The sequence below is a fragment of the Sapajus apella genome, unplaced genomic scaffold (genome assembly GCF_009761245.1).
Source record: "Sapajus apella isolate SASKATOON/1434 unplaced genomic scaffold, GSC_monkey_1.0 scaffold21, whole genome shotgun sequence".
Taxonomy (NCBI): Eukaryota; Metazoa; Chordata; class Mammalia; order Primates; family Cebidae; genus Sapajus; species Sapajus apella.
In genome coordinates this window covers 22,593,876-22,738,054 of record NW_022436961.1, presented here as the reverse complement: position 1 = coordinate 22,738,054, position 144,179 = coordinate 22,593,876, and the positions used below count along the sequence as shown (strand labels likewise).

The 144,179-nt window shown below is 40.0% G+C and overlaps 1 protein-coding gene, 1 long non-coding RNA gene and 1 pseudogene across 2 annotated transcripts; 2 read left to right on the top strand and 1 right to left on the bottom strand.

Annotated features, from left to right (window-relative positions):
- Positions 1-30,582: 30,582 nt before the first annotated feature.
- LOC116558229 lies at positions 30,583-47,635 on the top strand. The gene is made up of 2 exons (XR_004271913.1): positions 30,583-30,615; positions 47,544-47,635. It is a non-coding gene; the product is annotated as an uncharacterized LOC116558229 (long non-coding RNA).
- Positions 47,636-79,661: 32,026 nt separating this feature from the next.
- Positions 79,662-81,992, top strand: LOC116558204 (annotated as a pseudogene).
- A 32,334-nt stretch (positions 81,993-114,326) lies between these two features.
- On the bottom strand, positions 114,327-142,825 carry LPL (lipoprotein lipase). The gene is made up of 10 exons (XM_032288387.1): positions 142,061-142,825; positions 133,357-133,517; positions 129,882-130,061; positions 128,425-128,536; positions 127,498-127,731; positions 125,638-125,880; positions 122,506-122,626; positions 120,451-120,633; positions 119,056-119,160; positions 114,327-116,287 (listed from the first exon to the last, which is right to left on the bottom strand). Coding segments are annotated over exons 1-10 (1,428 nt in total). The 5' UTR covers positions 142,149-142,825; the 3' UTR covers positions 114,327-116,286.
- Between the last annotated feature and the right edge of the window lie 1,354 nt (positions 142,826-144,179).

Below are 144,179 nucleotides of genomic sequence, written 5' to 3'. Positions count from 1 at the left end.
AGAAAGTGGTGGGCACTCCATGAACATCTGCTGCCTGCCTGCCCATCTGAAGTGTGGAGATCATATCTGTGGATTAGCTCCTTTAGTGATGGAGTAGATACAAAGTTCAAAGATGAACTAAATTTATAAAATATACTCTACATAGAAATACATTAAAATGATGGCACCAGTTGAGTAATAGAATTGTTACCTACACAGTACATGTTTGCAGGTAGGTAATTTTGTTATTCCGTATTTACTAAAATGGTTAAATAAAATAAGTAAATAAAATTTTAGGACTTGGAAAATTTAAAGAATCAATATGACTAACATTTCATAAAATGTTACCCTAAAAGTGTAAGTTTCTTTGTTGTGTGAATGTATGCATTTTTGGTTCTGTTTTATTATGCTTTGCGTTGAGTCATTTTCAAATTGTGGATGACCTAGTTTTAAAAATGGAACCAGCCAACTAATTTCTGTAAGAATCCCTATGGAGATAAACTTATGTGGTTATTATTTAAGACATTTTAAAAGCCAAAAGACATGTTTCGGAAGACAAATAGAACATATTTTTGACTTGGAAACAAAATGCAGTATTTACCAAAGAGACCAAATTGTTTATGTGCAAAGTGTGTGTGATTACGTGTGTGTGCATGTGAGCGTGTATGTGAATCATTTGTCCCAAGAGATTCCATTTATGGTTAATTTCCACTCACATGACTTTTCAAAATAGGATTCTTCCCTGAAGTGATGCCATTGTAAACTAATTTAGAGTGGGAACATCCTTAGAGAGCCTCAGGGTCTCAGAGTTATCACTAGAAAATATGGTTAGGAAAAACACATCATATGGGGCCCTTTATGAGTTATCATCTGGATGAAACTCAGATCAGATCAAATTTAGGGAAGCTTTAGAATGAAAAACTCTCCCCAAATGGCTTGGTAAGGGGAGATGTATTCATTTATTCATTCAACTAATATTGAACTCCTGCAAAGTGCTAACTCACTTTGCTGGGCACATGGGATACATAAATGAACAAAACCTAGAATGATCCTTGTCTTTTGGGGCTTCCATTCACATGGGAGTGGAGGGGAGATCAACAATAAATTAATGAGGTAATTCCGGGGGTGACAGTTGCCTTGAAGAAAGAATCAGCTGAGTGAGAGTGACGAGAGAGATGTGATTCTAGAAAGTGCACTCAAGGAAGCCCCTTTGACAGAGTCATCTTCACTGGTAGACCCTAATCAATACTCCTAATCAATAGAAGAAGCAGAAGCCTGAATCTGAGGAAGGAGTCAAGCAGATACCCAGAGAAAATCATCTGGGCAGAGGGCAGAACAACAGGGAGCTTGCTGGGGATGCCAATTATCACACGATGGAAGTACCTCCTTGCTCCCCCAAATCACGCACTCTAAGAACACAACTGCAATTGTATCTTTTGTCAGTTGCCAGTTGTAGGGATTGATTATGAATGAATAGGCTGAGCAGGAGAAGGTGGATGGTGGAGGGATGAGGTCAGCAAGAGAGATACAGTAAGATTGTGGAAAGCCTTGAAGGCTAGTGAAAGTGGATTTTATCCACTTTGAGATGAGGACGCCCTGGACCATCCTCAGTGATAGCTTCTGGCTCATGGGTTTTTTTTTTAGTTTAAATGTTTTTAATATTTACTTTTGAGCTGTGTGAAGAAAAAAGTGAAAGAGAGAGGTGGAAGCAAGAAGACCATTTAGATATTGCAATAATTCAGTGATAGCTGATGGTGTCTGCTACTAGGATGTAGCAGTGGAAATAGAATTTTTTGCCTTCTGGATATATTCAAAGAGAGAGCCAACAAGATTTCCTGGTTGAATCAATGTGAGATATGAGAGAAAGAGAAAAAAGCAGCACAATTTCAAGGTTTTTTAGCTTGAGGAAATGCAAGAATGGAGTTACTGTGTTCTGAGATGGGGAAGATCAGATGGGAAACAGACACTTGGGAGATTATTCAAGAATTCAGTGATGCATGTGCTAAGTTTGAGATGTCTATCAGACATACAAGTGAAGATGCCTGGTGGATAGCTTGCTATGTGAGTCTAGAGTTCAGTGCGGAGGTCTCAACTGCGGAGATAAAGTTGGAAGCCACCAATCTGTAGGTGGCATTTGAGGATATGGGATAGAATAAGATCAGCTGTGAAGTGAGTATAAAAAGTTATCTGAGGTCTGAGCCCAGGGCCAGAGGAAAGATAATGAGGAACCAGCACAGGAGGCTGAGACAGAGTAGGTACAGAGCTAGGGGGTCAAAAGCTACCCTCTACAATAGCAGGTCAAAAGACTATTAAGGAAGAAAGGGAGCGATCACTTCTGCTGAGGATAGTTGAATCAGCTGAGGTCTGAGAGTGTCCCAGTCGGACCTGGCACATGAAGGCAGTTGTGGAATTTGACAAGAGCAGTGTCCATGGACTGGTGTAGATGAAAGGTTGACTGGAGTCGATGTGAAAAAAAAAGGCAGGAAAGCTGGAGTGGGGGAAGGACCTGGAGACACTCCTTGCAGACAACTCTCCCTTCGGTTGTTGCTGGAAGAGGGAACAGAGAAGTGGGGTGGTGGCTGGAATGGATGTGGGAACACATTATTTTAAATTATAGAATCTTTGTTGTTAATAATCTAGCACTAGGAAAAATGATGATGGCAAGGAAGAGAAGGAATAATTACACAGCTAATGCCCTTGGGCAAGGGAGAGGGAAGAAAATCCAATGTGTAGGCCGGGCACCGTGGTTCATGCCTGTAATCCCAGCACTTTGGGAGGCTGAGACAGGCAGATCACCTGAGTTTGGGAGTTCGAGACCTGCCTGGCCAACATGGTGAAACCCCATCTCTACTAAAAATACAAAAATTAGCCAGGTAGAGTTGTGTGCCCCTGTAATCCCAGCTGCTGGGGAGGCTGAGGCAGGAGAATCACTTGAACCAGAGAGGTGGAGGTTGCAGTGAGCTGAGATCATGCCACTGCACTCCAGCCCGGGTGACCGAGCGAGGCTCTCTCAAAAAAAAAAAATAAAATAAAAATAAAAAATAAAAAATCCAGTGTGTATCTGGAGTGCAGATGAAAGAGTTAGTGGTAATATGGACAGTTAACTCCACTGTAACAGGCAGAGACATAGCAGACATGTGTAGGAGATTTCATGGCAGAAGCTGGCCTTGCTGGGCAGACAAGATCCAGTTTTTTCACTGGTTCGCAACTGCAGCTACATATTAAAATCACATGGTGGTATTAAAAAATACCAAAGAGAAATGCAAAGTACAGCGCAATAATACATGCTGGTGCATATGGATAAAATGAAAAAATGCTAACAATACCCAGTTCTGATAAAGATTTGCAGCGACTGGGATGACCACACATGGTTACTGGGATTGCAAAATGGTGGAGCCACTTTGGCAACAGTTTGGTAGTTTCTTACCATGTGACCAAACAATCTCACTCCACAATACGGACTTGAGAGTTCTGTTATTAATAACTAAGGACCAGAAGCAATCCAAATGTCCTTCAACAATCAGCACGGTGGGCTTAGTGGTATTATAGGAGATTCTCAGAAGCCTTTCAGTAGACAAATGGATAAATCAACTGATGCATCCACACCAAACAGTACTTGGCAGTAGAAAGGGACAAACTCTTGATCCACTCAGCAGCTTAAACTGATGTCAAGTACATTATGCTGAGTGGAAGAATCCAGTCTCAAAATATCGCACACTTCTTGATTCTATTACATCCCATTGCCAATGGACAAAATTACAGTGATGGAGAACAGCCATCACTGTGGCTATTGTGGGGGGTAGGGTCGCTACCCAGGGCTGCCCAGGGTTGTAGGGGAGCTGAGCATTTCACTGTGAAGAGGTAGCTTGAGAGTTATTTAGAGTGAGGAAACAGTTCTGCATTCACGTATTAAGATGCATACAATTGTACATCAATTAAAAAGGCAACTTTTGGCCAGGCGTGGTGGCTCATGCTTATGATTCTAGCACTTTGGGAGGCCAAGGCAGGCAGATTGCTTGAGCTCAGGAGTTCGAGACCATTCTGGGCAACATGGTGAAACCCCGTCTACTAAAATACAAAAATTAGCTAGACGCAGTGGTGGGCACCTGTAGTCTTAGCTACTCAGGAGGCTGAGGCACAAGAATTGCTTGAACCCAGGAGGTGGAGGTTTCAATGAGCCGAAATTGTGCCACTGCACTCCAACATGGGTGACAGAGAAAGACCCTGTCTCAAAAAAAAAAAAAAATTGTTAGATTTTGAGTAGAGTAGATTAACCTCTATAATGTGGTTGAATGAGCCTCATCAAATCAGTTGAAGGTCTTAAGAGATGAAAGACTGATCTCCTCCAAGGTAGAGAAAATCCTGCCAGCTGACTGCCTTTCGACTGAAGCTGCAATATCATCTTTTTCCTGGGTCTCCGGCTTGCCAGCCTACCGTGAAGATTTTAGATTTGCCAGCCTCCACAATCATGTGAGTCAGGGCTGGGCGTGCTGACTCATGCCTGTAATCCCAGCACTTTGGAAGGCAGAGGCAGCAGGATCCCTTGAGCCCAGGAGTTTGGGACCAGCCTGGATAATATAGGGAGACTTTGTCTCTATTTCTTTTTAAAAGACTCTTACTGATAGCAAGTACCCTGGGAAAGCATGTGGTGGGCCGACTCCAATTTTTGGTGAAGGTGACAGTGGAAACATTCCCTTCCCCCTTTCCAGGGTTGCCCTGAGAGGGAGGGTCCCATCTGCTGCTTTGCTGCCTGGCTGGCCCAGCCAGGGTTCCAGCTGTCCTGGAGATGCTGTATAACTCCTAAGAGGCTTGAATCAACCCCTTTATTGTTTGAAATGTTTTGAAAAATACCCATGCTTATACTCTACTCTGCTCCCAAATCCTTACTCAATTATTGGAGTGGGGAGGAAGAGAGATTAAAAAAATCTTTTTTCTCATTTTTAAAATGCTTTACAGCCAGTTCTAATAGGCAGCCAAAGATAAAAGTCATGAATTCAATCAAGACAGTGAAGGCACAAGTCAGGAAGAGTTTTAGATTAAATGGTATTTTCCTGATGAATGACAACAAGCTGCAGAGGGCATTGGGCCAGACTGGCAGGGTGTGCAGGCCCTCTGGGTGTGGGGGTCTGGCCAGGATGGGTTGTCTGGGGATTTGCAGGCTGACCCCCACGGGGCACAAAAAGACTAGCCTTGACGGTCTTCAGGGGGATTGCGGCAGTGAGGCTATGAGGTTTGGGGAAGGGCTGGGGTCTTGACTGAAGCAGCAGAGCTTTATGAATCTTCCTAAGCTGCTCTAACAGCTATGCAGTCAGCAAGGGAAGTGCAGGGAGGTGGCGGGTGCTCACTGTCAGAACAACCAACAAAGGATGTGAGACAAGAGGGAATGTCCCACCGATTTCCTCTAATGACAGTGGGCGAGGGAGTGAGGTTATGGAAAGATCCTCTCTATGTGGTCATCCCAGACAAGGTTAAATTTACATGCTGAATACGTTCACACATTTAAAATACTTAAAGCAGTGCCTACGGCATAATAAAAGCTTAATGAAGGCTAAGGGAAAGTAAAAGAGATGTCTCTGAAAATGCTTTTCCTTTCTGTGTATCAGTGTAAGGCATTTTCATGTCTTCAAAGAACTCATGCAGTTGACAAAACCAGTACATGTACCCAACAGATCTTTTTTCCTGCATCTCCTGGACTTGGGGTAGATTCTGTGATTTGGCATATTCTCTGGGTTGTTGGCAAAAGTGTCCTGCAAATACATTGCAGAGGACCCGTGATCCAGAATTTCTGAGGCTCTGCATAGCTGAAAACACAAACAGAACATTCAAGGAAAATGCTCCACTGAGCTCACCTCCTTTTGGGGTCTCCAGAGTTTCTGGTTTACTGGTCCAAAGGCGATTTCTCTCTCTATCCCCTCTATTCCTCTTCCATAATTGATCCCAGCAGAATTCCTTGAGAGAAGTAGGAAGACAATGTGTCCTCCATTTACTCTGATGGGCCCCTCACATATTGAAGTTTCTTGTTGAGTGCTGTGAAGCAACAGTGTATGTCTGCTTTGGAGATCATCTAGAACACATATTGAGAACTTACTCCTTACTGTGTGTTGGGACCTGTGCTTGCTCTCATTCCTGTAATCTCACAAAATTTATGACAATTCTGTGAGGCAGGGTAGGGAGTCATAAAGACTTTATAGACATGGAAGCTAAAGTTCAGAAAGCTGCTCCTCTAAGGCCATGGAGTGAGTTGGTAGCAGAGCTGGGATTTGAACTCATCACCTCCCCAAAAGACCTTTTCTCTCCTATACGTGCTGTGACCCACAGCTGTGTCCTGGAATACAGTAAGCCTCTGTGGCAGTAAATGTCCCTCGGTATCTCCCTAGGGGCTTGCTTCCTCTTGGAACAGGCCGTCCAGTGGAAAGTGAGATTACGTTAGATCCGCTCCCAGCCATTCACATCAGCTGCCCCATTTGTTTCCCAAGACTCAAGAGTCCCAAGGGTTTGGAAGCACAAAGAGGTGCCTCAGGACACCCATGTCCTTGCTCCCTAGACTGATTTGTCTCCAGGCGCCAGTGTCCTGACCCCTGATGTATCTGCATTTCACATCTTCTGTCTGTTGCAGGGGCAGGAAGTGGGGAAATCACTGACCTTTGACTTAAAAGGAAACACTGAGAGAATAACAAGCAAATAAAAGATGACTGTTAATCAGATGATCATGCCATCTCCAGCTGGCTATCTCCATGCTGGGGACAAAGGAAGGGAGCCAGCTGGGTCAGTCTCTTTGTTGAGATGTGGCTTCTCTGTGGCTCTTCTGTGGGTTCCTCTGTCTGAGTGACAAGAGGCTGTCTCTTGCTGGGATGTTTAGAAATCAATCAAATATAGAATTTAACATTTAATTCATTCAGGGATCCCAAGTGGAAACGGCCAGACTAAGAATTAGAACCGGGTTTCTTATCTCTTTATTCAGTGCTTTTCTGAATAAAGAAATTATACTGTTAGTTTTTCTGCTAAGAGTATAAAGGGCAATTTCTAGAAATATTAAATTTCTATCTGGAAAGCAATGTAAAGTTTTCTAAATAACAGGTGGACATACTCCCCCCTGGCTATGAAGTTCCCACTGCTGGGTCAAACTTGGAAGACATAATTTCTCACACGAACACATAGAAATAAAAAGTGTCTTCAGGGATATAATCCCTTTTATTTCCTCCCTAACCTTTATAGCCTCTTACTGTGGGCTGGACCCTGCTTTAGCACTTTAAACTGAGTGAAGACATTTAATCCTGTATGTAGCTTTGAAGACATTTAATCCTGTATGCAGCTTTAATCATGACCACATTAAGGACATTGCTGGAAAAGAATAGCATTGGCTAACACTCATGTCCAGATGCTGATGGAAGTGTTTTGTACATGTTACCTTATTTAACTCAAACTCCTCTGAGCTCTAGACCCAAATCACCACCCACCACTTCAATACCTCCTGTTGAGTGTCTCAACAGCACAATGAGTTCAACATGTCCTAATGGAAGTGTGTGTTTCCCCGTCCCAACCCAGACCCTCCCAGTGTTCCTGATGACAATGAACAAAATCTATTCAACAATACCTAGGACTGAGGAGTTACCCTTGACTTCTCCCTCTCCCTAGCAGCCCATTTTTGATCCATCACCAAATTCTGTGGATTTTATGGAATCCTACATTTCTCTCAGACCTATCCACATTTCTCTACCTGACTACCCTATTCCAAAATGCCACCATTTGTTACTTAGATTTTGACAGAAGCCTCCTAACTGGTCTACTCTTGCACTCCTTGAATTGTTTTCCAAATTGCATCCAAGATAATCTCCTTAATAAGATAAATCTGAACATACTGTTTTTTTTTTTTTTTTAAACAGACATTAACAAGTTTCCACTGCTCTTAGGATAAAGACAATGTCAGTATGGTGAAGAGGGCTCTGTATGGGGCTGCTGCCTCCTCGGCCCCCTTGGTTTCTGTGGCATTCTCTTCTCTCTGCAGCTACACTGTTCTTCTTTTAGTCTTGTTACATATAATAGTCCCAACAGCCACAGGCCCTTTGCACACACTGCTTCCCCTTGTCTAGTTAAATTCCTCATCATTCGTATCTTGGCCTTCCCTAGCTTTTAAGATTAATGACAATCTCCCCATCTTTTCATAGCATCATGGACCTGTCATTTATAGGATTTGTCATAATTATTATTTTTATTTTTGTGATTCATATGTTTCTTCCATAAGGGCAAATGCATCTATAATTGTTCAAAATTGTATTCCCAGCACCAAGAATAGTACCTAACCTATAGACGAATGACAGGAATAAATAGATTTGCCCAGCATGGTAGAAATCTTACTAAGCTGTCACTTCGATTTCAGTAAATTTTATACTGATTATAGACAGTCTTCTACATGTAATGGGGTCACAAATTCAAATGCTCCCAGTGTCAGGCAGGAACTGAAAATGAGAGGGTAGCCTCTCATTCCATAGGGAATTATAGGCTCAGACATTTTTCTTTTTCTTTTTCTTTTTTTAGTTTTCTAATTTTTTTAAAATTGTATTTTAGGTTTTGGGGTACATGTGAAGAACATGCAAGGTTTTTGCATAGGTACACACATGGCAGTGTGATGTGCTGCCTTCCTCCCCATCACCTATATCTGGCATTTCTCCCCATGCTATCTCTTCCCAACTCCCCACCCCCCGCCGTCCCTCCCCTATTTCCCCTCAACAGACCCCAGTGTGTGATGCTCCCATCCCTGTGTCCATGTGTCCTCATTGTTCAACACCCGCCTATGAGTGAGAACATGCGATGTTTGATTTTTTGTTCGAGGCTCAGAGATTTTTCAAGAGAAACTATATATGTGATTTTTTTTTCCAGACATTTCTTATGGGTTGCAAAAATATTGGACTGGTCAGAAAGATGACGAAAAGGAATGGGGAAATATTGTTAAATGTTGCTTACAAGGTATAGTGGCTTGATTAACATCTCCCCAAAATTCATGTCTACCCAGAACCTCAGAACCTGACCTTATTTGGAAATAGGATCTTTGTAGATGGAATTAGTTAAAGATTGAGGTGAGATCATATTGGATTAGGGTGGGCCCAAATCAAGTGTCTGCTCTTCCCATAGGAAAGGGTGAGGACACAGTGATATTTACAGAGAAGTCTGTGTGAAGATAGAGGCAGAAATTGTAGAGATGCTTCCAAGTGTAAACGAGAAAACTAACAGAGCAGATTTTTTCAACTAGGACTGAATATTAGTTGGATAAGACTTGGGTATGTGGACGTCATTAGAGGCCTTTGCTAGTGGCATTCTAGAGGAGAGGTTTGAGAAGTGAAGAGGGAGTAAGAAAGTGAAAATCATTGTTTATTCCTGCCCTGACCCACCCATCCCCTCACACGCCCATCACTGCTGTGAAAAGAGGCTTCCTGGTAAACATGATGCTCTGGGGGTATTGCCTGCCTGCAGGTCTGTCTGAGAAACACAGAGATGAGGGACTTCCAGTTCTTGGCCATCTCCCTAGGAACACGTGAGATGGGCTGGGCACAGGACCAAGAAGTCTGGCTCTGCTCAGGGACAATGACATGACTCAGGTGAGAGAAGTGAAAGAACCTGGTAGCAGGAGGAGTTGGGGGATTTGGGGAATACAGCAGCTGGGGAAACAAACGTGACTGCACAGGCAGAGCCAGCCGGCACACTGCCAGAGAGCCCTAGGCACTGTCCTGATAGATGTCACGGTCAGGCAGAGTTCAGACAATCATGTCAGGAGGCTCAGCCAGGCAGCAGGGAAGCTGGCAAAAGATTCCAAGCAGTGGTGATGAGAGAGGAGTCATGTGGATGTACCTTGTTGTTCTAAGGTACCTATTCTCAGCTGGACTCTGGTAGCTGGAGACATGTGGACCCAGATGTGGTGCTTTTAGAGAGGAGTCAGGAGCTATGGAGACAATGCTGGAGGAAGTCACCACTGCCCCGGGGGACCCCTGCGATTAATTGATCAAGCAGCAATGGGAGTTTATGGACTGTACAAATGACACTGCCAGCCATCAGGGATAGTGGAGCTCAGTGGAACATTACTGCTTTCTGTCCCTTAGCCTGGATGTCCTTGGTAAAGGTTAGGACCCAAGGAACAATATGATTGGCCAAACTTAAAGCAGTCATTCCAGCACTAGATGCTTTTAACAAGGTCTCTATCTTGCCCTAAGCCTTAATCTCTCTTGGATATGATTTATGCTTCTGTTGGACAATCTGACTCAAGTGTCTGGGCCTCAGCTGGAATGGTTAGACCTCTCTTTCCTTTCATGGGATTTCTTATACTCACGGAGCCTATCCCAGGCCTCTTTGCCACTTGGTGGTCTCAGGTTTCAAGAGGGTAAAGGTGGAAGTTGCAGGTTCTCTAGAGCCCTTTCCCTGGCTTGTGCAATATTGTGCCTCTCCTTTCCTGGGATTTCTTATATTCAGAGGCTACCCAGAGCCTTTTCAGAGTTTGGTGCTCTCAGATTTCAAAAGGGTAAATGTGGAAGTTGCAAGGTCTCTTGAGGCCTTGCCCTGGTACTCATACAACTTCACCTCTCCACATTCTATTGGTTAAAGCAAGCCATAGCCCAGTTTCAAAGGGTAGGGAAATAGACCCTAATTTTGATGGGAGGATCTCCAAAGAAACTGTGGCCATTTGTCATTTACCACATCATGCCAAGTGTTCCCCAGCTTGAAATCAGATGCAGAATGATATAAAATTCATGGGAAAATTCCTGGAATTAGTTCACCACATAGGAGAAATTTGAAGAAGACAGTATATTAACTAGTTGCTGCTACCCAGACCCTGGATGCCCTTTCCTGTGCTTTCCAACCCTGTTTCTTTGGCTTCTCCTTGGGTTCTGTGAACTCTACCGTATCTTTCCAATAAATTCCTTTCTAATTGACTTGGATAGATTGGTTCTGTTGCCTACATTTAGTGAAACCTAGTAAAAATTCTCCTTCATGGAGGTACTATAAGGATCAAATGAGAATGTAAATAAGGCACTTAGTAGGGTCTAGGTCCATAAAAAGCACTTAACACATTTAGTTATTATAATTAAATTAAAGTGATATCTAACTTTGGAGGGGTGACTGGAAAGAAAGGTGTAAGTAAAGAAGTATGATATTAAACAGAGTCTTGCTCTAGGCCAGGTGCGGTGGCTGATGCCTGTAATCCCAGCACTTTGGGAGGCCGAGGTGAGTGGATGACCTGAGGCCAGGAGTTCAAGACCAGCCTGGCCAATATAGGAAAAAGACATCTCTGTTAAAAATTAAAAACAAATTAGCCAGGCATGTGGTCCCAGCTACTCAGGAGGCTGAGACACAAGAATTGCTTGAGCCCAGGAGATAGAGGGTGCAGTGAGTCAAGACCAGGCCACTGCAGTCCAGCCTGTGTGACAGAGCCTTGGTGGTGACACTGTGTCTGGTACCAGGTGTGGGCCACGACTCCTTTTTATAACTTCTAAAGACAGGCACAACAGCCTCAGTCCAGTCATCGGTAGGTTTTACTGTTATTTTTATGTGATTTCATAGTAAATTTACTCTCTGGAAAAGAGGGTAAGTGCCTGCCCAGAGACTGCCACTTTCTGTATCACAGTTCCTTCAGAGAGCTAACAAAGACATTAAAGCAAATGCCAGGGTCATGTTAACAATCGTGATCCAAAACAGGTATGCTGTCCTTGTTCCCCTGCTGATGAAATTACATTCTCTGGTGGATTCACCCTTTGGGAGATGTGGTCTTTAAAGGTCTGAAACAGAATCAGTACTATGGGAATGTAGTATATGGTCATTAAAATAGCTTCTCAACATCAGTGGGGGAAAGTACTAGTCAGTAAGTGATGACTGGGGGGAATCATTTAGGGGTAAATGCCTCAACCACACCCTAGGATTAGCTCCATATAAATCCAATATTAAAATGTTTTGAAAAAGATTAATTAAAGGACTAAAGGAAAATATGGAAGAATTATTCTTTTTGTCTTTGCAGTAGAAAAGCCTTTCTCAGTATGACTCAAAATCAGGAAGACCTAAAAGACTGATAAATTTGGCAACACACAAATTTTTTTTTCTCCCATTTATTTATTTTATTGCATTTTAGGTTTTGGGGTACATGTGAAGAACATGCAAGATTGTTGCATAGGTACACACGTGGCAGTGTGATTTGCTGCCTTCCTCCCCATCACCTACACCTGACATCTCTCCCCTTGCTATCTCTCCCCAACTCCCCACCCCCCACCATCCCTCCCCTATTTCCCCCCAACTGACCCCAGTGTGTAGTGCTCCCCTCCCTGTGTCCATGTGTCCTCATTGTTCAACACCCACCTATGAGTGAGAACATGCGGTGTTTGATCTTCTGCTCTTCTGTCAGTTTGCTGAGAATGATGGTTTCCAGGTTCATCGATGTCCCTACAAAGGACACAAACTTATCGTTTTTGATGGCTGCATAATATTCCATGGTGTATATGTGCCACATTTTCCCTGTCCAGTCTATCGTTGGTGGGCATTTGGGTTGGTTCCAGGTCTTTGCTATTGTTAACAGTGCTGCAATGAACATTCGTGTGCACGTGTCCTTATAGTAGAACGATTTATAATCCTTTGGATATATAGCCAGTAATGGGATTGCTGGGTCAAATGGAATTTCTATTTCTAGGTCCTTGAGGAACCGCCACACTGTCTTCCATAATGGTTGAACTAATTTACACTCCCACCAACAGTGTAAAAGTGGAAACACACAAATTTAAAGAGTTGTGCGTGATAAAACACACACATGTACATGCCATAGCCAAAGCCAATTGACAAGTGACAAACTACAAACAAATATTTTACAAACCATATCATGGACACAAGGTTAATCTCCTGAATATACAAAGAATCTCTAAAAACCAATTTAAAAAAACCTAACAGAAAAATAAGAGAAAGAAAAGCAAATAATACCTACACATTGTACATTTAGGAACAAACTTGTTAAACACACCTATGGAAACACACACAACTTAAAACTATACTGAGGTAGCATCTTCACCTCTCAAATTGCTAAAATCTTCAGGATTTGATAACACTCATAGTTGACAAGGCTGTGATGAGGAAACTGGTATTTTTAGACATTTCTGTTGGGAGGGTAAGTTAGTACAACCCTGTTGGAGGCCAATTTATCAATAAATATCAAAATTGTAAATACCTATGCTTTCTGCCTGGGAATTATGGATTTAGAAATTTCTACTACAAATACACTCACATATATATGAAATAACTTGTAACAGCCAAGTTAAGAAGTAATTTAAATTTCCATCAATAGGGAACTGTTAAATTATGGTACATAATATATACAATGGAACTCATTCAATGGTAAAAAAAAAAAAAAAAGAAGCAAAAGAAAAGGAAATGAGAAAACTTTCTATGTATTGATGTGGAAATTCCTCTAAGATTTACTAAGGGAGTAAGTATGGAACAATGGGTATAGTGTGACATCATTTGTGGATGTCACACAAATGACGGTGGAAAGGCAGGGGATAATGTATTTTGAGATGTACAAATGCCTTTGCCTTGGTATTTATCCAAAAAATCTGAGAGCTCACTAACAACAACAAAAACCTAGCAATAGGAGGAGGTGGGAATTTGGAGGGACATCTTTCACTGTTATTTCTGCTTCTCCAACTACTTGAATGTATTGTTTAGCTAAGAAATAGTAAACATTTTAAAATCAAACAAACAAGAAAACAAAATAAGTTATTGTCTTTTAAGGAAGATTCAGGAATTCAAGTCCTTCCATGTCTTGAAGCTCTCATGAGAATAATTGTGACTCTTACAGTGTAAGCCTATGCATTTTACAAAGTATCCTCTTCTCCGTGATAGCGCTATACTGTGCGATTGCTCCCTTAATTCTTTTTTTTCTTTTTTTCACCTTTCCCAAAACATTCTTAAATGCTCCCTTAATTCTTAAAATGACTTATGAAGTTTGTTATCCCCATATAGTAGCTGAGAAAATTTAGCCTCTGAAGTTCAACAATCCCCAGATCTCATAGGTTGACACAGAGCTGGAACATAAGCCAGAGTCTCCTGGCTCCAGACTGACCTTCCTACCTTGCCATGCTGCCACTGGGCACTTGGCCTCAGCTGGTGGCTGGGCTGCTGTACTCTATACATCCCCATTGACCAGTGAAATATACAGTACATGCTGAGTCTCTGGGGTGATAACACAGCATCTCCCCCACTTATCCACAAGGGATATGTTTCAAGACCACTAGTGGAGCCTGAAATCACAGATAGTACCAAACCTGATTGTAGTCAATAGGATCACATTTCTGTTCCTGTCTTCCACTCACAAATGTAATGCTTTTTCCATCCTAAGTACTTATCATGTACCGTGGCAGTAACTTTTGCAGCAGCAAAACTAGCACACATTTCCTTTCCCTTCTTCACAATTTCACAGATAGAAGATCCCTTCTTACCAAAAGTCTTAGCAACATCAGCATGAAGTTTTTTTTCCTTTCCTTATTAAATCAAGAACTTCCACCTTTTCACTTAAAGGAAGCACCTTATGGGTTCTCTTTGGCAGATCCAAATTGTCAGCATCACTCCTCTTGTGTTTGGGGCTATAACTATGTAAAATAAGGGTTCCTGGAACACAGCGCTGTGGATACTGTGACGGTTGATCTGATAACAGAGGCAGCACTCAGGTGACCCACGGTGGGGAGTATCTACAGTGTGGATCTGCTGGACAAAAAGATGATTTGTATCTCAGGCAGACAGAGCCTGATGGCATGAGGTTTCATCATAATTTAAAACTTAGGAATTGTTCATTTCTGTAATTTTCCACTGAATATTTTTAGATTGCAGTTGGCCACTGGTAACTGAAACATTAGAAAAGAAAACCTCGAATAACGGCTGGGGGAACCACTGTACAGACATTCACACCAGCCCTGTTCCAAACCAAGGCTCCGGGAGTCTCCTCTTTGTTCAGGAGGGTGATGTTGTTTTCCTGAACATAATACCGGTGTGATCTGTTAAACATCTCATTTCCCAAATGAACACCCCTAGCAAATGGCATCTGTGTCACCTAATTGAGCCAGCAATGGCACATTGGAACAGCACCATAATTTCTGCCAAGGAGGGAAGCTGTGAAACTTGAAAGATGAATGAGGTAGAATGGATGGGGAAAGGGAGCAGGCAGGTAGAGGGAGACTCACTCACTGCAGGGAGAATCCCAGATGACTTGCAAAGTGTTAGCTCTATTATAGCAGGAACTTTGGAGATGGTACAATCCCCTTATTTTACAGATAGTGATGGGGATCTATAAGAATAATGAGGAGATATTAGGCTTATGTGCTAGGCACAGTTCAAAGTTGTTCACATTAGTAACTCATTGAATTGTCATATCAACCTTATGAAATAGACACTATTGTAAATCTCCTTTTTACAGATGGATACACAGAGGCACAGTGAGTTTAAGCCACTCACCGAAGGTCACACAGCTAGTAAGTGGTAGAGAGGGCTTTTAGAATCCAGACAGACTAATTCTGAGTTCATGCTCTTAACTGTTCAACTCTGTGGTAAAAGTGATTTGCCCAACTCAACTAGTGAGTGGAGCCAAACTGGGTCTAGAGCATACAAGTCCAGAGGACATCCAGTGTAGACCCACAATAGGCACTGTGTGGAAAGGACAGCCACAAATGACAGAATTAGAAAGATGTATCAGGAAGGAAGGCGGGGGGGGGGAGGAAGAATCATTTTCCTTGTCCCAGGGTGTATGATCTTTCATTGGCCTCTCGTCCATCTGCAGACCAACAGCTCTGATGTTGACATGTTGGTTTGCTGCAGGACGCCTTAGACGGGAGAGTGATATCATTTGGTCACTTTGGCTAAGTTTCACTAGACAGACCATGTTGTCCTTACTATACCCTCTTGCTGCTTTCTGTGTTCTCTCATCAATTAAGGGTAAATCATCCTGATTAGCAAAACTATGCTCCCAGGTTTTGGAATAATCATTATAAACAAGAACAATTTGTTGAGCTCTTTAAATCTATTATCTCATTTGATCATCCCAGAAAAGCCTGATGTATATATTATTATTCCCATTTTGGAGATGGAAATATTGAGTCTCAGGTAGTTTAAGTAATTTGCTCAAAATTATACAACTTGTAACCAGAAGGAATGAGAGTTGAACCAGGACCGTTTCATTTTAAAGGCTAGTCTTTAGTATGATGATGTATTGCGTCTGCAGAGTGTATTCTGAATCCTCTAGATAATTTCATTTGGCAAAAACATTGAAGTCCTGGCTGGGCATGGTGGCTCACACTGTAATCCCAGCACTTTGGGAGGTTCAGATGGGCAGATCATCTGAGGTCAGCAGTTTGAAACCAGCCTAGCTAACATGGTGAAACCCCATCTCTACTACAAGCACAAAAATTAGCCATGCCTGTAATCCCAGCTACCTGGGAGGCTGAGGCAGGAGAACTGCTTAAACCTGGGAGGCAGAGGTTGCAGTGAGTCAAGATCATGTCACTTTACTCCAGCCTGGGCAGAAAAAAAAAAAAAGAAAGAAAAAAATATATATATTTTTCAAGTCCTAACATCGTTATGGTCACCTATTTGAGCAAATAATCTACAAGCACGTGTTTTCAGATGGCAGAGAGGTGGCCTCTTTTCCAACCCGTCTCTATTCCTGGCAGGTCAGAGACTGACTTTAACCAGATCACATGAGGTAACTGTGTCCTTGCATAAAGAACTGACCCAGAAGCAAGCCAGTTGAGAATAATTTAGCACCACATTCTAGGCCAAGAGAAAATAACTCATGATAAGAATATAACCCCCAAAAGGGAATAGATTTTATTGTTGACAGAATTCTATATGCTTCTCAGTTCTGTAGCAATAGCAGATTTCTCCAAGTTACTGAGTTCAGAGGAGGTATTTTGTTTAAACAAACAAAAAAAGCTCGAGAGAAATCAGTGGATTTTGTTTTTTCCTTTACAATAAGCAACACGTATTTTTTGAATGCCTATTAAACATTGTGTTGTATGGTGGGGGCTCTCCACGTTTTCTTTCCCCTGTGGGGCTCTTACAACTCATCTCAGTTCACCCACAGGCTTCCCTAAAACATGGCTCATTTCACTAGCATGTCAGCAAATATGGCAAACACCTGACTTTGCATTTCTCAGTGCTTTTTGCTTGGCAACAAGCAAGGGGAATTAAAACTTCAATGAAATGTCCTGGAGTCACCAAAGGCATCGGAGCAAAAGTCAAGATTGATAGCAAAGTGCTGAAACATACATTTTATTGGGTGGAGACATTTCAACTGAAGTGCAAAAGGCATCCTGGTAAGGAGCTGAAATTTTGTCTTTTAACAGCTTTTTCCCTTTCATACATCTGATATTTGAGTGCCTACCAATTTTCTAGACTTTATTTTTGGCTTAGGATCCAAAACATGATAATCACTGCCCTCCAGGAACTTACATTCTGATGGGGAAGGACAGAAGATAAACATAAGAAAAAGTAAATTAAATTGTGCATTGGACAGTGATGTGTTTGGGAGAAAAAATATGAAATAGGGAAGGGTTTAGAAAATACTAGGAGGTGAGAATTTTAAACAGTGTTTTGTCAGGGAAATCTTCACTGAGAGCTTGATGTTTGCATAAAACCCAAAGGAGAGAAGGTAGCAAGGCAAGCTGATGTTCTGCAGGAGAGTATGCCAAGCAGAAGGGAGAGCCACTTGTAAGGCCCTTGGGGACAGGTGCTGGAGGAATGACAAAGGGGCCAGTGTGGGTGGGGTGGATGGAGCTGGCAAGAGGAGATGGATACTGCAGGGTCTTGTAGGCCATTAATAGGTATCCACACTCTGCTAACTCCATGACAACTGCACTATTTGTAACCGTTGACATTTGCAAAGCATTCATTTTCAGTGTTTGTCTATATTCTTGATCAAACTTGGTCCTATCCTGGGAGGAAGAGACCAGAGAAGTTCTCATTGCCTTCCCTTTGGAGAGGAACCAGACTCAAAGAACATCGAACACATTACCAACTTCTCAGAGGGTGATTTGATCTTGATTTGACCTCCCGTCTCTTAATTTCTAGACTTGCTTTTCCCACTGCATCTTGATTCGATTTCAGGCTATTTATGCTTTTAAAATGGAGAGCTAATAAAAACGAAGAAGCTCAAGCCTTTTTCTCAGCAGTTAATCTTGGATCTTTTTGATCCAAGGGCTTCCTCGTTTCTTGGTTTGCTTATCTCACTATCCACAGCTACAAAGGCGTGGTACAGGGTATACACAGCCCAGCTCTACTGGGCACCATTCATACAGACTACAGTGTGAATTGTGCCCTTTGGTGTTGGGCCAAGTGCAGGCACTTCTGTGATGTCCCGTCTTTCCCCTTCTTGACTTTGTCTCTTATTTCTAGCCTCACATTTGAATTCTCTGCAGCAGAATTCTATCTTCCCAGTTTTGATTTTTGCCACTCCCTAGATAGAACATGATTTGCACCCACCCTTTGGCAAATAATCGACCTAGACTCAACCCAGCCTGGAGCCCTCTTCTGGCATTAATTGCCTAGAAGGTATCTCAGTTGTTCCTGTTTCCGCCTGTCCCTCATGCCCAACAAGAGATGGGACAGTTTTGAAACCACGTTTGCAAAAATTTTAACCATGTGAAAATTATGACAGTAAAAGAGCTCTGATCTAATCAATTTCCATTTTGCCTTTAACTTCCAAATTGCCCTTGGTCACTCCTAGGAAGATTGGCCTTTTGAAATGTCCTTTCAGGTTTTTGCATTTTTTTTTTTTTTTTTTTGAGATGGAGCTTTGGGCTTGTTGCCCAGGCTGGAGTGCAATGGCGCAATCTCAGCTCATGGCAAACTCCGCCTCCCCGGTTCAAGTGATTCTCCTGCCTCAGCCTCCCAAGTAGCTGGGATTACAGGCATGCGCCACCATGCCCAGCTAATTTTGTATCTTTAGTAGAGACAGGATTTCTCCATGTTGACCAGGGTGGTCTCCAACTCCTGACCTCAGGTGATCCACTCGCCTCAGCCTCTCAAAGTGCTGGGATTACAGGCGTGGGCCACCGCGCCTAGTGGTGTGAGCCATCAGTTTTTGCATTTCTAACTACTGGATGGCTCACCTGGACCCAGGACTCTGCTCCTGTGGCTCCTACCCAGAAGTGACTCTGCACAAGGACCACTTTCCATACCCCTATGATTGCGTCCAATTAAGCAGCACCCATTCCCTGAGCCCCCTGCTTGCCAAATTATTCTTAAAAAACCCTAGCCTCAGTGTGCAGAAAGCAGAAACTGGACCCCCTCCTGACACCTTACACTAAAATTAACTCCAGATGGATTAAATACTTAAACATAAGACCTAACACCATAAAAACCCTAGAAGAAAACCTAGGCAAAACCATTCAGGACATAGGCATAGGCAAGGACTTCATGACAAAAACACCAAAAGCATTGGCAACAAAAGCCAAAATAGACAAATAGGACCTAATTAAAATCCAGAGCTTCTGTACAGCGAAAGAAACAATCATTAGGCTGAATCAGCAACCAATAGAATGGGAAAAATTTTTGCCATCTACCCATCTGACAAGGAGTAATATCCAGAATCGACAAAGAACTAAAACAGATTTACAAGGAAAAAACAAACCCATCCAAAAGTGGGCAAAAGATATGAACAGACACTTTGCGAAAGAAGGCATTTATGCAGCCAACAAACATATGAAAAAATGCTCATCATTACTGGTCATTAGAGAAATGCAAATCAAAACCACATTGAGATACCATCTTATGCCAGTTAGAATGACGATCATTAAAAAATCTGGAGACAACAGATGCTGGAGAGGATGTGGAGAAATAAGAACACTTTTACACTGTGGGTGGGAGTATAAACTGTTCAATCATTGTGGAAGACAGTGTGGGGATTCCGAAAGGACCTAGAAATAGAAATTCCACTTGACACAGCAATCCCATTACTAGGTATATGCCCAAAGGATTCTATATTGTTCTATTATAAAGACACATGCACATGTATGTTCATTGCGGCACTGTTTACAAAAGCAAAGACCTGGAACTAACCCAAATGCCCATTGACATCTATGATAGACTGGACAAGGAAAATGTGGCATATATACACCATGGAATACTATGTAGCCATAAAAAATGATCAGTTCATGTCCTTCATAGGGACATGGATGAATCTGGAAACCATCATTCTCAGCAAACTGACACAAGAACAGAAAATCAAACACTGCATGTTCTCACTCATAGATGGGTGTTGAACAATGAGAACACTGGGACACAGGGAGGGGATCATCACACACTGGGGTCTGGTTGGGGGGCAAGGGAGCGACAGCAGGGGGGTGGGGAGGTCGGGGAGGGATAACATGGGGAGAAATGCCAGATGTAGGTGATGGTGGGATGGAGGCAGCAAACCACATTGCCATGTGTGTACCTATGCAACAATCCTGCATGATCTGCACATGTACCCCAGCACCTAAAGTACAATTAAAAAAAAAAGAAAAAAACCCAAAAAACTCTGAATTCTCAGGGAGGTTGATTTGGGTAATCACTTCATCTTCCACATGGCATGGCTAGTCTTGTGTCCATTACACTCCTTATTGCAGTGCTATGGTTGCAATGAATTAGTTTTGTCTGGGCAGTGGGCAGGAAGAACTCATGGAGCAATTATAGTTTCCTTCTATTTCTAATTATCCACCCTTGAGGAAATCAGCTCATAGTCTTAGGTAGTCGGTATTTATCTCTGATTCTTGTGTTTATTTCAAATCCTCCCAAACCTCGGGTTGCCAGTTTTTTCTGTATGTTGTCTTTGTGGGGTCTTTGGCAGTTTTTTCACATATGACTAAGCTTCAGTCAGTTTGATAAATGGAGTCTTCAGAAGTGGACTCTCATTTGATAAACAGATCTGCTAAGCTAATAAACTTTGTTATGAGCTAAGCAAATTTCCTCTTCTGGAATCTTCCCTGTGGTGGCTGGGCTGGGCTGGGCTGGGGAGGAAACCAGATGCTTTCTCAAGGGCCTTTATGTCTCCAGCCCCTGCTGCAATTTACAAAGGGGTGACCATGGCCATGTACTTTCCCACGCCCCACCTTCTGACTCTGGGGTGTGTGAGTGAGTGTGAGAATCCTTGAAGTTACGTAACAGAGAGCTCAGGCGACAGATTGCCTCTGGGTCCTCCATCACCAGGAAAGCTTACTTTTGACATTGCATCCCAATTCTTCACTAAGGATGCTCTGTCCTTTCTCAATTAAACTTATTTTCACTTCCTCTAACCCTTCAATCTTGAATTCCCTTTGATCACATAGATCTCTAAATCCATAGCCAGGAAGCTTTTGGAAGAAATAGAGGCACTCTTTATCTCTTAACATATGAAATAAATACAGAATATAAGCATAGGAGTGCATGCAGTACCAATATGGCACCACACAAGGACAGCCATCAGAGGAAATCCCCACAATGGAACAGCATTTTCTTGCTTTCTTATTTATTTTTATTTTGAAACAAGAGTTTTGCTCTGTTGTCCAGGCTGAAGTGCAATGGCACACTCTCAGCTCACTGCAACCTCTGCCTTCCAGTTTCAAGTGATTCTCCTGCCTCAGCCTCCCGAGTAGCTGGATTATAGGCACCTGACACCACACTCGGCTAATTTTTGTATTTAGTACAGATGTGGTTTCACCATGTTGGTCAGGCTGGTCTTGAACTCCTGACCTCCGGTGATCTGCCTGCCTCAGCCTCCCAAAGGATTGGCTTTACAAGCATGAGCTACTGCACCTTGCCCTCCCCATGTTTTTTGTTCGGAAAATTAAGCATGGGTGAAATATCTTTAATTGCTGGCTTCACACTTTGAGTTGAGCCTCAAATAAGCATTTGAAAATACCTTAAAAGAAACCACAGTCCAGGTGTTGTGGCTCACACCTGTAATCCCAGAACTTTGGGAGGCTGAGGCCTGCAGATTGCTTTGAGCCCAGGAGTTCGACACCAGCCTGGGCAACATGGTGAAACCCTGTCTCTATGAAAAATAAAAAAAATTTGCCTTGTTTGGTGGTACATGCCTGTGGTTCCAGCTACTCGGGAGGTTGAGGCTGGAGAATGGCTTGAACCAGGGAGACGGAGGTTGCAGTGAGACGAGATGGCACCACTGCACTCCAGCCTGGGTGACAGAGAGAGACCCTGCCTCGAAAAAATATTCACAAAGCAGGCCACGCCGACCCTCCCAATAGTGCCACAAGATAGAATTTCTGTGAAGGAAGTTATAAGAAAATAAGAACTGTATATTAGATTTCTGCCCCTGGTTCCTGGTACAAGAGCATCTAAGAACCCCTTGGAGCTCCCTGAGTGATAGGAGTGGGAGGAGCTTCTTTTGTCATTCCTAACAAGGTTCCTCTAACCAGACCTGAGTTTACACTAATCAGGTGACTCTTAGAGTTTGGGGGTGGGTTGCCAGAGGAATCAAAGATTGGAACTTTCAGCCCCATCACCGTTCCCCGCCACCAAACCTGTGGAAGGGTAGAGAGGCTGGGGATTGAGTTAATCACCAATTGCCAATGATTTAATCAATTGTGCTTGTGTAATAAAACCTTTATAAAAACCCCTAAATAATGGGATTTGGAGAGCTTCTGGATTGGTGAACACATGAAGGTGCCTCTTAGAGGGTGGTCCTCCTGGAGAGGGCATGGAAGCTCTTCACCCCTTCCCCATACATTGCCCTGGTCATCTGATACGGTTTGGCTGTGTCCCCACCAAACTCTCAACTTGAATTGTGTCTCCCAGAATTCCCATGTCTTGTGGGAGGGGCCCAGGTGGAGGTAATTGAATCATGGGGGCTGGTCTTTCCTTTGCGTGCATGCTATTCTCGTGGTAGTGAGTAAGTCTCACCATATCTGATGGGTTCATCAGGGGTTTCTGCTTTTGCTTCCTCCTCATTCTCTCTTGCCTCTGCCACGTAAGAAGTGCCTTTCGCCTCCTGCCATGATTCCGAGGCCTCCCCAGCCCTGTGGAACTGTAAGTCAAATGTTTTTTGGTTTTCCTGTTTTTGGTTTTAAGGTTTTCCTTTTTTTCCCTGTCTCGGGTATGCCTTTATCAGCAGTGTAAAAATGGACTAATACAGCATCTCTTCTATATGCTGTTCTTGAGTTGTGTCCTTTATAATAAATGGGTAGACTGTTTCCCTGGATTCTCTGAGCCAGTCTAGCAAAATACTAAATGCAAGCATGGGATTGTGGGGACCCCTCATTTATAGCCAGTTGGCCAAAAGTGTGAAGGTCCAGATTGACTACTGGCTGAAGTGGGGCGCTTGTGTGTGGGACTGAGCCCTTCACTGTTGGGGTTTGTTTAACACCCGGTTGTTAGTTTCGGAGTTGAGTTGAATTACTGGACAGCCAGTTGGTGTCTGGAGAGTTGGAGAATTGGTAACTGGTGTGAAGAAAAAAAAAACCAAAAACCGCTCGCATTAGGTGTCACAGGTGTTGTGAGTGTAAAAACAATTTTTCCCGCAGGTGAACGCTTTCTTGCTCCCCGGGCCGGAGGATATAAAGAAGGGAGATCAGGCTGCAGGGGCACTGAGTGAATCTGGCCTGGGGTTGGTTAAGATTGTTTCAGGAGAACGTGTGGAAATTTATGTCAGAATTACAGTGAATAATTCTTATAGTCACATACAGTTGATGCTTCTTATCCATGGTCATTGTGGTTTGTAAAATCACTGTAACACTGAATTAGTGAATACTGAGTCATTGCTCCTAATGGAAATACAGGGCATCTGCAAGTCTCTGATTACAGTGTTATCCTCGAATGATCCATACATAACCTTGTTTGATGTGTATCACTATTTGAAGACACTTTATTTAACATTATTGTTGATTCATTGACGTTGAAGTCAAGGCCAACAGCACTGTCATTCCTGACTGAGCAAAAGCTTATCTGATACATGTATTTTCTCTATAAGTATTTTCTTTATAATGCATAGCACAGCCTTCTTGCACTTAGGAACACTAGGCCAGCAGTGTTTGGCATCAGGGACTGGTTTCATGGAAGACTATTTTTTTATGGACTCGGGGGTGGGGATAGTTTCAGGAGGATGGAGATCCATTACATTTATTGTGTACTTTATTATTATTATGTTGTAATATACAATGAAATAATTATACGACTCACTGTAATGTAGAATCAGGGCTTGTTTTCCCTGAACTTGTTTTCCTGCAACTAGATGGTCCCATCTGAGGGTGATGGGAGGCAGTAACATCATCAGGCGTTAGATTCTCATAAGAAATATGCAACATAGATCCCTCATATGCACAGTTCATAGTAGGGTTTGTGCTCCTGTGACAATGTAAGGGCACTACTGATCTGAGAGGAGGCATAGTGCGCTGGTAATGAGGGCAATGGGGAGCAGCTGTAAACATAGAGAAGCTTTGCTCACACATCACTAACCTCCTGCTGTACGGCCCAGTTTCTAACAGGCCTCAGGCTGGTACCAGGTCCAGGAGTTGGAGACCCCTGCTAGACAATACTTCAGCAGCTACACATGGGGGCCATTTTAAATAGCAAAATTACCAACAAAAAGCACAAAAATACCAAAAAAAAACCCATGGTACCATGAAAAGGACACTTGTTTATATCATGAGAGCTGAGTAATCACATCAGTATTTCAAACATCTTGCTACTCTATGCATGTGCACAAAGACTGCAAATGTGGCATGAGTATTGATTCTGGGTTACAAATACATTTTAGGGAGTTGGCAAATTCACAAATATGGATCCATGAATGCACATCTCAGTCAATGTACGTCATGTGCTGCATAATGACGTTCTGGTCAATGACAGACCGTGTATGCGACAGTGGTCCCATAAGATTACAATGGAAGTGAAAACGTTCTATTTCCTAGTGGTGGTGTAGCTGTCATAACAAATATTATAGTGCAATGCATTACTCCTGTGTTTGTGGTGAGACTGCTGTAAACAAACCTACTTTGCTGCCAGTCATATAAAAGTATAGCATATACAATTATGTACATTACATCATAATACTTGTTCGTGATACAATGACTATGTTACTGGTTTATGCATTTACCATCCTATACATTTGTATCATTAGAGTGTACTTCTTATTTTTTTCAAAAAAAAGCTAATTGTAAAACAGCCTCAGGCAGGTCCTTTAGAGAGTATTCCAGAAGAAGACATTGTTATCCCTGGAGATGACAGCTCTGTGATTGTTACTGTCTCTGAAGACCTCCCAGTGAAACAGGATAGGGAGGGAAGGACAGCGATAGAGCTGATCCTGACCCTGTGTAGGCCTAGGCTAATGTGTGTGTTTGTGCTTTAGTTTAAAAATAATTTTTTAAGTAAAAACTAAAATAAAAATTTAAAAGAAAACTTATAAAGATATAAAAAATAAAATATTTTTGTTCAACTGTACAATGTGTTTGTGTTTTAAGCTAAACATTATTACGAAAGAATAAAAAAGTTAAAAGTTTTTAAAGTTTATAAAGTAAAAATGTTATGGTAAGCAAAGGTTAATTAAATAGTGAAGACAGAATTTTTTTTTAAATTTAATGTAGCCTAGGTGTACACTGTTTACAAAGCCTATAGTGTTGGACAGTAATGTCTTAGGTCTTCACGTTCACTCACCAGGGCAGCTTCTAGTCCTGCAAGCTCCTTTCATGGTAAGTGACCCATACGGGTGTAGCATTTTTTAACTTTTATACTATATTTTTACTGTACCTTTCTTTTATTTTTTATTTTTTAATTTTTTCCACAAGTCATTGGGGGACAGGTGGTATTTGGTTACATGAATAAGTTCTTTAGTGGTAGTTTGTGAGATTTTGGTGCACCCATCACCCAAGCAGTATATGCTGCACAGTATTTGTAGTCTTCTATCCCTTGCACCTGCAAGTCCCCAAAGTCCATTGCATCATTCTTACGCTCTTATGTTCTCATAGCTTAGCTCCCACACATCAGTGAGGACATAAGCTGTTTGGTTTTCCATTCGTGAGTTACTTCACTTAGAATAATAGTCTCCAGCATCATCCAGGTCATTGCAAATGCTATTAATTCATTTCTTTTTATGGCTGTGTAGTATTCCATCACACACACACCCCACAGTTTCTTTATCCACTCATTGATTGATGGGCATTTGGCATGGTTCCATGATTTGCAATTGTGAATTGTGCTGCTATAAACATGCATATGCAAGTATCTTTTTCAAATAAGACTACTTTTCCTCTGCGTGGATACCCAGTAGTGAGATTGCTGGATTAAATGGTAGTTCTACTTTTAGTTCTTTGAGGAATCTCCACACTGTTTTTCATAGCAGCTGTGCTAGTTTATATTCCCACCAGCAGTATAGAAGTGTTTCCTCTTCACCACATTCACACCAACACCTACTGTTTTCTAGATTTTTTGATTATGGCCATTCTTGCAGGAGTGAGGTGGTATCACATTGTAGTTTTGATTTCCATTTCCCTGATGATTAGTGATGTTGAGCATTTTTTCATATGTTTGTTGGCTGTATGTATATCTTTTGAGAATTGCCTATTCATGTCCTTATCACACTTTTTGATGGGATTGTTTGATTTTTTTCTTACTGATTTGTTTGAGTTCATTGTAGATTCTGAATATTAGTCCTTTGTCAGATGTATAGATTGTGAAGATATTTTCCTACTCTGTGGGTTGTCTGTTTACTCTGCTGACAGTTCCTTTTGCTGTGCAAAAGCTCTTTAGTTTAATTAGGTCCCAGCTATTTATCTTTGTTTTTATTGCATTTACTTTTGGGTTCTTGGTCATGAAATCCTTGCCTAAGCCAATGTCTAGAAGAGTTTTTCCAATGTTATCTTCTAGAATTTTTATAGTTGCAGGGCTTAGGTTTAAGTCCTTAATTCATCTTGAGCTGATTTTTATATAAGGTGAGAGATGAGGATCCAGTTTCATTCTCTTCCATGTGGCTAGCCAATTATCCCAGCACGATTTGTTGAAAAGGGTGTCCTTTCCCCACTTTATGTTTTTGTTTGGTTTGTCAAAGATAAGTTGGGTATAAGTATTTGGGTTTATTTCCGGGGTCTTTATTCTGTTCCATTGGTCTATGTGCCTATTTTTATACCAGTACAATGCTGTTTTGGTGACTATGGCCTTATAGCATAGTTTGAAATCAGGTAGTGTGATACCTTAAGATTTGTTCTTTTTGCTTAGTCTTTCTTTGGCTATGAGGGCTCTTTTTTGGTTCTGTATGAAATCTGGAATTTTTTTTTTCTAATTCTGTGAAGAATGATGCTGGTATTTTGATGGGGATTGCACTGAATTTGTAGATTGCTTTTGGTAGAATCGTCATTTTCACAATGGGAGATATTACAACTGACACCACCGAAATACAAAATATCTTTTAAGGCTACTATGAATACTTTTATGCACATAAACTAGAAAACCTAGAAGAGATGGATAAATTCCTGGAAAAACATAACCCTCCTAGCTTAAATCAGGAAGAATTAGATACCCTGAACAGACCAATAACAAGCAGTGAAATTTAAATAGTAATTTGTAAGTTACCAAAAAAAAAAAAAGTCCAGGACCAGATAGATTCACAGCAGAATTCTACTAGACATTCAAAGAAGAATTGCTACCAATCCTACTGACACTATTCTACAAGATAGAGTAAGGAAGATCCCTCCCAATTTATTCCATGCAGACAGCATCACCCTGATACCAAAATCAGCAAAGGACATAGCCAAAAAAGAAAACTATAGACTGATATCCTTGATGAACATAGATGCTAAAATCCTTAACCGAGTCCAGCAATTTATCAAAAAGATAATCCACCCTGATCAAGTGGGTTTCATACCAGAGATGCAGGGATAATTTAACATATGGAAGTCAATAAATGTGATATACCACATAAACAGAATTAAAAACAAAAATCAAATGATAATTTCAATAGATGCAGAAAAAGCATTTGACAAAATTCAGCATCTCTTTATGATTAAAACTCAGCAAAATCAGCTTACCAGTTACATACCTTAATGTAATAAAAGCCATCTGTGCCAAGCACATAGCCAATATAATGCTGAATGGGGAAAAGTTGAAAGCATTCCCTCTGAGAACTGGAACAAGACAAGGATGCCCACTCTCACCACTCCTCTTCAACATAGTACTGGAAGCCCTCACTAGACCTAGTAGAGTCTTTTAGCTATACACTGTTCCCTCCACCTTTATCAACTACCTGGTTAGATTATTGCATTTTCTCATTTAGTTAAATAACCTTGGACTCCACTGATAATTGTATTTTCTCCCTCTATGCTCCCTATAAAATATTGCAAATATCTGGAGGGAAAGACATGCAAATTTAGGGGGTTGTCTGTGCCCAACAGCACCTAGCATGGTTTTGCCATTAATGGCAAAAACTGCAGTTACTATTACACCCAATCTAATAGATAAGCAACTAGAGCTTGTTCAGTCGAATTGAATTACAGTGGTGAGTGTCATCAGTTTTGTTGGCGCCTGGCAAATGCTAACAGGTTTACTTATCTTATCTTATGAAAAATTCTCCATTCCTTGCTATGGAGGAATTACATTCTAGAAAAAGGAAAGTAAACTTATACAAGTAAATATCCCAAGTCAAACTGGGCTCTTACAGAGGCGCAAGCCACATGCCACAGGATCACAGAGGTGGGAGCAATGTAACAGCATCCAGGAGAGCTGTACTTCAGCATCCAGAGCACTGCTAGGGCTCAGTAAATATTTCTGATGGACTAAATGGTGTCCATTTTTATCTTTTACAGGAACTAGACTAGAACTTGATATATACTCAAAAAATTGTGCATGGGCTGACAAGTCAACTCAATTCTAGTGCCATCTGGACTCATGCCATCTCAGCCTCACAGGCCAGGAATACACCTGCCATGTGGTGGGCACTCCTGTGAAACTTAGTTGATTCTATAGCAGGAATTTGCATTTGCATTGAGTACATCAGGAGTGTGTTCCTGGACAGGGAATTTGGAATTCTGTTGTGGTGACTACATCTGGCTTCCCTTAGAGAGTAAACAGCATGTTCTGCATCATCTCACGACTCTCAGGCATCTGCTCAGCAAGCTCTGCATCCCTGGGGAGTTAAACAATTCAGTTCCTCCTGAAGGTCCTAAATTTGATTTTGTAGCATTCAGTAGGTGAAACTCCTGATGCTCCTGCTAACATGATTCACAAGTCCACCAACACAGCTGCCCTCCTTTGAATTCTGGTACTGTTGAGAAACCCTGGGCTAAATAAAGAACCTCTTCTTGAATAGGGAAGGTGACTTCCCAGCCGAGGGTTTTGTTGCTCATTAGGAAGAAAGGAATTTACCCCTAAATTGGGCAACTTTTGGGTATGCTGGAAAGAAGACTAGAATGAGAGCCAGGACATTCCAGTTCTGAGCTCCATCGTTAGCTAATTGTGTAACTATGGGAAAATCACAACAATTTGCAGGCTTCTGCTTTTTTCCTGCAGAACAAACAGCTTGCCCAGCTTATAAAAACCTTCCAGCTTCAGCATTCCATTATTTGGGATTTCACTGTGCTTTTCTGCCTGTTTATTACAAGTCTCCACATTACAAAGGATATGTTTGCCTGAAAGCACTGTGTCTAACTCATTTATACCTTCATACTTTTTTCAAGATTCAGGCTAATTTTTCATCATTTTTGGCATCCTTCTGGGATTTCTGGCAAATTCTAATATATCAGTCTCTTTATGTCCGGTTTATAAAGCATAGGACTAATCTTGAGTTTACTCTGTTTCATTTGCTATATTTAAAAATACACCCTAATTATCCATCCAGACTATATGACCAAGGCTCTAAACAATAAACAAAAGAATTTCTGTAATTTAAATCATATTTTTTTCGTGGATGGACACTCACTGGAGATCAGAGAGGTTGGAACTATTAAAACTCAAGTTACTTAGACTGCAGTGTCTACAAGACTGCCTGGCCCAGAATGGTTGGTATTTTTAGAAACTGATACAGAGTTCTATTGAGAAATGTGTGTGATAAAGTTACTTCCAGCAGTATTTGTTGGCTGAGCTGAACAGTCTTGAAGCCTGGTTTGTATCTGATTACAGGGTGAACAAAGTGCATGGAAGTAATGGATCTGACACATTCAGAGATTCTTTTTTATTTTTCATAAGCTTCTAGGTAGAGATAATTCTGCCCCCCTCCCCCCGAAAAAAAAGCACATTCTCTCTTAGGGACTTTTGTGGTATCTTTGGTGACTTGAGGATTGCAGCATTAGGGACTATGTGGTTTTCAACTTAGGACCTCAGGAGGATACTTCCTTATGTCATATTTGACATAATGGCAGCAGAGGTGGCATACCAGCGGTGAGAAGGAAGGGAAGTCCTGGTGTCACTGCTGGGCTCAGGAGTGTGGAAAGGACCCAGAGACATGAAACAGTGAGGAATTAAAAGTCTGTATCTAGGCCATGCCTGTAATCCTAGTACTTTGGGAGGCCAAGGCAGGTGGATTGCCTGAGCTCAGGAGTTCAAGACCAACTGTGCAATATGGTGAGACCCTGTCTCTACTAAAATATAAAAAATTAGCCAGGCATGGTGGCAGGTACCTGTAGTCCCTCAGGAGACTGAGGCACGAGAATCGCTTGAACGTGGGAGGCAGAGGTTGCAGTGAGCCGAGATTGCACCACTGCATTTCAGCAACAGAGCAAGAGTCTGTCTCCAAAATAAATAAAATAAAATAAATAAAATAAAATAAAATAAAAGACTTTATCTAGATGTTCTCAGGTTAATATGTATAAGGTCTTGTAGACAATCTCAGGAAGCATTAATGAGAATTCTTGGTTTGCTGGAGTTGTGTTTTCTTGTTTGTTTTGTGTTTTTCTTTGTTCTTTGTTTTAGACCATCCCTGGTCAACAAATTCAAAATTCCCATTATTAATCATGTCAATGACTGTCATCTTTAGAGGACATACCATAGCCTAGACTTGTGATGTCTAATACAGTAGCCACATGGGACTATTTAAACTTAAATTTAAAAATTCCTCAGTCTCACCATGGCCAGCGCACAGCTAACTCTTGACAGGCTGTACCTCCCACCTGGAGGAGAGGAAGTGGATGGGCATAGCAGAGAGGGACCTAACATTCAAGAGTATTCTGCATACTGCCAATAACTGCTGGAGGAAATAACACACAGGGGGAATAGAATGTATAATGAATCTGATAAATTATTTAATTAGAGGTTGGTTAAGACTGCTTCTATATTTTCATCTATCTGGGTATAACTACAAATAAGAACCAAGGGCCTTTAACAGTTGAAGTGATCAAAAATATACTTTCTCTGAAGTACAGGGAAGCTTGTGTAACTTTACAGACATAAATGATTTTAAACAAATCTCCACTTTATGCCGCATGACAGAGTAGAAATGTTCATAATCGCTTAGAGAAGAAGATAATGTTTTATGTGTCACTGGAGGAAAGTGTAAAACAAATATTTTACAATTTTTCTCTGGCCCATTTATTGTTTTGATTTGACTCAAATAACCTTTTTTTGTTGTTGTTATTGTAGTAGACTTCCTAATGCGTCTTCTCAATCACATGGGCAGATACACAGAACTTTATATGCATGAATAATATAAGTTGATGTAGCGATATATTTTCTTTGTTTTCACTTTATACATATGGCACAAATCCTAATAAAACTAGACTAGAATATATTATAAATTCATTTGGTTAGGATTCAGTTACTGAGGGAGTGAATAAATATATATGATTAAAAAAATAAAAATAAAAACAAAAATTCCTCAGTCACACTAGCCACATCGCAAATAGTCAGTAGCCACCTATGTAAAACTGGACAAAATAGGGAATTTTCTTCTTTTTTTTTTTTTTTGTATTTTTCTAAATCTTGGAGAATGAGGGAATTTTCACCATTATAGAAAGTTCTATGAGACAGTGCTGTGGGCACTCTCTAAATGTATTTTGGGCATTATTGCTAATTCTCTTACCATACTATAGTCAGTATTATTACCCCAGTTTTGCTGCTGAGGAAACTGAATTTCAGAGGGATTCAGTGACTTGGCCAAGTTCATGTACAGAGTACACGGCAGAGGTAGGGCTCCATTTTTAATTGGGCTGGTTCCTAAGGTCCTCCACTTCTTTTTACATCTTTCTTTCCCCCCTCTCCTCCCTGTCCTTCTTTCTCTTCCCCTCCCCTCCCCATCCCCTTCCCTCCCTTCTTTCCTTTCTTCCCTTCAGTAGGGTCTCAGTCTTTCACCCAGGCAGGAGTGCAGTGGCATGATCATGGCTCACTACAGCCACAAACTTCTGGATTCAAGTGGTCCTTCCAATTTAGCCTCCCAAGTAGCTGGAACTAACAGTGTATATCATTGGGCCAGCTAATTTTTTACTTTTTTTGTAGAGATTGGGGCTTACTATATTGCCCAGGCTGGCACACCACATTTCTTGATTACAGTTTCTAACCTTGGCATTGCCTTTTTCAAAGAGTCAACCAGACATTCATCAAAGAATAGAATTATCTTTGAATTATTGAGGTTTTAAGTAGACAGTCCTTAGACACAGGGATACAGTGTAGGAGTATCTCAATAAAGTGATTTAAGGACTCAGGAGAATGGCCTATGAGCTTCAGTGTGTTTAAGTGTAAATACCCTTTTTTTTTTTTTTTTTTTTTTTTTTGAGACAAGAGTCTCACTCTGTCACCCAGGCCAGAGTGCAGTGGTATGATCTTGGCTCACTGCAACCTCTGCCTCCCAGGTTCAAGTGATTCTCATGCCTCTGCCTCCCAAGTAAGTAGCTGGGACTACAGGCATATGCCACCACACCTGGCTAATTTTTGTATTTTTTAGTAGAGACGGGTTTTTACCATGCTAGCAAGGCTGGCCTCGAACTCCTGGCCTCAAGTGATCCGTCTGCCTCGACCTCCCAAAGTGCTGGAATTACAGGCATGAGTCACCATGCCTGGCTTTGTAAATACACTTTGTAAATAATGTAACCTTATCACATGTAGTCTTAAGTAATGCAAACCAGATTTGAAGCTGTTAGACTGTACCTGATATAGTCCAAGAAATGAATGTGTACAGCCTAGAATACATCTTTCTAATACGCTCCTAAAGACAACAAGGGCCAGCCTCCATTGGGTATTGCCTAGAAACCAAGAGAAATATACAGAAAATATGACTCCATCTTATAGAAAATATGTTTTGTCTAAACCTCGAAGAGACTGTATATAGTTCTAGAATGCACCTCAAGAGAGTCTTAAAAGCTCTGGATGGAAAGATTCCAGACATGGGGAACTAAATTCATTAAAGAAATGGATAACCTCCAGGTGAAGGGAAAAAACATGTGTGAGCGTTCACCAATGGCGTTCTAAAGGCAGGATTGAGACTGGAGTAGCTGGGGTCTATGTTTCTCAAGACAAATGATGGACCTAGCTTTGTCTTTTTTTTTTTTTCCTTATCCCTATGGCATGTTACATGTTACTGGTATAAAGTTCTTGCTCATTAATCATTTATTGAATTGAACCATATATAGGAATTTTTTGACTCTACCAATCCTGATGAAAGAATTAAGGTAATGGTGTAGATGGTATAATAAGGGATTTTCTGTCAATTTTTGGATAAGTAGCTTCTGTCTCCTTTAATGTGGACATTCTCTTCTGCAATACATTTGTCTTTGATGTCATGATCACTTTTGCGGCTAACACCATGGTTTACCTCACAAACATGTTGTGAGAAGACAAGCTTTATTACACCCCTCCGATGTGCCAGTCCTTCAAGGTCAACAGAACTCTGCTCCACGGGGATCCGTGTGCCCCAGCTGCCCACAAGATGGTCCCAGTATAGACTGTGAGTTCTTGAAGCTTGGATGTCTGCCCTGGAAGGCAACCTGAACAGAGATGACACCAGCCACACTCAGAAGGGAGCAAGGACAACATGTTTATGACACAGGGGATAGGAATTGAGCCAGAGGGCAATGGAGGGAATGGGGCGGCCAGAGGGAAACACTCTGTCTTGCCAACATTTTCTAGCTTTAGGCAGTTAGTCATCTTCAAAGCCACTTCCTGTCAAGGTTACAGTGATGGGAGGCAGATCCTGCCTTGCCATTCCATGCTGTGGATACGCATACCTCGTATTAATAGGACATTATCGAGCCAAGTGCCAGGTGGGTGTGTGATTCACAAGGGACAAAACAATGGCCTGTGCTGGGTGGTTGTCGGCTTTCCAACAGATCCAAATCCCAGAGCTGTGAGCTCCTGCTTTGCCTACCCTAACTCACAAAAAGCTACCGTAGAGCCTTCTGAAATGTGATACTTCTCCAAGCCAGAGAACAAGATCCATGTTGGGGATTGGTCCATGATTGCCATTTAACAGTTTTATGGCAGCTAAAGCAACTCCCTCTTGGATGCTAACCCACCTTGTTGACTTCTGATTAACACCAGTTCCAGGAATGCCTCTAAATTTCTGTTTTATCTACTGTTCCTTGTGTAAGGGCAGGTACTAACTCTAAATCTTGCCCATAAATCCAGCCCTTAGGCAGATTCACAAAGCCTTCTTGCCTTTTCCTACACGTGTCCTATATATCCTTTCCCTGTGGTGTATGAGCTCTGGGTTTTAGGGGTTAATGGCACCAGGATCCACCATCTAGTCTCACTGTCACCCAACACACAGACATGGCTTCTGTTCGCAGCAATTAAGAGTGTGCGTGTGTGTGTGTGTGTGTGTGTGTGTGTGTGTGTGTTTACATAAGAAACTGGATTTGTCGGCCTCTTTCTTTGACTTCTCAGCTTCTTTGTAATTCAAGGGTAGGTTTGCATTGGCCTGCTTACCTTAGAACAAGTTCCCTCTATGGACTATTAGGGGTGTGGATAAGGAAGGATCAGTGTAGCACAAAGAATGTTGTAAGGGTGAGAAGGAAAGGAGGTAGTCCCCAGCAACTCTTACTCTCTACTAGTTTTTAAACTCCTCTATAGAGCACTTTTGTGCCAGGTCAGTGCATTGAGGAAGCTGTCTAGTCATGCTGGGAATTCATTCAATTAGTCTTCAGCAGTGTTTGGCCATGAGGGGTCTATGTGAGCACGTAGGAGAGCACCTAAGCTAAGCTTGGTTTGGGGAGTAGAGAAGACTCTGCCCAGAAAAAGATTGTTAGAGGAGATGTGCAAGATAAGTAGCATTTTGGTAAAAAACAAAAACTTTCATAAAGGTGTTCCATGCAGTGGGAGTAGCATGTGGAAAGGTGAGTGAGAAAATGAATATGAATATTCAGGAAAAAGAAGCTCATGGAAACTGGAGCCTCAGACACGAAGTGAGAATAGTAAAGATGTGGATGGAGAGGGGGGAAGCGCCGGCCGAGCCCCATCAGTCACTCAAGCAGCCGCAACTCTCATCGTCTGGGTACTGGTACCAACTTGCCACTCTGTTTCATGTGTATTATTTTATGTGCTACTCATAACAACCTTAGGAAGTAGTTGCTTTTGTTTTTCCCAGTTTTAAACATAAGGAAACTGGGACCTAGTGAATCTACATGACTTGTCCATGATCATCTTTCTGTAGTTGATTAATGAGAGGATCAGAATTTGAACCCAAGCAGTCTTGTCACCACGGCAATACAGTCAAATACTTCAGTCTTTTCTTATATAGTCATTTTTGTGTGTCTTGTATAAGGCATTTTTCCTACCTCAAAATCTGAAAGCTACTCGTGTACTTTCTGTCTTTCCCGACATTTTATTTTTAAAAGTAACAAACCTACAGAGATATTTTAAGAATAGTACAAAGAATATCAATATACCTTTCACTTAGATTCATCTAGATTTATGAATTATTGATATTTTGCCATGTATACAAGTTATTGCTATTATTATTTGTTTGCTGAAATATTTAGGAATAAGTTGCTCACATTAAACAGTTTACCCCCCAATACTCCAGCATGTTTCCCATGTTCTCTTATATTACCACAATATAATTAATATAATTACAGTGCTTAAAGAAATGTAACACTGATACTGTTTTGTTATTCAATATGTATTTCATATTCCAATTTCTCCAGTTGTATCAATAATGTCATACATATATATATATATATATGTTTAGATCAATATCCAATTAAGGATCATGCACTACATTTAATTGTCATGATCCTTTAGGCTTCTTTAATCTGATACCCAACCTCTTTTTGTCTTTCGTGATGCTGACATGTTTTAAGGATCCAAGACCATCATTTTACAGAATGTCCTTCTGTGTGAATTTTTCTGATTGTTTTCTCTTGTTTAGATTCAAGCTATTACAGTATTTGTTCCTGGTTTTCCTGGCAGTCACAGATCCTTGATAAAGGTTCCCATCTACTTTGGGACCGCTGCTGAAAATTTAATCTACTTTTCAGTCATTCTATTAATTAGGGCTGGGAGTAGTCTATTGTAACAGAGCGACCACAACTTTGGGGCTCAAAGAAGATAGATTTTAATTTCTCTTTTACATAACAATCCACAAGTGAGCTGTCTGCAGTCCTGGTGAAATGACTTGCTCCACAAGTCATCCAGGGATCCAGGCTCCTTCTATCTTATTGCTCCATCATTGCCATCCTCAATAATTGACTCTTACAATGTCAAAGCTCTCTCACTAGGACCACAATCAAATTTCAGCCTGCAGGAAGGGGAAAGAGAAAGTTAAAAGCATGCAACACTCTCTTTTCAAAGTATGAGATCTAGAAAGTGCTGTCGTAACTTCCATTTGCATGCACATCTAGCTACCAAAGAGGTTGAGAAAGGCAATCAATAGCTGGGAAGCCAATTGCCCAGCTGTAATATTGTGAAGTATGTATTTGATATTTGTCTCTGTTTCCTGACATACAGCTCCTAGAATCTTTGGATTTGGGATATCTTTTGTATGCTAATGAGATGACTGGTGGCTGGAAACCCCTAGGTCACTTTAAGATACTGACTGGTCACTAGAAAGATCAAGGGATGGTTAGAGGTTTGGGACTTTTGGCTTCACCCTGCCTCACCCTTCCCAATCTCTGGCGAGACAAGTGGGGCTGAAGTTTAAGTTGATCCTGGTGGCCAATGATTTAATCAATCATGTCAATGCAGTGAAGCTCGCATAAAAACCCTAAAGGCCTGGGTTACAGGAACTTTCTGATAGCTGAACATGTGGAGGCTCCTTCCAGCTGGGTGTTATGATTGGAGAAGTCATGGAAGCTCCTGTGCCCCTTCTCCCATGCCTTGTTCTATGCACCTGTTCCATCTGGCTATTCATCTGTAACCTTTGCAATATCCTCTAAAATCAAACAGAAAATGCAAGTAAATTATTTCCCTGAATTCTGTGAGCTGCCCTAACAAACAAATCCAACCCAAGGAGAGGATCATGAGAACCTCAATTTAGAGCTTATTGGGCAAAAACACAGGTCACAACCTATACTTGCAACTGGCATCTGAAACGGAGAGACTCTTGGGGACTGAGCCCTCAACCTGTGAGATCTCATGCTATCTCCAGGTAGACAATGTCAGAATAGAGTTAAATTAGAGTGGCCAGGCATGGTGGCTCACACTTATAATCTCAGCATTTTGGGAGCCCAAGGCAGGAGGATCGCTTGAGGCCAGGAGTTTAGACCAGACTGGCTAACATAGCAAGACCTCAGCTCTGCATAAAGTAGCCAAGTGTGGTGGTATGTTCCTGTAGACCCAGCTACTAGGGAGGCTGAGGTGGGAGAATCCTTTGAGCCCAGGAGTTCAAGACTAAGGTGAGCTATGATTACACCACTGCACTCTAGCCTGTGCCACAGAGTGAGACCCTGTCTCAAAAAAATAAAAATTAGAGGACACCAGCTGATATTCACTGCAGAATTGATTGCTTACTTGTTGTGTCGGGGAAAATCTCTGGCACGTGATGTCAGAAGGGTTCTGTGTTGATAATTTAGCCCTGCTAAAACTCTGGTGGTTATATGAATAAAAGGAAGAAGGAAAGAAGGCCATTGAGGAACCATTACTGGTCTCTGCTGCAGCCATCCAGTAGGCTGTTACATCCTCTGGTGAAGACTCAATACATGAACAAGCAGTTCAACTTATTAACCAAGCCATGACTTCAGGTTCTCTTTCATAATACTTATTCATATGTTTTCAGCTCTGGGTAGAGGTATTATAGAATTTTCTTAATGTAATTTTAAAATATCAAAAATACTTTGCATAATAAAAGGAACAACAGACACTGAAGCTTAATTGAAGGTGGAGAGTGGGAGGAGGGGGAGGATTAAAAACCTACCTATCAGGTACTAGGCTTATTACCTGAGGGATGAAATAGCACACCAAACCCCTATGACACACATTTACCTATATAACAAACCTGCACATGTACCTCTGAATCTAAGATAAAAGTTAAATATTTCATTAAAAAAAAAAGTCATGAGATCAAATTTTCAAGAATGGAAGGTTGTCATCTCGGGAAATTTTTATGTACTTTTATTCTCTCAATGAAAATAAAAACTGACAGTGATGAGAAAAATTTAAAAAGCAGAAAAAGTGTGATGTGATCTCAGGATCTAGTCTTCTCACTTTCATTAATCACTGAAAAGCCCTAGGAACAAGAAAAATAAAGTATTTTGGGATGGTTGTTTTATTTAAAGTATAAAAGGCACAACAACACTAAGGGATAGTGATAGCATGTTCATGCCCACTGTGATGTCAGTCATTACTTAAACTTATTTCCTCATTTTATAGATAAGGGAAAACCCCAGAGAATTGATGAAAATTGTAGATGTTGACTGGTGTACCCGTGTAATCCTTGTACTTTCAGGGGTTGAGATGGGTTGGATTGCTAGAGTCTGGGAATTCTAGACCAGCCTGGGCAACATGGCTAAACCCTGTCTCTAAAAAAAAATGCAAAAATTATCTAGGGATGGAGGTGAGCACCTATAGTCCTAGCTATTCAGGAGCCTGAGGTGGGAGGATGATCTGAGCCCAGGAGATAGAGGCTGTGGTGAGCCATGATTGTGCCACTGTACTCCAGCCTGGGTGACAGAGTGAGACACTGTCTCAAAAAACAAAACATTTTTTTTTAAAGAAAGAAAGTTGTAGATGCCTTGCAGCTAGCTAGCTAAAACTTGAACCAAGTTTCCTGACTCTGGTCTGGATTCTCCTTCCGTGTCACACAACCTCTCATTGGTTTTGGAGTCAATTTCTCCTTTCTCGCACATCTGGTTCCAATCACTACATAGTCCAGGCAATGCCTCTATCCTGTTCAAGTTATCTGAAAAGAAGTGCATTAAAACAACAACGACAAACAGTTGTTGAAAGTATTTGTTTAAGTTATGTTTTGGAATCCCTTTCAAAGTAAGAGGAGAACACATGATATCTCAACTCTGGCATCTCCACCTCCCCTCATGCTTAGAGATGATTGTTTGTTCTATCTTTGCCAAATTCCATTAGCAGTCACTACCCAGATTCCAGTGCCCTTGATGTCAAAATCATGTAAACCTATTTGTGTCAGCAACTTCAAAGGCCTCTTATAAAAAAACAAAATCAAGATGAAAGACATAAGCCTATTTTTTGAACACACCACTTTGCTGTGAAAGGAACCCACTTTATTTTACTTATATTTGTTTCTATTCTTTTAGATTTTTGTTAAATATCTCAAATATAAAAATAACAGAATAATATAATATCCACATGCCCACCACTGAACTCAAAGGACCCTTTATATTTTGCCATATTTGCTTCAGATATTTTCAGATTTTTAATTCAAGGATACAAAACATTAGAGATGTGGTCAAGGCTTGATTCCATTTTTCTCCCTTCTTTTCCTCTCTTTTTCCTTCTCTAGAGGTAACCACTGTCTTGAACTGAGTATTTATTATATTTTTAGCTTTATAGTATTTATTTATCCAATCAAAAACTCAGGTTTGTCTTCTATTGTTTCTTTTAATGGTAGTTTAAAATTTTCTTCACTGAGGTCTTTCATACCTGTTTATCTGTTAGCTTTATTCACTGGGACATTACCATCTTTGTTGCCATGGTGTGTGCATGGACTTCTTTTTACCCCTGCTGTTTCAAAGCTATAGAAAGATTTCTGTTTTTGCTGTTTTCAAGCTTTGTTTTGTTTTGTTGTTTTTGTTTTTAATTTAGGAGGTGTATTCGTTTTCTCTGGCTGCCATAACAAATCAGCACAAATTTTGTGGCTTAAAACAAATAAAAAAAATGTATTCTCTTACGGTACTAGAGCCCAGAAGTCCAAAATCAAGATGCAGTCAGGGCTGCTCTGGGAAAGAATTCTCTCTGGCCTTTTCCAACTTCTGGTGGCTGTCACCATTCCTTAGCTTGCAGCCCCATAGCTCCAGTCTCGGCCTCCATTACCTTTATTGCATTTTCCTTGTCCATCTGCCATCAAATCTCCTTGTCTCCTTCCTAGAACACTTGTGATTAGCTGATGAATTCTCTTGATTACTTCTCCATCTTGTATCTAAAAATACCTTTATTTTGCCTTTACTTTAATGATACATTTGCTGGGCACACATCCTGTTTTTTATTATTTTCCCTTAGCACTGTAAAATATTACTCTGTTATCATCTATTGTAGCTGATAAGTATGTTCTACATTCAATTCGTTGTGAATTTGCCCTTTATTTAAAGAGTGTTAAAGATTCTCTTTATCTCTAATGCTCTGCATCTTATCCTGCCCAGCCCTGAGCACCTTTGATCTGAAAATTCACATCTTTATTTAATTTGGGGAAATTTCCTTTAATTATTTCTTCAAATGCTGCCTCTCCATCATTTCCTTCATTCTGTTCTGCCAGAGTTCCTGATAGTCAGTCAAGTGCTGGACATGAATGTCTTTCAAAGTGTCTTATAGCTGTGATTTACTTGTTTATTTCTTTGTCTTTCTATGACAGACTCAGTTTAGATTTATTTTAATTCCCTTATCTTCCATTTCACAAATTCTCTTTTCAACTGTTCATTCAAGACTTAGGTATAGGCAGAATTACGAGGTGTGTAAAAGCTAAAAGCTCTGCTGCCAGCCTGTCTAGATTCAAATTCAACTTCTATTCATTATCTATTAGGCTTGGAAAATGACTAGCTTCTCTGGATCTCAGTTTCCTCATCTGTAAAATGGGAATAATATAGTTACGTCATAGTGTTTATGACTATTAAGAGAGCCAATATGTATAAAGCACAGAAAATAGTTCTTGGCACAAAAAATATTAACAATTTACGAACATTGGTCTATTAACATCTAAGTTTATTTAAAAAACATTTTAATGTTAAGGATTAATTTTCGTTATCCTTCTTTGCTGTCCTTAAAAGCAATTATATGTTATTTTTAATGCAAGTAATGTCTTCACTAATCTCTTTTGAACATCATAAACATCCTTATTTTAAATTCTTTCTCATACTGCTCCATTAAGTAAATTCCATCTAGAGCAAATTTCTATTCTGAGTTTTTGGGTCCGTTAGCTATTTTATTAAATGTCATTGGTTTTGTTGCATAACAGACTTACTTTGAAGGTGGATTTTTTTTTTTTTAAATCTCTTTCTTGCTTCACATTGCACCCTAGGCTCATCTTTTTCTGACCAATTGTGTGATGGTCTCCATCTAGCACTGAAGACTTCCAACTAAGAAACAGAGTCTAAATTGTAGTTTGACGTTCATTCTTGCCCTGGACTAATGGTGGGGGTACCAAAGATTGTGTCACAGAACCAATTCTGTAACTGCCCAATGGGTTCACCTTGCCCACTGCCTAGACAGAGCTGATTTATCCAGAAAGAGGAATTGCAATAGAGAAAGAATACTTCATGCAGAGCCAGCTGTGTAGGAGATTGGAATTTTATTATTATTATTTTTATATTATACCTTAAGTTCAGGGGTACATGTGCAGATCTTGAAGGATTGTTACATAGGTAGACACATGCCATGGTGGTTTGCTGCCTCCATACCCCTTATACCTACATTAGGTATTTCTCCTAATGTTATCCCTCCCCAAGCTCCCTATACCCTGGTATCACTCCCCTAGCCCCCTCCCCACAACAGACCCCAGCGTTTGATGTTCCCCTCCTTGTGTCCATGTGTTCTCATTGTTCAGCACCCACTTATGAGTGAGAACATGCAGTGTTTGGCTATCTGTTCTTGTGTCAATTCACTGGGAATGATGGTTTCCAGATCCATGTCCCTGCAAAGGACATGAACTCATCATTTTCTATGGCTGCATAGTATTCTATAGTGTATATGTGCCACACTTTCTTTATCCAGTCTATCCTTGATGGGCATTTGGGCTGGTTCCAAGTCTGCTATTGTAAACAGTGCCACAATGAACATACCTGTGCATGTGTCTTTATAATAGAACAGTTTATAATCCTTTGGGTATATTCCCAGTGATGGGATTGCTGGATCAAATGATATTTCTATTTCTAGATCCTTGAGGAATTGCCACACTGTCTTCCACAATGGTTGCACTAATTTACACTTCCATCAACAGTGTAAAAGTGTTCCTATTTCTCCACATCCTCTCCAGCATCTGTCGTCTCCAGGTTTTTTTAGATGATCTCCATTCTAACTGGGGTGAGATGGTATCTCAATGTGTTTTTGATTTGCATTTCTCTAATGACCAGTGATGCTGAGCATTTTTTTCATGTTTGTTGGCTGCATAAATGTCTTCTTTTGAAAAGTGCCTGTTCATAACCTTCACCCACTTTTTTATGGGGTTGTTGGTTTTATTCTTGTAAATTTATTTTAGTTCTTTGTAGATTCTGGATATTAGCCCTTTGTCAGATGGGTAGCTTGCAAAACTATCTTCCCATTCTGTTGGTTGCCAGTTCACTCTAATGATTGTTTCTTTTGCTGTGCAAAGGCTCTTAAGTTTATTTAGATCCCATTTGTCTATTTTGGCTTTCGTTGCTTTTGCTTTGGGTATTTTAGTCATGAAGTCCTTGCCTATGCTTATGTCCTGAATGATACTGCCTGTGTTTTCTTCTATGGTTGTTATGGTGTTAGGTCATACGTTTAAATCTTTAATCCATCTGGAGTTAGTTTTTATATAAGGTGTAAGGAATGGGTCCAGTTTCAGCTTTCTGCACATGGCTAGCCAGTTTTCCCAACACCATTTATTAAACAGGAAATCCTTTCCTCACTGCTTGTTTTTGTCAGATTTGTCAAAGATCAGATGGTTGTAGGTGTATGGCATTACCTCTGACACCTCTGTTCTGTTCCATTGGTCTATATCTCTGTTTTGGTACAAGTACCATGCTGTTTTGATTACTGCAGCCTTGTAGCACAGTTTGAAGTCAGGCAGTGTGATGCCTCTAGCTTTGTTCTTTTTGCTTAGGATTGTCTTGGCTATGTGGGCTCTTTTTTGATTCCATAAGAAATTTAAGGTGTTTTTTTCCAGTTCTGTGAAAAAGGGCAATGGTAGTTTGATGGGGATAGCATTGAATCTATAAATTACTTTGGGTAGTATGGCCATTTTCACGATATTGATTCTTCCTAACCACGAGCGTAGAATGTTTTTCTATCTTTTTGTGTCCTCTCTTATTTCGTTGAGCAGTGGTTTGTAGTTCTCCTTGAAGAGGTCCTCATATCCTTTGTTAGTTGTATTCCTAGGTATTTTATTCTCTTTGTAGTAATTGTGAATGGGAGTTCACTCATGATTTGGCTCTGTGTTTGTTTGTTATTGATGTATAGGAATGCTTGTGATTTTTGCACATTGATGTTGTATCCTAAGACTTTGCTGAAGTTGCTTATCATCTTAAGGGGATTTTGGGTTGAGACAATGGGGTCTTCTAAATATACAATCATGTTGTCTGTAAATAGAGACAATTTGACTTCTCTTTTCCTAGTTCAATACCTTTTATTTCTTTTTCTTGCCTGATTGCTCTGGCTAGAACTTCCAATACTATGTTGAATGGGAATAGTGAGAGAGGGCATCCTTTTCTAGTGCCAGTTTTCAAAGGGAATGCTTCCAATTTTTTCCCATTCAGTATGATATTGGCTGTGGGTTTGTCATAAATAGCTTTTATTATTTTGAGATACGTTCCATTAATGCCTAGTTTATTGAAAGTTTTTAGGATAAAGCACTGTTGAATTTTATGGAAGGCGTTAGGTCTTATGTTTAAGCCTTTAATCCATCTGGAGTTAATTTTAGTGTAAGGTGTCAGGAAGGGGTCCAGTTTCTGCTTTCTGCACATGGCTAACCAGTTCTCCCAACACCATTTATTAAACAGGGAATCCTTTCCCCATTGCTTGTTTTTGTCAGGTTTGTGAAAGATCAGATGGTTATAGATATGCTGTGTTGCCTCCAAGGCCTCTGTTCTGTTCCATTGGTCTATATCTCTGTTTTGGTACCAGTACCATGCTGTTTTGATTACTGTAGCCTTGTAGTATAGTTTGAAGTCCGGTAGTGTGATGCCTCCCGCTTTGTTCTTTTTGCTTAGAATTGACTTGGCTATGCAGGCTCTCTTTTGGTTCCATATGAAGTTTAAGGTGTTTTTTTCCAGTTCTGTGAAGAAGGTCATTGGTAGTTTGATGGGGATAGCATTGAATCTGTAAATTACTTTGGGCAGTAGGGCCATTTTCATGATATTGATTATTCCCTAACCAGGAACATGGAATGTTTTTCCATCTGTTTGTGTCCTCTCTTATTTCGTTGAGCAGTGTCCTGTAGTTCTCCTTGAAGAGGTCCTTTACATTCCTTGTTAGTTGTATTCCTAGGTATTCCATTTGACCCAGCAATCCTGTTACTGGCTATATATCCAAAGGATTATAAATCGTTCTACTATAAGGACATGGGCACATGAATGTTCATTGCAGCACTGTTTACAATAGCAAAGACCTGGAAACAACCCAAATGCCCATCGATGATAGGCTGCACAGGGAAAATGGGGCACATATACACCATGGAATATTATGCAGCCATAAAAAAGATGAGTTCGTGTCCTTTGTAGGGACATGGATGAACCTGGAAACAGTCATTCTCAGCAAACTGATAGAAGAGCAGAAGATCAAACACTGCATGTTCTCACTCATAGGCAGATGTTGAGCAATGAAAACACATGGACACAGGGAGGGGAGCACTACACACTGGGGTCTGTTGGGGGGAAACAGGGGAGGGACAGCAGGGGGAGGGGAGTTGAGGAGAGATAGCATGGGGAGAAGTGCTAGATGTGGGTGATGGGGAGGAAGGCAGCAGATCACACTGCCACGTGTGTGTCTATGCAACAATCTTGCATGTTCTTCACATGTACCCCAAAACCTAAAAAGCAATAAAATTAAAAAAAAAGAAGAAGAAAATGGGAAATAATTTTAATTAAATGCATCTTTTGGTTTCATTAAGAAATATTACTATGACTTTGCATTTATTAATGTTTTTAAATCCCTGAAATGTGTTTATTCTATTTGCCTAATTTGTCTGTATTTGCCAAATAAAAGTGTCTTATGAAAAACTAAAAAAAAAAAAAAAAAAAAAAAAAAATTTATGGAAGGCCTTCTCTGCATCTGTTGAGATAATCATGAGGTTTTTGTCTTTGGTTCTGTTTATGTGATTGATTATGTTTATAGGTTTGTGTATGTTGAACCAGCCTTGCATCCATGGGATGAAGCCTACTTGATCATGATGGATAATCTTTTTGACGTGCTGTTGCATTTGGTTAGTATTTTATTGAAGATTTTTGCATCGATGTTTATCACAGATACTGGCCTGCAATTTTCTTTTTTAGTTGTGTCTCTGCCAGGTTTTGGTATCAGGATGATGTTGGTCTCATTAAATGAGTTAGGGAGTATTCTCTCTATTGGTATTGTTCAGAAGGAGTGGTACCAGCTCCTCTTTGCATATCTGGTAGAATTTGGCTGTGAACCCATCCAGACCAGGACTTTTTTTGGCTGGTAGACTATTAATTGCTGCCTCAACTTTGGACCTTGTTGTTAGTCTATTCAGGGATTCAACTTCTTCCTGGTTTATTCTTGGGAGGGTGTGAGTATCCAGGAATTTATCAATTTCATCTAGATTTACTGGTTAATGTCCATAGAGTTGTTTGTAGTAATCTCTGATTGTAGTTTCCATTTCTGTGGCATCAATAGTGATATCCTCTTTGTCATTTTTTATTGCATCTATTTGATTCTTCTTTCTTTTCTTTTTTATTAGTCTGGCTAGCAGTCTATCTCTTTGGCTGATTCTTCAAAAAACCAGCTCCCTGAATTATTGATTTTTTGGAGGGTTTTTTGTGTCTCTGTCTACTTCAGTTCTGCTCTGATCTTAGTTATTTCCTGTCTTCTGCTAGCTTTTGAATTTGTTTGATCTTGTTCCTCTAGTTATTTTAATTTTGGCGATAGGGTGTTGATTTTAGAAGTTTCCCCACTTATCATGTGGGCATTTAGTGCTATAAATTTCCCTCTAGACACTGCTTTAAATGTGTCCCAGAGATTCTGGTACATTGTGTCTTTGTTCTCATTGGTTTCAGAAAACATATTTATTTGTGCCTTCATTTCATTATTTATCCAGTAGTCATTCAGGAGCAGGTTGTTCAGTTTCCTTGTAGTTGTGTGGTTTTGTGAGTTTCTTAGTCCTGAGTTCTAATTTGATTGCACTGTGGTCTGAAAGACTGGTAATTTTATTATTACTCACATCAGTCTCCCCACACATTTGGGGATCAGAGCTTTTAAGGATAAATTGCTGGGGTATAGTTGGGAGTAAATTCTATTTTAAATTCTGAGTAAGTGTTATGCTAACTATCATTCCACCAGCCGTCACATAAGGCAAGTTGAGAAGCACTGGTGAAACATAATGGCCACATACAATTGAAGGTAAATGAAATGAATAAATAAATAAAGTATGTACTCATATCTACACATACCTCATGCCCTGTTTCTGTTACTGAAATGCCAGGGGTTCAGTCTAGGTCCTGCTACTTGTTGCACAGAAAGCCAATCACTGAGACAATGAGTATTGCCAGGGAGGAAGACTTTAATAGGGGGCTGCGGGCAAGGAGATGGGAGAACAGTCTCAAATCCATCTCTCTGACCCACTAGAATCAGTGGTTTATATAGCAGGAAAGGAATGTAATGATATTCAGGAAAACAAGAATGGGCGGTGTGTGGTAAGGAAGAGGAGTGGGTCAACAGAAAGCAGGTGGTTGGTTAGGTGGTCATGGTGGGTGAAGAATCTGGCTTCTGATTGTCCAGATATGGTTATCTGGTATGTTTCAGTTCCCTGATGCTATCTGGGAGGCCTGATGGTTAGTTGTCTGAGAAGGGAACTTGGTTAAATATAACTTTCTCAAGTTTTAAGACTGGGGGGTCAATTTCTATGTTTATTCAAAAGAGACCATAAGCATCATTTCTATGGGGGAATTGAAGTGGTTTCCTTTCCACATTAATGTGTGTGTATGCATGTGTGTAATTCACAGTCACAGCTCACTGCAGCCTCTACCTCCTGGGCTCAAGGCAGGATGATTGTTTGAGGCCAAGAGTTTGAGACCAGCTTGGACAACACAATGAAATCCCATCTCTTAAAAAAAAATTAGCTGGTGGCTGGTATGGTGATGTGCTCCTGTAATGCCAGCTACTCAGGAGGCTGAGAAGGGAGGATCACCTGAGCCCAGGGACCTAAGATTGCAGTAAGCTAGGATTGTGCTACCGCACTCCAGCCTGGGCAACAGAGTAAGCCCCTATCTCCAAAAATTAAAATATAATGAAAAAAAATTTCATATATAATACGCCCTAGGAAATATGCAACATTCTTGAGGAAAGACAAATGTTACCTCTGTTTAGCAAATGAGGAAACCAAAGGCAGAATGTGCTTTACAAAGGTCTTTTAAAAGTGAACCTATAATAACCTGGTTTGAGCCCAATGAACATCTCATTGAGGCTGAAATAATAAAATTTGACGTTTATATTTCCATTCTAAGTTTATAAGTTCTTTACTTATTACTAGGATAAAGACTTTCTTTTTTTTCCACTTTCTACTCCTTTTGTCAACTAAGGATAAACTAAATATGCATATAGTCAGTCATAGCAGGGAAACACATCAGATAAATTAAAGTAATATTTTACAAAATAACTGGCCAGGACTCTTCAAGTGTCACAGTCATTAAAGAAAAGGAAAGACTAAAAATTGTCATAGAGGAGATGAAAGAGACACGGCAACTAGATATGATGTAAAATCCTGAATTGGATCATAAACCAGAAAAAGTACATTGGTGGAGAAACTAGTGAAACTCAGTGTCTGTAGGTCAGTTAATAATATAGTATCAATGTTAATTTCCTGGTTTTGACAATGGTAGTATGGTTATAGATGATGCTAACATTAGGGAAAACTAAGTGAAGGGCAACTGGAAACTTTCTGTACTATTTTTGCAAATTTTCTGTAACCTTAAAATTATTTAAAACAAAAAATTAAAAGAAAACAAAAATACATTAGGTAAAATGGAAAACAAACCTTATTGCCTCACCTCTGACACCTCACTGTACCCTTTCACTTTGGCTTAGGCCAAGGCTGAAGCATAGGAGGAGGAGTGGGTAATTGTCAGGCACAGAATAGAGGGTTATTGCATAGATTACTTGCTAGTTATTCAAATTGTGCTTTTATATTTTAATGAGGCCATTTTTATATAATATATGCAATCGTAGTCAAAATAGCCCAAGTGGCCAAAGTAATTATATGAACGTGTCTCATCATAATGTTGCATTTTAGATTCCAACTGTGTGTTTTATAAAATATATCACAAGGAACACTAAAAAATGTTCAAAGTGGTTATGTCTTGCTCAGAGAACTATGGGAGAGTTTTTAAAAATCTTTATGCTGTTAAGTAATTTTCCAATAAATTACAATTAATATATTTTGCATGTATAGTGAAATTCAAATTATTTTAAAAAATTTAACAAATTAGACATATGCCGTAAGATCATGGTGACAGACTGAATTTTCCAAAGATAACTGTGCCAGTGTTTATCACATCCAATATGCTGTTCTTGTAATGTAACACTAGAATTTCTCCATCAAGAAGTCTATGTTCTGTCCTCTTGAACATGAGCGAAACTCTGTCACTGTCTCAATCAGTAAAATACAGAACACTGACACTGTATGACTCTTGAGAAAGATGATAAAAAATACAGCTTTATCCTGGCTCTCTGTCCCTAAGAACACTTGCCTATGGGATCCAGCTATCACGTTGCGAGCAAATCGAGGCCACATGCAGAAGTTATGTATGGATGTCCAGCTGGCAGCCCAAGGTAGGCCCGAATCAAAGAGAAGAAGTATTCAGATGATTTCAGCTCCCAGTCTTCAACTATTCCAGCTAAGGCACGGATGAACAGAGATAAGCTGTCATTTCTCTACCCTGTCTGAATTCCTTGTACAAAGAAACCATTAAAATAAAACAAGTGATTGTTTTTGTTTTAAGCCACTATGTTTTGGAGTAATTTGTTATTCACAATAAGTAACCAAAATATGAAAAATAAAATTATCAAATTATCCAGCAATTCTACTTCTGTGGCTATACCCCAAACAAGTAAAAGCAGGAATGTGAAGAGACATTTGTACACCCATTTTTACAGCAGCGTTGTTCACAAGAGCTAAAACATGGAAGCAGCCCAGGTGTTGATGAATGGATGGGCAGCAAGTGGGATTTGCATGCAGTGGAATATTGTTCAGCCTTAAAAAGGAAGGACATTCAGACACATGAAACAACATGGATGAATATTGAGAGCATTATCCTGAGTGAAATAAGCCAGTCACGGAGACAAATACTTTATGAAGTACTTAAGAACTGTCAAAATCATGGAGATAGAAAATAGAATGGTGGTTGCCAGGAGCTGGTGAGAGGGGGAAAATCAGGAGCTATTGTTTAATGTGTATAGATTTCCAGTTTTACAAGATGACGAGAGTTCTAGAGATGAATGGTGGTGAGATACAGAACATTTCCATTATCTGAAAAAGTTCCCTCTTGCCACTTTGTAGTTGATACCGTTCCCCCAAACTCCATCCCTTCATCATCGATGATAGTATCTCTGTCCTTATTGATTTTTTTTTTCTCAAAAGTCATATAAGTGAAACCATACACTACATACCTGTTGTGTCTGGCTTCTTTCACTTACCATAATCCTGGTGAGAAGCATCCATGTTGCTGCATGTACCATACTTTCTCCCTTTGATTGTCGAGTGGTATTCTATTGTATGTGTCACAGTTTATTCATTACTTGATGGACATTTAGTTTCAATTTTCTATACTTTTTAATAAAGGTGCTATAAACATTCACATACATTTATGCCCTTTAATAAACACAAAAAGTGAAATTGCCGAGTTGTTTGGTAAGTGTTTGTTTGAATACAAAAGGCACTTACAGATTGTTTTCTGGGTTAGCTTTCCCATTGCATTCCAAACATCATGTGAGAGATCCGGCTTCTCCACATCCTTGCCAGCACTTTGCATTGTCTGTTTCTGTTCTTGTTTTTAATTTTGGTCATTCTGGTAGTGTGTAATGCAGCTCAATGGGATTTTGCTTTTCATTTTTATAATGACTGGTGACTTTGGACATCCTTTTATGTCTGGATTTGCCATCTATAGCTCTTCTTTTGCACATTTATGGCTTTGGTTGTAAAAGTTCTTTATATTTTTTTAAATTAAACTATTTATCAGATACGTATTTTGTAAATATTTTCTCCCAGACTATAGCTTATGCTTTTATTTTTTAAAAAATATTTACTGATGATGACTAATTTATTGCTTTATACTATGGTTTATATTTTCACATCCCATATATGTATTATTTGTAAACAATAAGAACACTTTTTTTTTCATTTATTCTAGAAATGCTACTATTTTGGTTTTTACACTTTTATATTTCAAGTTTATTTTTGTATTTGGTGCAAGAAATGGATAATGATTCATATGGTGTAGGTTGTCCAAGATATCATCACTTGTTGAATGTAGTGTTCTTTCTCTATTGACTTACCTTAGAACATTTGTTAAAGGTGGATTTGCTGTCTGTGTGGGTTGCTTTCTGGACACTCTTTTCTGTTCCTTTCACTTACATGTCTGTCCTTATGCCAGTGCCACAAAATCTTGATTAACTGTACCTCTATAGTAAATTCTAAAATCAAATAAAAAAAGAAAAAAATGTATTATGGAGTAAATCAGGCAGTAATATTTCTCTAGACTTTATAATTTTGCAGAATTTTTAAAATTCATAATTTGTTGTGACTTCCTATTCTGTAAATGGATGTTGGCTTTTATCACTAATTTCATGGTGGTTATTTTTCTTAAAAGAGTTTTGCTCTCCTTAATTACATAAACTTCTGTCCCCTAACCATGCATCTGTGTGGGAATGTGCAGTCTCCCAAACATATTTTTTGATTATCTGCCTCTGAGGCAACTTTCTTTTTCAAGGAGTGTTAAATCAGAAGTCAGTAGTTCTTCTCTTAATAGACTAACAGGGATTAGCACCACAGATGATAATTATGACATAGGCAGAGACTGCTGGGGTTTCAAGGAGTGGGGAGGAATAAGATGGAATCAGAGATATGTGTTTGTTTAGTGTGCGTGGATGGCTTTGTGCACATCAAAGACTATTTCTGCCTACTTTGAACAAAGTTAATTTTTAGTGTATTACTCTAATAATTGTTAAATCCTAGTTCTCTTTAAGCCTCGTTGATATTAAGCTTTAAATTCATTTTATTATTCTAATTATAAATACAGTGAACTTCAAAAATCATTTTTAAGGAAGTTTTTGATTACCATTTAATCAACTCATACAGAATAATCAAAACATCCTTAATAATCAACTCTATTTGTAACTTAATTTTATTTTTGCAAACATTTTAAGCTGGTTTTATAATTGTAATATACTTGATTTCTTTTGGAGCACTTGGAATGCCTAGGCTAAAAAGCAAAACCTCTTTACCTACCCATTCCCCTAAATCTAATTAAATCCATCTTTAAAATACAGTGACTCCCAAGTTCCCTTAAACATTCCAGTATTGTTCACAAACTTGTTCTCTTATTTCCTAAACATCTCAAGCTCTAAAATAAATTAGAATCATAGAGCTAATCTGTCAGACACACAAATATGCCAAATTATCTTAAACATGACATCAAATGCATGAGTTATTCTTAAATTTAGCCCCAAATTATTACTGAGTATTTGATTTACTGTCTCTTTATACTTCACTCTAAGTCTTTCTAGGATTAAATGTTTTACTATCCTAGGTGAATTGGAGTCACCATCCTCAGGGATTTGCAGCATTTACTAATTAGAGAATTGAGCCAAGATGAGAAACCCAACAGTCTCCAAGGATGGCTTCTGGATGAGCCATGCCTCTTGGAACCCATACCCTTGTGTAGTGCCTGCTCTCAATCTGGCCTGGTACTATGGGTTCAAATTGGTTTTATGTGAAACCAATGGACTTGGCAGAAATAAAAAGCTCCTGGCAACTTGTCTTCTGGAATGTTCACTCGGAGGGAAGCCAGGTGCCATGTAAGATGCTTGACCACCTTCAGGTCACCATGTCCTGGAGAAGCCCAAACTAGCCATGTGGAAATGACATGTGTGGCGAGAGATGCCTGATCAGTCCCACGCTCCCAACCCAGAACCATTCATTCCAGCTGGGGGCCCAGACATTGTGCTTCTGAATCAAACCATCCTTGCAGAACTCCATTTGAATTCCTCATCTGCTAAACTACTAAGTTGTAGTGTAGTTTGTTATATAACAATAGCTAATTGGATCCCCTACAAGATGGTTCATCTCCCAGGCCACTAATGACATGCTGAGCCCCCTTTCATGATTTCCCTAACATGGGATTCCAGGAACATCTCTTTCAATTAGGATTTTATTTTCCTGTTGTCTTAGTCCATTTAGTGTTGCTATAACAGAATGCTTGAGACTGGGTAGCTTCTAAGGAAAAGAGGTTTATTTAGCTCATGATTCTGGTGGCCAGAAAGCACAAGATTGGGCATCTGTACCTGGTGAGGTTCTCGGGCTGCTTCAACTTATGGTAGAAGGTGGAAAGAGAGCCAAAATGTGTAAATAGATCACATGACAAGGGAGGAGGCAAGGGAGTGATCAGGGAGGCGCCAGGCTCTTGTAAACAACCAGCTCTCATAGAAACAAAGAGTGGTGGGAATTTGCTCATGCTGGTAGGAGGTAATTATTCATGAGGGATCCATCCCTATGATCTAAATAGGTCCCATTAGTCCCCACTTTCTAACACATTCAGGATCCAATTTCAATATGAGGTTTGGAGAGGACAAACATCCAAACCATAGTACCTGGTTACACCTGTCCCTACGTCTTCCACCTGATTTCAGTCAGCTGGCTCCCAGCCCAAGATGACAGAAACTTTCTTCATGGCTTGATTGGATCTTGATTTTTGCTTGTGGTTTAATTTGTTTTCTTTTGGTCTGGGCTGAATTTTTCAAAGACATCAAATGATGTCTGATTGGATTCTGCTTTTATCTTTGCCATGCTCTGAAACCACAGCACTAAAGTCATAGTGATGAAAAGTAGACCTGTGCCTCTATCAGTGGCCAGGGTCCCCCAAGTCCGCATCATAGAAAGACTTCCCTGCAGTGTATAGCATTTCCTCAGTACCTTCCTGTTGCTGCCATGAGACCAGGTAGCTGGAAGGCTTAAAGTCTAAGAGATTTTAGCTTATTGAGGTTTGAGACCTGTAAATATAATAATTGGTTTCAGTATGTTCCAAGAAGGCTGCAAAATCAAGCTTGAAAAATATTTGAATAAATGTCCACAAATATATGTTAATGATATTAAATGCTGAATTTAATACTTATAAAAATTCATTACATTCAAACACAACTTCGGGCTATCTTTTTTTCACTTTACAAGAATTCCCAAGAAGGCCTATTGAGTACTAAAATATCAGAGTCAAGTGTAAATTACAAAAAAAAAAAAGTAAAAATATAAATACATTTAAAATTTTCAATTAAAAAGTATATATAATGTGGCTGGGTGCACTGACTCATACCTGTAATCTCAGCACTTTGAGAAGCTGAGGTGGGTGGATCACCTGAGGTCAGGAGGTTGGGACTAGGCTGACCTACATGGCAAAACTCCGTCTCTACTAAAAATGCAAAAATCAGCCTGGCATGGTGGCACACACCTGTAGTCCCTGGTATTCAGGAGGCTGAGGCAGGAGGATGGCTTGAACCTAGGAGGTAGAGGCTGTACTGAGCCAAGATTGTACCACTGCACTCCAGCCTGGGTAACAGAGTGAGACTCTGTCTCCAAATATTTAAAAAGATTACATATAATAGATTAAGGGTACCTTTATGATATTTTTATGATGTGGCATTTGGATTTCTACAGATGGACTACTATGGCTCTCCTAAGTCCTACAGTGGTCTTGGGAAACTGACTAGTTTGCTTTAAAAACAGGCTAGATTCATTTTGCACATAGAATCACTGCTCCAGCCCCACTCAGTTTTCCTTGGCTGCATCGTGTTCTTTGACTACATCTCTTACAGAAATAGATCTGGATGATTTAGTCCTACTCTTAGGCAATCAGTATATTATTGCAGTTTTAGAATTGTCACCAACAAATGGAATAATTTGCCCAAAGGTCTGCAGCTAACAGAAGAAGGGCCAAGAATGGCACCCATCTCTCCGACTCTGACATTCCTTTTCCTTCTTGTTTTTCCCTTAAAAGCCTCTTGTAGTATTCATTTTACTCACATGTCAAAAACTATTGCTGGTGGCAGGAAAGGTGCACAAGGTGATTGTCCATCTGCTGAGACATGGCCATTGGGTGTGCCAAGGACTCATCCTTACAATTGTGCTTTGAAAAACATGGAAACAATAGGAAAGGCTACACAGACAGAGGAGAGTCCAAGTGAAGAAGCACAAATGACAACAAAATCCAAAAACCAAAACCACCTCATCATATTGTCTGGGGCCAGCTCTCCTCCTCATTTCCACCCTAGATGGGGCTTGGATCAAAGGTCAGAGTGCAGGCACTAGGGTAGTTTTCTATGATTGGATCCTGCAGGTGGGAGGCAAAGATAACATATGTTAGACAGGCCTGATTGTCTTTGGAAAACTTGAGTTATCTCTCTCTTCAAACCAAACCCGGTTCCCAGAAAAGGATCTACTGTTGGTCATTTACACAATCTAAGTCAGCAAATGACCTCCCTTGGGGGTGTATACATTTCAGATGCCTGATTTTGCTTGTGTGGAAATAGAACTGAATTCTGGCTCACTTACTAATCATGCAGGACCTAATGTCCTGTCTTTCTGCTTACATGGTAAGATTTGGCCTCAATTTTCCTCCCCACCAATTTTATTGCAAAATTATGTATATTTTAAAGTACCTCAAAAACCTTTTCATTACTAGGCAGAATATAATTTACTAAGTTGAGAAATAACTGGGTTCCCAGGAACTGAGAAATGTTTATTTTCCCTAGGATGTTGTCACCTCCTAAATCACACCATGTAGTTATTTACCCTCGGCATATACCATCCTCAGCAACCCTCAAAGAAGATACAGAAGCCCCCCTTTCACCCATGGGAAATATTTACTGGAGCTCAAAGCAAAGGATAAACCATGAAGGTGGTCCTTGCCAGAGGAAACTTAGAGAAAATCAAGCCACAAGGCAGGGAAAATAAGAAACAAGTCCTTCAAAAAATTTAAAGATAAACAGAAGTTTTCTCCTTTTTAATATTTTGACAAGGAAACTTAAATAATCCCAAGTAGTAAGAAGAGGGTGTACCTTGCCATCATGTTACTTCTCTGCCAACTCTCCCTTCAGTTCTTCCCTCCTGTTGACTGCGTCCCCATAGTTTCTCCCATTCATCCAGTGTGGCCCTGGATCCATCTCTCAGACATTTCTGCATGAGGTTTTCTTTCTAGTTGGCTGGAGGAGCATCTAGCGGGTTGCCCAGGCTACCCTGTGTGACTCCCTGCCTTCAGTGTGCCTTCCGTCTGGAGGAGGCGTTTACTGCTGGATGCAAAGTGCTGAACCCTACCCAGTCCTGGGCAGGCCTCCTGATTCCCGTAGCCCTGCAGTCACCTGCACATCTTCCTGTCCTTCGCTGCCCTGCTGTAACCCCACCCAACTCTTGTGTCAGGCAGAAATCAGAACTGTTTGGGAAGCAATCATTTGTTGTGTGTCTGGTCAAGATGACACACAGGTAGGATAAAGAAGAGACAGTTTAGCAACTCTCCCAGAAGCAGACCATGCTCCAGTGACCTAGTTTGTGAGCTCAGATCAAGAGACTGAAGCGCTTTAATGATGTTATTTTTTTGTGGCTCTAGTCTCTTCTGCTCCAATTCCTTTTTCCTGCGGGCTCAGCAGAGATAAAACACAGCTGGTCATCAGTACATTCTCCCTCCAGTATCTCCATGCAATCGAAAACTACTGCATCAGATACCCCTTCTCCAGATGAAATCATTCCAAAGCCCTAAATATTTCTTCCATGTTCCCTTTTCCAATTCAAATCATCAATGTTAACATCTCATTTGGGAGCTTGACTTAAAATCAATGTTTATCTTCAGGGGCAAATATTTAAGTTATTTTTATTTATTTTAAATAAGTAATTTATGCATATGTACAAAATTTCAAAGGCACATAAGGGGATACAGTGAAAACAGGGTCTCCTTCCTGCATCTCTCCTTTACAACCCAGTTCTCAGATCTAGAAGCAATTGACACTTGAAAATACAATCACTGTTACTAGATTCTGAGGGTTCTAGTAGAAATGGTTAAAGAATGAAAAAAAAATACGTATATATATGGTTCTGTATGGTCAACTTTTTTAGATTCCATATGAGTGAGATAATGCAGTATTTGTTTTTATGTGCTTAGCTTATTTCACTTAACATAATGTCCTCCACGTTTACTCATCTTGTTGCAAAAGACAGGGTTTCCTTATTTTTATGATTGAATAGTATTTTATTGAGTATATATGCCACATTGTCTTTATCCATTCATACATTGATGGGCACTTAAATTGATTCCATATCTTGGCTATTGTGAATAGTGCTGCAGTGGACATGGGAGTGCAGATTTCTCTTCAACACACTGAATTCATTTTCTTTGAATATATGCCATTAGTGGGATTGCTGGGTCGTATGGTAGTTCTATGATAATTTTTTGAGGAACCTCCATATGTTTTCCATAATGACTATAAGAATTTACATTTCCACCAACAGTGTGAAAGGGTTCCCTTTTCTCCACATCCTCACCTACACCTGTGATCTGGGTGGGTAGTAGCCACTGTAGCAGGTGTGTAGTGATGTCTCACTATGGTTTTTATTTGCATTTCTCTGATGATTTATGATGTTGAACACCTTTTAGCATGCCTGTTGGGTCGTAGAAGTAGAGAGAATAGAAAGGTGATAACAAGGGTGATAGGGCTTGGCTGTGTGTCCCCACCCAAATCTCATCTCAAATTGCAATCCCCATGAGTCAAGGGAGGGAAGTGACTGGATTATGGGGGCAGTTCTGCCCAGGCTGCTCTCATGATAGTGAATGAATCCTCAGGAGAGGATTCATAAATGGTAGTTTTTCTTATGCCCTCTCTCTCTCTCTCTCGCCACCCCCTTTCTCGCTCTCTCTCACATGCTGCCACGTTAAGACATGCCTGCTTCACCTTCTGTTAGGAGTGTAAGTTTCCTGATGCCTCCCTAGCCATGCAGAAACATGAGTCAATTAAACCTTTTTTCTTTGTAAATTGCCTCAGGAAGTTCTGTATAGCAGTGTGAGACAGACTAATACAGACGGGCTAAAGTTGCACGGGGTAGGGCAAAGTTTGCTGGGAAGATGTTAGCTGAAGGACCCCAAATTTCAGTTAGGAAGAACAGTTGAAGAGATTTACTGCATTACATGATGACTATAATTAATAATGTAAGATATTCTTGAAAAACACTGAGAGTAGATGTAAAGTGTTCTCACCACAAAAATAAAGGCTATGAGTGGTAATGCATATGTTAATTGTAATAGCTAGAATTAGTCATTTCACCATGTATATATACTTCAAAACACCATGTTACACCTGCTAAATACATACAATTGTATCTGTCAACACAAAACAAATAAAATTAAAAATAAGTAAACTAGCAAGCACAAAAATTTTAAAAGCAAAACCACATGTGGTTTTATATATTACACGCTTAGCTGGGCGTGGTGGCGCATGCCTGTAGTCCCAGCTACTCGGGAGGCTGAGGCAGGAGAATCACTTGAACCCAGGAGGCAGAGGTGGCAGTGAGCCAAGATTGCGCCACTGCACTGCAGCCTGGCAACAGCGAGACTCCATCTCAAAAAAAACCAGAAAGAAAAAGTATTGCTGGGCCAAAGTGCATATCAAATTTCAATTCTGAAAGACACATTTTGTTTCCTATTTTTCCTCCAGGGAAGTTGTACAAACATATCCTTCTACCTGCAGTAGAATAGAGTCAGTTGCCCCAGTCATCAACACTGCTTTTATTCAACTTCATTTATTTCTTTTTGAAAAATGTCACCTCACTGTAGTTTTAGTTGGCATTTCTTTTATTATGACTGCATCTGAGGTTGAACTTACTTTCACAAATTTCAAAACAATTCATATTTTAAAATTGTGAGTATCTAATCATATCTTTGTCCATTTTTCTAATCATTTGCTAGACTCTGTATTGATTCGTGGGGGTGCTTTTAAACTAAGGACATTGGCTCTTTGATGTGTCCTGATTTTTTTTTCTGCCACACGAAAATGTTTTACATTGATGTGGCTGCACAATTTAATTTTTTAAATAGTTTCTGGATTCTATATTATAGGCAGAATGGCCTGAGAAACTCCAATGATATATTTTTAAGCTCTCCTGTATTTTCTCTCAGCATGCTTACAGTTTTGTTTTTTTATGTTTAAATTTTTAAACAATGTGGAATTTATTTTAGTGTACGATGTGAAATATTGACAAATTTATTTCTTCAGATGGCTGCTTAGTTGTCCCAACACCATTTATTAAATAATCTGATTCTTTTAAATGAATTCGAAATGCAAACTTATATATGTATTTTATATGTATACAAATTATATGTAAATATGTATATACACACAGAGTAAAATTATGTATGTGTAACTGAGTCCATTTTTGTTTCATGAGTCTGTTTTGTCATAATCCAGACATTATTTTAATCACTATAGCTTTACAATGTGTCTTAATATTTGTCAAAGTCAGTCCTTATATACCATTCATATTCTTCAGAATCTTTTTTCTTATTCTTATTTTGCATGTGATTTTACAAAAACGTTAACTTTTTTCTTATTAAAAAATTCTTATTGGCTTATTCGTTGGTTTCATGTAAAATGCACTGATTAACTTATCAGTAAAATACATTTTTATGATCTTAAATCAACAATCCTAATCAACATCATAGGATGTCATTCCATTTGATCTTCTTTTGTGTCCAAAATAGTAATTTTAAAGTTTATTCTTATATTTTGTTAAATGAATTCCTAGGTATTTGACCATTTTTGTTGATGTTGTTAATATAGTGGTTTTAAAAAATTTCATCTTCCAACTTGTTTGTACATATGAAGGCTATAGACTTCTGCAATATTTCTTTTACCCCAGCCACCATTTTATGTTTGATCTAATATAGTTTCAGTTGGTTATCTTAGGGTTTCAAGATAAATAATCTTACCATCTTCATGTAATCATAATTCTTTCTTCTCTTCTAAGGTTTATGTGGCTTTTAAAAAATACTTTCTAATTGTATTGTCTGGTACTAGCAGAATAATTTAGCATAATAGTGATGAAAAAAGATCCTTCTCTTTTCCCTTGCTTTAGTGGAAATGTTTCCAGGATTTTCCCATTAATCCAATAGTGATGCTGGCTCTGGGATTGAGAGAGATGTGTTATTTTGTGTTTTAAAAAAGAAACCATCTGTTCTATTTGATTAAGAGACATTTTGACCAGTTGAACAATCACTGAGAAAATTGAGTTAAAGTCTTTGATAAAGTTCATTAAAAAAATTCCCTATAGGTTTGCTGTGCAAATATTGACACTATATTATTTGTATTATTTGATATAGTGATAATGACAATTATTTTTAGATTGTGCGCTTTATTATTTAAAAGTATCTTTTTTATCTCAGTGTGTTTTTAGCCCTGAAAATAACTTGGTCTGGTAATAAGCTTAAGACGCCTGCTGCTTGTCTTTATTTGTTTTGTATGCCTTTGCAAACCTTTTTATTCTCAATATTACTGCATTTCTCTGTTGTAAATATTTCTCAAGAACACTGCATAAAGTTGGATTTTACTCTGTGATCATAGCTGAGAGTCATTTGCTTTTAACAGATGAGCTTGCATCAAAATTTGCCTTTACTGAAATTATAACATATAGGATAGGCTTCTAGTTAATTAAAAAAATGCTTCTATGAAAATATTCAAACTTTACAATGTAGGAGGCATGACAGGTCAGCTTTGAAGTATTTACCCAAGGCTGGGCATGGTGGCTTCCACCTGTAATTCCAGCACTTAGGGAGGTCAAAGCAGGAGGAGCACTGGAAGCCAGGATTTGAGACCAGCCTGGGCAAGGTAGTGATACCTCATCTCTACAGAAATTTAAAAAATTAGCTGGGTGTGGTGGTGCATACCTGTAGCTCCAGCTACTGAGGAGGCTGAGGCAGAAAACTGTTTGAGCCCAGGAGTTCAAGGCTTCTGCAGTGAACTCTGATCATGCCACTGTACTACAGCCTGAGTGGCAGAGCGGGACTGTATCATAATTTATATATATATACATAATGTAAATTTGGCTTAAAAATAAAACAGAACAGAGGACTTAGAATGAAAAGTGACAATTCTTTGTGCGAAAATGGCTACTTTGAATCATTTCTGTTTTAGTTTTTTTCACTAATTATCTCTGTAAAATTCTTTTTTTTTTTTTTTTTTTTGAGACGGAGTCTCGCTCTTGTTACCCAGGCTGGAGTGCAATGGCGTGATCTCGGCTCACCGCAACCTCCGTCTCCTGGGTTCAGGCAATTCTCCTGCCTCAGCCTCCTGAGTAGCTGGGATTACAGGCACGTGCCACCATGCCCAGCTAATTTTTTGTGTTTTTAGTAGAGACGGGGATTCACCATGTTGACCAGGATGGTCTCGATCTGTTGACCTCATGATCCACCCGCCTCGGCCTCCCAATCTGTAAAGTTCTAAACAATTTTTTTACTTGGCTATTTTTTTGTTTATTAATTTTAGACATTTCCTATTGGTTTTTCTCTTGTGGCAAATGTGGATTTTGCCTGATTACACACACATGCTCACTCCTTCTCTATACTCCCAATATAGTTATAGTTTGTTGGTAACTTGTGCTATTAAAGTTACTTACATCTTTTTTATTGTCTATTGCTCTGCCACAAACTACCCTAAAATTGAGTGAGTTACTACAGCAATAAACATTTATTATCTCCCACACTTTCTGTGGGTCAAGAATCCAGGAGCAAATTAGCTGGGTGGTTCTGGCTCAGGGTGTCTCATGAGACTGTAGTCAAGATGTCATCTGGGCTGTAATCATCTGAAGACTTGACTATAGTTTGAAGATTTTCTTCTAAGATAGTTCACTCACATGGTTAGTGAGTTGGTTTTGACTCTTGGCAGGCGGTCTTAGTTCCTGGTTCTAGGACCTCTTGTTGGGGCTACTTGAGTGTGCTTCCTACAAAGACACTGGCTTCCCCCAGGGCAGACAATCTGAGGGAGGGCCAGGCAGAAACCTGGATGTGTTCTAACCTTGGAAGTCACACTCCATCATTTCTGCAATATCCTCTAGATTATACAGTTCAGCCCTACTTCATGTGTGAGGGGACTACACGAGGTCATGAATAACAGGCGTGCAATCATCTTGGAAGCTGCCTACCACAGCCTACCCTCTGGCTCCCCATGACTCACATCTCTCCCACATGAAAAATACACTCACTCCTTCCTAAAATGCCACACAAGTCATCTCTGTATAGCAACTTACTTGAAGTTCAGGGTCTTGCCATCTAAACTGGGTGTAGGTGTAGGCATGTTTCCTCATGGACAGGTCACAGGGTACAGGTTCCACACACCCAGCATACAGTGTGGGGACAGACACAGGATAATCACTATAGGCAGTCCCATTCAAAAAGAGGGAAAGTGTTGTCATAGGCCTATACTGATTTTAAATCCAGTTGGAGTTTTCTTGATTGGGAAGATTCTTAACTCGGTTCTGCTCCTTTCCTGGAATGATTCTCTTCTAAGAGCCAAGGCAGGCTCTTGACTCTGCTTTCTGGGCTCCTCTGGGGGATTCTGCCTTTTCCATGGAAGATTGCCTGTGTCTGCAGCTGAATTCTCTCTCTGCTTGCTCCCTATCTGTAGAAATTTGGTGGCCCAGTGCTTCTCTTCCTTTTGTATTGTTCCTGTTCCTTTCATATAATTTTCCTATTAAGGAATTCCCTCCATTAGACACAAGATCCACGCACAGGAGTTTCTTTATGATAAACCCTTCTCATTGGTCATCAGCTGAGACTATTGAGAGACCGCACCCTTAAGCTTCTTAGAAAGCTCTGTCTTTTAAGACATCATCCTAGATATTTCCAGGATGTAAATAAGGGATTTATAGCCACTTGTATGGCTTCATCTTTATATGCTGTTTTCCTGACAGTACCCAGAATTTTATCTTCCCCTAGAAGTCATATCTTAATTTTAGCATTACTTTCCATCTGGAGGGGCTGGAAAATTTCAAAAGCTGGCTTCATCTAGTCCAGGCTTCTTTTTGTATAAGTCCTTTCTCCAGCTTATCACTTTCTTCTTGTATTTTGATATAAGCAATAAGAAGAAACCAGGCAACTGACACCTTCAACTCTGTCTGGAAATCTCCACTCAGTCACTCAGCTTGCTAGACACACTTTCTGTTTTCCATATGACTGGGTAGCAGTGTTGCTTCTTCCTGTTACAACATAACAAGGATTCCCTTTCTCCAGTTTTCGATAACTTTACCTAGTTTTCTTTCTTTCTTTTTCTTTTTTTCTGAGATGGAGTTTCACCTTTGTTATCCAGGCTGGAGTGCAATGGTGTGATCTCGGCTCACAGCAACCTCCGCTTTCCAGATTCAAGTGATTCTCCTGCCTCAGCCTCCCGAGTAGCTGGGATTACAGGCATGTGCCACCATGCCCGGCTAATTTTGTATTTTTAGTAGAGATAGAGTTTCTTCCCATTGGTCAGGCTAGTCTCGAACTCGTGACCTCAGGTAGTCCACCTGCCTCGGCCTCCCAAAGTGCTGGGATTACAGGCTTGAGCCACTGTGCCCATCCCTACTTAGTTTTCTTTAAGCCCTCACCGGCAGCCTCCACAAAGGCCTCCAAATTCTACTAAAAGCTGCTTCAGCATTTTCCTTTTCACTAATACCCTTTCCAAAGTCCTTACTGTTTCTTCCCACTGCTTAATTCTCAAGCCACTCTCAAATTTTAGGTGTGGTAACAGCAGCACTAAAATCTATAGCATTTACCTGTTGTTGATATAAGAATTGCCTCGTCATATGCAATTTACCTATATTTTAAAAGCCTGCACATGTACCCCAGAACCTAAAATAAAATAAAAAAGAATTGCCCTAAAACAAAGATGGAGGAACCTATGAATGCTGGGTAGGCAACTAACTATAAACCTTAAAACAGGTGGCTTTCTATTGTCTTTGGATGCTTTATGTTTGGAATTTTTATAGAGACACTTTAGGGTATGCAGTTGTTCTTTTTCCTCTATTCTACTTGGCAAATAGGCTATTTCAATTTGAAGTCTTCTGTTTTCCTTCAGCTGCAAAATTATTCCATGTTATTCCTTTGATAATTTTTCTTCCATGCTTTTGTATATTTTGCCTTCAGATTGTTTGATGTGTCTTTCTGAAATAACAGCCTCTATCAAATTCTTAGTTTCAATATATATATTCATTCTTTCCTTAACATACTTACTCATAATTGACTAAAATTATATTAAATAATGTTACATGTTGGGGGCACTGAGCTCCATGCTAATGATACAAATATAAGTAGAATATTATCCCTTCCCTTGAAGGGGATACAGTCTTGAGGGAAGATACACTTTTAAATAAATAAATACAATGTTATATATAGTGGTTTAGTTGAAATATGTACAGATTAGAGTCAGAGCACAAAGAAGGGAGTGGATCATTCAATTTGGCAGTGGACAGAAAAGACCATAGAGAAAGTGAAGCTTAGTCACTTCTTGGAAGATGAGCAGGTGCTTGCCAGCTAGGAGGTGGGTAATGCGTAGGGAAGTTCCAGGCAAGAGAGGCAGAGTGAGCACCATGCGTTTGGAGAAATGACAAAGTCTGAGATGCATTAAGTGTAGGGGGGTGGTGGTATGGAATGTAGAAGGAGAACTAGGCAGGACCCAATGCCAGACTACAGGGTTTTGACTTTATCCGGTAGGTAATTACATGCTTTTGAAGAGTTTACTTGGGAGAGTGGCATAGTCATAATTATGTGTTGGATATACCACGCTGGTTATTATGGTGCAGAAGGCAGATTGAGGCAGTAGAGCTCACAGGACTAATTACAATACTATCATCATATTTCATGTGAGGTGTAGTGATTATATGACCTGAAGTCATAGGAAAGGAGATGAAGAAATGTAAATGATGTGATGGAGGTGGCATTAATGGAACTTAATCAGATGTGGGATGAGGGGATGGAATAACATAATATCCAGAGTGACAACCAGGTTCTTGGCTGGGAGAATGGCTGGGCTTTGATGACATTGACTGAAGAACCAAACACAGGAGGGGGAGCAACAAAGTTATCAGAAAGAAGATCATGTTTTTTTGGCGTTGTGTTTAATTTTACATGTTTAATTTGGTGTTATGTATAATTTTACATGTGTGTAATTTTATATAGGGCACCCAATAGGCATCTGTCATATGTGCTTATGTATACACACACACACACCACACACACACACACACACACACACCCCTAGAGCATAAAAGATCTCTGGACTATAGATACAGATGAATTTAGCATAAATGGTATAAGTGAAAACATGAGAATTGATAAGGTTCCAAGGAATTGCATAAATTTAAAAAGGACCAGGTACAGACTCCTGGAAGCCTTAGGACATTAGTAGGTATGGGAGAAATTTATTTTTAGTAAACTATTTTTAATGTAAATGATTGTTTGTCAAATTTTGGGTACGAACACACACTTTTTAGTTTTCCAACTAATTTTTGAGTTCTCCCATGCCTTTATTAGCATCAAGTCTAATGTCTACCCCAGAACTCCCCCTAACACCTGAATTTGGGCTGAGTTCTTAATCAGTTTCCTCTTAGGAGACCCCTGGGCCCCAGTGGTACCACCACCTATTCAGTTGCCCAAGTCAAAACTGAAATCAGACAGCCAGTTTTAATCCCTCTTTTTCTTTTATTTACTACCGTACTTCCAATCCATCAGCAGGTTCTACTGACTCTATCTTTAAAATATATCTTAAATGTATCCACTTTTCTCCATTGCTACCACTACTGCAGTCCAAAGCACTATCAGCTCTTGCCTGGTGTCTTAGCCCATTGTGCCTGCTATAACAAAATGTCATAAATTGGGTAGCGCATAAACAACAAAATTTCATTTCTAATAGTCTAAAAGTTGTGAGAAGTCCGTGATGAAGGTGCTGGCAGAGTTGGGGTCTGGTAAAGACTTATTTTCTGGTTCACAGAAGGTGACTTCTTGCTGCATCTTCTTATAATGGAAGCAGTGAGGGGTCTCTTCAGGACCTGTTTCATAAAGGCACTAATCCCATTCATGAAGACTCTACTTCCATGACTTGATCAACTCCCAAAGGTCCCACCTTCTAATATTATCACCTTGGTGATTAGGTTTCAACATATGAATTTGGAGGGACACAGACATTCACACCATTGATCCTGGATAGCTATAGTGGCCTACAAGCTTCCTACTCTCACCCTTGACCATCTAAAATTTTCCATTTAATAGCCAAAATCATCTCTTTTTTTTTTCTTTTTAGAGTTTGAGTCTTGCTCTATCACCCAGGCTGGAGTGCAGTGGCGTAACCATAGCTCACTGCAGCCTCAAACTCCTGGACTCAAGCAGTCCTCCCACCTCAGCTTCCTGAGTAGCTGGGACTGCAGGCATGCACCATCATGCCTGGCTAATTTTTGAAATTTTTTTTAGAGGAAGGATCTCACTATGCTGCCCAGGCTAGTCTTGAACTCCTGACCTCAAGCCGTCTTCCCACTTTGGCCTCACAGAGTGCTGGGATTACAGGCGTGGGCCACCATATGTGGCCCCAAATCATCTTTTTAAAAGACATTAAATCATGTTGTTACTCTGTTTAAATGCTTCTTTTTGCAGTTTATTTTCTATTTTTTAATTTTATTATTCTTTTTGAGACAGTCTTTCTCTGTCATCGAGGCTGGAGTGCAGTGGCTGATCTCGGCTCACTGCAACCTCTACCTCCTGGGTTCAAGCGATTTTCCTGCCTTCGTTTCCTGAGAAGCTGGGATTACGGGTGCGTACCACCATGCCTGGCTAATTTTTTATTTACTTATTTGTTTATTTATTTTAGTAAAGTCGAGGTTTCACCACGTTGGCCAGGCTGGTGTCGAAATCCTGACCTCGGGTGATCTACCTGCCTCTGCTTCCCAAAGAGCTGGGATTACAGGCGTGAGCCACCGCACCCGGCCCCACTGCACTTTAAGATCCAATTTTCTCACCATGTGCAGCAAGGCTTTCATGATCATTCCTCTGTTATCTCTCTTTCCTAACCTCCTCTGCTATCACTGGACTGTGCCCTAACCCACTCCACTACCCAATTCACTATGCTCTAGCCTTTTGCAGAACAGCAAACTAATTTTGCATTAGAATGTTTGCAAAAGATGGCATTGGGTATCTTCTTATTTGAGTTGTGTTACCTATAAATCTCAGGTCTTAGGATGAACAATGCCTTCTTGAGAATGTTCAATGATAGATACAGAGATTAATCTTACTACTTTTGAAGATGATAATGAAGACTTAAATCTAAAAGGCAAAACTTCAAAGGGCTCACAGTTGATGAGATCCGATTTTTACAACAATACTATAAATAACTATGTAAGATCTCAGAGCATAAGAACTATGGGAGACCTCAACTATTCCAAACCCCTAATTTTACAAATGAGGAAACTGAGGTCCAGAAAAAGTGACTTTTCTAAGAGTTTACAAGATAGAGAGAAGTCTGGGATCAGTTCCCCTTGTTTCTAGCCCAATGTTCTTTTCCATCTGTTATCTCTCTGCTTATTTAAACACAGAAACAAAAGCCAAAAAAATAATTTTGGGGGTGGTTGCTTCTCAAATAAAATGAAATCAAATTACAGTCATTTTAAGCTAAGAAGAGGAAAAAAATAGTTGAGTGAATCTTATCTGTGACTCTTCTTATATATTGTATTTTAAACTCCTGCAGATTTAGCGGAGGTTGTTGGAATAAAGTCCATTTTAACTTGGAAGTTCCAGTACCAACTTGTAGACTCTTTATGCCCACTGCAGATTCCTCCTTGGGCAAATCATTCTGACAGCCCATGACCCTGAGCAAGTCTCTGCCCTGCTCACACCTCAACTTTACACTGGTAAGAATCCTCCTTTCAAGAAATGCTTTGGAACTTATATTAGTGAATAAATAAGAATGCCTTAAATTGTCATATTAGTTCATTTTTAGAAAACTGATCTGAAGAAGTTATAAGTATGGTATTTAGAAACAATTGCCTTTGGCTGGGCACGGTGGCTCACATCTGTAATCCCAGCACTTTGGGAGGCCAAGGCAGGTGGATCACTTGAGGTTGGGACCAGCCTGGCTACCATGGTAAAACCCTGTCTCTACTAAAAATACAAAGATTAGCTGGGTGTGGTGGCATGCACCTGTAACCCCAGGCTACTCAGGAGGCTAGGGAATGAGAATCCCTTGAACCCAGGAGGCAGACATTGCAGCGAGCTGAGATCACACCACTGCACTCCAGCCTGGGCAACAGAACAAGGCTCTGTCTTAAAAAACAAAAATGTCTTAGAGGGCTACTTAAGTGGTTTAAATAACCTCCCAAGGTATTAGTTAAAATAAGCAAACCTTTTATGTATATATATATTTAGATCAGACATCTCAGCCCAAGCTCCTTTCCCTCCCTGTTGGAAGTAGCAAAATCTCAAAATGGGGGAGTCCAAATTAATGGGTTTTTATAGTCCTTTCAGTATGTGGTCCCTAGCATTTTTATACGAAGTAACATTTAATATGCCAAGTACTAGATGTGTTGTTGGCATTTAATAAATGTCAAAAAAAAGAACATTTCTCACCGAAATAACAATTTGGATTATTACAATTTGTTTTTCTTTTTCTCTTTTTGAGATGGAATCTTGCTCTGTCACCCAGGCTGGAGTGCAGTGATGTGATCTTGGCTCACTGCAAGCTCTGCTTCCTGGGTTCAAGAGATTCTCCTGCCGAAGCCTCCTGAGTAGTTGGGACTACATGCATGCACCACCATAGCTAGCTAATTTTTTGTATTTTTAGTAGAGATAGGGTTTCACCATGTTGGCCAGGATTGTCTCAGTCTCTTGACCTTGTGATCTGCCTGCCTCAGCTTCCTAAAGTGCTGGGATTATAGGCGTGAGCCACCGCACCCAGCCGGATTGCAACCTTTTTATAGGGTTGCTTTCTTCCCAAGATGTGCTTATAAAAGTCCAAGATCCTTTAGGCAAGTTCATTCTTAAACATTTTAAGAAAACAAGAAATTTGCCGGGCGCGGTGGCTCAAGCCTGTAATCCCAGCACTTTGGGAGTCCGAGGCGGGTGGATCACGAGGTCAAGAGATCGAGACCATCATGGTCAACATGGTGAAACCCCGTCTCTACTAAAAATACAAAAAATTAGCTGGGCATGGTGGTGCGTGCCTGTAGTCCCAGCTACTCAGGAGGCTGAGGCAGGAGAATTGCCTGAACCCAGGAGGCGGAGGTTGCGGTGAGCCAAGATCGTGTCATTGCACTCCAGCCTGGGTAACATGAGTGAAACTCCGTCTAAAAAAAAAAAAAATAAAGAAAAAGAAAACAAGAAATTTAAAGTTTACTTTATGAAGATGTATACCTAAAAAGGCTGGATTATGTTCCAAACAATTAGTGTATCTTAAAAATTGACTATCTGCAAAGTACTGTCTTAGGCTAGGCAGAAAGGCTGACATAGGTATGACTGAAACAAAGTTCTAATCTTCCAGAAAGGTTAGTTTGTTGGAATAAAGTAGAAGAGAGAAGACATATAATAAGAGATATCCTTAATGCAAAGTATTCTGTAATGTATTCAAAAACAAGCACAAACTCAAGGATATGACATTTCAGAAATAGCTAATGGGAATGCAGCAGCAAACGAAATAAAATCCTTATCCCTCACCTGAGCCCAGGGAAGTTGAGGCTGCAGTGAGCTGTGATGACACCACAGAACTCCAACCTGGGCAACAGAGCGAGACCCTGTCTCAAAAAAAATGTGGTAAATATACACCATGGAATACTATGCAGCCATAGAAAACAATGGGTTCACGTCCTTTGTAGGGACTTGGATGAATCTGGAAACCATCATTCTCAGCAAACTGACACAGGAACAGAAAACCAAACACCACATGTTCTCACTCATAGGCAGGTGTTGAACAATGAGAACATGTGTACACAGGGAGAGGAGCATCACCCACTGGGGTCAGTTTGGGGGGGAGGGACAGTGGGGGGTGGGGAGGGTGGGGAGGGATAATGTGGGGAGAAATGCCAGATATAGTTCAAGGGGGAATGGAGGCAGCAAACCACCTTGTTACGTATGTAACTATGCAACAACCCTGCAAGGTCTGCACATGCCCCAGAACCTAAAGTACAATAAAAAAAGAAGACAAATATGTTTTTTAAATTTTCAAATTAAAAAACTCAAATCCTTATCCTCAGGGAGAATGCATTCTATCGGGAGACACTTTGTATCTCTGACCATATGTATATTGAGCAATATGTGTATATGATACCAGGTGCAGAGTAAGGGCATGGAGAGAGAAGAGCGACCAGAGAAGGCCTCCTAGGATACAGTGATATTTGAGCAGAGATTTGTAAGGAAATAGACAGCAGGAATATCTGGAGGAAAAGAGCATTCTAGGCAGGTGGGACACACATTCCAGGGACATTCCACTGTGGCTAGAACTCAGTGTTTTGAGGGAGGTGGGAAGGTTGGTCAAGAGACATACCTGGAAAGATAACTGGGGTCAGGTCATCCCTCCCCAATGCCAAGGGCTTTGAAGGTCGTTGAAAATATCCTGTCATTTGCTCCCAGTGAGATGGGAGCCACTGACAGACTTTGAGCAGGGAGCAGCGCGATCTGACTCGGGTTCCAGAAAGATCACTCTGGCAGCTGTTGGGGACCAGGGCAGAAGAAAGAAGCCCAGTTAGGGGACGTATTAGTTTCCTAGGGCTGCGTAACAAGTTACTATACAAATTACTCATACAAACTGGGTGGCTTAGAACACGTCAATTTGTCTTCTCTCAGTTCTGGGAGCCAGAAATCTAAAATCAGGGTGATGGTACAATTGGTTCGGAGGGAGAATTCCATGCCTCTTTCTAAGTGTCTGGTGGCACGTGGCAGTCCTTGGTGTTCCTTGGATTGTGGACTTTCTCTAATTTCTGCCTCCATCTACACATGGCCTGTGTCTCTCTCTGTCCACTACTCCTTTTCTCTTTCTTAAAAGGCTACTCAGTATTGGATTTCAGGCTTACTCCAAGCTAGAAAAATATGATCTCAAGATCTTTAATCGACTTCCATTGGCAAAAGCTTTTATTCCAAGTAAGATCAGCTTCTGGAGGTTCTAGGTAGACATGTATTTGGGGCAGTGGCTTTATTCAACCCAGGACAGGAGGTGTTTGAGTAGGTCAGACCAAGGTGTTGGAATGCAACGGTGAGAAGTCAGATTCTAAGGTCCTTGAAGGTAGGGGATTTTATCTGTTTTGTTCACTTTGTGACCTCAGGTTTCAGAACAGTGCCTGTATGTAGGAAGTGCTCAATAATTGTTTGTTGAATGATATTCTTTATATCCTCTTCCCCTCAGGAGGCCACAACACCAGCAATAGTCCAAGGTCAGGAAACCCCCTGGCTTCACTGAGGTGTACTAGCCTGACTCAGGCCCCTTTCCATGTAAGCCTTAGTTACGTCTCCTGTCTATTCTATTACCTCATACCACCCAGAGTGTCTGTGATGCCCAGGTCACTTCTGAAGTGTGCAGTTATGGCAGTAGTCAAGATCTCTGCAGGAGCTCTTTATCGGCTTATCAATTCCCTGATTTGGGCAATAAGCATTTTCTAGCTTTGCATTCAGCAAAACCAAAATACTTGGTATCTTGGGTCTGTAACACGTCCTCATTTGGACTGAATGACCAGGAAAAGCCTAAAAAATGAGAGATCTTTGTCCTTCCTAATTGCTCCTGTAGTGAGAGGAGGACAGAGCGTCTGTCTGTGAAGCCCTGATCAATACCTGTGTCTGATAATATTGGTGTAGTTGTACTCCGTGCTGAAGGTTCTTTCTCTCTCATTTGTGGTCTCTCTCTGAACCGAGGAGAAGTCATTCTGATACTGGTTGGCTGGGGTGGTCCCCAAATGCTGGTGGTACCTCGACCCCAGTGAGTGTCCAAACTCTTGACATTGACATGAGAAGGAATTTAGTGCAAGTACAGAGATCGATTTCAAAGTGAAAAGTATACACACACTCAACAAAAGGGAGTGCAAGCATACTCAATAGAGACTCGTGAAAATGGTGTTTGGGGCTGATACTTTTATGGGTTTCTTTAACCAAGGGGTGGCATATTCACGAAGATTCCTGGAGAAAGGTAGAGATTTCTCAGAACTATGGTGCCACCCATTTTTATTCAAAATATGGTGTTCCTGGAACTGTCATGGCACTGGTGGTTGTGTGATTTGGAGTTTTAATGAGCATATAATGAGGTCCTAGGTGAAGCTTAGGTCAAATCCAGTGCCTTGTTGGGTCCAGCTGGTCTTAACCAGCTTGGTCCCTATCTTGGCTTTTCAGAGTCTTCTCAGCTCCTGTCCTTGAGTCATGTGAAACTGCTGCCTGGAATTTTTTTATTTTCCTGTGACCATCCTGCATTGTTACTGTCTCATTTCTATCCCTTAATTCCACTGGGAACCCACATTAATGATTCAGTATCATTCTGGGAAGTCCCTCTCAAGATACTGGTTCTCAGACACGGCAGCACATGGGAACCACCTGTGGGAATTTTTAAAACTGCAGATGTCTTGGCCCCAGCCTTGGAGAGTATCATTAAATTTGTGTAGGCTGGGTACTTGCATTTGTCGAATCTCCTCCATTGATTCTAATGTACAATAAAGTTTGAGAATCACTGCCTCACTAGTGTATATAGAATGAGGCATCAGCTGATATTGATTATTGATTTTTGGGTGGGGACTTTTGTCTGTCTCTTTGCACTTTTTGTGTGAATAAACAGTGAGCTAGATAATTCTACAGGGAACTTCCCAATTCCAGAAACCTGCACATTGCTGTAGGTCCAGCTGTAGTCACACAGAAATCACAGTCAGGACTTAGGGGAAGGAATTTGTCCGAGAGTAACCTTTCTCCTGCCACCCACTGGAATTTTTTGCTGTTTGAACACTTCTTCATGCTCAGTCTACAATAAGTGACTTGACCGTTAGAGGAAATTAAGTCAGTCTGTTTCAATTAATGTCAAGTTCTCAGGCCAAGGAAAAGCTGGCTCCTTGAATCATGATCATTTTTATTTTTCTTCAGACATTTAAATGTAGTAACTTCCAGTAGTGCACTGAGAACTTTTGTGCTTCGGGACAATTTCATACTTTGTTTTAAAGAAGAAAGGAGAGAGTGGAGGTGCTGGCTTGGGTCAACCCCAGGAACCCTGAGACCCAGAAGCAGGACATGCGATATTAATATTGGAATTCCGTGGTTTCAAGGTTCCCAGGGACGACAAATTGCCCTTATGTATGTAACGCCCATACTGGCTGCAACTTTCTACGAATAATTCTGCTTATATAAAATTACACACTAATTTACCAGAATAGACTTCAGCAATTTTAAAATTTTTATGGATATTTTAAATTGTCTAAGAAGTCATCCAGCACCAACTCCCAGTCAGTGTCTGTCTGTCTTTGACTCCCAGTGACTCTGCTAGGTACAGAAGGCCTCAGTGGTGTCATTGTGGGAAATACCATGTCTTTAAAAGTTTACTTTTAAAGGAATCAGCTGAGGAGATGCTTGTATTCCTCACCAACTCTGGCAGACGTGTGATGATGTAGGAGACAGTAGAAACTACCCCAAAAAATATATATGTGCTGTGGGAAAAAATCCCTTTATTTCTTATGGTTGTTTTTAAATTCTAAAGCTCCCATTTTCAGTAATGATAGAAGAAACACCAACGTTGATTTGCCAGTTAATGGCAATCCACTCATTTTAAAGTCCTAACTCCCTTTCGTGCCATTTCCCATGCCTTCCTAGCTAAGGCATTTTAAAGTCCTAACCCCCTCTCATGGCATGAAAATAATTTTCTCTCTACTCTTTATCCTTCTTAGTTGGGACAAACTCCTGTGACAAAAGGCAGATTAACAAGAGAAAAACAGTTTGTTAACATTATACCTCATGTATACCCAGGACATAGTCAAGAGAAAAATAAATAAATTTCAAAAGTAGTTTAGAATTTAGGCTGAAATAACATCTTCAACTGAAAGTAAGAAAGCAAGAAAGCAAGCAAGCAAGAAAGAGAGAAAGGAAGAAAAGTAGGTAGGTGGAGGGAGGGCCAGTTACTAGGAGATACCCAGGAAAAGCCCAGGAAACCAGGGTAGCATTTGTTATTGTAAACCCCAAAATAAAATTATTTCCTTGCAAATTTGTCTAAGGTCCTTACAGATGCTGGTTATTGGACTTTTGTCAGATGCACAGTTTGCAAAAATTTTCTCCCATTCTGTAGGTTGTCTGTTTACTCTGATGATAGTTTCTTCTGCTGTGCAGAAGCTCTTTAGTTTAATTAGGTCCCATTTGTCAATATTTGCTTTTGTTGCAATTGCTTTTGGTGTCTTCATCATGAAATCTTTGCTGAGGCTTTTATATTTTTGGGTTCTCCTTAGCAAACTATTGTAGGAACAGAAAACCAAATACTGCATGTTCTCACTTATAAGTGGTAGCTAAATAATGAGAACACATGGACATATAGAGGGAAACAACACACAGTGGGGCCTATCGGAGGGTGAAGTGTAGGAAGAGAGAGAGGGTCAGGAAGAATAACTAATGTGTACTGGGTTAAATACCTGCGTGATGAAATAATCTGTACAACAAACCCCTATGACACAAGTTTGCCTATGTAACAAACGTGCATGTGTACCTCTGAACTTGAAATAAGTCAATTTTGTTTTTTAAAAAAGAATTCTTAATTCTTTAAGGGATGTTTCCATATCCTGCATTAATAATCATAAGAATTCAGTAGCAATGTCAAAAAAAAAAAATCAAAGGCCCCCATCCAATCATTTGAATGGACCCCCTCCTCTCAGCCAAGGGCATTCCAAAGTTAGCCTAAAAAACTAGTTTCAGGTCATGATGGGAAGGGGGGTGCAGACATGCCTCAGGATATCCTTCTCCCTTTTGAAATTACTGATACAGCAGACTCTTGAAGTCTAATAAAAACATTTACAATCTATTCTCTCTGAAACCTGCTACCTGGAGGCTTCATCTTCATGATAAAACCTTGGTTTCCACAACCTTTTACCCAGACATTCCTTTCTATTGATGATAACTCTTTCAACCAATGGCTAATCACAAAATCTTTGCATCTGCCTATGTCTTGAAAGCTCTCTGCTTCCAGTTGTCCTGACTTTCCAAATGAAACCAGTGTACATCTTACATGTATTGATTGATATCTTATATATCTCTAAAATGTGTAAAACCAAGCTGGACTTTGACCACCTTAGGCACATGTCCTCAGAATCTACTGAGGGGGCTGTGTCATGAGTCACTGGCCACGCATATTTGACTTAGAATAAATCTCTTCCAGTATTTTAGAGGGTTTGACTCTTTTCATCAGCATTCAGCAGATTTAAGTCCATGTCTTTTCCAGTAAGAGTTACTGGTATAGATAGAAAGACATCCTTACAAATGGAGAATTCCTTTATAGATATAAATTTCCCCTACAAAAGTGTAACCACTATTCTGCTTTCAGAGATTCTTTTGCGTCTTCAGTTTCTCAAAATAATCCTCATGCCAAGGTGGCATATTTGGGGGTGGCATATTCTCACCTCTTACACTAGTGTGGGTGCTCATCCTCATGGGACAGGCAGGAGGTGGGGCTGGCCTTCCCTGTTGGCTGTTACCAACCTGGGTGGGAACATGCTCAGACCCCCAGAATTGGTAAAAAGGTTATCTTAAAGGAAAAATATTTGAAGTGAAGAAGATGCAGAAATAAGTCTTAACTTCTTTCTCTGACTAAACGAGAGCCTCCAGAAAATAGTGACATTAACCCTCCTTACAGGGGATTTCCTGTGAATACAGCTGCTATGGGGACAGGCTGCTCATTTTCTCAACATCCAAAACTCAACTGGAACTTTGTCTGGCAGGTTCTCTGTCCACTGCATGAACAAAACCAATTCACTGAGACCATGGCATTGAAAAGGAGACATAGCTTAATTGACATAAGGCTGACCATGCCATGTGAGAGAGAGTTATTACTCAAATAAATCTCCCCCTAAAATTCAGAGGTTAGGATTTCTCAGGGACAGTTTGGCAGGCAGGGAATAGGGGCTGCTGGTCAGAGGGGGTTACAGTCATATGCATTTGGAAAATGGTTCTTGTGTATGCTAACTTTGCTTCTGGGTGGAGCCATCAGTTGACCCCAGGTACAAAAATGCAAAAACCTGAAAAGATATCTCAAAGGTCAATCTTAGGGTCTACAAAAGTGATGTTATTTATAGGAGTAGTTAGTGAAGGTGTAAGCCTTGTGACCTCTGGAATAATGGTTGGTAATGGTTTATGTCTATACCTAGAAGAATTCAGGCTCCTCTCATCCTCTTAACCTGGTAGTTTTCATTAGCTTTATAATGGTGATTTAGTTTTTGGGAACGACTATTATCATGTATACTATAAACTAAATTTCTTCCAAAGTTAGCCATCCACAAGCCCAGGAATGATTGGCTAAGGGAAGTTTGGAGGTTAGAGGCGAGTTGGGTGTTGGTTAGGTTAGATCTCTTTCACTGTCATAATTTTCTCACTGTAATAATTTTTCCAGCGGTGGTTTCAGAACCTTCTATACCTTCCCACTGAAGTCCTAACCCCACACCCACCCTGCTCACACTTGTTAAATTTGTTATATAAGCTTTTTATCTCTAGCTGTTGAGCGAGTTACTCATCACTGAGTACTCCTGCATGTACGCCATATGGGAGAAAATGCTTTCTTTCTACTCTTAGGTCCTGTAACTGAGTCTGTGACAACAGGCAGATTAACAGGAGAAAAAGTATGCAAATTTGTTACATACATAGGAGCATCAGAGGAAGAAAAAAAGGGAATAACTTCCAAACCAAGTAGGGGAGAGTAGGTGATGAATGGAAAAGATGAATGGGCCTTTGGAAGAATAGGTATGAGTCTGTGACTAAGTTTGTCTGAGGTGTCACATTGACTCCCTGACTCCCATCTTGTGATACAAGTTAATCTTCCCTGGTTGATGAAATTCCTAGGGAGGGGACTGATGACAGCTGAATTCCTTTCAGAGGATCTGCTTTTAGACAGGTAAGGGGAGCGCAGAGAAAGCCTCCGCCTACATCCACTGTCTCCCAAGTGCCCTCAGTATGAAATGTCAACACACTGAAGCAGCACATTTTTACAGTGGCATTTCCTGAACACCTTTAATGCATAAGTCAACCTTTTTTTCCTGTTAATCTGTCTATTGTTAGTTAATGTACAGGCCCCCAATCACTGAATTCAACCTGGCAGAGGAAAAGCTTTCCTCCCAACAACTTACTCATACAACCTGGTTTCTGAGCATTGGCCACTGTTCTCACTGCGTTTGCTGTGGAAGAATTGTTTAAGGGTGGTATAACCTGTGTGGCAGAGGTATCTGGCAGCAACCACTTCAGCATACCCCCAGAATGTGCCCATGATCTAAGAGAATGTGTGTTCAAAATTCTGAGCTAAAGAATCTGAGAGTGGCCAACCTCAGATTCCTTAGCTCAGAACTAAGGAAGTATCTATGAAGGACATTTGAATCCCTGGCCCATTAGTTGGAAGGCAGCCTGTACAGTGGGTTCAGGCCCTTTGTTTGCTGGGTGAAGGTTGATAAATAAAAATGCTGTATAACCTGCATGCTTTTTTGTTTTAAACAAATCATAGTGGTTTTCCGGTCTAGCCTACCGCTCTTGAACTGGCCTGTGTGTAAATCCTCAATAAACCCTAAGTAAGTACCATTTGCTGGCCCTGAGTCTCTTCTTGGGCCTCTCGGACACAGTGCTGTCCCAGTAAAGTCAATAGTGGTCTGGCATGACATAACTCATGTACAAACAAATTCAGAAAAAAAAAAAATAAAAAACAACAATGGGACAACTCAAGATCTTTAGAGCATGAGGACTCTGCAGTTGCCAACAATACTCATTGGCAGGTGCAGGTGAAGGATTTAAGAAGAGTGAATGAACTGAGAAGAGGCATTGGCCTCTTCAATAGGAATGAGGGTAGGCAGTTCATGGCAAAGTCTGCAGGGCAGGAGCAATCTAGTCCTACGAATTTGTTTTTTCTTTTTTTTGTTTTAACTGATCAATAGAGCTGCCTTTCAAAATAAGAACTCACTTTGGTGGAAAACTACCAAGCTTGAAATCACATTTGAGCAAAACAACAGAGACTGAGGAAAAAGAACATTCATATAAAAGCAGCGAAGGAGAACTGAGCCAGAAAACCTTAGAAATAAGCAGCAATTTTTTTTTGTTTTGTAAAGTGAAATTTCTATTGAGATCATTGCAAATTATGCATGCAATTATAAGGAATAATACAGAGGAATCTTGTTTATATTCTGCCCAGTGTACCCTGATGGTAAGATTTCGTGAAACAGTAATATAATATCAGAACCAGCAGAACCAAGATGTTAACATTGATACAGTCCACTAATCGTATTTAGATTTTTTTCCAGTTCTACATGCATTCATTCATGTGTGTGCGTACTTACTTGGTATAAGTTTATCACCTGTGTATATTTGTATACTACCACAGCCAGTGATACTGAGCAATTCTAATACTACAAGGATCTTTCTTGTTGCCTTTTTATAACCATATCTACCTACACTAGTCTAGTCATCATCTTTCTGATGTTACCCTTTCAAAAATGGTATATGAAATGAATTCATACAGTGAGTAAACTCTGTGATTGTTTTTTTTTCACTCAGCGTAATTACCCAACATTCATGCAGGTTATGTGCATCAATAATAATCCAATCCTTTCTTTTCTTTTTTTTTTTCTTTTTGAGATAGGCTTTCACTCTGTCACCTAAGCTGAAGAGCAGTGAGGTGATCATAGCTCACTGCAGCCTTCAACTCCAAGGCTCAAGCCATCCTCCTGCCTCAGCCTCCTGAGTAGTTAGGAGTGCAGATATGAGCCACCACTCCCAACTAATTTTTAAACATTTTTGTAGATATGAGGTCTCACTATATTGCCCAGGCTGGCCTTGAAATCTTGGCCTCAAGTGGTCCTCCCACCTTGGCCTCTTAAAGTGCAGGGATTACAGGCATGAACTACCACACCTGGCCAATGGTATGTTCCTTTTTATAGGTGTAGCTGAGTCATATTTTATGAAACGAATGTGTCACAGCCTGCTTAACTACTTATCTATTGAAAGATATCTGGGCTGTTTCCAGTTTTTGGCTATCACGAATAAAGCTACTGTAAAAATTCTCATTCCAGTTTTTGTGTGAACCTATCTTTATTATTATTATTTTTTTGAGACAGTCTTGCTCTGTCGTCAGGCTGGAAGTGCCACTATCTCAGCTCATTGCAACCTCTGCCTCCTGAGTTCAAGCAATTCTCCTGCCTCAGCCTCCCAAGTAGCTGGGACTACAGGCGTGCACCACCACGCCCAGCTAATTTTTGTATTTTTAGTGGAGTCGAGGTTTCACCATGTTGGCCAGTATGGTCTTGATCTCCTGACCTCATGATCTGCCTGCCTTAGCCTCCCAAAGTGCTGGGATTATAGGCATGAGCCACTGTGCCCGGCCCTATGTGAACCTATCTGTATTTCTCTGGACTACATGCCCTGGAGTGAAATTTCTGGGTTGTATTGTAGTTGTACGTTTAGTCTTATAAGAAACTCACAAATGTTTCCCAGAGTGCCTGTACCATTTAACACCCCCACCAGCAATGTATCAGTGATGTAGCTTCTCTACAACCTTGGCAGTATTTTATGTTGTCTTTATATATGTCTTTTTCTGCAAACAACAGAAAAAGAAGCTGTGTGAACTTAGCTTCTTTCAATTTTTTTTTCTTTCAAAAAGAGGAACACTAATTTCATGAAAACATAAAAAGTAATCTCACATAAAAATGAGCAAAAGAAACCATCAAGGTTAAATTTCACACAACGTTGCTGTAACAATAAAAGAGAATAGCAAGCTGAGTAACATTCCTACAAACAGCAGAAGCATGCCAGAAAGTACCCATAAAACAGATCGAAACTGTAATGTTTTTAAAACTAGTAATTGCACAGTGATGGCAGTGCTGTGAGCAGGGGAACATGAGCTCACAGCTGCTGCCGCTGCCTCCCCCCACCTTCCTCACCAGGCTGTCCTTCACTCCTTTGGGCTGCCTCCCCCTTACCTTATTTCCTGCCCCTTGCCTCGCTTCTGCAGAAGATTTCAACACTACACGTGCACAATGGCACAATGTCTTTGAAACCAAGAGTATTGTAGATTTTAATGAAACATGGAACAAACTTTTGACGACAATAAAAGCTGTGGTCATGTTGGAATACGTCAAAAGAGCAACACAGAACAACCTCTTCTCAGGGATCTATGCTTTAAGTGTGTCCCATCCTGAACCCCTTGGAGAAAGACTTTATATAGAAACTAAGATTTTTTTGGAAAGTCACATTTGGCATTTGCACAAGAGAGTCCTGGAGTCAGAAGAACAAGTACTTGTTATGTATCGTAGGTACTGGGAAGAATGTAGCAAGGGGGCAGACTCTCTGGACTGCTGACATAGGTGTCACAACACCCAGTTTATTTAAAAGAATAAATTAACAGAAGCGAACCTTCAGTATGGCTATGGTGGTGTAGATATGAATGACCACTTATGGAAACAGGAGAGCATTGGGTATGTGGAGAAAATTGATGATTGAACCACTTTAGGCCATACTTATCTGAATGCCGCTCTGAGAAATAAAAAATGATTGTGGGGGAGAAGACCCAAACCAGAAAGTAATCCATGGGGTTATTAACTCCTTTGTCCATGTTGAACAGTATAAGAAAAAATTCCCTTAAAGTTTTATCAGGAAATCTTTGAGTCTCCCTTTCTGACTGAAACAGGAGAATATTACAAACAAGAAGCTTCAAATTTATTACAAGGCTCAAGCTGCTCACAGTATATGGAAAAGGTTCTAGGTAGATTAAAAGATGAAGAAATTCGATGTTGAAAATAACTATATGCAAGTCCAAATACTAAAGTGATTCATGAATGTCAACAATGAATGGTAGCAGACCTCTTACAACTTTTACATGCAGAATGTCATATCATTCGACAAGAGGAAAAAAATGACATGGCAAATATATACATCTTACCCTGTGCTATGCCCACATATGACTTAGGAGCTGCAAAGCTATATCCTTGATGAGGACTTCATATGACTCAGGAGCTGCAGAACCATATCCTTGATGAGGGCCTTCGAGCAAGCAGCAAACTTACTCAGGAAAACGTGTCAACACTGCGGAGTCAGTTTTGGAAGTGCATGGTAAATTTATTCAACTTATCAACACTATTTTGAATGGTGATCAGCACTTTGAGTGTGTTGGATAAGGCGCTTACGTCAGTTGTAAATTACAGAGCCTATGTCTGTTTGCCAAGCACCTGAACTGCTTGCTAAGTCTGTAACAACTTACTGAAGAAGTTGGCGAAAGGGATGACAGAGAATAAAGTGGAAGACAGGCTCACAAGCTTCACCACGGTGTTCAGATACATTGATGACAAGCACAACTTTCAAAAGTTCTACTCAAGACTGCTGGCAAAACATTTAATTCATGGGTTATCCTTGTCTGTGGACTCTGAGGAAGCCATGATCAACAAACTAAAGCAAGCCTGTGGTTATGAGTTTACCAGCAAGCTACATCAGACATATACAGTTATGAGAGTCAGTACTGATCTCAACAATAAGTTCAACAATTTTATCAAAAACCAAGACACAGTAATAGATTTGGGAATTTTCAAAATATATGTTCTACAGGCTGTTGTGTGGCCCCTTACTCAGGCTCCTGCATCTACATTTGCAATTCCCCAGGAATTAGAGAAAACTGTACAGATGTTTGAATTACTTTATAGCCAAAATTTCAGTGGAAGGAAACTTACATGGTTACATTATCTCTGTACATGAAGTTAAAATGAACTATTTGGGCAAAGTATATGTAGCCATGGTTACAATATACCCAAGTGGCAGTTCTTGCCTTTCACAACAGTGAAACTGTCAGTTATAAAGAGCTTCAAGACAGCACTCAGATGAATGAAAAGGAACTGACAAAAACAATCAAATCATTACTTGATGTGAAAATGATTAACCATGATTCAAAAAAGGAAGATATTGGTGCAGAATCTTCATTTTCATTAAATATGAACTTCAGCAGTAAAAGAACAAAGTCTAAAATGACTACATCAATGCAGAAACATACCATAAGAAATGGAGCAGACTAGAAGTGCTGTCGATGAGGATCAGAAAATGTATCTCCAAGCTGCTCTAGTTCATATTATAAAAGCACGAAAAGTGCTTTGGTACGATACCTTTATTCAAGAGGTGGTCAACAGTCAAGAGCTAGGTTTGATCCCAGTATCAGCATGATTAAGAAGTGTATTGAAGTTCTGATAGACAGTATATCAAATGCAGCTAGGCATTGGCAGATGAATACAGCTATGCTGTGTGATGTTGCTGTCCTCCAGCGTGGTGTGAGAAGATCATTGCCATCATCATTTGGTGTGTTCCTGTGGGAAAAAGCAGGCCTGTGTCTCCATAATTTGGTCATTTGGCAACCCCTGTTTTCTGTTGTTTACAACCTCACCAGTGCCATGTCCTGAGCATCAAAGAAAATGCCTAGAGATATTTCAAGCTTATGTCATGATGACATTTCTTAAAACTTCATTAAAAGAAGGAGCGAAGTGTTGCTGAAATGTGGAAATTCGGTTAGGTACCATGCTTTTTCTTCCTTTCACGTTTGCAGTTGGGGTGTGTGTGTGTGTGTGTGTGTGTGTGTGTGTGTGTGTGTTTTAATGCATCTTAAAGGACATAAAATTAAAAAAATTGTAATATGACAGAAAACCTAATAATTGTATGTATGTGAAAATGCCAAACATGATACTCTGCTTGTCAAATAAAAAGTAAATAAATAAAATTAAAAATTAAAAAATTTTAAGAATGATAAAACACAGGAAAGAGAAATTTAGGATTAGAAAACTCAGAAATAATGTAACAAAGGAAGAATTAGAAATATAAAAAAGAAAAAAAATATGAAAAATATATAAACTAGGCTGCTGGATTTGTGGTTCACACTTGTAATCTCAGTACTTTGTAAGGCTGAGGCAAAGGATTGCTTGAGGCCAGGAGTTTGAGACCAGCCTGGGCAACATGGTAAAATCCTGTCTCTATTAAAAAAAAATTAAAAGTGAATAAATAAACTAAAGGGAACATATACTCTGTTCATTGAAAAGCCATTATGGTATTCTGCTGATGGCAATAGCTGTTCCAAACAGCCTGCCACTGCCATCATGCTGGCTGCAGTAGGGAGGAATGGCCAGGGCTACTCACCACATGGAGCTGGTGGGAGCTGGTGACAAGTGGGAGCCCTACTCCTTTTGAATTGGGTGGCAGGCCCCTGGGTGCCACTGCAGCCATGAAAACCACAGCTGCAGACCCAGGGCTTCTGCTCTGCAGAGCAGGTGGGAGTCCTGCCACCCCTGCCAGCCCAGCCACAGGTGTGGCTGCAGCCACCCAAACTGCAGCTGCAGACTTGGGCATTCGTGCACTCTGAGGGGCCCAGGAAGGGCCCCCATGACCTCACAGGCTCAGAAGTACCTGTTCCCACTGCCTGGCTTCTCCCTGATGTTGGCACCCACTCTGACCTGGGAGCAAAATTGAGGCCGAGCCCAGGAGCAGAAGCAGGAGGCAGACAGACTACTGGGTTGAAGGGGATCGGTCCCCAGTGAGGTCCCACCTTTAGGCCAGGAAGGGCTGAAGGCTGGGGGCTGGGCTACCAGTCCCACCCATTGAAGTGAGAACTTGTGGTGCCTTTTCTGGTCCCATGGCCTCCCAAGGACCAACTGGCATACATTTCCTCCCACCTGAGGCCCATGAAAGCCCCTGACTCAGCATATATATATATATATATATATATATATATATATATATATATATATGTATATGTGTGTGTATGTGTGTATATATATATATATGTGTGTGTATGTGTGTGTGTGTATGCATAAATATACACATATATGTTCATATACATATACACACATATGTATATGTATACATTGTGTCTCCCTAAAATTCCTATGTTAAAGGTCTAACCCCCAAGGTAAGTGTCTTTGGGGATAAGGCTTTAAGGAGGTAATTTATGTTAAATGAGGTAATAAGGGTAGGCCTTAATCTGATGGGACAAGTGTCCTTATAAGCAGAGGAAAAGACACAGAGATCTCTTTCTCTCTTCATGTATACACAGACGAAAGGCTAAATGAAGACAGTGAGAAAACAACCCTCTGCAAGCCAAGAAGAGAGACCTTACCAAAGCCTACACTGTCAACACCTTGATCTTGGACTTTCAGCCTCCAGAATTATGGAGAAATAAATTCTGTTGTTTAAGCCATCTCATCTGTGATCTCTTGTTGTTGTAACCCAGGCTAACTAACACAAGTATCAGCTGATAAAGACTCAGGAACCAGTGTGAGGAGGCTCTCATTAGCCAAAGATAATATCATTTGGATACTGATAAGGATAATTACCACAATTAATTGAAACATTACACATAGGTTTTATTCCATGCATTCATATTTATTCTAAAAATGTAGTTTAAAAACTCATTGGAACCTTTGAAGGGTATTAAGGAATCAACTCATTATTTTGAAAATTTGCTAATTTAAGATAAGAATTAATTATTTCTTGCCTATCCTATATCCCAGAGTAACTAAATAGTTGGTAAATTTTCCATTTATAGGTATATTCCAGCTAATAAGTGATGAAAATGATAGAATATGAATATCAGCTCTTGGTAACTGCCAGTGAATTAATGGGTCTATGTAATGATCATCAATAACTGATAATGTCAGAGATAGACCTCATGACTCTGGTGAGAATATACACAGCACCGACGAAGTAATGTTTCCGAAAACATCTAGGTTTAGTCTGGTCCAGTGTTTAGATCTACCTGCAAATTTAGATGAAATATAAGAATCAGAGGAAAATGTTAAATGCTATCATTACAAAACACACACACACACACACACACACACGAAGAAAAAGAGGACAAGCCTACAAATCAGAAGAGACTTAAAAGATGTATCAGCCAATCAAAATGTATGAACCTTATTTGGCTTCCAGTTCAACTAAACAAATCGTAAAAATGTGAATATTAATAAGACAGTTGGGAAAATGGGGACGATAGATATTTGATGATTTTAACAAATGCTTTCCTCCTAAGACCGGGAATATGCATGGGAAGTAGATTCAGTCTCACCATTTCTATTTAATATTTTACTAGAAGTTCTTGCTCTGTGATAGAACAAGATCAAAGAATAGAAGACATTCCAATTGGAAAGAAAGAAGCAATATTGTCTCTATATGTATTTGATGTGATCGTGTACGTAAAATCTACAAAAAAAATCTATGGACTCTACAAAAAACTAAACTAATAAATGATTTAGCATTATTGCAGGATTTGAGAACAATATACACATATTGTATTTTCATATGCTTGCAATGAACCAAGAGAAGTTGAATTTTAAAATAAGATCATTTATAATATCATAAATATTAATTACTTGGCATACATCTCACAACAAATGTGCAAGACCTCTATACTTAAAACTATCAAATGATGTCAGGAATTAAAGAAAACATTATTAAATGAATATATATAGCATGTGCATAGATCAGAAGATTCTGTTGTATCGATGTCAATTATCTCCACAATATTTTATAGATTCAAAGTAATTCTAATCAAAATCCAAGCAGAACATTTTTTTTAAAAATGACAGGCTTATTTTAATATATATGTGGAAATGCAAGGGGTACAGAATAGCCAAAACAAAATTGAAAGACAGGAATAAAATTAGGAACCTTGTACTACGTGACTTCAAGTCTTATTATAAGGATACAATAATGAAGATAATGTAACACTGGCATCAGGACAGACAAATAGGTCAATGGAACAAACAGGAAATTTATGAAAGACACTACATGTATGATTAATTTTTAACAAAAGTACAAAAACAATTTAGTATAAAATGTCTAGTTTTTAAAATGGTTAAGTAATTCAAGATTAATATGCAAAAATTTATTTTGACCTAGACTTTTCGTAATGTACAAAAATTAACTCAAATGGAATATAGAAATTCTATCTGATTAAAAAAAACTTGGTATCCAGAGTATATTTTAAAACTCTTGACAACTTAACGAGAAAAATAAAAAAAAAATTAAAAGAAAATGGGCAAATGATTTAACAGACAATTCTTCAAAGAAGAAATACCGATGTCAATTAAACTCACAAAAGGTGATTGACATTATTAGTCATTTGGGAATAATGCATATGTTCATTATGTTGACTATAGAGATAATTTTATTGACTCTATTATGTTGGCTATGGAGATACATAGGCAATAATTAGGAGATTTATAGATTAAATGCTATTTTTGAAGAAAAAAATTTGCAAATCAATGACCTTATTTTCTGCCTTCAGAAGCTAGAAAAAGTAATACCCAAAAATAAGTGTGTGTGTTTCAGTGTATGTACCTATATATCTATAGCTATCTACCTACTTAAAAATTATGTGCTTTAATCATATAATTGTTTACTAATTATAACTGGATAGTATGGAAAAGGGAATAACTGTCACATACTGCAGCCCGTAACCTGTTTACTAGTCACAAAAATCCTTTGAAGGCATTTGCTTTTCACTGTCATACTTTTATTTAAAAGAAAGTAGTTTTTTACTTTTTAACCTAGAGGGAAATATCTTAGCTTATAGTCTAGTTTTATTCTGTGAGTTAAATGGCTCTGAAGCAACTTCATTTTAATTAAGTAACTGATATTTCTTGAACACCTGTAATTTATTATGAGGGGGATTCCCAAGATGTGTCAGACTTGTCTCTCACTGTAAGCTTTAGTGTCTGAGCAAACAAGACAATAAACAAGTGTTTTGAAACTGCAAAGCAGTGATGCTCAGGTCAAACTAGTGGTGGAGCAATAATATCTTTTTGAGCTTAGGAAAAGTGAGAATCTGGCTTTAGACTAAAGCCTGAGGGAGAAGATGTGCCTGCAATAAGGCCTCACCTACTGGGTAGAATCTGGTTGGCTGGTAACATTCAGGTGAAAGGCAAGGCATTCATGGTAAGGGGACATGGAGAAGCTGGAACAGGCTAGTTGGCTGAAAAGAGGATTTCATGTTTGGGAATAACACATAAGCTGTCCAAGTGAATGGCTGAGTTATCTTTTCCACACTATTGTCCACACATACACATATAGAGAGAGAGTGAGAGCGGGCTGCATGGGATGGGGGGGGGCAGTAGGAGAGAGAAATGCCATCTTTTCAAGATATTCAGTCTGTTGATGAGTAATATTCTCACCAAACACATACTGTTAAAAGCAGTCACTGCATTCATTTGCTCATCTACATGTTCCTTCCAGTACTTTCTTGAAATCCAGTAACATAAGTCATTTTTGCCTCAATTCAGTGCTGCCTCACCTTCAAAAAACAATAACAAATCATTTCCTACTGTGCATTCCTCCTTTGTGCACAACTTGGAAGATTCTAACTTTTAAAAGAAAAATAGCATGTGTTTTAACCTCTTTCACTTCACTTTCCATTCAACTGCTATAGCGTTTGCCAGGCAGTGCTGCTCTGCAAGTGGACAGTTAACTGGGCCAGCAGCTTCCAAAGAAAATCAAGCTTGGATTTAAGCATGCAGGGGCCACCTTGCCAGCAAGAGAAGTCAGACATAGAGTGAGAAGATCCATTTAAAGTAGGATGTTTCTTTTCTTTTCTTTTCTTTTTTTTTTTTTTTTGGTATATATATTTTCAGGGAGAGTCTTTAAAGTAATAAGCTGTGATGGAGTGAATTGTCTGTAAGGTAGAAATTTCCCAGAAGAAAACACAATCTGACGTTGATTTGTTGCAGCTCTCTCCACTCCCCTTCCTCATCATCCTCTGTTACTCCTGTTCTTCAAGACCATGGGTGTGAGGAAAGATCACTTGCTGTTGGACATTTGTAAAACTATTTAGTGGCTTCCATTCATCTTTGGATGCAGTCTAAATGGAGCACAAGCTCTTGAAGGGCTGTGCCCATGCCCTGAGTACCAGCCTTCTCTTGTGTCTCTGTCCCAGGCTGCATTTGGCTCTAGAAATACTGGCTTTCTCTTTGTTCTTATTCTCTGACAAGAACATGCTGTTCTGACTGTGTAGAATGTTCTCTCTCCCCTTCCTATCCTACTTCTCTTGCCTGAATAACTCCTATTCATCTTTTGAGTCTCCATTTAAATCAGTTTTCCTTGGGAAAATCTTTCCTGATTTCCAAAGGAGGTTCAGCATCTCTGTTACACACTCTGAGGACACCCTGTACTCTTCATTCTTGGTATATTATCTAATATCATAATAAAGTAAATGCTTGTCTCCCCATTAGACCATCAGTTTCTTGAGAGACAAGGATCAAGTCTGTTTCATTCACCATGATATGCCTAGCATGTAGCATAGAGCTTGACTCATAGCAGGCATTCAAATGACTGTTAAATTAGTGACTGAGTAAATAATTAAATGAATGAAACTTTAAATACATCTCAAACAAAAACATAAGTGGTTGTTTCATGTTCATCAATCTTTCAGAAGGTGCTGATAAAACACTGCTTAGCCAAGATTTAAATTCTTTACCACTTAACAATGTCTTTCAGACTTTTACAAAATTGTTCTAGTAGTCAGGGCCAGAGATAATATAAAGTATTGCAAAGTCGAATAAGCAAATTAAGTTCCAGAGCCTGGATTTTAGACCTTTCTAAGGGGAATTAAACCACTCTAGCTTCCCATTTCACAAGCACCTATTATAAACAGTTAGCATTGTTTGTGATTTGCTCTGATTCCAACGTCCTGGGTGTATCAAATAGAGAGACTGTGGTGCCATCTTGCCTTTGGGAAAAGTACAGCTGCTCCAAACTATTCCTTGTTAGATCTGTGCCTCCTCTCACCTCATATTCTCTGGAGTTGCCGCAGGTTGAGACAGCTTCTCTGACAAGTCCAGAAGGAAAAACAGAAAGGAGAAGCTTTGCCAGATGGTTATACAGGGCTCTAAGATCCTTTTCCTTTAGGGAACAAGTGGCTGCACCAACATTCAGAGATTTCAAGGTCAAAGAAAGTCAGCTTTGGGAATGGAAAAGCGTGTCAGCCTTGCCTTGCTGTTTTGCAATTTGAGACATGATTTCTTCTCTTCATGAAGACTGTCCTCAAAGGTCATTTTGCCTGCGCTTCTCCTGGCTAAACCATTTATGAAGAAGCATACAGTATTGTTGTTTGCCATAGAATCTAACTTCCAAACAACAATTCTAGTCCCATAGACCTCAAGGGACTATGGATGTCGTCATATGTTTCTCTTGCATTTTTCTGCTCTTAAGATCTAACATTTTCCTACAAGCCTCTACCATCCCATGCTTTCTCTGTTTCCTCTTTGTGAGCAGCAAGGACAGCGCTTCCTCCAGTTTTCAAGGGAAGCAATTATCTGTGCAGGATCCACCTTTCTCATGAGGAGCATGTACTTTTGGATCTTTCCTGATCTCTTTGGAGTAGATATGCATTGAGTTAGCTCTGCAAGATGCCAAACCCATTTCAAACACTGTGTGTGTGAGACACAGTATTGAACTGTCTTAAGTCAACCATCCATATACAATTTCATTTTGGACAGTCACCTTAAAGGAATGGGTTTTTATTGCCCTAACAAATAATTTGTATGATGGTAATGATGATGATAATGATTTTTATTATTCATTGCTTGAGTGTATGCTATTATGGAAGACATTATCTTGTGCTTGACAGGGAGAAACAATTGATACATTTATTCATTAGGATCCTGGTTAACCTTCTGTTATGAAGGGTGATAAATGGTTTTAGGCAGAATGTTGTGTTTTGATAGAAGCATGGTGGGATAATAAAACTATGACTGGATATTTGAGTTTAGTTTTATTTTACGTTTTTAATTTGCTTTATAATTAGGTAATCTAGTTAAATATTTCAAAAATGAAACAGTGTTGGAAAGATATATTAAAGGCTCACCCTTATCCTGAATAATTTAGTTTTTTCACCTGTCCTGTCACGAGTAACCACATTTGTTAGTTTATTCTCCACCCTTATAGAGTCTTTTAATAGCTATGATTTTGTTTCTGTTGCATCCAATGTGAATATCACAGGAGAGGCAGACTGGGCCTAGGCTTTCTAAACTAACCTTTATCATCAAAGCAGAAGGCTTAACTTAAACTAATGAATGGTTATCCTTCTTAAGACATGTATAATGATAAATGTTATGTGATATAATTTATTCATTTTCTTCTGTTATTCTGAATAGAATTGGTATTTCATTTTTAGCTACAAAATAGATATGCATATTCATACATGAAGAGAAACACACTTCCTTTTTAATTTTCTGTATGTGTGTATGTATGTATGTATGTATCTGAGATGGAGTTTTGCTCTTGTTGCCTAGGCTAGTGTACAATGGTGTGATCTCGATTCACTGCAGCCTCTTCTTCCTGGGTTCAAGTGATTCTCCTGCCTCAGCCTTTCACGTAGCTAGGATTACAGTCATGTGCCACCATGCCCAGCTAATTTTATATTTTTAGTAGAGATGGGGTTTCACCATGTTGGTCAGGCTGATCTTGAACTCCTCACCTCAGGTGATCCACCTGCCTTGGCCTCCCAAAGTGCTGGGATTACAGGTGTGAGCCACCATGCATGGCCACCTTTTAAAATTGGCCTATATTTTGTCACTTGAAGGCGTAATGAAAGCCAGTCAATGCAGTGACAGTATTCTATGTTCTAAAGACATTCAACAAAGTTGAAATAACTGACTAATAAGAACCATATCTGTTTGAATAAGCATGAGTAACTGTATATTTTTGGCTTTAGATGAAATTTGATGCAGATGTTGTCATGTGTATGTGTGGATGTGACAGGAAAACAAATTACAATAATATCCTTTTAGAAATGTTTCACTGGGAACCAAGTGCATGTGTGTACGTCAAGGTGTCTTTCCAGAAACTTAAACCATGGTTGTCAAGATAAAGTCTAAATATTCCCATAACTGTGTGTCATTCAATTTCACTATTCTTCAAGGTTCTGTCAATTATTTTCATATTTTCTTTGAAATCAATCTCTTCTCCTTCACTGACGTATAGGCCTTAAAAAAAGCTCAAATCTCTCTTCTTTAAAAAAAAATAGAATAAAAATCTTACTTCTTAAATACTACCTCTTAAGTTACCATATTCTCTCCCTGTTTGAGTTCCCTGCAAACTTCTCTAGAGGCCATTGATCCCATTTGTGAAAATTCCATTTATTCTTTGTCCCTTGCAATCTTGTTTGTGCTCCTGTCACTGTATAGAATGTATATTCTAAGGAGTCGCCTATGACACTACTGCCAGACCCAGGCACTTCCCTTGTCATTATCAGCTGACTTCATTTCTTTGTAGACACTTTCTGACATTGATAACATCCACTTATCCTACAGTTCCTTTGAAGCTTTTTCAGTAGATTTTCCTCCACCTGCTCTTCCCTAAATTTACCTATCCACAAAGGTCAATTTTGTCTCATATTTCTCTCTCACCATTATTTATTCCTTGGTTATCTTATTTAATTAGCTGTCACCTCCGTGGGCATGGCCCTAAAATCTACATTTATGATCTCTAACCTCTTTCCCAAACACCTATTATCTATCGCCATGCAGATGTTCCTCTACACCTTCATGGTCAATTTGTTGAAATAAGCCTATCATCCTACATAACGTGGAATCTCTTCTAGTATATTCTAGCTCATTATTGTTTTTTAATCTTCTGTTTTTAGAGACAGGGTCTTACTCTGTTGTTGAGGCTGGAGTGCAGTGGCACAGCCATAGCTCACTGCAGTCTCCAACTCCTGGACGCAAGCATTCCTGCTGCCTCAGCCTCCTAAGTAGCTGAGACCACAGGTCTGCACCACCACATCCAGCTAATTTTAAAAAAAACATTTTTTGTAGAGGCAGGGGTCTCCCTGTGTTGCCCAGGCTGGTCTCAAACTCCTGGCCTCAAGTGATCCCCTTGCCTTGGCCTCCCAAAGCACTGGGATTTGAGGCTTGAACCACTTCACCCAGCATATTTTCTAGTTTTATTTATGCAGAATTATCCTTTCCTGTAGGCTTGAAATTTATTTGCAGATATTTCCTTCTCCTCTGTCCCTTCTCTGCATTACTAACCTTGTTGGATCACTCAGCGTCTTTTATCTGAATTATTGTTTTCTCTCCCAGAAACACTTGCCTCTCCTTCCTGGATGACAGTAGGATTGACAGTTCTCTCAATACCAACCCTATCCTCATTCTAACCTATTTCTATCTAGTTCTTCCAAAGAAATCTTCTTAAACCTAGAAGATTAATTTTTTTGAATCTTAATTTTTTTCTTAATGTTTCTCCAATATTTACCAAATAAAGTCCAAACTTCTTATCAGGGCTTTGACTTTTATTCATTCATTAATTCATTCATCGAGCAAATATTTACTAAGCCCCTATTATTTGGTAGACATTATGTGAGGCATTGGCTACAGATACATTATGTAGTTCATGGTCTCATAAGAGACGCAACCAAAGGAGCAATTCCAAGATGGTGGGTAGTGCTGTGATGGAGGAATAAGATGCAAGATAGTATGCAGGATGCAAGCATATATGGATCTTTTTTGCTAAGAAGTGGAGGCATCATCTATCATAGGGGGTGACAGGAGCTTGGAAACAGCTTTAGATACACAGAGTGGGGCTGGAGAGGGTGGTGCCTTTGAGGACCACCATGAGTGATGCAGGATGAACATATAAGGGGGGGCCCTAACTCAGGGTCAGGGAGATTTCCTGAGGGAAATTGCCTCCACGGTGATAAGTAAATTCTAAGTAAAAATTAAATATAGAAGGAAGGGGGAAAATGAGTTTCCAGGTAGAAGCAACCGGTGAGTTTTGAAGGCTTACTGGGATCTTTCCTTCTTCTACTTTTTCAGCTGAATCTTTCACTAGACCCTTGAAATCCCCTTACACCCCACCCAAACCAGAAGATCCAGGTGCTTTCCTGACTTTGGTGTGTGGCAGCCTTTTTTAATTGGCATATATTTTGTCATTTGAAGGCATAATGAAAGCCAGTCAATGCAGTGACGGTTATTCTATGTTCTAAAGACATTCAACAAAGTTGAAATAACTGACTAATAAGAACCATATCTGTTTGAATAAACGTGAGTAACTATGTATATTTTTGGCTTTAGATGAAATTTGGTGCAGTTGTTGTCATGTGTATGTGTGGATGTGACAGGAAAACAAATTACAATAATATCCTTTTAGAAATGTTTCACTAGGAACCAAGTGCATGTGTGTATGTCAAGGTGTCTTTCCAGAAACTTAAACCATGGTTGTCAAGATAAAGTCTAAATATTTCCATAACTTTGTGTCATTCAGTTTCACTATTCTCCAGCCTTTCTGAATGCACTCTGTTACCTGCCTGTTCAAATCCTGGGTGAGAAGTTTAGGGTTTTTCAGACCCTGGAGGCACAAATTCTTCCAGGATTAGAGTGAAGTTGAAATCTTCAAAGAGCAGGGCAGTGCAACCTGAAAGCAAAGACTGGGCCTGACTGAGAAGCAGGGGAAGGATATAGTTGGGAGGTGAGTGTCCAGAATAGACTTTTATCAAGCACACATTACATACCTCGATTAGTCTGCACTTACCTTTAGTGGGGAAGAATTGTTGCCCTCATTTTGTAGTTGCAGTCAGGGAGATATAGAACTTATGTATAGTCATAGAAGCATTAAATGGAAGAGCCAACATTTCAGCTCATCATCACTTCTGATGATTCCACACTTGGCTCTTTCTCTATGCCTCCCTCACCCTGAAGGCTGGGATGCCATGGAAGTTCTGAAAGGATCCAGGGAATACATGGCAAAAATTCAGAATACACCGAGGCCAGAAGGAGGAATCTAGAGCCTCACACCTCTCAGTGATGTCAGCAGCAGATGCAGACAGGAGAGAGGAGTGCCTGGGGTTGAGGTCAGTACGTCTCTGCAGGGAATAAGGTGAAGCAAGAGGGGACCAGGCCATGATATTTAAAGAAGCACTCCTAGGATCAGATGCATGCACTTAGCACCCAACCCAGCACAAACCTAGACGTTTGGCAGATGCTCAATAAATACTTTTCTAGTTAAGCCTATTTGGCACCTGTAGAGTGTTCCATATTGTCTCTGCCTGACTTCTGTAGACCATACATTTATCAGGTATGGGTGATACTTGCAAATTAGCTAAGAAGATAAACATTTGAAAAACTATATTGAATCAAGTTATTGTTTTATATATATCAATTATACAACATATATCAACTATATATACTATATATAATAGCTATAGTAATATAAAGGTGAATCAGCACTTTTTGGTAGAGCATAGGTAAAAGCAGCATTTGTCAAGATGGACTGGTGGTGTGGGCACATTAGAATCTCTTGGGAGACCCTTTCAAGTTCAGTGTGCTTGTCTTCTCTGTCCATCCATGCCAAGGTTAAAAAATGTCCCTCAAAGCATGCATGGCTTTGCTTGGTAAGAATTGGTGGCATCATGTACTGTAGAGGGTGATGGGGGCCTGACAACAGCTTGAGGTATGTAGAGTTGGACCTGGAGAGGGTAGTGCCTTTGAGGAGCACCATGGGAGAGAAAGCAGAAGATGAGGGAAGGGCTTTACAGAAGTCGATGGAGTTGAATCTTATAGGGCATGTAGGATTTCCTCAGCCGAGAAGAGATTGTGGAAGTACCATTAATAGAAGGCTCTATCGTTTGTCCAGTTGGTCGCCAATAATCAAATCTAGAATACTGTTACACAAAAAAAGAATTTGTCTGGTTCTCCTATAGGCCAAGTTGTTTTCCAGCATTCTATTATTATACCAGATGGCTTATTACTGTTAATCCATTAATAATTGTGACAAAAAGAATGTTACCACTTCAGCAATTGGGCAAGGCTCTTTGCTAGGTAATTTAATTGCTTTATCTCAAACCCTTGTAACAATTAGATGAGGCATTTAGCATTATACCTCTTTAAATGGCTTAGTATTTCCAGATTACTGGTGGCCACACACTCTGTTCTGTATATATTTTTGGACCTGGCTTGATGACATTCTGCCCACCTGTTCATATTCACGGTAGCCATAAACAGCGTCCAGGCTGGGTTAATATCATCCATCCTTGGATGGTATCATGTCCTGTCCACACAAGCCAGACGGAGACAACATGGAGCATGGTCCATACTGACCAGGTACTAGATCACTTTAATTCAACAAGCATTTATGAAGCTCCTCATGGGTGAGCGTCTAGATCTGTGCTCAATTAGGTGCTAACGGAAACACAGAAAAGAATCAGGTCAGTGCTGAGCCTCTGGGGCTCACAAGGTGGTAGGGTGGAGACACACAATGTAGCACAATGTAAGACAGATAATGATAGATGCTAACAGAGAAATAATTTAAATGCACTGTGAGATATGCCTTAAGTACATTCAAAACATTGTCGAAGCCAATTAGAGACACCATGTTTATAGAGAATTTGGCTGTTTGGTGCCTTTGAAAATATATACGTACATTGGAAATTAAGGTCAATTCACAGTTAACTTTCAAGATTCACAAAAGCACAATTTATTAGTTCTTTCTAAGATCATTCTATAGGCAAAATCACTTTTAGCAAATATTTCTTAAAACAGAGACCAAAGGGAGAATGGCCTGCTTTACAAGGAATAGAGAATGTCAATCTAGACAGTTAGTGGTCTCTGGAAGACTTGGAAAAAGTAAATGGAATCAAAGACACTAAACCAAGTAGAGGGTTGCAGGGCTGTGTTTGGTCTCCTTTACTATTCTTTTCATTCCTGGCCTGGGTCCTAACTCTGTCCCAGCTGTATTCCTTGACATTCCAGAAGGTCTTCATGCCCAGCAATGACCCTTCAACCCCCATTTCTCTCTACCACTGAGAAGACCCTGCCAGGCTGGCTCCACTTGTTCAAGAAGTTGAGAAATAGTATTTTGTTGATCTGTATTACAAACAAAATCAACTGGAAGGTCAGGGACTTGCAGTGGTTTGACCTCTGGTGTTCTCACCTACCCTCTGCAGCAAGGCCAGGCAGTTTCCATAACCTGCTTTAGCTGAGGCTCTTCAGAATGAGTGTAACTTTGCCTCAAGGAGTCTATAGGCCAAGAAGCCAACAGAAGCACCCTCACTTGCTGGGACCCTGCAGACATTCCTAATGCTATAGCAATCTCTCACTTAAAATTAGTTCCCAGGTGGGTGCAATGGCTCATACCTGTAATCTCAGCACTTTGGGAGGCCAAGGCAGGTGGATCACCTGAGGTCAGGAGTTCAAAACCAGCCTGGCCAATGTGGGGAAACCCCATCTCTACTAAAAATACAATATTAGCCAGGCATGGCGGTATGCAACTGTAATCCCAGCTACTTGGGATGCTGAGGCAGGAGAATCACTTGAACTCAGGAGGTGAAGATTTCAGTGAGCCGAGATGGTGCCATAGCACTCCAGCCTGGGGAGAAAGAGCAAAACTAAAAAAATAAAGTTAGAGTTCTCATAAGGTGAAGGCCACACAGAACACTTAAACGCTGACAAAAGATTTAAAGCTCTCTACCTTAAAAACAGACCCTGTGCTTAGAGATATGCACCAGTAACCCAGATGGCTGCTGTCTATGTGTTGGGAGTTTTGCCCATGTAGATTGCTTCTCTGTTTAATACTGTCCAATCCATCCCTGCTATCAGCACACCATGTGACCAGTGCCATGTAGTGTATCCTAACCTGATTCGAGGAGCCAACCCTAAGCTTTGCAATTCAAACAAGCATCAAACTTCACATCTGTGTCTTCGCAGTTTCATCACCAACCTATGTGTCATTATCTCCTTGAGGTCAGGCATCATGGCTTAACATCTGTGAGGTGTCCCCTAGGATCTAGGCCAGGTTAACACATCAGAAAGTACCAAGGAGGCATTTTGTATCACCAGAAAGCTCTTTTCAACCATAAGCAGCAATAGGACTTACTGATAGAGAGGCTTCGTTGACATTTTCTTCCCCAGCAGCCCTGCCCAGCACAGCCCTTGTATCTATCACCTGGGTTCATCCCAAGCACCTGAACTAGTCCTGACACCAAAAACTGAACACCCTGATTGTCAACATTATCATGACTTTGTGCACCTTTCCAGCATTTCTTAGCCTGACTTTATTCTTCCAGGAGTTTTCTGCTCTGGAAATTTTTTGTTGACTACAGGAATATTCTGAAAGATTAATGGATTCTTCAATGAGAAACAGTAGTACAGGTTAAAACTCTAGTTCCAAAAGCAAAGCATGGAACTCAGGCTGGAAGCCAGCTAACACATCTCGTCTATCAGACAGCAGTGATTACTGATTTGTTGGGGGCCTGGACCAGCCTAATAGAGGTCCCCTCTTTCCATTGATCTTGAAGCTGTGAATATAAAGCTGGTCAGCTCCCACTTCAGAATGAATAGAGGTGGGCTGTCTTGAGAGTGGTGTGAATGCAGAGCCAGGAAATTTTTAAAATGGAACTCTCAGCATCAAGCCATATCTGAAACCAGAGCCTCCCTTGGATTTTTCATATATAAGAGCTAGCAGACCGGGCTTGGTGGCTCATGTCTGTAATTCCAGCACTTTGGGAGGCCAAGGCAGGTGGATCACTTGAGGCTAGGAGTTTGAGACTAGCTTGACCAACATGGCAAAACCACATCTCTACTAAAAATACAAAAATTACTGGTGATGGTGCATGGCTGTAATCCCAGCTACTCAAAAAGCTGAGGTCTGAGAATTGCTTGAACCCTGGAGGCGGAGGTTGCAGTGAGTGGAGATCATGCCACTGCACTGAAGCCTGGGTGACAGAGTGACTTTGTCTCAAAAATGAAAAGAGCTTGTAATGTACTTTTTTGATTAAGCCACTACTGTTTTAGTTTTCTTTATCTTTTGCTGAAAAGCAAAATTTACTTGAACTTAGTGATGTAAAACAACAGCCATTTTATCATACCCCAAAATTCTGTGGGCCAAGAATTTAGGCAGGGCTTGCTGGGCAGTTTTCCTGTGTCTTACAGAGTCAGCAGAGGACATTTAGACAGATAGGCTGATCTGGAGGGTTCAGGCAATAAGTAACAATCAAATATCCTTCATAAGCCATCATTCTTGTTTTATCTTTCTTGCTATAAAGAATGCTTCTCAGGAGATCTGTTCTAGGCATTGCTTTATTGGTAGGAGTAGGATAGGTTTGGGCTGAGTCATCACCTCTCATCTGGTCTTCTTGTCACTGGAGTTCTTGTCATTGGTAAGGACAAAAAAAATACAGATAATTTGAGAACTGTTTTTTATGGGTTTTGTTGTTGGTGGTGGTGGTTTTTTTGTTTTGTTTTGTTTTCCTGAGACGGAGTCTTGCTCTGTTTCACAGGGTTTGCTCTGTTTTGCAGGCAATGTAAACACTTCTGTTCCAGATGCACAGGTGACAAATTTTACAAAGGTTGAAGTTTTTGGTGAAATCAATTATTTTGCATTGTATACAAACTCTTCTACCTATTTCCCTTCCAAAATAAACATTAAATTTATAAGTATTTCTGTAACACTTTGTGATGAACTCATCCTTGCTTCTCACTAAACATTAAATATGATATAACCTAACTGAGGAAAGTAAGGATGAAATTTATTTGTTCTGAAGACTCTATCCACCTTGCCTGTCTAGAGAAAGACTAGCTTATTTTAAGATGTAAAATTCATGCAACCGATTACTTTCTAAAATAATCGGTAGAATTCAGTTGAATTCGCTCAACTAGAAGCATGTATTTTACAAAGCAATTGTTACTGTATTTTTAAACTAAGTATCCTTTGGGCTTATTTTGAACTTTAACAAAAGGCTTATGTGCCTTCCTACAAATTGCCTTTTTTGGAAGAGTGGATGCTAAAGGGCCTTCATGGGGTCTGTGAACTCAGCTTTGATTTTCAATAAAGAGCAGTGACAAGAATGATAAGAGCCACCAGATACTGAGCACTTATCATGCTAAGAATTTTACCAGCAAATTCCTATTTAATTCTGACAACTGCCCTGAATATTAGATATTATTAGCTTTATTTTATGTAGCTCAGAACAGGGCACAGAGAATTACTTAATTGGGAAGTAGCAGAGCCAGGACCTGCTACTGTGCCTGTTTGTCCCCAAGTCTGAGTTGTTAATGACTGTACCAAACCTCATGCTTTAAGGGAAAGAAAGAGCACCATTTAGTACTTTATGCTATTAATTTTCATTCATATTTTATGATTTTCCTAGGACTAGAAACTCAGTGAGGATTAATGTGGAGTACGGTAGGGAAAGTACTGAACCAAGAGGCAGGAGATCTCACATGGGTGCCCTTTGGCAAGTCACCCGATCTCTTCAGATGCTAGCTTTCTGTCTATAACATGAGAAGTGTTGAATTAGAATATTTCTAACACTGGTTAAAATGGTAAGGCACACTTTATTTAGAACCATCACCATAGATATAAGGTCTACTAAATGGGGTTTTGCTGTAATCAGGAGAGATTGGGCTCAACTCCAAACACAACAAGAACAAGTGGGAATGTACAGTGAGTATTTAGCAGCGGATCAAAAATTGCTAAGAGGGAACATCAGGGATCGAGGACATTCTGTCTAAATCCAACTAACAGGATTCTTACTGAAGGCAGGCCAGGGGAATTGGACATCACCTGAGGGATGGTGGAGGGTGAGGAACCCAATCAGATATCAAAGGTGATGACATATTGAGGATCCCGCCTAAACTGACTTAGCAGAATTCTTGCTAAGATTGGCTCTTGAGGACACACCCAAGGACATGGTCTAATTGAAAAAGAGCTCAGAGGAGCCTGTCTAGAGCTTGGTCAAAGAAAGAATCCTTGTCAGGAGGTCAATGACTCTAAGATGCATCAGGCATGTTGGTGTGAGAAGATTGTGCAAGGAATGGTGTTCACATGTCTCAGATTTTGTGTCTATTGTGTGGAACATTTCACAATTTGCTTATCCATTCATCAGGTAACAGGCCATCTTGATTTTTTCCAGTTTTAGCCATTTTAAATAAAACTACTGTATTAGGCAAAATAATACCTGCCCCCCTCCCTGGCTTTTTCTTTTCTTTCTTTTTTTTTTTTTTTTTTTTTTTTTTTTTTAGGTTTTTGTTTTTGTTTTTGTTTTTGTTTCTTTTGCTCAGGCTGGAATGCAGTGGCAGGATCTCAGCTCATTGCAACCTCCGCCTCCTGGGCTCAATAGATTCTCCTGCCTCAGCCTCCCAAGTAGCTGGGATTACAGGTGCCCACCACCATGCCTGGCTAATTTTTGTATTTTTAGTAGAGACTGGTTTTCACCATTTTGTCCAGTCTGGTCTTGTACTCCTAACCTCAGGTGTTCTGCCAGCCTCGGCCTCCCAAAGTGCTGGGATTACAGGTGTGAGCCACCGTGCCCAGCCCCACCCCTTTGTCTCCTACACCCAATGTGTCTGAATGATAATCCCCAGAAATTGAATATGTTAATGTCAAAAGGGATATTGTGGGTGTGATTAAATTAAGAAATGTGAGATGAAGAGATTATCTTGGTTTATCCAGGTTGGCCCAATGTAATCACAAAGGTTCTTATAAGGGAAGGAGGGAGGTAGGAGAAGCAGAGCTGTGTGTGTGTGTTTGAGAGACAGAGATTTGAAGATATACATGGCTGGCTTTGAAGATGAAGAAAGCTATGATCCAGGAATGAAGTCAGAATTGGCAAGAAAGTGAATTCTCCCCTAGAGCTTCCAGAAAGAACAAAGTCAAAAATACTTTGATTTAGTCTGAGAGTTGTTTTGAATTTCCGGCCTCAGAACTGTAAGCTAATACATTTGTCTTGCTTTAAACCACTAAGATTGTGGTAATTTGTCACAGTAGTGATAGAAACGAATACAGTTGCTCTAAATATTTACTGTAGGTTTTTGTGTTGACATTTTGCATTTCTCTTGGGTGAAATTTCTAGGAGTGAAAATCTGGGTCCCAGATACATGTAAGTTTAACTTTACAAGAATCTGCAAAACTGTTTTACAAAGTGGCTGTACTATTTGGGATCCCCACCAATGATGTCTGGGAGTTCTAGTTGCTCTAAATCTTTGCTAACCATAAAATTAATTTTTTTTTTGTTTTAACCTTTCTAATATAACAAATGATGAGCATCTTATCATATGGTTCTTTCCCAACAACATTTTTTCTTTGGTTAATTGTCTAAATATTTGTTCATTTTTAAATAGTTTCCCATCCCCACCACCACCACCTGCCTTCAGCAACCACTGATCTACTTTCTGTTTCTCTAGATTTCTCTATTTTAGACTTCCATACAAATTGAATCATAATATGTAGTCTTTTGTGGCTGGTTTCCTTCCCTTAGCATACTATTTTCCAGGTCTATCTGTTGTAGTAAGTAATAGCATATATCAGTACTTTGTTGCTTTTAATGGCTGAATAGTGTTCCGTGGTTATGATATGTCTCATTTTATTCATTCATTCTTAGGTTGATGAATATTGTTGTTTCATCTTTTGTGCCTTATAAATAAAGCTGCTATAAATGTCCACGTACACATCTTTTTATGGACATAGGTTTTAATTTCTCCTGGTTATGTACTCAAAGTGGAATTACTAGGTCTTATGGTAACTGTATATTTAATTGTTTGACCAACTGTCAGACTTCTTTGAAAACGACCGAAGCATTGTAGTTTTCTCCCAGCAATGTTTGAGGATTCTGATATAATTATATACTTATAAACTCTTCGGATTATCTGAGTTTATTATTGTAGTCATTCTAGTGAATGTGAAGTGTTACTTTCTTGTTTTGATTTACATTTCTCTGATGACTAATGACATCAAGTATCTGTTCATATGTTTATTGGCCATTTGTACATCTTTTTTGAAGAAATGTATATTCAGATCTTTGCCCATTTTTATGTTGGTTTATTTTTTTATTATTGATTTGTAAGAATGAAGTTTATCCTTACCTTATGTTATATATAAAAATTAATTAACAGATAAATTGAACTTCATTCAATATATTTGGGTTGTCTTTCCATTTTATTAATGGCATTTTTAAGCACAAAAGTTTTTAATTTTTATAAAATATGATTTATCTACTTTTTTCTTTCATTGCTGTGCTTTGAAAAAGTTTATATCTTAGAATCCTTTGCTGAATACAAAAGAGTATCAATTTGCCCCTACGTTTTCTTCTGAGAGTTTTATAGTTTTCGTATTTTAAGTTAATTTTCAGATGTGTAAGGAAAGGTTCCAACTTCATTCTTTTGCACGTAGCTATTGGATTGTCTCAGCTCCATGAGTTGAAAAAACAATTCTTCCCCTCCTACCCTCACCCCCACTGCCACTGGATGGTCTTGGAACCCTCATTGAATCAGTTGACCATAGATGTATTAGTTCACTTGTGAACTTTTAACTCTGTTCCCTTGATCTATACATTTTTATCCTCATGTCAACACGATACTGTCTGGATTACTACCGCCTTGTAGTAAATTTTGAAATCAGGAGATATAAGCTCTCCTACTTTGCTCATCTTTTTCAAGATTGTTTTGGTTATTCTGGTATCTTTGCATACGAATTTTAGAGTCAGCTTGTCAATTTCTACAAAGAAGACAACTGGGATTCTGATAGGGATTGCACTGTACATCTATCTGAGGAGTACTGCTATCTAAACACTGTTAAGTTTTCTAATCCATAACTATGAGATTCTATTCTATTTATTCACAGTTTCTTTAATATCTTTCAACAACACTTTGTAGTTTTTAATGTATAACTTTTGCAGTTATTTTGTTAAATTTATTAAGTGTTTTGATGTGGTACAATTGCAAATATTTGTTTGACTTTATTTTCAGATTGTTCATTATAATTTATTCATTGTATAGAAATATAACTGGTTTTGTGTTTTGATCTTAATGTAACATTGAACACAAAGGTTTTTAATTTTGGTGAAATACAACTTAGGTAATTTTAAAGGTAATTACTTACCTCTTCACTTATTATAAGTCTACTCAGATTGTCTATTTCTTTTTGAGTAAGTTTTAGTAGTTTGTGTCTTTCTAGGAATTTGTCCATCTCATCTAAGTTATCTAATTTGTTGGTACACAATTATCATAATATTCTTTGCAATTCCTTTTATTTCTGTAGCATTGGTAATGTCCCCTCTTTCATTTCTGATTCTACTAATTTGAGTCTCCCTTCTTTTTTTCTTGGTCAGTCTAACTAATGCTTTGTCAATCATGTTGACCTTTAAAAAAAAAAACAACAACAGTTTTTGGTTTCATTGATTTTTCCCTATTTTTCTATTCTCCATTTCATTAATTTTTGCTCTAGTGTTTATTATTTCTGTCCTTTTTCTAGCTATGGATATAGGGTGCTCTTTTTTTTCCAGTGTCTTAACCTAAAAGAATGTTATTAATTTGAGGTCTTCTTACTTAATATAGGAATTTACAACTAGAAATTTTTCTTGAAGAATTGTTTTGGCGGCATCTCATAAGTTTGGTTGTGTTGTGCTTTCATTTTCATTCATCTCGAATTATTTTCTGAGTTCCCTTTGGTTTGTTCTTTGATCCATTGGTTATTTAGGAAAATACTGTTTAATTTCTTTTTTTGTTGTTGTTATTTTTTTATGCTGTTTAATTTCTACATATTTATGAGTTTTCCTATTTTTTTCCTGCTATTGATTTTTAATTGTATTCCACTATTGTTCGAGAACCTACTTTGTATTATTTCTTTCTTTTTAAATTTATGAAGCATTTTATGGCCTAGCCTCTGTCGGGTCCATGTGCACTTGAGAAAATTGTGTATTGTGCTGTTACTCAGTGAAGTGTACTATAGATATCTGTTAGGTCTATTTGGTTTATTTTTCAGGGCTTCTGTTGCCTTGTTGCTTTCCTGTCTAGTTTTTCTCTACATTGTTGAAAATGGGACACTGAGATCTCTTAAAATTATTGTCAAATTGTCTTCATTTCTGTCCAGTTTTGCTTCATGCATTTGGCACTTTGTTATTAGTTGCGTATAAATTTATAATTGTTATGATTTCCTGGAAGATTGACAATCTTATTATTAGAAAATGTCCTCTTTGTCTCCAGTAACGTTTTCTTTTGCCTTGAAGTCTATTTTGTGTGATATTAAAATAATATGTCAGCTTTCTTGTGGTATTTGTTTGCACAATATATATTTTTCTATTATTTACAATCTATTTGTATCATTAATTGTCCATTTTAATTTTAATTTAATTTTTGAAATCGTTTAAGGATTGGGTTGTTTGTTGATATTGAGTTCTGAGGGTTCTTTAATAGTTTTGAATATAAGACCTTGATCAGATTTTTTGTTTTTGCAAATATTTTACTCAGTCTGACTTGACCATTTATTTTCTTAACATTATCTTTGGAAGAGCAAATGTTTTAAATTTTGATTAAGTCTTTGCTATCAGTATTTTCTTTTATGGTTTGTGCTTTTGATATCTCACTTAAAGCTATGCTTAACCCAATGTCACAAAGACTTTATTCTGTTTTCATTTAGAGGTTTTATAGTTTTAGGTTCTATATTTAGGCTCAGTTCTAGTAATTTTGTACATATAGTGGAAGCTATAAATAGAGGTGGCTGGGTTTTGTTGTTTGTTTTTACATAGAGATATCCAGTTATTCTATTACCATGTTGAAAAGCCTGTTAATTGAATCACGTGGACAACTTTTTACATCATTTTTGTTGATTCCATCATATTATTTACATAGATGATCATGTATGGAAATAAAGACAGTTTTACCTCTTCCTTTCCAATCTGGATGCCTTTTATTTCTTTATCTTGTCTTGTTGCACTGAGTGGAACCTCCAGTATAATGTTGAATACGATTGGTAAGGCAACTATCTTAGCCTTTTTCCTGATCTCAGGAAAATAATTTAATCTTTTACCATTAAATCTAATTTTAGCTGTAGCTTTTTAGTGGATGGCTTTCATCAGATTGAGCACATACCGTTCTATTCCTAATTTTCTGAGAGTTTTTTTTCATGATTAAATATCAAATTTTGACAAATGCATCTTTATCTTCATTTTTTATGGTTACAAAATAATCCTAATTGACAGATATATGTGTTGTTCACTAACTTGCTGTTACAAACAAAATTGTAATGACTGACACAATGCTAATATCCTTTTGCGGATGTATATCTTCAAGATAAATTCCTAAAAGCAGAACCATTAAAAATGATATGTATTTATAATTTTGAAAGTTATTACCAATTGTCTCCCCAAAAGGATTGCACCAGTATACATTGCTATCAGCAATGTAAGAGTTCTTATTTTCCTTCAGAGTCTCCAACAAGATGTATTTTTGAACTTTGAGATTTTCCCAATCTAATTGGTAAAAAGTGGCATTTTCGTGTATTATTAAATTCTATCTCTTATTATGAGTGACACTGACTACCTTTCTTATGTTTATGGACAATTTTTTATTTACTTTTGTGTTACCACCTTTTACTTTTTATTTCTCTCTGTCTCTCTCTCTTTCTCTCTCTCTCTCTCTCTCTGTGTATGTGTGTGTGTGTGTGTGTGTATGTGTATGATTTTCTTATTGATTTTTAGAAACTTTTGTTTTCTTGAGATGGAGCTTTGCTCTTGTTGCCCAGGCTGGAGTGCAATGGTGTAATTTCAGCTTACCACTACCTCCACTTCTTAGATTCAAGTGATTCTCCTGCTTCAGCCTCCCGTGTAGCTGGGATTACAAGCATGTGCCGCCATGCCCAGCTAATTTTGTATTTTGAGTAGAGACAGGGTTTCCCCATGTTGGTCAGGCTGATCTCAAACTCCTGATCTCAGGTGATCCTCCCACCTCAGCCTCCCAAAGTGTCAGGATTACAGGTGTGACCCACTGTGCCTGGCCAAAACTTATTTTTTATATATCAGTTTTGGAGGGATCAATTTGTTATCTTTTGACTTTGCTTATATTTCAACTTATCTTAAATAGATTATATTTTCTTTTCATTAGTTTTTCTGCTGAGTTTTTAGGCATGTGGCTTAGGAGAAAATGTGGGAAACACTGTAATTATGTCAATTCTTTTGACAAAGCACTTTTTGGAAAGATATCCACCTGTGGTGAGCCTCATAAAAATAGTGTGCTGATTTCTTCTACCTTTTTCATAAAAATTATACAGCATAACTTGAGCATTTCTTCTTTTACTTGTGTGGATAAGAGGTACCACCCTCGCTTCTTCACGTCCTGCATCCTACCCTTTAGTGACACAGGAAACATCAAGGAGCAGAGTGAAGCGATTTGTTGTACGTGAAGTTAAAATGTGCCCTTGGACTTGAGGTCACCTTGAAATAATGAGTGACATGGTCTCAGATAGAAGGCTCCATACCTCTGAAGGGACAGTCATCATTGGCATCTTAGCCAAATCACATGTGACAGCAGAGGAGTCTTAGGGTCCTATTTAACAACCCAGGCTCACCTCCAACCTGGGGACATGTAAGAGCCTAATTTTCTAGCCCTTACTTGGTTATCAAATGCAGACTTCACAGTGTCATTCAGACACATCAACCAGCTCTTTATTTAACTAGCACTGTCATTGTCCTCAATGTGTGACACAAACTCACATGATATTAGCACATACAGTGGAAAAATAAGGTTGTGGGTTTTTTTTACTTTTAAAATCAATATTAAGTTATTAAACTGATATTGTATCAAGGCATGAGTATCTTCCTTCCTTCTCTCTAGCTTCTGCTTTCTGTTGCTTTTTTTTAAAAACCCCAACTCAAAATCACCCACTCTTTCCTAATGGCCTATTTTGGTCAGTATCTCGGTTCCTTTTTGTCTCCTGGTTATTTTCTCCTTTTTAGGACATACAGGAAAATCTCTTTCTAGAACTAATTGTGTTCATTTTTGTTAAGGTCTTGCGAAACTCATGTTAATGAATCAAAGAAGGTATTTTTAGAGCATCCTACATGTGCTCAGGAAGAATGAGTGTCCTGGTCAATTTTGATTACACCCTTTGCTTGTAGAAACCTACAGGAATAGAGACATGGAGAGAAAGATGAGTAGTTTCATTTGTTTATGCTTCTTGTTGGAGTTTAAAAGTACTTATTCATGACAGTCTTAATTCATTTATGTATATGTTGTTCAACAAATTATTGCTAAAATAAACACACATTTTTATACTTTGAATTTTCTAAAAGAAAAATGGATGATATAATCATTATTGTCAAAGGAACTGAGGAGGCAAGACAATGATGCAAATCAATTTCTGGGCAACAGAATGCTGGAGGAAACATAGAGCTAAAATAATAGCACAGTAGCATTTTTTCTAGCTTCTTCATTCCCCTTCTTTATATCCAGGTATCTTTAGCATCTTTAAATCATTCCTAACAAACCTGGGTGAGGAACAGAGCAGTGAGTAAAGTCAGGGTTAGCATGTACAATACAGTGCCTGTGCATGAATTACCAAAATCTGAGCAAATGAATTACAAAAAGACAAGTATATGAAGACCTGTGTCACTCCTAGCTTTTTCTATATACTCCTATATGTCTGCTCAAACATAAGTGACACTGTCTACCTTTCATATGTTTAAGGGTATGACCATTTTATATTTACTTTTGTGTTCCCATCTTTTACTTTTTTTCCCTTCCTCTCTCTCTCTCTCTCTGTGTGTGTGTGTGTGTAATTTTCTTATTGATTTGCTCAAAACATGCCACAGGCTGCATGACCTTAATTAGCACCTTACAAAATTGCCCACCCATCATAGGTACCTGATAAAAATTTGTGTTGACCCTACGTTTTCCTTCCTTTGTCTGTCCAGCTGTTAATAATATCACTTGTCACAACCCACCACCAATGAGTTGCTGAAGCACCAGCTGTGTCAAGGTTTCCTGTCCTACGGAGTCCCCATTGAAGTCAGTGCAGCTTACAAAAGCCACAAGAGACCCCAGCACATTAGACGTTTTCTGGGAAAACGTTGGGCCACCGCGCCCCACACCAAAGATGCCAAATCTAACAATTCACAGATTATCGTAGTCACTTGCCCTTAAACTTCAGGCATGCCCCCAAACACTGGGATGCCAGACAACAGAAACAGACATATGGTGGAACTCAAAATTGTCTCTCCTCTCTATCCTGGCCTTCTGTCCATGACTTGCTTTTATGTGTTTTGCTTCTCTTTTCTCTTAGGAAAAATTTTTCTTGACAATAGATTTCTGGTGCACCATCTCTAAGTGCCCCAGATATGTTCAAAGGGGGGAAAGAAACTCAAGAACTCCAACTTTGAAGTCACACATTGGTTTAAAAGCCAACTCTCCCACTTACTAGCTTTGATTTCTCAATTACTTCTTTTCCCTGCACGTCAGTTCATTCATCAACAAAGAGAAGATAAAAATACCTATTAAGGAAGCTATTGTGAGAATAAAACGTGTTAACCAAGTGCTTTACACAGTGCCTGGCACAAAGTTGATATAGAAAAACTGGTAGTGACTATTTTTATTAACATAGCATCAGAGCAAGTACATGCAACACTTGTGCTGACAGATAGATCCTAGTGGTAACATAGCAATGGAAGAAACAAAGCTTGCAGACGAGAACTCAGAAGGGTGAATGCAGCCATTAAAAGTACTTAGAAAATAGGATGGTCATTCTAGGCAGAGAGGGCCATTTGAGCAAAAATATAGAGACTACAGGAAAAAAACCTTGTTTAGGGAAAGAGTAAAAGGCCAGGTTGTCTGCGGATGAGCTTCAAGTTAAATGCATGAAGAGTAACTGGAATGAGTTGGAGAAGTCTGGGGAGTACAATGATTTATCATCTCTACCAACCTACTCTCCTTAACTTGCAACTTGGACCATTGGATCACCATTACTGGGCTTTAGGATTCCTAATTTTGCCTTAGTGTGGCATGACTCAGGAAATGGTCTTGGGTTTGCATCCTCAGGGATGCAACATTTATAATGGGTCAATGATTTCAACTTCACAGAATTATTATGAAGATTAGAAAAGATAAATTTGAGGGCCTGGATCACATAGCTTTTGAATCTAAAGTGCAGATCTTGTGCCAATTCTTAGTGTCTCATCCATGATGGGATTTATGCTGCCATCTGGAAACACAAAGATTAAGGGAAATTTCATCATCCTCAGCCTATGCCGCCAAATCTTATTGTCAATCTTATTATTGATTCTTATCTCCTTTAGAGCTTTCTCCAGTTGTGTGCTAAGAAGGAATTTCATTTACATTATGAAACTGCTGTGTTTCACATTTGGCTAGGGAAGCATTGTCTTTGGCTTAGCAGTCTATTGATTAAAAGACTCTAGACTTGCTGAAGCCCTGTCAGAGCAGTGGGTGGAGTCAGAGAAGGGCTTTGGCTCCAGATATCTTCTCTTAATCTCACGTAAGCAGATTTCCATTGTAGATCCTGATCCTGTGATGAGAGGATGAAGAATCTGAGCCCTGATAAAGAGAGGAGGTCCATATACTGGAACTCTAGCACAGGCTTTCTGAGTGAACTCTGTTCAAACCCTGCATTTTAAAAAATCAGTCATCATGAGTAACTGATCTGTGAAGATCAAAGAACAGAGTTGCCAATGTAATTCAATGGAGAGAGGATAATTTTTTCAACAAATTGCTGGAACAATTTGACTATGTAAAAAAGAAATTATTACCACAGCTACCACAACAAAAAACACCTCTATCCATAGATAGTACCATATACAAAAATTAACCAGAAGTGAACTGACTGTAAAACAGGATGAATAACAAGTATACACACATACATATGCAAACAATAAATTATAGTTTTTTGTTGTTAGGCAGGATGAAAAACACAGAGAGATGAAGTTTCAGGTAGAGGAATGGATGCTATGATCTACTCTAGAAGTTCACCTGACTCATTATGAATAGACTAATGAGAATCAAGGATAGTAGCAGAGAAACCAGGGGAAACTATTGAAATAATCCAGTGAAACCTGGTGGTGTAACATTAAAAATGGTAAAAAGTAGTCAGATACTGGACATATTTTGAAACGAAGGCGACAGAATTGTTTCTTTGAGACAGGGTCTTTCTCTGACACCCAGGCTGGTGTGCATTGCTGATAATATAGCTCACTGCAGCATTACCCTCCTGGGCTCAAGCTATCCTCAAACCTCAGTCTCCTGCAAATGCAAGTATGCACCACTATGCCCAACTAATTTTTTTTTTTTTGTAGTACAGGTGATGTCTTGCCATGTTGCCTGGGCTGGTCTCAAACTCCTGAGCTCAAGTGACCCTCCTGCCCAGGCCCCTTCCCAAAATGCTAGGATTACAGGCATGAGCCATGACACCAAGCCAGTTTTTTTGACTGATTGATATGTACTGCAGAAGAAAGAACTCAAATATGGATTCCAAGATTTCCTCCTGAGCAACTGGAAGAAAGAAATTGTATTAACTAGTAGGAGAACACTGGTGGATAACTATGTTTTATAGCATGATAGTTTCACAATACCCATTGAAAAGCCAAACTGAGAGATTTGATAGACAACTGGATATATAAAAAATCTGAAATTTAGAAGCAAGGTACAAGACAGAGATGTAAATTTTGGATTCATCAGCAGCTATGTGGTATTTAAAGCCATGGAACTAAGTATCACCTTGTGAATAGATATAAATGCAGTTGAGACAGCTCAAGACTGAACACTGAAGCACTCAACATGTTAAGAGTTAAGAAGATCAACAGGAATGAACAAAGAGTGAGAAGGAATAGCTAATGAGAGAAAGAGGGTAGCAAATAGTGGAGTCCTAAGAGACCAATGAAAAATTGTCTCAAGGGAAAAGCAGCCTGGCTCAAATCATACCAGGAAGTCAGGTAAGAGGACAAAGGAGAATCAACCATTGGATTTACTGCCATGGTAAATCCACTTAGCAAGAATAAGTTTGGTAGATTGAAAGTGGCTTGATCAGACTTTGTTTGAGGATTGAGAGGGGAAGTAGAAATCATTAGAGATATTAAGCAATTGCCATAAAGAAGAACATAAGGCTGGGTGCAGTGACTCACATCTGTAATCCCAGCACTTTGGGAGGCTTAGATGGACAGATCACTTGAGGTCAGGAGTTTGAGACCAGCCTGGCCAACATGGCAAAACCCCATCTCTACTAAAAATAGGAAAAACTTAACCAGGCATGGTGGCACGTGCCTGCAATCCCAGCTACTCAGGAAGCTGAGGCAAGAGATTCGCTTGAACCTGGGAGGTAGAGGTTGCAGTGAGCTGAGATCATGCCATTGTACTCCAGCCTGGGCAACAGAGTAAGACTCTGTCTCAAAAAAAAATATAGAATGGAAGCTGGAGATGGAAGTGGGTTCAAGCAAGTTTTAATTTGTTTTTAAGTGGGAAATATACATGTTTGTTAGTTGTTAGAATGATCCGGTAGGGAGGTGAAAACTGAGGAGCAGGAGAGAACAGGGACAACTTCAGAGCAATGTCTTTGAGTAGGAGAAAAGGACTTCCTTCTCCTGCAAGATGTTTGTGCAAACATTGGTCAGAGATAGGAACAGGGAAAACGTCTCTTGCATTGTAAGGGAAAACAGGGAGATTGATAGATTTAAGAATGAAGCACATACAGTTCTTTATGATTGTATTCTCAGCAGATAAGCAAGGCCATCAACTGAGAGTGGAGAGAGGTGAGAAGTTACTGGAGGTCTGAAATTAAATAATCACCTGGGAGAGTGAACCATGTTTGGACTAGGGAAATGGAGGAGGACTGCTGGACGGCTGTAAGGCCTTATGTTGAGTGAGGCGGTAAAGTGATGGGCAGCAGGGTTGTGTGCGCATGGATGTGTTACCTATCACATTCTGCTGCTCAGATGCAGTTAATGAGTAATTGGTGACTTGGATTTATTCAGGGTTCATGTTTTGCCCTGGAAAGCTCAATCAAGGGCGAGAGAAGCACAGCTCTTTAGAGTTTTGGCATCGGAATAATAATAACCTTGGGCCTTGAAATCTAAGCTGAGTAAGGATCAAAGTGAGGCTAAGAAAGGAAATGAGGGATGGATAGATCAATGTATTAGAGGGCCTGGGGCAGTTGAGGAGTTGCTGGACTGAGAACACTAGACTGATTAAAGTAGAAAGACAGGATGTGTCAGCCTGTCTTTCTACTTGAAAGAAGGGAGAAGCTGAAATTGAGTTGATGAGTTATTAGTAATGGCATGATGTAGTATAGTGCATGACTGAATGTTTCTATGTAAAAATAGATTTAGAAGACAAAGTAATGGGAGAGGCAAAGCCGGTGAGAAGCCAGAATACTGGATGCATCATGCAGACGTTTCAACTATCTGTTGTTGCAAAACAAACTCCTCAAAACTTAGTTAAAATAACAACTTATTATTATCTCTTATAGTACTGTGAGTTGCCTGAGCTTGGCTGGGCAGGGGGTCTCTCATGTGGTTGTATCCAGATGCCAGCTTGAGCTGCAGTTTTCTGAAGACTTAACTGGCTGGAGGTCCAAGGTGTGTCACTCACATGGCTGACAGTCGAGACTGGGTATTGGTTGGGAGTTGAGAGCACCAACATACGCTCTTTTTATGTGGATTCGACTTCCCATATCATAAACGCTAAGTTCCAAAGTGAAGTTTCCCAAGAGTGAATGCCCCAAGGAGCCAAAAGCAGAGCTGCCAAGGCAGTTAAGGTCTGCACCCCACATTGGCCCAGGGTCGCGTAAGTTATATTCTACTAGCAGAAGCAATCTTAGACCTCACACAAGTTCAAAGGAGTGGGGAGACTGGAAAAAAGTGGGGTGACTAGATGCCAACTTTTAATGGGAATGTCAAGGCAACATTGCAGGAGAGCATGTAGAATGGAAGGTTGTTTTGTGGCTGCCATTGGAAAATAAAATTTGTCACCTCAGAGATACTAACATCAGCTAAATAATGACAGAACTAGTGTAGAAGGGAGAGTGAGTGAGCCAGGTTCTAAAATAATGATTAGGAAAAAAACTCAGAGCTCCGCAGATATCTGTAACTAGGAAGAATGGATGGCAATAAGCTTGTGGACGTGAGCAAGATAAGGGCTTAAGGGCGGAGAACAGAACAATGGTGGGCATGTCTTATGAAAAGCTGCTTTCACCCCATCCCTGTTTTGGCTAGTCTTCAATTTAGTACAGTGTGTGAGCCTCACCTCCAGAGTTGAGTCCTACCTTCTACTTCATCTTGAGAACACCTCTTTCTTTTAGCCCTCTCAAATGTGGGTATTTTCTTTCCTCCTGTGTTACTTGACCTAGGAGCAAGGCACGCAGCTTTTTTTGTTCCTCTTTGCAACTTTTACACCGATGTCCCATTCTCCTCCCCTAAGCCCATGGTTCCATTTTGCATCTGGTTTCTTTCATGTAGCAAAAGATTTTTGAGGCGCATCATACTGTATCATATATCAGCTACTTGTTCTTTTTACTTCCAGATAATATTTCATTATATGAGTTTGCCACATTTGCTTATCTCTTTTACAAGTTCATGGACATTTGGGTTGTCCACTTTGGGACTAATCTGATTAATGCTGCTATGAACATTTGTGTGCAAATAATCATGGACCTGTGTTTTCATTTCTCTTGGGTATGTACCTTGGAGTGGAATTGCTAGGTCGTGTGGGTTAAATGCTATGCTTAGCTTTGTAAAATACCACCAAATTGTTCTCCAGAGTGGCTGTGCCATTTTACATTCCTATCAGCAATATATGCAGGTTCACATTTCTCCACATCCTCAACAACACTTGTAGTTGTCTATCGCGTTCATTGTATCAATAAGCATTGAGGGGCAGTGGCCAAGTGTAAACTGGGAATCCCCTCCTGTCAGGGGAGACCCAAATTCCAGAAGACCCAATGCCTAACTGACAATAAAAGTTTGGGTCAAGGCTGGGCATGGTGGCTCATGCCTGTAATTCCAACAGTTTAGGAGGCCAAGGAGGGTGGATCACTTGAGGCCAGGAAGTCAAGACCATCCTGAGAAACATGGGGAAACCCCATCTCTACAAAAAAATACAAAAATTAGCTGGGTGCAGTGGTCTGTTCCTGTAGTATCATCTACTTGAGAGGCTGAGGCAGGAGAATCGTTTGAGCCTGAGAGGTGGAGGTTGCAGTGAGCCATGGTGGCGCCATTGCACTCTAGCCTGGAAGTTTGGGTCAGTGGCCATTGAAGCAGTTGTTTTCTGTGCTAAATTCTTCCTGACTGTACTAAGAAGCAATCCCTACTTAGCTGTATAAATGGACTATATGCTATTATTTTAATTATCAAGGTAACCCAAAGCAAAATTCTAAAAAATGTACCCTCCCTTCCATCCCATATATTCATTTTATTGCACAAATGCTACTTGCATTATAACAATGAAGCCTCAGAAATACAGATGATATATACTATAAAATGGCCAAAGATACTTTGTATTAGTCTAACATTTTGCTTGTGAAAAAGCATATTGTAGGCAAGAATAGTCCTGTGTATATTATGCAGGCAAAATTCTCTATCATTTTTTTCTATAGTCAGTTTAAAGGATATCTAAAGTTTTGTATAGCTTTATACAAATATAAATGTTAAAAATATGTATAATGTGCACTATAATTCTCAGAAGCTCTTTGGTTTACTAAGTACAGTGGTTACTTAGTCAAAATATGCTCAGTGAATCTGACCTAAGAATAAATTTACTTTAAAAATGATACGAAATGATGACTTAGTATTGTAATAAAATGTTGTCAATTTTATTAAAAGCTGATTCCATTTCTTCACACAGTTAAGTTTCTTTCTTGTTTTGTTAAAGCCCATTTCATTGTATTATTTTATAAGTTGGCTTTGTGAGACCATCACTGATAAAGACACGTACAAAGTTAGCACCACACATTTATAAATGCAGATAGCCACAATGACCTTTCCAATATGTACAAGCTCCGTTTACACATCCACACATGTAATTACAGCTAATAAATAAAATGTAAAGCCAAAGCATCCTTGATATATATAGCGAAGTTTTTCAGAGCCAGAGTTCCCAGGGCTATGTGCTGATTAGAGAATCTTTTAAGTAAATGCACCCTGGGTCACAACCCAAATCCAGAAATTTAATGAATTAGTAATAAAGGGGATGCCAACAACAAATCATACATCATTTTATTTTAAGGGAGAATTCATTCCAAGCCTGATGATATCAATCACAACATTGGTCCTATATTTTATAGGCACGATCATCTCTCTCAGAGAAAGGGTCAAAGTTCTGGCACATCAGGAACAATTTCTACTCCAACATATTTCAATATACATCCTTTGATCTACTGTTTTCCCTTCTGAATTATGCTGAAGAATGAGCACACATGCAGAGCTTTCTAAGTCTGTGTTCAGATATCACACACTTTCACAGTCGGGTTCCCAGCTATAGCCTCTGAGATATTTGACTTGTTTATCATTTCATATTTATACATAGAAGAGCATTCTGAAAATATGAGATCTAGTTTATAAATAATTGTTCACTCACTCTTGATTAGTTGTTAAAAACAACAAATAGCAACCCTTATGGTGCTGCATGTGGCTCCTTGCACACAATGATTTACAAGCACTGCTTAGGAATCCACCCCAGGAACTTCTCCACCTTTTACTTAGTAAAAGCTACCCTTGTCTAAAATCTGTAGAAGCTCAAACACTGCAAATTTGAACTCAAACACATCTTTTCATGTCAAAGCTGGGTACAAAAGAGACACACTGGAAGTACAACACAAGCATGACTGAGGTAAGCCTAAAACTGAATAGTCACTATCAGATATTGAATGATTTCAAGTTGATGAAAATCATTTGGAGAATCTGATAATAAAATTATGGTATCTTTTTTTTTCTGCACCATTCAGATTATGTGTCAGCCAAGGACTACAGGCTTGTTTCCAACACCTCCCCAGAGAACATTATGAAAATTTTCTTTGTCTTGAGACAAAGAAAAAAAAAGGAGGAGAGAGGGATTAAGCAATAAATGATAAAGCCTATTAAGAATTAATTGATGTAGATTTTATATCTCCCTGAATTTGTAACTTTGTCATGTTGCAAGCCAACAGTAGGAACTGCTTAAAGGCTGTGGGTTTGTCAGCCCCTTTCTCTATCCCTCAAGTCACATGTTCCTCGTTGACTTCTGGAACACATCCCCATAGCAAGAGGGAATCATTCCAAAAAATCATGCATGCTGCTAGGTAGATGAGTCTAATTCATGCTGTGGAAAAGCATTTTCTGCATTCTTGGAGATTTGGAGTAAACTTTGAGAAGGCCTTAGTCTGAAAGATCCAGAATCCAATTAAAATAGGAGGTTCTAACCAATTATAGGCTATGGCGCAATATGCCACATGAAAGAGACTTATTTTACTATGCACCCAAACAATTACTTCTTTCTCAAAGGACAAAACAGTGCTTTTCACGATCTGCTGTCTTTTAACATCAGAGAATGTGCTATTTGGCCACTATACCCCACAAATTGAATTAGCCACTTTTTAGTGTGCTTGAGACTGTCTCCTAAAATAACTAACAAAGATAGAGCTGGGATTAATATTCAGCAAAATCCACTTTTGAAACACCCAAACACTGGGTATATTTTGTAAAAGTTACTTCCTTCACTTCATTCTTCACGGAATTCATGTGCTGTCCTTCCTCCTGTAGATCCGCCCAGTTTCTGAGAAAAAGCAGAGGAAAAGGGCAATTTATTATCTGCTGAGTGTTTTACAATCCCTGCCCCTCCCCCACCGGTTTTAGGGTGAAAAAAGCCTTCTGCTGGAATTTCAGACAAAGGTTGGGAGAATAAACCCAGGGGAGATATGTATAATGGATCAGATTGGTAGGAGTAGAAGACATTGGAACGACTATTTAGCCACCCACCAATAAGTTCCATCATTTTTGGAGGACTGGGCCAAATCACTTCTAAATTTAGGGGATTTCTCATTCTAAAATACTCTAAAAGCCTGTTCCATTTCTTTTCTTGTGATATGAGGTTTCTGAGGAGTTAACAGAAGGTGTGTGAAAGAGAATCTTTGATTTGATTGATTGATTTTAATAACAGAAGAAAGAAACTATAGAAGATTATTAGTCTAATTTGTAATTACCTCCTAGTTAAAGTTCAGGTGCATTTTTAAAAAAATGCATCTGGCTGGGTGCTGTGGCTCTTGCCTGTAATCCCAGCACTTTGGAAGCTGAGGCAGGCAGATCACCTGAGGGCAGGAGTTCAATGACCAGCCAGACCAATATGGTGAAGCTCTGTCCCTACTAAAAACACAAAAAATAGCCAGGCGTGATGGCAGGCGCCTATAATCCCCACTACCTGGGAGGCTGAGGCACAAGAATTTCTTGAACCTGGGAGGCAGAGTTGCAGTGTACCGAAATCATGCCACTGCATTCTAGCCTGGGTAGCAGAGCAAGACTATCTCAAAAATAAATAAATATAAATAAAATGCATCTGAACATTCTCTGCCTAAATAACTGTTCTTTCAGTAATCCTACAATCAAACAAGGAATGCATCATTAGGCTTTCTCAGATAAAGTCTTGTGACTTACATAAATAATATGATTGGACGTGCTTTACAAGCAGCTAGAGTTATTTCCTAATTTAATGCGGTTTTATTTTTACATTCACATATAGATTTAAAGTTGTAGATGCTCTGGGAGAATATGCATGCTATTTATGTGTAACACAAATGCACGTATAAAACTTCATCTAGGGCCGAGCACAGTGGCTCATGACTATAATCCCAGCACTTTGGGAGTCCAAGGGGGGTGGATCACCTGAGGTCAGAAGTTCAGGAACAGCCTGAACAACGTGGTGAATCTTCATCTCTACTAAAAATATAAAATTAGCTAAGTGTGGTGGCAGACACCTGTAATCGCAGCTACTTGGGAGGCTAAGGCAGGAGAAGCGCTTGAACTCGAGAGGCGGAGGTTACAGTGAGCTGAGATCACGCCACTACACTCCAGCCTGGGCAACAAGAGTGAAACTCCTTCTCAAGAAAAAACAACAACAACAACAAAAATTCATCTAAAAGTCTCTTTCTAAGAATTGAAGAAAGTATGATATTGCCTCAGATTTGCGATGAAGAAAAACAAAGTAATAACCTCTTAGAAAAGTCTCTAGTTAGATGAGAATTGCATTATTTTCCCTCGCTCAATACTACTATTCTCTATTTTGAGTTTATCTTGAATGCTCTTACATTAATACTTTTGATCCAGATGGTCTCATCTAGTCATTCAGAGTTTATACACCTTAATTCCATTTTTGTAAAAGATGAAAAACATATAAACATTATGTATATATAATGTCAGAAAGGATAGAAATCAAAATGTTAATTGGGTTTGTCTCTGAGTGATACAGTCACAGTGATTTTATTTTCTTTTTGCTCATTTTTTGTAATCTATAGTAAATATGTATAAAGTCTATTATAAAGTAGAAATTGAAGATATTAAAGATGTTCTATATGGGGTCTTTAATATGCTTTTTATAATTAGGTAATTCTTATTTTATATTTTTGTCTCTAAATGCAAACTAGGAAAAGAGAACAAACCAAAAGCAATTCTTTTCCTATTTCCAGATGACGCTGTGTCCAGCCTTTCCCATCATTTCTTGTGCCACTGGCTTGTATGACATGATCTAATATTTCTCCCCTTTATTCCTGTAACATATTAGCAGTTGCTATCTGGCAGGGGATGTGTGGAGGGATGAAAATGGCATATTCCAGGAATTCAGAACAGGAGTGGTGAAGGTCACATGCTTAGTCTCCGCTTAGTACTGACGCTCTGGAAAGATTCAGTTAACAGCTGCCACATGGATTACCCTTAAAGGTCAGGTAGGAAAGAGGCAGAGAGTTGTTTGCACAGAGAAAAAAGAACAGTTTCCTATAACTCTCATTCCACTCACTTGGCAGCTTCAAGGGTTTTGAGATGGGTGCTTGGGCCAGCCCTGTTGGCTGTCTGTCCTGGAGTGTGCTGGCACTTGGAGAATCAAGAACTATGTGGCTGCAGGTGATGCCGTGAGACCTTTTACTTCCCTGAATACATCCTATGAAAAGCTGCACCCACAGCCAGAACTGTAACTAATAAACATGTGTTGCATGCTCTGCAGATGGCATCTGCAAAGACAGCAGAGACATAATAGAGAAAAAAGTAGAAGTGAAGATTCATGGGTAGGTCAAGGAGTAAAACAAAACCTAACATGTGTGCCTGGGATGAAGGTCAGGGCTGGGAGAAACAACGGGAGGAAGAAAATAGAGGAAGTATTGCAAAAAGCAACGGAGCCATCTGATATGTATGCAGAAGGACTAAGAAAGGCTGATTGAAGGTTTTGATCACATGAGTCAGGGCAACCTGTTGGTGATGGGGTGAAGAGGAATACATGATGCTGTCTCCCTTGAAGTGCAAGCTCAGGATACCCAGAGAGCTTTAGCCCAGAATGCTCACCAGCCTGACTTCTTATTCAGGGACTTGTCATGGCATTTCACAAATACTGCAGGTGCCTTTCCTTTCTGCAAATGAGACACTTTCTCCCTAGAACAGAAGATCACCCTGTGGAAAAAAATGGATGTGAATATGCTATGTAGAACAATCAAAATCAGTGTTCAAAAACGTACAGTTCTGTCAGTACTGTTTCAGTACTACATGATCGTACTGGGTAATTGTTTTGATATTCCCAATAATTAACTGTCACACTCAGGCCACATCAGAATCAGAGAGTAATTTGAGAGCCTAACCCAGTGTTCAGCAAACAAGCTAGTTAATTTAGATAGACAGGCATGCAGACAGCCTAGAGCAGCCTTATATTACTGGGCTTTTACCAAGAGATGATAAAAGATCAACTCTGCCATATCTTAGCATGTGCATTAAGGAATTAGGGCACCTGCCTTCAGCTAGAATTTGCTAGTGATAAAAAGGTTCTGTATGTCATTTCCATCCACAAGATCTTTTTCTGTGTGTGTGATACAAGCAAATGACTAAAGAGAAATAATTTGTCAATCCTAACTAAAGAGTTTTATTAACAATAACAGCACATTATAGTTTGCAAAATCCCAGCACATTTAGTATGAAAGTTTTAAATCCTGGCCGGTTGCGGTGGCTCACGCCTATAATCCTAGAGCTTTGGGAGGCCGAGGTGGGTGGATCACTAGGTCAAGAGATCGAGACCATCCTGGTGAACATGGTAAAACCCCGTCTCTACTAAAAATGCATAAATTAGCTGGGCATGGTGGCACAGCCTGTAGTCCCAGCTACTTGGGAGGCTGAGGTAGGAGAATTGCTTGAACCCAGGAGGCGGAGGTTGCGGTGAGCCGAGATCGCACCATTGCACTCCAGCCTGGGTAACAAGAGCAAAACTCTGTCTCAAGAAAAAACAAAACAAAACAAACAAAAAACAGTTTTAAATCCTATAGGGTTCTTACTGGGGAGACAGGTTGAGATTATCTTGGAATCTTATCCTTCTTGAAGAAGTTGGTTTGAATCTTTGATGATCCAAGCAACATCTCTGAAGTTTGTTCTTCAACTATTTTGTGCTTGCAAGAAACAGTGCTAAATGAGAAAATGAGATTCCTGACTTCTACTTCCAGCTCTCACTGAATAACTGTGAGTGATTCAGAGCTTATGTTTTCCTTACATGAAAAACAAAAATACTGTCATTTTCCAAAAAATAAAAAATAAAAAAAAAATAAAAGAATACTCCTAAAGAAAATTCTAGGTCATATAGTAATATATACAAGGTTTTCTAAAGTTCTCCCTGAACCATGAATGCCCCTGAAATACAACCCCTAGGTAATGACATCAGGTGGGGGTCTGAAGCCAATGGAGAAAAATACATCTAATTACTTTTTCTGTGTTTCTCCTGCTTTGACTCTGATCTTCTCAATGGCAAAGCCAGGACTGCTCCACCAGTCTGACCAGCTGAAGTATGAATCGCTGTTCCATTTGAGCTTCAACATGAGTAGTTCTCCAATATCTACCTCTGTGTAAATCAGGAAGGAGTATGTCTTATTTGTGGAAACTTCAGGCCTAAACAGAAGAGCAATAAATTTGGTTAGTTATAGAAATCAGCTCCCTCCCCCACTTTTTTCTTCTCCCAGTATATTAATAGCTTTCTTGTTTAGGGGATATTTTAAAAATGCAAAAAATGCCCAACAAAATAAAATGAAGGTCAATGGCATTTAGTGTATTTTAAATGATATCCACATCCCTTTTGTCTATTCCAGCATTTATCCTAACGGCATGAACCAAAACAATTCTAAAAGAAAATCCTTTAGTCAGTCATTCAGAAATATGTTTCATTTTCATGTATTCCTATTCAATTTGCATTGATACCTGGACATATTTTTATTTACATGCAATAACAGCAAACAAGATTCTCTAGTCTTTATTCTCTTTATATTTCATCTTCCATTTTTTACCATGTTTTCCTGGTTTTCTAGAATTACACTTTTTATTTGTTTTTTAATTTTTTATTTATTTTTTTTGAGACGGAGTTTCGCTCTTGTTACCCAGGCTGGAGTGCAATGGCGCGATCTCGGCTCACCGCAACCTCCGCCTCCTGGGTTCAGGCAATTCTCCTGCCTCAGCCTCCTGAGTAGCTGGGATTACAGGCACGTGCCACCATGCCCAGCTAATTTTTTGTAGTTTTAGTAGAGACGGGGTTTCACCATGTTCACCAGGATGGTCTCGATCTCTTGACCTCGTGATCCACCCGCCTCGGCCTCCCAAAGTGCTGGGATTACAGGCGTGAGCCACTGCGCCCGGCCGATTTACACTTTTTAAAGGCTAGATCGATTTTATTGACTTGATAAAGCACAATAAATTTAACCATTGACTCAGTGTTGGATACCGAGTTTCTAATTTATGCTAGTATATGTACCACTGTAATAGATGTTTGAAAAATTTTTTTGTTGATAATTTCTTTAGGATAAATATTAGAAAAAACACTTCCTTCTATATAATAACATTTTGTAGCTGTGGAAAGTGACTAACACACTCCATTCCTCACCTAGAGGGTTCTAGCCATAAACGATGCACAGTAGGTTCCCATGTTCTGCTTCACCATCTTATCTGCACTGGCTATTTTTAAAGATTTTTTCATCTAGTAATTGTAAAAGAATATTAAGTTGCCTTAATTTTATATTTATCTGATTAATAGTAAGGGGTAGGCCTGGCACGGTGGCTTATACCTGTAATCCCAACACTTTGGCAGGCCGAGGCAGGCGGATCACCTGAGATCAGGAGTTTGAGACCAGCCTGGCCAACAAGGTAAAATACTTGTTCTCTACTAACAATACAAAAATTAACTAGATATGGTGGCAGCCACCTGTAGTCCCAGCTACTCATGAGGCTAAGGCAGAAAAATTGCTTGAACTTGGGAGGTGGAGGTTACAGTGAGCCAAGCTCATGCCACTGCACTTCAGCCTGGGCAACAGAGCAAGACTCCATCTCAAAAAAAAAAAAAAAAGTAAGGGCTAACACTTTGTCATGGACTTCTTATTACTTATATTTTCTATATATATTATATGTATATATATATATATATAGAGAGAGAGAGAGAGGGAGCAGTTTTGTGTTACTATTGTTCATTTTGTTTAACATCAACTTTTTGAGATAATTTAATTGTATTGTTTAACAGCAACTTTATAAAAGAAATAAGCAGATATAAGATAATAAATAAAAAGAAAAAATATAACTAGTAAGTGAAAATAAAATAGCCAATTTAAAGCATTTTTCCTCATTATAAAATAGAGCAAAGACCTCAATGTTGAAATTCCGATTTATTAAACTAGAGACTTGTTTTCCAGGCATCCCTCTCTGCTTCTGCTTGCCGCTCAGACCAAGGGTTATGGCAGGGGAGGGAGCAGTGCCATGATGACCGCCCCCTGTGCTACTCACAGGGTGAATGGGATGTTCTCGCTCTCGGCCACAGTGCCATACAGAGAAATCTCGAAGGCCTGGTTGGTCTGGGTTTCACTCTTAGTTCCAGAAAAATGAATCTTTACTTGGTAATGGAAGACTGTCAAAGAGGAAATTGGAACACATGCTGATCAATCTTTATGAAAATATCACAACCCCAAACAATCAGGCAATTCAGAACCACAGAAGGTACCTCACTAGTGCCCAAACCAGAAGTGCACACACACAGAACCACTGGTATGTCTTGGAAAGACTTCATTGTGTACAATGTTCATATCTGGAAAATATAGACCTTGAATTCTATTCCTTTTCAGAAAAGTGTGGCTATATGCATAGGAAAAATCCAAATGTTGACCGGGCACGGTGGCTCACGCCTGTAATCCCAGCACTTTGAGAAGCCAAGGTGGGCAGATCATAAGGAGTTCGAGACCAGCCTGACCAACATGGCGAAACCCCATTTCTACTAAAAATACAACAATTAGCCAGGCATAGTGGCGGCTGCCTATAATCCCAGCTACTTGGGAGGCTGAGGCAGGAGAATCACTTGAACCCAGGAGGTGGAGTTTGCAGTGAGCCAGGATCACACCACTGCACTCCAACCTGGGCAGCAGAGTGAGACCCTGTATCAAAAAAACAAACAACAAACAACAAAAAAACCCAAAAAGCAAAAAACCCAAATGTGTCTGAATTGCCAAGCAGCACTGGGAAGTAGCAATCCTTGATGGGGTGCTTGCTAGATCAAATCAGAAGGCCAAAACACCCATAATGCTTTTTCCATGAACTACACCATCCATGCCTATCTTGTCCCTTAGCAACGTGACCAAGCATATTCGGCATTTGCTTCTGTGTCACTATGTCACTGTGTTTGTTTCATGAGTATTTCCTTCCACCCTGACTGTAAGCAGGCTTCCAGTCAGAGGATGATGCACACCCTTTTAATTCCCCCACCATCTTGTGCAGAATAGGGATCTAGCAGGTGCAGCATAGAACTTATTTCATTGATTTTTTTTCATTCCGTGATGGGCACACCAAAATCTAACAAATCACCAGTGAAGAACTTACTCATGTAACCAAATACCACCTGTTCCCCAATAACCTATGGAAATAAATTTAAAAAAAAAAACTTATTTCATTGAGCCATCTGTGAGGCCACAAGGACTGCCTTGTAAAGCCAGCTCCTAAAGTATTCTATACTAGGGACAGCCTCTGGAAGTGGGTACTTGAACTTCTATATCTCCTCCCTGCTCCTCCTCTGGTCTCTACCAAAAACCCTGGGCAAATGGGCCTGGGGAAAGATTAAAAGAATGGCAGCAGGGCTAAAATACAACCACAATGACGGGGGGAAAAGAGTTCTTGGAGGCAAGGCATGGTGGCTCATGCCTGTAATCCCAGCACTTTGGGAGGCAGTGGCAGGTGAATTACCTAAGGTCAGGAGTTTGAGACTAGCCTGGCCAACATGGTAAAGCCTCGTTTCTACTAAAAAAAAAAAAAAATTAGCTGGGCATGGTGGCGGGTGCCTATAATCCCAGCTACTTAGGAGGCTAAGGCAAGAGAATTGCTTGAACCTGGGAGGCAAAGGTTGCAGTGAGCCAAGATAGAGCCACTGCACTCTAGCCTGGGCAACAGAGTAAGACTGAAGAAAGAAAAAGAGTTCTTGGAATGTTTTTTTCTTCTATATCCCACTATCCTAGGTCAGATTTTTTTCTTATTTGTGTTACTATTAAATGTACTTTCTCTTAAGCCGAGACACAGATCTCTTAAGATGACGGTTTAGAATATAGCAAACTATATTTTTATGCTGCTTTAGACTTGTCCAGGTGAAAAAAAATTTCGATAAAAGTTGTGAACTTCTGATAACATTTTCTGCTTTGTTTAGAGACATCTCTTTTTATAATTAAACAGTAGCCAGATACTAAGCAAAAATCAAACAGAAATACAACAAAACCCCACAGCTACTAAGGCCGTCCTCTCCCATTTTTCCACCATTTCTTTAGGTTTGGCTGTAAGCAAGAGGCCAAACTTGACATTCAAGTGTGAAACAAACTCTTGACAAAATGGCAATATCTTAGAAGGCATGAGATATTCTTGCCTTCTAGGAATAGTTACATTGAAGAAGACAGATGAGGCCAAGGAGGGCAGATCACATGAGGTCAGCAGCTCGAGATGAGCCTGGCCAGCATGGTGAAACCCCTGGTCTACAGAAATACAAAAAATTAGCCAGGCGTGGTGGCATGTGCCTGTAGTCCTAGCTACTCAGGAGGCTGAGGCAGGAGAATCGCTTGAACCTAGGAGGTGGAGGCTGTAGTGAGCCAGGATCATGCCCCTCTACTCCAGCCTGGGAGACAGAGCCAGACTTCATCTCAAAATAAATAAATAAATAAAAAGACACATGGTTCTTGCCTTCATGTAAGTCACGAACTTTCTGTAAAGGGCCAGGGAGCAAATATTTCAGGCTCTGTGGGCTATCAACTCTGTTATGGTGGCAGGAAAACAGCCTTTGACAACATGGTCACGAACGTGTCTGGCTGCGTCCTAATAAAAGTTTGCATGGGCACGTAGAGGGTAACAACAGACACTGGGGCCTCCTAGAGGGTGAGAGGAGGTAGAGCTTTGGGAAAAATAACTAATGGGTAGTAGGCTTAATATCTGGGTGATGAAATAATCCGGACAACAAACTCTCATGACACGAGTATACCTATTCAGCAAACCTGCATATGTACCCCTGAACTTAAAGTTAAAAAAAACTATTAAAAAAGCAGGAAGTAGGCTGGGTTTGCCTCAAGGGTTATAGTTTGTTGACCCCAGGTGGATGGTTCCAAATGAGCTCTGAGCACCGTGCTGGTAGGCTAGCCATGCTAATGGCCACAGTTACAGGGGAGGGAGGCGAGCAAGGCTGCGAATCCCAGGCTGGGCGCTGGGGCCTTGCTGGCAATGGGAATTAGGAGCCGCAGTCAAATGATCAGTGCAACCCCTCATCAACAGAAACACCAGTGAGGGCTCAGGGTTTAGTAATATCAGTCAGTATCTCTGTTCCGGTGGACAGAATCAGTACATGTGATGTGGTGAGCAGGTTAAAAATAGGACTCCTTGCTTTCCTTATCTCCAGCCTACCTTTGTAGGGCATCTGAGAACGGGTCTTCAGGTACATTTTGCTGCTTCTTTTGGCTCTGACTTTGTTGATCTCATAGCCCAGATTGTTGCAGCGGTTCTTTCTACAACTCAGGCAGAGCCCTTTCTCAAAGGCTTCCTTGGAACTGCACCGGTAGGCCTTACTTGGATTTTCTTCATTCAGCAGGGAGTCGATGAAGAGATGAATGGAACGCTCATGGGAGCACTTCACTAGCTGGTCCACATCTGAGTAAAGACACAAAGATTGTATCTCTGCAGAAATCCACAGTGAATGTTTCATTTGGTGTGTCTAAAATAGGTTATATGGTATTAGGATAAAATGACTCAAAGATATAGTCCTGTGCATTTATGATTGCAGGCCCTATTTCAGCAGGTATTCTTGGTGGTAGCTGCCCTCCCCACCTCCAAGACAGTGAAAGTTGCAAGTTCAGGGGAATTTTTGACTTTTGTGCTTCTTACATTTATGAGTATGTTTATGAAGCCATAATAAGCCTCCAAGGTAGAGGTTGATTTCCTCATTTATCTCATCCTTCTCTTATATTGAAAGTGTCTAACACTTCTAGGTGCTTCTAGAAACATATACATGCCCCTTACCTTACAATAAATTCATCATAAGCCAAAAATACTGTAAGTCAAAATGCACTTAATACCCCCAAACCCATCATAATGTCAAAAAGTTTTAAGTTGAACCATCATATATACATATACATGCTTCTCAACTTACAATGAGGTTACAGCCCAATCATAAAGTTGGAAAAATTATAAGTCAAGGACAATCCGTATTTCTAGAAAACGCATCTTAAGGGCATAATTGTTAAATGAATTTTATTCTATCATTGATATTGTGTATAATTGAGGATTCTGCCCCTACTAACCCTCTTTTACATCAGATGAACCATAGAAATAATCAGCAATGCCCTAAGAGTAAATTTCTTACAAGTTTTGAAGACAATTGAAAATAGTAACATTATGCTCTAAGATTTATAACATGTGCACAAAAATAACAAGAATACCATAGGGGGGGTCCCAATATCCATAAGGTATGCAAAGGGCTTAAAAATAAATCATAAACTGGGCATGGTGGCTCACATCTGTAATCTCAGAACTTTGGGAGGCTGAGACAGGAGGATCACTCGAGGCCAGGAGTTTAAGACCAGCCAGGGCAACATAGCAAGACCCATTTTTCTACAAAAAATAAAAACATTAGCCTGTCATGGTAGTGCGTGCCTTAGTTCCAAATACTTGGAAGGCTATGGCAGGATGATCGCTTGAGCCTAGAAGTTCAAGACCACACTGAACTGTGATTGTGCCACTGTGCTCCAGCTTGGGCAATAGAACAAGACTCTATCTTAAAAAAAAAAATCACAAATTTAACACAAGCTAACATGATTATTAAAGTAAATGCTAAGCTGATATTAAATTATGTTTTCTTCTGAAAATTTTGGAAGATTTATACTAATTAACATCTCTTCCCATTTTAATAACTTTTAAAATCCTTCCATTGGCTTTGCAACTACATTCAAAGTATGACAACATGTGGCCAGATAGCATTTTATGATGCCATTATTGAGGTCAGTGGAGTTTTCCTGTCTAAATCCCACCTTTTTCTCTTGCTACTGTAAGTGCACTTCTCAATGTAGTCTACAATAGAATACATAAAAGATATATGGCTGTTTGCCTGGCTCTAAGGTAGTCATGCTGAACACTGCAGAATTCTTCAGAAACGTAATTTGTCCAAATGTGCATATGAAAACTACATACTTTGCAGCTACTGAGGAGGACATTGGGTCAATAAGGATTAAGGATAAGACTCAGTTGAATTCTCTTCTAAATCATACTTACCTCCAAGGCCTCTCTCTGCAATCACACGAATAGCTTCTCCAATGTTACATCCTGGCTGAAAAGTACCTCCATTTGGGTAAATGTCAACATGTCCAACTGGTTTCTGGATTCCAATGCTTCGGCCAGGGGACCCTCTAGTGAATGTATGTAAGACGTCTACAAAATCTGCATCATCAGGAGAAAGGCGACTTGGGGCTTCTGCATACTCAAAGTTAGGTCCAGCTGGATCGAGGCCTTAAAAGGGAAAAAACAGGCCCACAGATCTTTACATCTCCATTCGTATGACATTAGCATGTCACTGCTCATCATTTGACACCGGCAGCTATTTAGATTCTTATTAGCTCCTATTCTGTAGGCATTGGATCTTTACATTACTACAGAGTCATAAAAGGAGGCTTGGCTCCTTCTAAAATGAATTTGAGTCTCTTAAACTAGCCTTATACAGTGATTTTCACTCAGGATGGCAGGATTTCCTTTTGTGGATTATTTCTGAATCTGTTGAGAAGATGTATAAACAGAAGTGGGTTATTTGTCTCTGTGTGGATGCCACACCTTTGCATAGTTTCTTTCCAAGTGGCCTTTGAAATTGGTCCGTTTTCTTGTCTCCTAGTACAGATGTGCATTGCACTACTAAAACACAGAGCTGAGAGAGGGGAAAAATGCTTCCCAGAGAAATCTGCAGGCATTGTGTGTAATTCTGCTTTATTTCTGTGCTGTTGCCAGTGGACGGTAAGCCCGTCAGAGCATCTGTATGTTTTCTTATCAGTAAAAAAGAACCCTACAATGAGATAATCAAGTGCTGGGCATACCTACTGGAAGAACACTACACATGTGTGGGGATTTAAGAAAATTTGTTCTGATTCTCTCTCAGGATGACAGACAGTCTTCTCCACTCTTATGATAAGACCAATGAAATTGCTTAATTACCAGTAATTCTGTTGACTTTCTTATTGGTCAGGCTTCCTGCAATGCCAGCAGCATGAGCTCCAAGGCTGTATCCCAAGAGATGGACATTGTCCAGAGGGTAGTTAAATTCCTCCTTTGGAAGAGAAAAAGAAAACGAAGGTTCTTATAGTTCTGCCAAAAATCAAAACTTAAACAAAATGAATATAAATATTGTTTTCAAAATACAGGAAATACTGAAAACTCATTCTACTTATTTTAATTTTGTGTTACAGGTAAGAAAGAAGATATTCCCTAGTGTTGCAATTTTCTCCTTTTTTCTTTTTTTTCACTTTTGCATAAACAAATCCAGTATAGATTTTCTCTTTCTTTAATAACAGGTTTAAATTACAAAGTTTTTCCAAGCGTCTGAAATAGTATTATTTATTATATAGTATATCTATACATATTTGTATATGTATTTGCATGTATAACCATATACTCTATGTACAAACATATACACATATACACATGTGTATGCATGTATATGCATATATTTATGTGTATATGTTTGTATATGTAGTATATGCGCATGTATTTTCCCATTATTCCCTACTAAATACCTGTATCACTTTATCATTGAAGGTTAGCCAAGCAATGATAGACTCAGGAAACATTATAGTAGAAGGGATCAGAGACACATGGTCCAGCTCCTCATTCAACTGGTGAGAAGCCTGAGCCCCAGAAAGGTGATCCCATTTGCCCACGTTCATTTGCCTGGTCAGCAAAAGAACTAAGAAAATAACTTTTGTCCTTTGATGGTCAGTCTAACAGCTTATTTTTACTTCCAACTACCTGGTTAAAATAATTTGCCTCTGTCAGAGTATTAGCTTCTTTCCAACCCCAACGTGCTTTTCAGAGGTACTTTTTAGGGGATGGTCTGAAAAAGTGGGTTTCTTGCAGCTAAGTCAGAACCCCAGACCTCAGTTCCCTTCTATCCTATGCACCTTCCCTTCCAGCATCTTCCTAGCTCAATTATATCACTTTCTAAAGCTCAACAAAAATATTCATCCTTATTTCACACTAAAGAATAAATACTGATAATGTTTTCATGAAAGATACTGGTATATCAAGGTGAGGATAAAATGTCCACAGGCCAGCCAACTGGTGGGGAAGGATTTGGCAGGACATACCATCTTTCCTCTGTCCTGAAATCACAAGCTTTTGTCTATTGGGCCCACTTAGTTCTTGCTCTCAGCAGATCTATTCACTATGAAACTATCAAATGATAGAGCAGGGCAGCACTCTTTATTGGCCTTATAGTCTGTTCTTATCAAAATGGTGCTTTTGACTATAAAATAATACCCATGCTCATTCTGAAGTTTTGAACTGCCCCTAGAAAATATTTATATCTAAGAGAAAAGGAAGAAAGAACAGTCATTTGTCTGGCTCCAGTCAACAACACTGTTGTGGACACCTAAGTCTTCTTCTCCCAGTCTTACCTCCATCCAGTTGATAAACCTGGCCACATCTTGTCCCACCAGCTTGGTGTAGCCTGCAGATACTGGGTAATGTTGCTGAGCCCGTGACAGCCAGTCCACCACAATGACGTTAGAGTCTGGTTCTCTCTTGTATAGGGCAGCCACAAGTTTTGGCACCCAACTCTCATACATTCCTGTTACCTGAAGACGATGACACAGGTTTTCTTAAAATACCCACCTACCACTTGTCATAGATACATCAGCCTAATACACCTGCATGAGATGGAAAAAACAAACTTGGAAGTCTACTGGCACAGAGAGAAAAATCAAATACTGAAAGAGTGTTCAGAGACAGGTCTGTCCCTTCCAAAGCAGATCTAGCTATAGCAGGAAGGGATGTGTTGAGTTGAGGAACAGCAGATTGGAGTTCATCATGCTTTCCATTTTAAAAGTATATTTTGGACATTCAGTAAACTTTTGATCATTTATACTATTAGAAGGAAAGATCGGTCTGAATGCAAAATGGGTCTTTGAGGAAACTAGCAGGAGCTCCTGCCTGGGAACAGAATCCTGAGGAATCGGTCCTATCCCACTCACCTTCTCCTCCCTACCTATCTCACTCGTCTCCTCAAGGTTGGGGTGTTGGGCACCCTTTGTAGTTGACTTTCAGGATCAAGATAAGATGTCATTTCTTCAGAATATAATGTTCATGGCTCCCTGTTTTAGCCAGGGTCTCCGACTTCACAATGGGAACCCTGTACTTAAAGCCAGTGACATCCTAGCAGGTGGCAAAGCTCCAGGATAGCTGTGCCTAAGCAACAGGTTGGAACGTATCACATGCATGCTGCATGCTAAGAGTTCTTTCGGGTCTCTAATGACACAACTAGAGAGCCTCCTTATCTCCCTTAGTCTGTGCCCTTGAGTCCCCAAGCAACCTTTTTCAGAAAAAGAAAGAAAATCTTGGTTTACTCTAGGTCCCATTATAAGTTTTTCTGTATTACCAGCATTTCTTTCTTTTTCTCTTTCTTTTTTTTTTTTTTTTTTTTTTTTTTGAGTCAGAGTCTCACTGTCTCACTCAGGGTAGAGTGCAATGGCACAATCTCAGCTCACTGCAACCTCCTCCTCCTTGGTTCAAGTGATTATCCTGCCTCCACCTCCTGAGTAGCTGGGACTACTATGCATATATCACCACACCTGGCTAATTTTCTTGCATTTTTTTTTTTAAGTAGAGATGGGGTTTCACCATGTTGGCCAGGCTGGTCTTGAACTCCTGACCTCCAGTGATCTGCCTGCCTTGGCCTCCCAAAGTGCTGGGATTATAGGCATGAGCCACCGTGCCCAGCTCAGTGTTTCTAAATTAAGCAATCTAAAAGGGCTGGCCATCCAACTTGCTCCTACAGCAGCTGACACTTTTATTAACTGCACACCAACTAATTGAATCCTTTATTTCTGATGAACATAAAATACTGATGGAATAACTCCAAACAAAGTGAGTGAAAAATCTAAGTACTCACCTTCTTCAACTCAAAAAGGATCTTATTTTCTAAATCCTTTCAGTCTGAGCTTTTCTTCCGAGGTTCAGTAATTACTATGTTTTAAATCTTTGGTTTTCAGACACGCAGTTGAACTGAAGCCTTCCCTGCCACCTGTACCAGGTGGGTCACCTGACCCTGCCAGTGAGTTCACTGAGATAAGCCAAGATCAGCGTGGCTGGCTTAGTTCTTGTACAGACTCAACTCAGTCCCACAGCCAGACACCAGTCTCTGGGCTCAGGCACTCAAAATGTCAGGATGCAGGACATGAAAGATGCAGGTGGGTTTAGTGGGGCTGTAGGACCAATGATTGGAAGTGGCACCATCTGTTGATATTGGGTTGGTCATGTCATCTTAGCATAAAAAAGAAACATGTTTTTCTACAGCTTCCCAAGTCTCTCAGGGATAAGATTGAGATGTCTGAGATATTCAGTTTATTTCTGTTGTATAAATGTGTTTATTAAGCTCAAATTTTTTGAAAAGTATTCAAAGCCAAGTTCTGTATGTAACCAAAGTGCCCCTACAGATTGCTTTTTCTGGGCCAGACACAGTGGCTCATGCCTATAATCCCAACACTTTGGGAGGCCGAGGTGGGTGGATCATTTGAGGTCAGGAGTTCAAGACCAGCCTGGCCAACAGGGTGAAACTCCACTTCTACTAAAAATACAAAATTAGCCAGGTGTGGTGGCAGGCACCTGTAGTCCCAGCTACTTGGGAGGCTAAGGCAGGAGAATCGCTTGAACCTGGGAGGCAAAGATTGCGGTGAGCCAAGATCGGCCACTGCACTCCAGACTGGGCAACAAAGTGAGACTCCATCTCAACAAAAAAAATTTTTTTTTCCTACTTACACTTATTAAAGTATAAAAGGACTTATGTTTAGGAATTTGAGCTTTTATCATAAAATATTGAATTTATTATGTTAACACTAGTAAATAGATATATTTTATTAAACATCGGTATGAATTCTGTTAGTAGCAGTCTTCACGTCTATAAAAATTATGGCAATTTTCCTCTTCAGTCAGCAACAAAGGCATTTAAATTATGTAGGGAAAGAAATGTGGACTAGATGAATGTTATTTTTAGCTAGTTCTTCTCACTAGAAATTAGTATTATAATATTCACAAGCTCTGACATAATGGATAGATAATGTATCTTTAGAAATCCATTTTACATAAATCCTTTTAAAAAATGACACAATCTACTCGGGATTGAAAAATTTTAAAACAAACTAAGCAAGGACTACATAATGTAAAGTGACTATGTGACTTTAGAGAGGGGACTTTTATCAATATTTTTAAAAAGTAAATTTAATCACACTTTCACTTTTTGTAATCATCTGGCATGTCAGTTCCCTGCCCAGCTCTTTTTGTTTAATTTCTAGGAAAGCTCCCTAAAGTTTCCACCTGGAAAATTCTGGAAATAGAGTGTCCTTAGGTATATCTAGTTCAGCCTCTGCTTTATGGATCAGTAAATGGAGGCCCAGAGATGACAAGTGACTTGACCCACTGCACAGAGCTGGAGAATGGCAAAGCCAGCACAGACCCCATACTTCCTCACTCCACTCCAGCCCTCTCCTCACTCTTCCAGACTGTCTCCTTTAGAATGGTTCTCCTGGCAAAGTGCTGGATGATGCAGGATCATGCCAGGATTCCACCAGTTCCCCACAGCAATCACCTATCTTCTGCTCTATGGCTGGGCAGCATGTTTTTCCCACCTCCCAGGAAGCTCTGGCTCAAGGGCACCAACCAGGTACAGTGTTACAATGAAGGCTGGCACTGCCTAGGGGGAGTTCTCATGAACCTGTGGCTTCAGATCCCACCTGTGCCAGAGCCGTATTCAAATGTAAAGGAGAGCCATGAGAGATATGGGGTGTGGACCCATCACTGGGTCCCCAACAACTAGGACAGACCCATCAGGATACCTGGTCAACCCCAATCCAGTCTTCCCCAAAGAGCCTCCCTTACCGTCCAGCCGTGGATCACCATGAAGGTTTTGCTGCTGTGATTGAAGTGGCAGGTAGCCACAGACTCTGCTACTCCAGGAATGAGGTGGCAAGTGTCCTCAGCTGTGTCTTCAGGGGTCCTTAGGGCAAATTTACTTTCAATGTCTATAAAATCTCTTCTGTCTGTGAAGAAAAAATTGGACATAAGGTTAACTGGAGAGTTGCTTGGTTTTATTTGTTGGAATGGTATGTTTTAGGTTCACAGGCAACCACCACTGATGCTATTTTTGTTTCTGAAATTTTTTCCAAAAACAAATGTGGATTTCAAGAGAACAACAGATCCTCCAGCATTGATCAAAGTTGACAGAGAGACAGCCTTAACTCTGAGCCAAGATTTTCACAAGTCTTCCAGCCTCTCCTGTAGCTTTCCTCAGTCAGGGTGTGTGTGTGTACGTTCATGATTTCAAGTATGTGAACTGCTATTTGGAGATTCCTTAGTTAATTCAATCTTCTCTCAAGATGTGAATTTAAGTGACTTGGCTGAGGTTATCCTACTATTAGTGGCAGAGTGAGGACCAGAACCAGGCCTCTGAGGTCTACTTTGAAACTTGCTTTCCTAGAGAATATCACCTCATGCATGGATCTTGTGTGATATAGTTCTACTATTTGCGGTTTTTTGTTGTTGTAGTTGTTGTTTTGAAACAGAGTCTCATTCTCTGGCCCAGGCCAAAGGAGTGCAGTGATGTGATCTTGGCTCACTGCAGCCTCACCCTTAAGTGATCCTCCCACCTCAGCTTCCTGAGTAGCTGGGATCACGGATGTGTGTTACCACACCAGGCTAATTTGTATTTCTTGTAGAGACGAAGTTTTGCCATGTTGCCCAGGATGGTCTCTATCTCCTGGCCTAAAGTGATCCACCTGCCTTGGCCCACTAAAGTGCTGAGATTATAGGTATGAGCCACCGGGCCCAGCTAATTTTTTTGTTTTTAGTAGAGATGAGGTTTCACAATGTTGGCCAGGCTGGTTTTGAACTCCTGGCCTTAAGTGATTTGCCCACCTCAGCCTCCTAAAGTGCTGGGATTACAGGTGTGAGCCATCGGGCCTGGCCTCTATTATTAATAAAATAATTTTAAAAACATTTTTTAAAGAAAATTGAAAGCATGCGGAAGTTTTTGTATGAAATTGTTCCCAACCCTATGGCAAGATATACTTCAAAATGTTCTAAGAAATCATTTAATAGGTTGTTCAGAAATATTCATGCTAGGTATGAGCCATGGTTAATTCTCTTCCCAAATATTTCTTTGCTCACTATGTCATTGCAATCTTCCACACAAAGGCAAAACTTGAAAACCACAGCAAAGCTGGTTGTAGAAAGGGTTCACTTTGGTTCTTCATAGTTAATTCCAAACTAGGTGAGAAGAGAAAGAGAACCTACTTTTTGAAACCATGGACAATGTTGATAAATGCTACTAAATCTTCATGGGGTACAGTGCATAGTTGAAGTAAATTATATTGCAAATAAAATCAGACTTCACAAAGCAGAGCACAATCAAAGGGAAGTTATATTAAGGGAAGTCATTTAATTACTTTTCAAGTAAAAAAGTAAAAAAATTAAATAAAACCTACCTATTTACTATAAGAAGGTAATAACTTGTAGATTTTAGGTTTTGCCATTCAAAACTTTCAGATTAATGAGGCTGCTAGGACTATGTCTCATTTCTTAATCTAAATTTGCTCTTTTTTTTCAACTCAAAATGTGAAAATCTATAAATTCAAAATAACTGCAGAAGTCAAGCCAAGAATAAAAATAAGAGTGTCATAGTAACAACAGAGAAAGTACAGGCATTTGAATCAGCCTTATCTAATTTTCTGAGGACTGGCCAACATTTTCCTTTTGAGTAATTATTTTCCACAATTCCTTAAACAGTATTATGGTTTAAGAAATACACAATGAGTTGATTACACACACATACACACACACGTGCACACAAACCTCCATCATCTAAAATGTAGGAGCAATTTCATAATGATTCTATTTATGAGAAAAGGAGTTTTGTTACAATGGGTAAACACTCTAAGATAATTTATTCAAACAAGAATCTGTGCTAAACTACTGATCTTTAAAGCTCTTTTTATTTGCGTATAGTAAAACTGCACGTGAATCCATTCACCAAGAATATGCTCTATTTCTCATCTTTGTTTGAAGATGTTGGTCATCTTCTTCCTTCCCAACCAGAAAGCACTCTGGTACCTTTACTATTTCTCCAATAATGGAAAAGAGTATTGAGTACTCTTAATATAATTCTGCTTTTAGTGCCCAAGAACTTTTCCTGTTAAAAAGTGCTTCAGAAAATTTAAAACTAAGTTAATTTTACCCTCTCCCACATCTTTCCACCTTAAATAGCTCATACCTCCTCTCTAGTCTTATTTTAACATATCTGATTATCAATCTTTTTACAGCAGAGATGATCTGAACAACCTGGCAGACAAATCTAGCTTACCACCTATTTGCCAAACTGATATTTTAAGACTATTGCTTGGTATAGCCCAGAGGCTGCCATTCACTTTTAGTCCACTTTCCCCTACAATTATGCAATTTGGTGTCCCTGGAATTGCTGGTGGTTTTGAAATGACCACAAATTTTCTTTGAAATGACTAAGACTGCCTTTGTATAGTTCCATGAAAAAAAGTCTATTCAATCCATAGATCCTATAGCAGATTGCATGTATGGCTCACTGACAGCTCCAATTTCCCTCTGTTGGGTCCAGAGCATGTAAAGAAAAATATGAAATTTACACATTCTCTAGGAAATTTGTATTTGGAGACTATGATTTCATTTTTAAAGGAAATGATTTGAATTTGACAGGAAAATAGTGCCACTCTATGAGCTATGAGATGGTTTCAATTCTATGTCAGATATGAAATCATAAATCTTACTGGCACTTAGTCAAACTTTCCTTCTCTTGTATGTTCTGATCATTTTCACACTACCTGTGTCTGCAACCCGTCGAGGATGTCTCGGTGTCCTAAAGATGAATGTGCTTCCCAAACCTCAGTCAGCTCTCTGGCAACTGACTTAGACCATGTAGAGATGGGTGGGAAGATGGACCCTGGCTGCAGGGCAATCAGTATATTTAGTTGTCTCAGTGCACACTGTGATTGCTATTGGGTGGCAGATGAACTGATATGATGCAACTGTTACTAAGGTAACTATTATTTTCCACACATGGAAATAATATTAGTTACTGCACTCACCCAACTAGACTGTCTTACTGTGTCCCTTAGAAATTAAGGCCACCTTAGAATTGAGAAAGAGAAGGAGTACAGTAGGTGGGGAGAGAGGGAGGGAGGGAAGGAAGAACGGAAGGGAAGGACTTCCATCTTGAATTTAACTTAGTATCTCTGTACAACTTGCCAATCAGGCCCATCAGAAACGTCCATATTAAGCATTTCAGGGAAAGTTTTGGTTAATATTCAATTTATAAATTATGCCTTTCCTGACTATGTAATCTTTATTCCTAAATTCCTAAATAACTACAAATCTGAGTGTGTAAACAAAGACAATTTATTCTAATATACATAATAACACACAGAAAGAAAATTATGTTGAGAAGTTAAAGCACATAGAGAAAGATAAATGTATAGAGGGGAAGAGTGTGAATTCTTGTTGCTAGAAAGAGGGAAGCACTGAGCATGTCAGGAAAGCAACAGATGGTGCTCTAAAGGCAGATCAAAGTTATCACATGAGTAAGATTAACATTTATGCAATGACATGAGGTACAAGAGCTCAATGATAATGCAATTATCTTTGGAATTTCTACTGTCCCTTTATCTCCCCACCCCTTTCTCTCTCTCTCTCCCCTTTTCTCTCACTCCTATAGAGCTTCCTCAGTAATTCATTTGCTCTTTGAGACTGATGGTCATAGTTACTGACTCAGGCAGTGTCTGTAGGATATCAAAGAACAAACTGAATTACTTGATCGATTTGGTGAAGAAAAACATCACTATCATGATCACACTGAATTCATTAGTCTGTTCAGATATTCCAATTTAACAATGCTTTATCAAACCAGCAGGTTTACTTTTTATAAAACATGTTTTATTATTGGAATAGTAAAAAATAATCCTGTATGTATCACCTGAATTTTACACTGAATTTTCTTCAGTATTAGGGCTAACCTTCCACACTACTGAAGAGACGGGTTAAAGAATAGGTTCCGGGCCGGGCGCGGTGGCTCACGCCTGTAATCCCAGCACTTTGGGAGGCCGAGGCGGGTGGATCACGAGGTCAAGAGATCAAGACCATCCTGGTCAACATGGTGAAACTCCGTCTCTACTAAAACTACAAAAAATTAGCTGGGCATGGTGGCGCGTGCCTGTAATCCCAGCTTCTCAGGAGGCTGAGGCAGGATAATTGCCTGAACCCAGGAGGCGGAGGTTGCGGTGAGCCGAGATCGCGCCATTGCACTCTAGTCTGGGTAACAAGAGTGAAAATCCGTCTCAAACAAAAACAAAAACAAAAACAAAACAAAACAAACAAAAAGAATAGGTTCACAGATGTGTGTTAAAATTGCCCAGTTGAAGTAGACCATCAAGTGTGAACAAGTGTAAGCCATCATTATTCTATGGGATCTTGTGGACTGGTTAATGGAATAATTTGGTTGAGTGTCATCACGTCGGCATATTTAAGTTAAGATTTTTAAAGTGAAATACAAAATGTTTACATGGTTAATCTGAGACTACTTTCTTCTTGTTGCTGAAGATGGCAACTGGAAACTTCCAGTTGCCTCAAACTCACACAATGAAAGTCCATGATTACTTTGCTAACAATTGTTTTATTGGAGGGAAGCCTGGATAAAGACTGGGGCGCTCTTCTTTTTAGTTAAAATATAAGTGCTAACACCCACACTATTGTTCACCATAATTAATTCTGCAACCACATTTTTTCAAAAGTACATCGTTGATGTCATGATAGCTATATCTCAAATGAAGGGCTGTTGATATCTAAATGCAGATCCATTGACCTTCATTCAACACCATCCTTCCAGAAGCATCTGACTTTTCATGCTACTTAAAAGCTTCTCTAAACTTCTGCACTACACTCATATTAATCCAAGCCAGAATGGCATTACCACTACCTGAGTGCATAGAAAGACTTCAACATTTGTGAAAACACGGATGAGCACACACAGAAAAGGGTACTGAGTACTTGAATACTGTGGCTGGATTAGACAAAGGGTGGCCACGCCACCTGGGTCACCTTTGTTCTGTTCTGTCAAATAATGATGGGAGACATTTTCTTTTATTCATTCAAAAAGTCAAAATCACCAAACTACTTAGATAGCATTTGATCATTCTGAGAGCACAGACTGGGACGAGCAAAAAGAGTGAATTGACACAAGTTTAATAGGCTCACTTCCAGCAGAATTTACATCACCTAAGTAAGATAATCCATTCCTTTATAGTAGATATGTATACGAAGTAATTTTTGTTGGGTACCCAAACGGCGTCAATGCACACAATCTCAAAATGGCCACAAGACAGCAAAGTGCAGTTATGCAGTCTAATAAACAGACATCGTTCAGAGTAAATTTCAAACTCTTAGCCTCTGAGTAGGTTGGAAACCTATCCTATTACTCCTTCAGAAACTAACGGAGCCTTCAACTTTTGCAAAGGCAGAGTGTGACAAAAGCACTGTGACAAAGACTCTACTCCCAGGTTAGAAAGCCTCTGTTAATAAAAAAGGCTATATTTGTTCACTGTGGTGACAAATTCATTAAATGGATAAATGCTCCCAAAACTTTACACTGATGAGTGTTTTTGCTGTTTATATTGCCATAAAAGTTGGAATTTACATTATGAGCAAATCCAAATTGTCTCTTCATCCAGACCTGAAAAAATAATGATACTCATGTCTTGAATATTTTCCTTACACTTTATGATCCAAAATCATCACCCAGCATCATTTTGATGGCTAGAAAATCTTCATATTTAAGTCAATGCAGCCTTTGTGGTGGTCACAGAAGAAACTAGCAGCAAAATGTTGTAAGTTGCAAGGCAGTTTCTTGAACAATCTGGCATAAGAAAGGCAGTAAACTCTATGACCCGGTTTTTCCTCCATAATAGAGCAAGAATAGAGAGCTGAGTTAAAAATAAGTTGCTGAAAGAAAGTGAAAATTTTCCGTTGCAACTCTTCCCCCATACCTGACTCCCACCTTTCAACACAGCTATTAATCAATCACTCCCTCGCTGAGCTTTCCTCCGGTGACATCTGCTATTTTGCTTTCCTTTGCCATCACGTTCAACTCAAAAGATAGCCTGGAAATTCACAAAGGCCAGGCAAATAGAACTGTAGCTGCTAAGCACTGACCATATGCTTCTTTTCCTTAGTTCTTCACACTTCCTAATTGGGGCCAGGCAGAGAGAGTGGTGGCTCCCAGGACAAAGTTCCTGAGGGCAGTGCCTCTTATCCTCACATTCTTCTCAGAAAGAATCCAGAATGAATAAGTAAACTCAAGAGCCCAGAGGAGGCGCTGCCCTCTGTTACCAGGACCAGCATCACTGTTACCACGGTGATGTCTTTCTCACCCTGAAATTCTTACCTTCCTAGATGAATGCATCTGGAGGAGAAAGAGGCACAAATTTGCAGTGTTGGGAGAGGCATGATATATAGGATGAGCAGAGTGAAAGTAGAAGGGATGAGAGGGAGCTGTTTCAAGTCTACTTTGAAATAATCCTTCCTTAATGCATTTACAGCCAGGAAAACATGTGTTGGCTAAAGCTCAATTAAACTAATTACTCACGTAAGTGTCCACTTAAATCAAAGAATTAAGAGTTACAGTGGCCTCAGAGAACATTGGCCTCATCCAAACTCATCATTTCGGAATTGAGGAAGCTAAAGCCACAGAGGTGACACTGACTCCCAAGAATTAAGGGTCTTGAACCTCTAAGGGAGCCTAGCAAAAACTTGAATATGCCGACATATTTCTATGCTTGTTTTGCAATGAAAATAACATTATTCTACGGTGTGCTTTCTGAAATAAGAATTTGGAGTTGGCTCCTACCATCTTGTCAGTGCTAAGCAGTATGAAGGGGAACATACCTCCTTATAAGATGTTGAAGACTTTCTCATCAACTCTACAGTGTTTTCAAATTGGTCCAATAGAAAAGATACTTTTTTGTCTTAACCAATTTTGCTTTGATGGAATCACATTTTTTTTGTTTGTTTTAGACAGGGTATCCCTGTCACCCGGGAAGGAGTGCAGTGGGGCCATCGCAGCTCACTGCAGTCTCCTGGAGCTCTGAGGCTCAAGTGATCGTCTCCCCTCAGCCTGCTGACTAGCTGGGATCACAGGCGCATGCCACCACGCCCAGCTAATTTTTGTAGAGACGGTGTCTCCCTATGTTTCCCAGGCTGCTCTCAAACTGCTGGCCTCAAACTATCCTCGGGCCTCGGCCTCCCAGAGTGCTCGGACTACATGAGCGAGCTGTTGTTCCTGGCCAACTGTTTTTTAACCTAACAAAAATGTTGTTTCACAACATTTAATGCCAAAATAAAACAAACGTTCAGCGGCAATCAAACTTGAAGCACTGGGTACATGCCCCCTGAAAGCACATCCAAGCGACACCGCCCTAATTGCAATTCCAGCAAGGAAGAAAAAAGCAAATACTGGCCCTTGTTATGAATGGCTTCAGTTGCTGCCTGTGTTGCTGTTACAAGTTAACCGAATCAAGGTTCGCATTAAACAGGCTTCCTCCATTGCGGGCAGGTCTGAGACATTCCTGTCTGGCCTCGAACGCCTGGACCCCTGCGAGAGGGCGGCACCCTGGCGGCGGTGACAACCGCCTGCCCACGGCACCCGGCAACCCCACGTGCTCCCAGCCGCGCCGCGGAGAGCCCGGAGTTGACCTCAGCCCCAGGACAGGAAGGGTGGCCAAGTGCAGACTAGGCAGCCCCCGAGTCGGCGGCCACAGATTTCTATTCACTGCGCCACGTTTTCGGGAGGGTCAGCCCCTCGCTGGGGCACTAAGAAAAGAGGGGTGTGCGAGCCTGGGAGCTGGAGAGAGTCCCGGGCGCCAGATAGCGGACTGGATGCCATGTCCCCAGGACTCCGCACCACACGTCCCTTCTCCACCCGCACACCCACTGCCACTCCCACAGCGGAGCTAGAGGTCCCGCCGAGGGCGAGCGTGTCTCGAGTGGCTCAGATGCCCGGAATGCCTCCCGCGCCCTGGCTTCCCCAGAAGGGGACATTGTCGGCTCTAGCGTCCCGGGGCGAGGGCTGAGCCGCAGCCCCAGCCAAGCCGAGGTCACCTTGGCCCGCGCGCCTTTCATTCCAGGGCCCCTCCGGCAGGGAAGTGACTGCAGGTCACCGCCAGATGGGCCCTTACTCCCTGCCTCCGCAGTCCCGCCCCCCACACCCCGAACCTCCCCAACGGAGCCCGCGCGCCCGGGACGCTGTCCCAGCCAGAGTGGAAGGGGAAACCCGGAACCCCGGAGAGAAAAAGCGGGAACAGAGGGCCGCCGCTTCGCGATCGCGGGGAGATTCCCTTCCAGCCCCTCCTGGATCCCACTCCATGGACCCTTTCGGGGCGAGTGTCCAGGCTGGGAGAGTCCCCGGGTGCAGTCGCAGCCCCTTCCAACTTCCTCCGTCCCATCCTCAGTTCGGGAGAAAGCTGCCACCGCCGGGTCTGCAGGTGGAGGGGAAATTGCATGCAAAACTTACGGTCGGCGGCGCCCACCCCTCCGCGGGAGGCGGTCAGACTCTGGAGCCACACGGCCAGGGCCAGCAGGAGCAGGGTTTTGCTCTCCATCTCAGGGCGCGTCCCTCTGGAGGAGCTGCAAGGCGCGGACGGACTGATGGACGGGCTGAACCACGGGCGGGAGAGGGCTGGAGCCGCGGTCTGGCGCTGGGCAAGTCGCTCTTTAAGGAAAGGGCAGGGCAGCTAGAAGTGGGCAGCTTTCCCTTGAGGAGAGGAGGAAGAGAGGGAATGGAGTCTGACACTGTTTTCACGCCAGCGCTGCTTATGTGACTGGAAATATGCAAATAAACCTCATCACCTATTGGCTATAAAACCATAAGTTGGGGGGAGGGCCCTAAATTCATTTCCAAACGTTTGAGCAAACGGTAATGAGGATCAACCCTGCCAACGAGAAGACGGGGAAAGGGCAGATGGAAAAACTTGCTCTGTTAGGCTCCTGTTAGCTTAGCCTAAGGGGTTCCACTCTCCCGGGGCCCCCTGGCTAAGCACCAAATGCAAGGTTTATTTAGATTCATGTTGAATACTCAACAATCACCTGTTTTCCAAGGAGGGAAAGTATAGCTGTTAAATTACATTTGATCGACACTTTAATATACCCCTCATTTGATGAGTCCTGTTTATCACTTGCAGTCGTCCCCCCTCACCCCGCACTCCACCCCCACCCCCCTCCACCCCCACCCCCGCAAAGTCAATGTAGGGATGCAGGGACTCACATTGCGTCCCAGCTTGTGCTTGTACAATCTGGTATTTTAACATTGGCAAGATGGATCAGCTTATGTGGTGGAGAAAAGCCCACTTGCTCTAACTAGTTTCTAATTTTTGCCTCATGCAAATTATTCTCAATCCTCAAACTCATCAAGGAATGCAAGGATAATATTTTATGTTCAGAGGTAGTACATTGAGGTCAAATAATCTAAAGCCATCCTGAGTTATGATAAGTGAAAGAAGATCGTCACAAAAGACACATATTGTATGATTCTATTTAAAGTGTCCACAAATAGGCAAATCTATAGAGACCGAAAGTAGATCAGTGGTTGCCTGGGGCTGGGTAGTTAATAGGGGAGGGGCAGAATAGGGAGATTTGGGGGGAGTTGATGACAACGCTCTAGATTACATTATTGTGATGCTGCGCAACTCTGTAAATATACTGAAAACAATAGAATTGTGCTCTTTAACTGGGGGAATTATATAGTATTTAAATTATAGGTCAAAAAAGCTATTTTTAAATGGGTGAGAGGCATGCACATAAAATAAGAAAAAAAATCACATTGAATACTGTGCTTTTCTGCCAAAAATGCTTGGAATAATTTTAAATATCTTCTTAAATATAAGGTATTTGTAATAGCCATAAAGGACAATGAACTCTACCCCCCACCCCCTCCCAGTTTATGGCTGAGAAACTGGCTCATCAAATCAGAGCCTCCAATTCACTATATTCATGGTCTGAATATTTTTAATGTCTTCTTCTACTCATCCCGCTCTCCATCGCTACACACAAGAACACACAATGTACATTTGTAGGTTAGAACAATGAAAGGCTTTTTAAAAACTGGGCTCACTTTTTAAGTTTTTCTCAAAAAATGAAAAAAAATTGATAATACCCAGATAATTCAAAGGTTGCTATTGTGCACAACAAAGCTCTGTCATTAAGTTGCATTCCATGCCACAACAGAGCACACTGTCTTGTGTTGCGATTATTACACAATATGTTGTGCACGCTCACTCTGTTCTACAAAGTATGTAGAGAATCTTCAAACCTGCTAAAAATTAAACTCCACAGAACTTTAGAAGTGGCAGAAGAAACCATGCAAGGGATGAATAACTATGATGTGGCCATCCTCCAAAAATCATGTATAAACTCTAATTTTAAAAAATGACAGATGAGTACAATTGCATTGGATGTGTTCATGGTGTAAATGGCACATAAAAAGACGTGCAAAAATGCCTGCTATCTTATATACAATACTCCTGCAGCCTATTTTCATGCGTAAATGTCCTTTGATAAGACAATCAAACCAAACTGCACTTCTGTGCCTTTCAGGGAACTGCAAGGAGATTTTATGTAATTGCTAAGGGAAAGTC

What these genes read in the sequence shown, in the direction of transcription:
- LPL (XM_032288387.1), bottom strand. Translation starts at nt 142,148, where the DNA reads ATGGAGAGCAAAACCCTGCTCCTGCTGGCCCTGGCCGTGTGGCTCCAG. An exon ending in GAAAGTCAACAGAATTACTG is followed by an intron (nt 127,732 to 128,424) that starts GTAATTAAGCAA and finishes TTCCCTTTTAAG; the next exon opens with GCCTCGATCCAGCTGGACCT. An exon ending in GCAGGAGAAACACAGAAAAA is followed by an intron (nt 119,161 to 120,450) that starts GTAATTAGATGT and finishes TTTTTTCCACAG; the next exon opens with GGTGATCTTCTGTTCTAGGG.